Source organism: Myripristis murdjan, chromosome 5 (genome assembly GCF_902150065.1).
Source record: "Myripristis murdjan chromosome 5, fMyrMur1.1, whole genome shotgun sequence".
NCBI lineage: Eukaryota > Metazoa > Chordata > Actinopteri > Holocentriformes > Holocentridae > Myripristis > Myripristis murdjan.
Window position 1 is genome coordinate 27,133,015 of NC_043984.1, and position 132,363 is coordinate 27,265,377.

At 42.5% G+C, this 132,363-nt stretch overlaps 8 protein-coding genes and 10 non-coding genes across 25 annotated transcripts; 16 read left to right on the forward strand and 2 right to left on the reverse strand.

Annotated features, from left to right (window-relative positions):
* Positions 1-7,691: 7,691 nt before the first annotated feature.
* On the reverse strand, positions 7,692-17,073 carry rpn1 (ribophorin I). The gene is made up of 10 exons (XM_030052164.1): positions 16,707-17,073; positions 15,827-15,891; positions 14,770-15,076; positions 14,463-14,672; positions 14,154-14,346; positions 13,297-13,396; positions 13,068-13,206; positions 10,939-11,058; positions 10,496-10,741; positions 7,692-9,475 (listed from the first exon to the last, which is right to left on the reverse strand). Exons 1-10 carry the CDS (start codon positions 16,950-16,952, stop codon positions 9,293-9,295), a joined length of 1,809 nt encoding a protein of 602 aa, XP_029908024.1. The 5' UTR covers positions 16,953-17,073; the 3' UTR covers positions 7,692-9,292.
* A 2,107-nt stretch (positions 17,074-19,180) lies between these two features.
* On the forward strand, positions 19,181-24,004 carry LOC115359162 (ras-related protein rab7). Its single transcript, XM_030051507.1, has 6 exons — positions 19,181-19,538; positions 21,371-21,433; positions 21,685-21,811; positions 22,338-22,556; positions 22,800-22,928; positions 23,044-24,004. The coding sequence occupies exons 2-6, from the start codon at positions 21,381-21,383 to the stop codon at positions 23,137-23,139; spliced, it is 624 nt and encodes a 207-aa protein (XP_029907367.1). The 5' UTR covers positions 19,181-19,538; positions 21,371-21,380; the 3' UTR covers positions 23,140-24,004.
* A 764-nt stretch (positions 24,005-24,768) lies between these two features.
* Positions 24,769-27,855, reverse strand: hmces (5-hydroxymethylcytosine binding, ES cell specific). The gene is made up of 7 exons (XM_030051506.1): positions 27,708-27,855; positions 27,344-27,559; positions 26,383-26,526; positions 26,056-26,271; positions 25,565-25,719; positions 25,283-25,475; positions 24,769-25,207 (listed from the first exon to the last, which is right to left on the reverse strand). Exons 2-7 carry the CDS (start codon positions 27,530-27,532, stop codon positions 25,019-25,021), a joined length of 1,086 nt encoding a protein of 361 aa, XP_029907366.1. The 5' UTR covers positions 27,533-27,559; positions 27,708-27,855; the 3' UTR covers positions 24,769-25,018.
* A 2,958-nt stretch (positions 27,856-30,813) lies between these two features.
* LOC115359813 (tubulin monoglycylase TTLL3-like) lies at positions 30,814-36,236 on the forward strand. The gene is made up of 14 exons (XM_030052457.1): positions 30,814-30,883; positions 31,158-31,261; positions 31,742-31,928; positions 32,039-32,085; positions 32,201-32,329; positions 32,422-32,536; positions 32,696-32,779; positions 32,902-33,094; positions 33,207-33,355; positions 33,436-33,679; positions 33,994-34,253; positions 34,488-34,663; positions 34,781-34,990; positions 36,180-36,236. The coding sequence occupies exons 1-14, from the start codon at positions 30,814-30,816 to the stop codon at positions 36,234-36,236; spliced, it is 2,025 nt and encodes a 674-aa protein (XP_029908317.1).
* On the forward strand, positions 36,161-44,306 carry uqcrc1 (ubiquinol-cytochrome c reductase core protein 1). The gene is made up of 13 exons (XM_030051801.1): positions 36,161-36,309; positions 38,041-38,181; positions 38,375-38,461; positions 38,995-39,124; positions 39,855-40,053; positions 40,250-40,329; positions 40,419-40,534; positions 41,166-41,309; positions 41,996-42,156; positions 42,269-42,354; positions 42,452-42,540; positions 43,640-43,715; positions 43,820-44,306. Exons 1-13 carry the CDS (start codon positions 36,247-36,249, stop codon positions 43,882-43,884), a joined length of 1,437 nt encoding a protein of 478 aa, XP_029907661.1. The 5' UTR covers positions 36,161-36,246; the 3' UTR covers positions 43,885-44,306.
* Positions 41,463-41,583, forward strand: LOC115359987 (small nucleolar RNA SNORA26). The gene has a single exon (XR_003928300.1). It is a non-coding gene; the product is annotated as a small nucleolar RNA SNORA26 (small nucleolar RNA).
* A 4,371-nt stretch (positions 44,307-48,677) lies between the features above and the next one.
* LOC115359373 (urocortin-3-like) lies at positions 48,678-50,469 on the forward strand. Its single transcript, XM_030051810.1, has 2 exons — positions 48,678-48,926; positions 49,668-50,469. The coding sequence occupies exon 2, from the start codon at positions 49,682-49,684 to the stop codon at positions 50,057-50,059; it is 378 nt and encodes a 125-aa protein (XP_029907670.1). The 5' UTR covers positions 48,678-48,926; positions 49,668-49,681; the 3' UTR covers positions 50,060-50,469.
* Positions 50,470-51,657: 1,188 nt separating this feature from the next.
* cidec (cell death inducing DFFA like effector c) lies at positions 51,658-58,911 on the forward strand. Of its 8 annotated transcripts, none has more exons than XM_030051802.1 (7): positions 51,678-51,776; positions 52,502-52,559; positions 54,309-54,384; positions 54,578-54,731; positions 55,470-55,619; positions 57,116-57,306; positions 58,347-58,882. In XM_030051802.1, the coding sequence occupies exons 2-7, from the start codon at positions 52,550-52,552 to the stop codon at positions 58,528-58,530; spliced, it is 765 nt and encodes a 254-aa protein (XP_029907662.1). In that variant the 5' UTR covers positions 51,678-51,776; positions 52,502-52,549; the 3' UTR covers positions 58,531-58,882. The 8 variants fall into 8 exon arrangements, with proteins under 8 accessions (XP_029907663.1, XP_029907662.1, XP_029907664.1 ...); XM_030051804.1 differs by having other exon boundaries at positions 51,681-51,776; positions 52,502-52,531; XM_030051805.1 differs by having other exon boundaries at positions 51,694-51,776; positions 52,502-52,566.
* Positions 58,912-60,643: 1,732 nt separating this feature from the next.
* LOC115358668 (G-protein coupled receptor 22-like) lies at positions 60,644-79,843 on the forward strand. The gene is made up of 2 exons (XM_030050621.1): positions 60,644-60,713; positions 76,574-79,843. The coding sequence occupies exon 2, from the start codon at positions 76,685-76,687 to the stop codon at positions 78,212-78,214; it is 1,530 nt and encodes a 509-aa protein (XP_029906481.1). The 5' UTR covers positions 60,644-60,713; positions 76,574-76,684; the 3' UTR covers positions 78,215-79,843.
* Positions 79,844-81,305: 1,462 nt separating this feature from the next.
* Positions 81,306-81,378, forward strand: trnaf-gaa (transfer RNA phenylalanine (anticodon GAA)). The gene has a single exon. It is a non-coding gene; the product is annotated as a tRNA-Phe (tRNA).
* A 2,151-nt stretch (positions 81,379-83,529) lies between these two features.
* On the forward strand, positions 83,530-83,602 carry trnaf-gaa (transfer RNA phenylalanine (anticodon GAA)). The gene has a single exon. It is a non-coding gene; the product is annotated as a tRNA-Phe (tRNA).
* Positions 83,603-84,361: 759 nt separating this feature from the next.
* trnaf-gaa (transfer RNA phenylalanine (anticodon GAA)) lies at positions 84,362-84,434 on the forward strand. Its single transcript has one exon. It is a non-coding gene; the product is annotated as a tRNA-Phe (tRNA).
* A 774-nt stretch (positions 84,435-85,208) lies between these two features.
* On the forward strand, positions 85,209-85,281 carry trnaf-gaa (transfer RNA phenylalanine (anticodon GAA)). The gene has a single exon. It is a non-coding gene; the product is annotated as a tRNA-Phe (tRNA).
* A 19,159-nt stretch (positions 85,282-104,440) lies between these two features.
* Positions 104,441-104,513, forward strand: trnaf-gaa (transfer RNA phenylalanine (anticodon GAA)). Its single transcript has one exon. It is a non-coding gene; the product is annotated as a tRNA-Phe (tRNA).
* Positions 104,514-105,600: 1,087 nt separating this feature from the next.
* On the forward strand, positions 105,601-105,673 carry trnaf-gaa (transfer RNA phenylalanine (anticodon GAA)). Its single transcript has one exon. It is a non-coding gene; the product is annotated as a tRNA-Phe (tRNA).
* A 4,303-nt stretch (positions 105,674-109,976) lies between these two features.
* Positions 109,977-110,049, forward strand: trnaf-gaa (transfer RNA phenylalanine (anticodon GAA)). Its single transcript has one exon. It is a non-coding gene; the product is annotated as a tRNA-Phe (tRNA).
* Positions 110,050-110,707: 658 nt separating this feature from the next.
* trnaf-gaa (transfer RNA phenylalanine (anticodon GAA)) lies at positions 110,708-110,780 on the forward strand. Its single transcript has one exon. It is a non-coding gene; the product is annotated as a tRNA-Phe (tRNA).
* A 506-nt stretch (positions 110,781-111,286) lies between these two features.
* Positions 111,287-111,359, forward strand: trnaf-gaa (transfer RNA phenylalanine (anticodon GAA)). The gene has a single exon. It is a non-coding gene; the product is annotated as a tRNA-Phe (tRNA).
* Positions 111,360-132,363: the final 21,004 nt, after the last annotated feature.

A 132,363-nucleotide genomic window follows, 5' to 3' on the forward strand; every position in this document is an offset into this window, starting at 1 on the left:
ACACAGCAACGTAATGGCACGTCAGCCAGCAGCTTGTCTTCTGGGTCCCGGTTTGCAGGGCATGGACTGGCAGGCTGCACAACTACAGCAGCAAACCTGTCCCTTGGTAAGAGGTGTTCAAGTTGCATTTAACTCCTGGCTTCCCAGCGTTTCACATGTACACATAGAGCCACGTTCTATCCTGGACTGGTGTTTTGCCCTAAGAGCCCAACCTGATAGGGGTTTTGTTGCTTATGATTTAACATATAATTACATATCTTCCTCTGCTGGGAGGTGACAGTTGGGGCAGTTCATGAAAACACACATCCTTTTACTGTGTTGTGCTGAAATAAGGAAACCTAAGCTGTGGCCCATTTTGCTGGGGAACTCCTGGAGCTCATTCAAGGACCCCTAGGGGCCCCTGAACCATATTTTGGGAACCAGTGATATAGCTGATGATGCACTGAATTCTTATGAGTTTTTTCAGTTTTTCACTGCATGGTATGATGGTTTGTGAACAGTTTTGTTTGAACATTTTAACTTGAATTTCAGCCAAGGATATCAACAACGGTGACCTTTGCTTAATTATGTTTTGTAAGTTTTTTTCCCCCATCATTATATTTAAAGCAAAATGCTGCACTTTATTTATGATTTTTCATACATCATTTTTAATCACTCAAATTTGGGAAAGAAGGATAGCCTGGGTCCTAATTGGCCTACAGCGGTTTTGATTCATGAATTGCACCGCCGCCCACTTTGTTAAATGTATTAAAGTGGGGAAAAAAAGTCATGGGTCTCTTTATTGACCCTGCTCCTCCTCTTTTTCCACTTTAAATCCCACACATCAACAACAACTTGTTTTTTCTTTCTTTCTTTCTTTCTTTCTTTCTTTCTTTCTTTCTTTCTTTCTTTCTTTCTTTCTTTCTTTCCTTCTTCTTCTTCTTCTTCTTCTTTTTTTTTTTTTTTTTTAAACATGCTAAGCCTCCAAAATCTCCTGCACGCGACCTGGGCTCGTGCGCGGCGCTGGAGCCAGGCAGGTGCAAGGGGCGCGAGGACCGCTGCATCCCGGGGCTTGTGCTCCCTAGAGTGCACACGCACAAAAAGAGCAGAGAGAAAAGCGATAGTAAGAAAGAAAAAAAAAGGGGGCGAAAGAAAGAAATGTGAACTCTGACTGAATTAATTGCATTCATTTCAATGTTTAAAACCAGCAGAGCGCGGATATAATAGCTGAAAACATCGGTAGGATATTAGCTCCTCGAAAGTTTATGTCAACACGAAATAGCTGCAACATTCATGTCTGTTCAAAATGCAGAACGAATTATCTATAAGCGTTTTAGTGCACACCGAAATATTCATAAATATTCACTCAAGCCAACAAGTAGACAGTCTTGAGATTAAAAGGCGATTAAAAATGTCTTTCACTCCTCTAGATGCACTGGACAGTTTTATAAGACCCAAAAATGTCTAGAAAGAAACCCAAAATTGTCCATCAATAGGCTATAAAACATAGATGTCATTAATATTGTATGCGTTTAGTCGTTTTGTTGCTGTATGAACCGCGAAAGGAAAAAGGAAGTCAAAAAATATGTGTTCCCTTTAAGTCAAGAACTAGCGCTTTCATAACAGGCCTAAGTTAGATTTGGACTTTTGATCAATGGGCCTTTGACTTCACCCAACTACTAAGCTACTTGTAGGTTATAAAGCCACTTCTGCAATTAGCCTACATCAAGCAGCCGAAACCCAATAATCATATATGCAGGCAGATACATGTGAATAATTAAGTCCACAATTATGTCTATTAAAAAGAGGGAATTAATTAGAATCTAATTAGCTTGGAACCATGAGGGTCTTGTGATCTGTTTTGCAGACAGAGTAGACTTCAGATAGCAATCTGACAACAGCACGCTGGAGCAGAGCTGAGCCACCACCAGAATCAAAGCAGATGTGTTTTGATGGTCTCAAAGAAATAAATAAAAAGAGAAAAGGCAGAAAAGTTTGATCCAATTGAAATGTGCCAAAAGCAGTTTGGGGCTTTGTAGGGAAACAAACTGACGGAGTTAATTACTAACCTACCAATTATTATTATTATTATTATTATTATTATTATTACATAATTGTTAATTGCATGCTGATAGTCATTATCAATGCATCAAATTCATAATAATAATGTTATAGTTTTTTATGTGGTCTACTTGCTCTTTTCTTATCAATTTTATGCATGTTCAGCACGAGACTGTGTCTGTGTTTCTGCATGCTTCTCGTCAGGGACGATATTATATGCACACTGCATTAAGGTGCCAGGGCTCTTCTCCTTCTGATTATTACCAGGGGTAATATTTCATCGGCACCACGCAATCTTTGTTCTCTGTGAAGATAATAAATGGCCTAATCGTTATCAGCAAACTGCTAGGGGTGTCAGCACCGACCGAGGCTGGAAGCGGGGTCCAAAGTGCTGCTGAATAAATTGGTGTTCCTTATCTCTCACTCCCAGATTATCGCCGCCTTTTCAAACTTGCACAACAAATACATTCAATGCATCTAATGCATCATTTGTGGGGGGGAGATCCCGCAGGTTGATAGAGACAGATAGGCGCCGGGAATGAGAAATATTTACACGTTTTACGCGCTACTGTGGTAGAACCAATATAGGCTCCATTTGGCGTTAGAGGGAGTTTATTGGCCGGGCCATTGGTACACACACTTTACATATCAATACACGCTATATTAAACATACATCACTGTGATATGATGCGTATCTGTCTGATTAATCCCGTCCTGTAGTGCTCTAAAAGAGATGCAGCTTTTCCGCTCTTATTTCTTTAGTCCGGGCCTACATTTTCTAAATTTTGACATGTTCAGTTTAAGATCATGGTTGAGTTTTGACAGACTTAGGCCACTGAAACTTATCAAAACTAACCGTCGATTAGGCTGCATTTTTGAAACATGCTTTTAATGTTTATCTCCGGATAACAAAAAAACAGATAACATGATAAACATCTTATAAAGTGATTTTCAGCTATGATTGTAGTGGTGAAAAATGATTCTCTTAATAAACACATCGAAACGTGATAGCATTCTCTTCAGTCTCACAAATAGGCTACAGGCTTAAGCCGCTTATGCAAATGCAGTGTTAGGGTTTTCTCTGATTTTCGTGTTGTCTGACGTGCAGGCCTACCTCCCTCCAGAATAAACATTTAGGCCTCACATTTAGGGCCTACGTTGTTGTGTTTAAATTAATTGCTATGACATTTATGCAATATGACGGCTGTAATTTGGGACACCGCACTAAATTTTATAATTGATGTGTGGTGAGTGCAGTATAAATTAACGAATAACGAGCCATGCACGGGCCCCACATCCACTTCTCTCACGACTGACCTTTCCCTGTGCCTTCAAAATTGAATTTATAATTTGACAATGCTGAAAAAAAAATATTATGAAGGCCAAACGTGATAGAAAAAAATGGCTATACCCCCATAATCAAGCATGGGACATAATGTAGTATTTATGAGTGACACTTATGACAAAAAAAAAAAAAAAAAAAAAAAAAAAAAACATTTTCCAATACACACACACTCCCCTTTTAATACCGTGGCATCTCCACCGGCCCCGGTGCTCTGATGGTCTCCTAGACAACCGAGATAACGGTGCAGCAGTTTTCCATATCGGCGCCGGAGTCTATTATAGCTCGGGATTAGCTCTCTTTCCGAAAAGGTCATACACAAAGTCACCAAACCTGATGTTTCCACCCCGCATGCCCCCCGTGTGAGGACGCATTCATAAACATGCATGTGCCATTTCAATTAATGCCGTTAGACTAATGGACAGTGGGCATTTTTTTCTCCTGCAGTGACAAAAATGAGTGCCTCCTGAACAGATGGAAGAGCCAAATAGCCCACAGACTGGCTGAGGATTGAAGAGGTTTACTCAGCGTCTGCAGGAGAGATGCACTGAAGGCTCACAGGAGAAAATGTACTGTCATGTAGCGACCCCTGGCGAGAGGATGACGTAATAACACTGAATACAGTCGTTAGCACTGCGTGTGTGTGTGTGTGTGTGTGTGTGTGTGTGTGTGTGTGTGTTTCTGTGTGTCTTGATGTGCATGAAAGTCTCTGAAAGAGTAATAAAGGAAACACACACACACTGAGAGAGAGAGAGAGAGAGAGAGAGAGAGAGAGAGCTGTTGAGGCCGTTGAACAGCTGGAATGTTCCAGCTGGGATTCCCAGTGGCTGGACAGGAAGTTAGTCAAGCTCTGACAGGAAGTGTGTTCTCTGGGAGGGCCAGCTTTGGGTGGAGAGAGAGAGGGAGAGATGTTTCCTGTTGGCGCTCTCTCCACATGTTTATAGGCCTCACTCTTTATTTCTGTTGCCCTCTTGGTCAGCGTGCTTCACACCCGTCCACGTAAGGCTCTGTCCATTAGAAATGCAAACACTTTTGGTTGCGTGCACTCGCACTTACACCCTTCGAGGGTAGAGATGGTAAGATGGGGTCACAGGATGCAGATGTCGCCACATGAAGTGATACTTCCTGCCCATCAAAGCAGTGAGCGCCGTTTCTAATGAACTCAGGATCTACAGCCCAGAACAGAAAACAAAGAGTTAATGTTGGGAGAAAAAGGCGAGGAAATTCAAAAGAGAGAGGAGAGAGACAGATGCGGAGGGAGAGAAGGAGAAGGAGAAGGAGAGAGAGAGAGATTGTAGGTAGAGATGTGATGGAGCGATATGTGAAGTGCAAGAGGAAAAATCTCTTTGTCTCTCCTGAGCTCAGTGGACAATCAAAGTTTCCTATCAGCTCTGGAGTAGGGGAAATTGGCTGCCCTGGGAAGGAGAGGGCCACTCTCACAGCCAATGGGAAGTGCCCCTGTCACTCCAATCAGGTCCGATAGAGAGAGTAGGAAGTGTGTCTGTGTGTGTGTGTGTGTGTGTGTGTGTGTGTATGTGTGTATCTTTGTGGGTGCGTGTGAGGCACAAGTTCATGCAAGCATGCATGCGTGCAGGGGTGACAGACAAGTGCTTTTAAGGGAGAACAGCTTTGTCTCACTCGCCTTCATGTGATCCCAGATGATACGAAGTCCAAAGTAGCGTTAGGCCTTCATCTGCTGCTCATCCTCTATCCTGAGAGACATTCATGAGCCACGGGGGCGCGTTTTTTGGCAAAACTCGACCTGAGAGGCATGACCATCAGTGCTTTGATGGAGCGCCATGTGGCAGAGATCAGTGGGTCTTAGTGGGAGCTGTGGACAGTTGCACACAAGGAGAGCAAGGCAAGAGGATTACTGTCTCATCGATACAAATCCATACAGAGAGGGAGGTTGACATCAATATGCACAAATGCACACAGATATAGGCAGAGCGCAGGCGCTTGGAGCAACGGTGCCTGCAATGTAAACATATGCTCAAAGGGAATATGACTGGAGGTTTTCATGCTCGCTTTTTCCTGCCATCCGTCTGTCCTTGCATCCCTCCATCCCCTCCGTCTCCACGCCAGACAAGAATGCGTCTCTCTGCACCCTGGGTCCAATCCTCTGTTTGAAGTCCCATCTCCATCTCTCTTTTCCTAGGCCTTCCTTTCCTTCCTCTGTCTGTCTGTCTGTCGATCTGTCAGCCCTGCTCCTCCCCGCCTCCTGCAGCTGCAAGCAGGGCCACAGACACTTTCATTGTCCTCCTCTTCCTCGCCCTCACGCTTCTGCACCCGGCCAGATCACACCTGCCACCTGCACGGGACACAGGGCCCCGGCACCCGAGCCGGGAGGCTTTCATCCATGCCTCGGCTCACCCCTCGGAGCCTCTCATCCCCTCATCCCCGCGCCCTGTCACTGTGGAATGGCCGGTGGCAGAGTGGGACACAGAGCTGCTGTTGTGAAGGTGTGTTTTAAGCAGAGCCAGAGGGTATTATGCAGGTGAAGTGTGTTTGAGGGCGAGCTTTGAGTTTAGATTCTCCTCTTATTTCTTCTTTTCATTGGCATCCGTTTGTGGCTGTGTAGCAGGGATGAATGAATTGAATGAATGTCTGTCTAGAGGAGCGTGGGGTTGAGTGTGTGTGTCTGCGTGTGTGTGTGTGTGTGTGTGTGCGTGTGCAATAACACAGTGACAGTGAGGGTGGTGGCTCTGTCTTAGTGATTTATGAGTGTGTACTGTGAAGGGTCTTCTGAGCAGGATATTGTTCCCTGACTGGTGACTTCTGTCTCTCTCTTTGTGTGTGTGTGTGTGTGTGTGTGTGTGTGTGTGTGTACGTGTGTGCATGTGTGCACTTTAGCGCGAGCGAGATTAAGAGGGAGAGTGCTGCAGGTGAGCCCTCAATGTAATCAATCACCACCACGTCACAAGGCCCGGGTCTTGTGGATTACCCCTTCAACTGATACCTGCTTTTACTTCACATTTTTTGCATATTCATTACTTTTGGCAGATAAAGAAAGAGCACACTCTGACGGTAATACTACTATATTTCAGGAAAGGAAGATAATAATCAGCTTCATGCTCATAGGGGACCATGACAGCTCAACCACATGGTGCCCCCAACCAATCCAACCCCACCCCCAACCCACCCACTCCCACCCGCCCCACATACACACACACACACACACACACACATACTCATACACACACACACACACCGGCATGTCTCAGCTCTCGGGGTTTGCCACATCAGGATACAGTGCTGCACATGAATTCCGGTTTAAACAGTATTCTGCTCGGCTTAGGCCAACAGATTAACCGCAGTTGTTCTGTGACCGGTAATCACATCCTGGGGCAGAGGACAGGGCTGGAACAGAAAAGGCCATCCCACCAATTAGCCAAGCACGGATACCACACGAGACAATGCTTTCACAGTGATATAACAGCCGTATGGGAAGGCAGATGCATCAGTAAACTGTGATGGCGTCAGGCTTAATGTGATGATCAGTGACGGTCGGTGGAAATTCACAGTGAGCCAACATAAGGCTCCCTAGATGTCTGCCCTTGTGTGATATACTTTAAGAAAACTTGTGTGTGACATGAAATTCAAGGACTTTTCAATGACTCTCAAGGTTTTGTTTGGTAAAATTCAAACGCGGTGGCAAACTTTACATCCAAAGCAAATTCCCTCTCTTTCAGGACTCATGAAGAATCTTAAATAAAATCTTGCATTGTTTTGCGGCGTGGCATGACAACAATAGAAAAGGTTTTTCCTCATGAAGTCGAGAAATCCTGGTGAAATTATTTTAAAATTGTTGTTTTATTAAAGCAAATTAACACAGGGTTGTACTCAGGATGTCAAAGTGCTGAGCCTCAGATGGGAAGATCCAAAGTGCTGGGGCTTTACTGGTAAACTGTGGTGCTATATTTAAATTTAGAAATCAAGAACATTCAAAGTTATCTGTTCACTTTCAAACCCTTTTAAGGATTTTAGGGGTTTTACTGGCTTTCCAGGCCCCTGGGAGCTCCGTGATTATGTCAGTCAAACAAACAAACTCATAAAGTGACTTACTTGCATCATTACATTGTGGCGAGCAGACATTAGCTCAGCGGTTTGTTTGACAGAGCCAGTAGTAGCAAGGTGGACGTGTGCGAGCAGCAGCCGTCTGCCTGCAGGGCCGTGCTGTGAGAATGAGACTCTGTGGCTCTCCAAGCTCTCACTGCTCCAAATCTACACTCAAGTACAAACACACAAACAAAAACGCCATTGTGTAGCCCTTCACCAGCACCAAGCATCAGCGCTAACAGACATTGTCTTTACTTTCCCCCGTTGTGTATTTTCAGAATGATTATTGTATGGCACATACAATATGGTAACGTTATCATTGCGAGTGGGACAGGGCCTGTTATTATGGAACAGGAAATGACCTGCCGTGACCCTTGATGACCTCAGAGGGAAAGCAATGACCTCAGACTGACCCCCGTGTCATCTCCTGTTTGTCCTAGGCTCTGACTGTGATTGAGGCTGGCTGGCTGCTCTGCTGATTGTTGAGGAGAGGTTGCTAGGTGGGGTCTCTCTGAATCAAGGCCTGCTGAGCAGGAATGCAACAATGTGCTGGAAAGCCCCTCTGACAGAGCCTGAAATCATGGTGTAAATTTGGCTTATTTTTCATTTTGGGATTTTCAGATTACTTAAGTCTGCTTTGGTTACTTTGGGCAGATTAACCATGATGTTTTGTCCCAGTCAAAATGCGGCGTGGGACTACTGAAGGCAGGAAAACACACAACCCTACCCGAAAATAGCTTGTTAGTACTTGGCACAAGTGCGCCCTCCTTTGATGAACTGAGGTTATTGCTTCCCTCAGGACTGTCCCAAGGTTTGTTTATTCACCAGTCAGAGATCAAAAACCAATTATCAAGTTCATCTTCATACAATTGCCTTTTAAGAGAACAACCATGCTAACCGATTAAACCGTTTGTCAAACTTTTTTTTATTTCAAATTTGGTAGTTTTTCCATTTCATTGCCCTCTTCAAACATTCCTTGTGTTGCATTGCCCATGTCTTTCCTCGCATACCACATAATATCATGTATTGCCTAATCTCATGGGGGAAAACTCACTGGCAAAACAATAAAAGCATACAAAATCTGGAAAATATTACACATGAACAGCAAAAACAAGCATGAAGACCATTCCCCAGCTGATCGATCTGGACTGAGACAAAATCAGACTTTCAGCTTTGTTCAAACGCAAGCTTTGTTGGGGGCAGCTGGTAAGTGACAAAGTTGTGCAAGTGCAAATAAGATGACAAGTCATACAATCGCCATCATACTCAGATGAGTTAACTTTAGAGCGTACAGAACACATGCGAGTGAAGACATGAGAAAAAAAACACTTGGGGACAACCACTGATGTATCAACTCTATTCATTACAAAACAATTCCTTTAACCTCAAACGATCATTCAAATGGTGAAAAAAAAAAAATACAAAAAGGTAGAGTCCAGATTTAAACATGAAAATGATGTCAACTTGAGCGAGTGTGACAAAGTTTAAACAAGCGCAGCTGCACACACTCAAAAACAAAACAAAAAAAAACTGCCACAAGTTGTGATGTAGCCACTGCAGAGCCGAGCACAAAATGACCTCCTGTTTCTCACTAGGCACAAAGGCACAAGTGTTTGGATAAACTTATAGCTACGATCTGATGAGTCCTTAATTGTTCATGTCTGGGTTCCAGGGTGATAAAAAAAATGCAAGTATTTGTGTCACTTTTTTTGTAATCTTCATACGTATGAATGGCCAGTTGTACATCTATGTAGCAGGGGCAGCGTGTGTGTCTGGTGTGTGTGTGTGTGTGTGTGTGTGTGGGTGTGTGTGTGTACATGTGTTTGTGTGTGAAAGTGTGGCCAGAGCTGTTTAGAGGGCGTCCAGCAGACTGTCGATGCGGCTGACAAGCTCTTGTCTCTTGCTGGCCAGATTCTTCTCGCTCTCGATGTAGGCCTCCTTCTTGACTTTGCCAGCGACGAGGCGCTCCGCCTCCTGGCAGGAGCGACACACCAGCTCCTTCACCTGGCCGTCCAGCTTCTGCACCTCCCCAACCTGAGACAGACACAGGCGAGTGAACTCTGCACAGTCTGACAACTCAAGTAAATCCACCCCATGGAACACGATTCACATCTTATTCCTACGATACTGGAAAATTTAGTGATAAACAAGCTTTTTCAAAAGCTCCTGCAAGAGAATTGTTTGATTTTATCTGGAAACGTTTCCACAGCTGTTCCTCTAACAAAGAATACAAAACTGATTTTGTGGAAATGGTGATAATACCCGGGGTGATATTCCTGACGATATAAGCATATTTTCTGGTTCAGAATTAAGGCCACCACTGTGAAATAAAGCTTGTTTGTTGCCAGCACTCAAACACATTTTCCATAAGTCAACAAAACCGGTCTCTGAAAATGAAGCCACTACTGACACTGTGTTGATTATGCAACATGTTCAAGACTAGGGAGTGTATTTATGACCCCAGTGCCCCATAATCCCTCCATGTACTTTTTTCCCCACCAGTTCCACCAGCAACACCAGTTGCTAATACATTAATGTTGTGTATGTGGTTAATATTGTTCATGCCAGCACAAATGTCAGCTTTGCCTACTTTCTTTGTAATGCTAAGTGTACTTCAATAAGAGCAACTGTCTCCTTAAGATGTACTATCAGAATAGGCATTTTTGTTGATACAACAGGAGATGTGGACATTGTTCTTCCTTTTTGTCGAGGAAACATGAGGCAGTTTTCAGTTTGGAAAAATTGCCTTGAATGAACACGGGGCCCTAGGACTTGGTTCTCTCAATTCTTACTTCATGAGAGAAGTTTATACTCACAAATATTCACCTAACAGCTGGAAATCATGAATATGATATAATTGTTGCAGGGTAAAGTTAAGTCATTTTTATCCTGAGTTATATACTTGGACAGCAAATGGTAGTTTTTGGTCTTTTAAAAGGAAGCCACTGCTCTTGCCCATTCAGCCACAAGACAGCATGATATACACCATCTCAGCCAGTTCACACTGTCCTACACTATTATCAATCTGAGCTCTCAAACACACAAGCCACTCACCTTATCTGCCAAATCGGAGCCTTCAGCCTTGAGGCGGGCTTGCAGGGAGCTGATGTCATTGGTGAGAGCGCGGTGGTCGGCCTCCAGCGTCTTGCGGCCGCTGTTGAGAGCTCCAGTGTCACGTGACTGTTTGTAGCGGTTGACCACCTCGTCCATGTGGCGGTACAGACCCAGCCGCTTGTTGACCAGAGTCAGCACCTGCTCTGTGATGGAGGCCACCTTCATACGCACCTCGGCTGCTGGGTCCTGATCAAGTGAAACAGTAGTAAAAAGAGTGATTGAAAACATGTAGTGGGAGTTAAAGTGACACAGGCCAACTAAAGATTAGCTGTGGTCCTCCAAAGGAAGAAGAGGGCAGGGAGGAATAAAGTCGGCCAAAACAAGCCAGGCTCCCCTCATAGGAGACCAGCTGTCCTGCAAAGAAATACATGAACAGTGCATACCTTGGTGATGGCAAAGTCCAGGCGTACGTAGATTATTACAGTGAAGAAGAGGATATAGAAGGCCCCGACAACCAACAGAGGCTCCTGCAACATCAGGATCTTATTGAAGGTATAATGAACCTGGTACACACAAAGAAAGAAACAGATGTTTATTATTTAGCGTTTGCATATCAAATTCACATACTTTTCAAGGTTGTCAAGTTGGCTTGTCAAAGTTTTCCAGTCACTGGATTAAAAAAAAAACTTTCATGTCTTTCCAAAAACATTTATTTGATTGTAAGAGAACTTGGTTTTGTACTCTGACTGGGAGATTAACCACACCATGAAGACAGTCCTATGAGCCTGAGAGGTGACTGGGCGAACTTCCAACTGCGCAGTTTTACACTGATTGGCCATTTAAAAGGCATCCAAGTGGTTGTAGATGTCTAGGCTAGAATTAAGCTACAAAAGGTTAAAAAAAAAAATCAAGAAGTCCCTCAGGAATCAAAAAGTCATGTAGACATGTCTCTTGTGGGTTAAATGGCAAAAATGAAGTACCACCATGCCCATGGGAATTTTTAATATTTGCAGCTGTTTATGCAGTGTTTAAATACATAAAACTAGGGCACCCAAATCCAAAAGATCCTGGGCAGTATGAGAGTTAAATCATAGGTGCAAAGTTGAAATGACCCATAATGCTCAGTGGGCGATTTCATAGCTTATTCCAACTGAATTATATTGTTTACTCTGAGTTTCTATACTATATTATTACTATATTATCATTAAGTGTTAATAGCCACAAACCCTCTGATACAAGTTTTTCATACTTGTGCCATCATGCAAGAACAGTAGAAATATTCATACTGAGGATAAATTTTAATATTTGGTATTTGGTATAAATACAGTACTATGGGGAGTACATCAAGATAGTACAGGGCACTGATGAAAAGAGGCCATTCAGGAATTAATATTAAAAAACAAGCACATCACAGCCACATTTGTCATGCTGCTGAAGCCTAGTAAGCCACCAATATGACAAAGAGCAAAGACTGACTTGTGCTTTGTATTCTGTAAATGGTCTGCAAGAGAAAACGATTCAGTCATGTCTGACGATGATTTGATTGAATTAATGATTTTCTTCAATCTCATGTCAATTAAAAAGCATCAGTATGGCCTAGCGGATGTTTTTTGTTTTTCTTAAAAAGGGGAAGCTTTTAGTAGGAAGCAGTATTTTTTGTATACTGTTCTGTGTTTAGACAGTGGGAAAGCAGCAGAGACGCAGGAAGAAAAGGTCTACTAGGATTCAAGACTGCTAGGACAAAGGAGGCATCCATGTGTACCTCTGGAGGTAAATTTACATATTTTAAGGTTGGTTATTGCATCCAACGGGGCAACAGCAAGATAAAACATGGTGGTTTCCTCTGATCAACTTCTTCAAACATTTATTTTACCATAAGGCTTTAAGCTGATGTCAGCATAGGCAGCATATGGCTACTGAAAACTTAGGAGCCACAACTCCTCATTTATAGAGATGTCGGTGTTCGAGATTTGCTGGGAAACTTTTGTAACCAGCAGAAGAAAAAAAAAAAGTCATGCTAACCAAATGCCTTAGCAAATAAAACAGCCTCAAACAGCAACCAGTCAGTGCAATGAAGTGTTGAACAATTACAGGTTGACTAAATACCAGGGATACCGAAACAAAACTGGAAAAAAGGCAAAGCGACAGGGAGCTCAATGAGCACTGACGAGACAAAAATACAGCTGTAGTGATGCTATAAAAAGCTTCAATATTTTGTATTTCAGTAGTGAATCTATGTAAATCAACTGAAAATGACATTTTTTTTGACATCTGAGATCTATAGCACCTGTCAATATAAATCGTGGCTGAAGCTCTCAACTCCAATTTGTCTGACTTCAGCATGCCTAAGAAATACCGCTAGACTGATAGATTGATACATAGATCGATCAATGCTAAGACCGCTCCAGTCTTAAAAGTAGTGACCTGATCCACCGAAACCATTAAGATGTAAGGTAAGTTATGATGGAGGTGACGTTAAACAGAGAGCTGCTCACTGCTAAGTCTCCCTAACCTTCACACATCTTATCGTCATTATTATTTTATTCCCATCCCTTTTTACCCCTTATCTTACCACAACGTCCTGAATGTGCTGCTCCACAAGGTTGTTCTTGGTGGCAACCAGCACTGGCCGGCCGAAGGTATCCAGGTACGTATAATGCAGCTGGTCTGGCATGCGGTCAATCGGGTAAGGTGTATCCACATGGATGTTTCTGATAGGGTGAGATAGGGGAAATTAAGACATCAACTGGATCTACTGCAAAAATGCTCAACCTGGCTTACATAGATATGTGGACACTCACCTGGCCCCCTCTGGCAGAATGAGCTTCACAGTGAGAGAATCAATGACCTGGTCGTCATACACATGGTCAACCAGCCTCATCTTCAGTGCATACTGGTCACCTGGTAGGTAAAATCATGCATAATGTTAGCATCGCTCCCAAAACTGGGGCTTCAATGGACCAGGAGGAGAAAAATTTACTGCATCAAAGTTGTTAGATGATATTGTGTGTGCACAATTAGGGCCCTATAAAATACGTTTTATTTTTTCACAAATTCCGTTTTTTTTTTTTTTTTTTTTTTTCATTTTAATTTTTGGAAATTCCGTTTTTTCTGTTTTAATATTTGGGAATTCCGTTTTTTACCTTTTACTCTTACTTTACTACCAAAAAAAAGACTGTGTTTTTAATGTTAATGACTAAAATGCACACAAATGAAATAAAAATTACTTCCCTCCATGTAATTTTCCCCAGACATACGTTCATATCCCACACAAAAACAGCATTTCATTCAAATGATGTCAAATTACGTGCGATTCCATGATTGCGGAAATTATAGGGCCCTACACAATATACACCCCCATGCTCTGATTTTTTATGAATTCAGCTGCACAAGACACATCATTCCCTTGCTTCAGTAAATTCATGCCCTCATTTTCACATTTTCATATGTGCATACACTTTTAATACATCAACTTTAGCATGTCCATAAGTCAAATTGCAGGGATTTTTTTTTTTTTTTTGCATGATCATTTAGGTCCTTCAACAAATTTCAGTGTAATTCACAGATACTTCTAAATTTCAATATCACTGCTTAAGAATTTGTTCTCGCCTTATGCAGGGCTTTTCTTCAGTGCTGTGGAAATCAGGGATCAACTCACCCAGGGTGTAGAGGTACTCATAGCTGGGCAGGTTGTAGCCAATGATATAGTGGGTCTTCCAGCCTCCAAACAGAGGGAAGCGCGGCCTGACCTCCACCTCCACTGAATCCTCCAAAACCTGCAGATGGGAGGTGGAGATGTTGCCGATCTCGTCCCGGTAGTACACATCTTGTGCAGAGGCAGGAAGGATGGTCTGTTGAGAAGAAAGAGAGGTCAATCATTAATGACAAACGACCACACTGACGATATTAAAGACAACAGTGAAACCAACAATTCAGACTGCAACAGTTTGATTATAAACCAACGCACTTTGAAGGATTTGACAGAGGAGATGCCACTGTCAGACTGCCGCTGGTAGTCGTAACGGGAGAAAGGCCCCTTCAGGAAGGCTCCTGTGTGCCTCAGGTCGATGGTCTCTTCCACGGCAATGTTGCCCCAGTGAGAGACCTCAATGGTGCGGGTGATGCTACTGATGGTGAGGAAGGGGGTGTTGTTTTCATAATGGATCTTCATTGTATCCTAAACAGCAGAGACCATACACAACGCAGAATGTTTTAGCAACATTTTTAGTAAAAATTTAATCCAATCAGCTTGTAAAATCGGGTGTGCCGTTTACCTCGCTGAATGGGGCAACATCACGGAAGGGTCCATACTCGATGAACTCGTCGTTCTTGCTGGGGTTGCCCAGCTTGGTGTAGCTCTCCACGGTCTTGGAGGCCAGGCGGACACGGGTGGTCTGGCTGCGGGTGGGGTAAGGGGAGTACAGGTAGTGGTTTCCCTGAAAAACCACCAGCTGGCGCTCAGCCTGGGTGATGTGTGTGGGGAAGGGCTTCAGGACGTGGCTCAGGACCATCTCCACTTTGACTCTCAGCTTAGCGCCCGCTGCCAGACTGGAGGGCAGCTGCACCTTGAAAAATGCCCCGCTGAAAGGGAACAGATGTGATGTGACTCAGAGCAGCATCAAATTAAGGGTCCAAGTACAAAGTGCTGTTGTTTTTGCTTGAACAACTGATTCTTTTTTTCCTTCTCCTCCACTAAAAGTACATGGATCATTGAAACCATAACAACAAAAGTCAGCAAACTTAGCAGATAGGTCAGGAAGCTCACCCACTTCCCAGTCAACAAAAGATATTACCAAATGGGCCAGATGGTGACCCTGTAATAACATATTTATGCTTTGGTGCATAACTCCTGAATCCTAGGTGGTAACAACAAAATTATTTTTTCCCTGGACTCCTTAGGTGCAGACACATCTATCCCTGGAAAAAAAAAAAAAAAAAAACTTATTGTGGTGAATATTTCCTACGATACTGGAAGATTTCCCACAATATTGCATTGCAATATTTGTTACTCCTAAGACAAGTTCATGAATTTTTTCACAGACCTGGGCCTAACCAAACAGAGTTACTTTTGGATTTTTGATATTAGATAATGTTTTATCAAAATTTGCTGTTTAAAATGTTAAGGCAATATTGCAATATTTTACAACAAATATAAAATCACTACTCCCAAGGTTGCTGAACAATTGTGTTGGTTTACAAGACTTTCCCATACAAAACTCACTTCTTTGCTTCATCAACACAGGCTACACAGTGCCTGTGGCTACATAGTTTTGTTTTTTTTTTTTGTTTTGCCTCAGCACGGACAAATGACAAAAACGGGTCATTTCTTACCTCTGTCCGTGGATTGTTGTTTGCTGGAGGGCAAGACTGCCGTCCTCCTCTTCATCACCCTTCACCTGGGGAAACATTATTGTTTAAAAATAACGTTAACAATATATTTTTTAAACAAGCACATTAAAAGCCAATCCAGTTCACACAAAGGCGAAAAGGTACATGGCACACAAGTCTCTAAGAGTGACATGTGTGGCTCATTAAAAAAAATAAACCAGCGAATCATTCTGCATGAAATCAAAGTACGGTATATTATTATTCATTCATTCATTCATTCATCCGGTATTACAGCAGCTCCAGTGACTGCTGAGGTGGGCAGGCCTCTATGCTCTCACACACGGAAGTAAGCTGCCCAGCGAATACGTGTCATTCAGCCACTGACAAAACGTGCAGGGCTGCGGAAGTGAACACCCTGTTTGCCTAAATCCATGACACTCCATCATGACTACATAGTTTAGTTTAATCTGTTCGGGAATAAAAATATATGCTGCAGACCACCCATGCATGCAAGAGCCCATGCAGATCACGGACACAGAGATATAAAGAAGTGAAATGTGGCTAAGGCTGGTTAGCACAGTTTATGTCCAAGTTTGCAGGCAGCTCACAATGAATCACATAACTCAGTTGGGTCTTATCTGTCAGGGTGCATACAGATGACACAGTGTAAAGTCATGCGGTGGCATAAAATGAATCTACCACACTATTACGGGTGGTTTGATTTCTAAAGAGAGCAAAGTGAATTCTGAAGGGGGGGAAAAAAAGCTGCAAGAGATTCAAAGTAGCTAATAGGCTAAAGCTAGCGCCTTCCTGCAAACAGACACCGTGGAGTGTGTGTGAATATGTGTGTGTTGTGTGTTTTCCCCATCGCTGGGAGGCTCACCGCGGCTCCGATGTATGCGAGGTGCGGGGCCAGGTCGGGCTCCACCGCTAACGTGAAGCTGTGTGCGGCGGAGTCTCCCGGGTTGGCCAGCAGGATCTCCGCCGTGATCTTGGCCAGATGAGTGCTCAGGTCCACCGTCCGCTTCACCTCCTCGTTAACCAGACCGTCGGCTGAAACCCCGGAGCCCAGCGCGGCCAGAACCACCAAGCAAGCGGAGACGCCGACGAGGAGCATCTTTCGAGTCATGGTTAGCGAAATAAAGCAGCGAAATTACCGGGTTAAGACAGAGGAGTTAAAGCTTGGGGGGGAGAAAAGTAGAGCAGCAATGAAAGGCCGCCGCGCTGCTCTACGCCAGAAAGGATGACGCTTCATTCAGACCGACGTGATGACGTAGCGCCGCGCATTTGGGTGAACCAGAACGTGGATCATTATTTTCATCTGCAGGTTATCCGCAAATATGTTATATTTGGAGCAACTGTAATAGTATTTATAAAAAACAAGTCATTATTTTCTGTTTAATTTGTTAACAATGTCATTATACTAGTAGGTCCGCTGTTTAATAAAGTAAAACTACATATATTTTTGCGAGGTACAACATCCCAATAACAAGAAATGTTTTGTGCAGTTTTTGGTGCTATCCCGTCTTCATCACGCATGTTATTCAGGAATGCTGACCACTTTCAGCCCTGGTCTATCTCGCCCCCTGACCCACTGCAGTCTCCATTAAATTAATTTTGTTTTTTCTTTTAGTATAAACTACAAAGTAAGAGCTTTGTTTCAGGAGAACATGGTTTCTACCCCCTCCAGCAACGTTTTATTGGAGTTATATTGTTAGTAATAGTGACTGGGAATAAAAGTTTGGCCCTCACCAAAAAAAAAAAAAAAAAAAAAAAAATCCTTCTAACAAATAAACATTTCTTGCAAAAGTGAAAGAGTGACACATATGTGAACTGCTCTTTCTAAGGTTTCCTGGAACTTGCTCCCACTTATCTTGGTTTTGTTAATTTGCATATGGGCTGTGGAAAGATGTAAATAATTTTATAGTTAATATTATCTCAGATTTTAATCTGTTCTATAGAAATATTATATTTGGTTGCTATGCATTTTTCTCATTCATTTAATTTTACTTCTTGCCAAATTCCACATTCACAAATGCAGATTTACAAACAAAATCCTCAATTCTTTGTATCCATGAAGGAAATGGAACAATGCATGTAAGTTTTGTACAAAGTCTTTAAGTGACAATTCTGTTTTTAATGTATCTTAATTACTTATCTTTTTTTTTTTTGTGGTGGGGGGGTGTGGGGGGGGGGTTTATTCTGTATTTTTCTCATATACTACTCTCTTTGCACAACTTTATGTTTTTTGTCTTTTGCTTGATATATTTGTAAGCAATGTTGTTATCTTGTTTGTTCATGACTTAAAATAAAGATTAAAATATATATATATATTATTAAAGCCCATATTAAAGCAAGAGACTATCAGTAGAATTTATCCGGTATCTTTACCAGAGGCTTGTGATTGAGAGGGTCTGTGAAATTTGACCCATGCCGCTCAGAAAAAAGGTGTTTTACACAGAAATTCAATCAGAGAAAATAGGCTTTTGTAAAACTGTAAATTAAAACATTTGGCTGTGCAGCAGTAGGTCTGCTGTATCTGTACAACTGTATCTGATATGCCAGCAAAGATAATAAAATATCTATAACCATTCTAAAGTGCAAAATTCCTGCAAATCTACCTCATGAAAATATTATGAGAGTCGTTAACCTTGAATGGACAGTCATCACAGTTATAATCACTGCATGCAATTAATGACTCCTCAGGTAAACAAATATGTCTAAAATCATACTTTCCATCTTTATCACAAAAGCCTTGAGGAGTTGGGAAAAATATCAATATCATAATATCAAAACAATCAGAAACAGCTCCAGTGTTTCAAGTTGGAATCAGTATGCACCATCAGTCATGATCAGTCATACTGAAAACTGACGGTTGAAAAGTGACAGAAAGCTGTTTTATCTCATTGTTTCCAGATTTCACTTATCTAAACTTCAGATTATCTCCTTTCTTAACGCGCGCTGCGGCGCCCCCTGGAGGTGGCCTTGGAAATTGTCGCAGTGTGTCCATTCTACTGGCTGCAGGATCAAATCAAGGACTTCCCAGCGCTCCCAGACACAGAAGTGTTTGTGCATTTATGGAGGAGGGTTTCACCCCAAGTCCATCACCCGGAGGCTGAGCACTAAGGATGAAACAACAAAGATCTGAAACAACAAAGTATTCAACACATATAATACATATAAATTGTGTTACTGTTTTTGAGGACAGAGAGTCATACTTTATTAATTTATTTATTCATTAATTAATGAATTTATTTATTTGTAGGCCTATTCTGTGTGACTTCCCAGGCCCGTGCCTTGAAGGCTGCGGAGCAGGGCGTGTCCTGCGGTGACGTCAGCCCCTCCGACGGAGCTTGTTTTGGAGGAAGTGGACAGCTCGGCTAGCTGTTAGCACATTAGCTTGAAAAAAGCTATCGTCAACGGTAGCTTCAGCGGAACAAGACGAAAGACACTATCGCATAGCAAAAAAAATCGCTGCTGTTGAGCGAATAGAGTCACACCTCAGCGGTGGCAGCGTTGATTTCGACACCTAAAGTTGGCTGTGAGGCTAGCTGGTTGAAATTATACAGCTGCTAACGTTATAAACGAGTTGTTTTCTGGGGTAGACATTTAACGTTGCTAGTTAGCTAGCCTGCGCGTTAGCTAACGTTTACAACCAAGCAAGAGGGACAAGTCCACTTTTGACATTTTTTTTGACCGGAGGATCCTTGCTCAGGTTGGTTTGTGGAGACTTCAGCACTGGTTTTGCTTTATGTTGAAAATGTAGGAACATGTAGCTGACGTTACACTTGATATTTCTCAATAATAGGTGATTAGCTAACTAAACATTAGCTTTAATAAAGAGCTGTCACTGTCAAGCTAGTGTACGCAGGGTACGTCTTGCGTTAATTGTCTGGATAAAACGATTTAGCTACTGAGTAATGATAGGATTTCTCGAACAGTGTGACATTATTTCCCCGTGTTTGCCTGTGTAGTTAGCTTTCGGTTGCCCGGAGATTGAGATTATCTGACAAGGTATCGGGAAACTGATCAAAAAAATCCAATGATTAGTCTACCTAGCTAACCCTCTCCTAGCGTGTGTTTTCTGTTTTGTGGTCATTAGGCAATAACCTGTGATGTAAGTCTTGGGTACACTTAGGGAAATCATATTATTTACATCCAGGTAGCTCTACAGTTTCACACAGCTTTACAAATTAAATCTATGTTGAGTCCAGCTACAGTATTAGCCATGCTAAATCATGCTTGCCAAGTCATGGTTCCGTTAGTCCTGTGTCTTAAAACCATGTGATCAGTCCCTGACACAGTGTCATGGGTTGCAGATTATGAGTGCCGCACCAATAGCTGTATGGTAGTCTTGCTCCACATGAGTATTGACAGATTTTTATTATTATTATTTTTATTTTTTTGGGTTTAGGAAAGAGTTTAGGCTCTTAGATTGAATGTCTGATTGAGCTGCTAGTATTATATGGCACTAATGGATTATGTTGAAACCTATGTTTGTTGTTTTTTCCCCCCTCAGCAATACTGTTGAGGGGGAGAAAAACCAAATGGAATGGCATATTACAGCATATCTGAAGTAGAGGTGGACTTTAGTCACTACAGCAGAATGTAATGGTATATTATTACTATGCACACTCAGCCAAAGTCAGACACACTCAGTGATTTTTTCAGCAGTCACAGAGATGATGAGATGTATGGTCTGCCTTTGATTTCATGAACAGGCTATGCTTCTGATCATCTAGGTCGCTCATTAAGACATAATCAAAACTGTGGTTTCAGATTAAAAAATATATTATGAGCGTAGAGAGGCTATCTCTTTATGAATTTGTGGGAAGACAGTTAAATTGTATTGGTGGGTTAGGGAAATTCAGAGATGTTTATCAAGACTCTTGGTGTTGTGTTGAGAAAATGTAGGTCACTCCATTAGAGAGAGAGAGAGAAAGAGAGAGAGTTTGTATTTGGGAGGGGGAAATGAGAATACTTTAGGCCTGGATTGAGTGCAAATTTTTCTTCATATTTTACAGACAGAAAGATGAAACTGTTTATTCTTAACTTTTACCTTAACTGTTATCTGTCTGTGTGTGTGTGTGTGTGTGTGTGTGTGTGTGTGTGTGTGTGTGTGTGTGGATTATAATTATGATGGAACAAATACTAGTTTGGATGTTACATGTAACTTCTCAACCCGGGCAGGCCAAAGTTAGGTTTACTAACCAAATATTGGAACATTTTGGAAGGAAAGTCAGCATGATACACTAGTACAGGCTGATTTGTTGTTTGTGCAATTAAGCACACTAAAATGTAGGGCACAATTCACTTGGTTGCATTCCCAGAACTAGTCTGTTTCTTCAGAGTGCATTTCAACACACAGACACACACACAAACTTCAGAAACGTTCAGTGAACGCTGCAGGCCTGTCTGTGGGCCTGAGGACTGAAACTGTCCTCTCCAGGTCTAGGTTATAACCACCTTGTTTTAGCAGTACCAGTACTGGGTTGTTAGGATTAGGATTGTTGTTTCCTGTTCTGATGTATGTTTTTATTTTTCCAGTTGAGGCACAATGACGTCTAGGAAGAAAGTACTACTCAAAGTCATCATCCTCGGAGACTCTGGGTAAGTGTTGTGTTAAGGGCAACCTCACAAACTGCGAGGGTTTGACTGCATTAACAGTAAAAGGCAATAATTTGTAAATTTTAAAGAAAACACTTCATTAGGGCATTGATTATGGTGATCTGATTCACCCGCCTCTGATACAGTAAGCAAGGATGCTTAGGCTTCACAAATTGATTCTTCTTGGTAACTTTTCCTCTGTCTGTCTCTGCCTCTCATCTGTTTTCAATCTTGTCATGTGAATTTTTTTCTAGAGTTGGGAAGACTTCACTGATGAACCAGTATGTGAATAAGAAGTTCAGCAACCAGTACAAAGCCACAATAGGCGCTGATTTCTTGACAAAAGAGGTTATGGTGGATGACAGACTGGTCACAATGCAGGTAAGGGGGGAATTATCAGCAAAAGAGGACTGTAGCACAGGCAGATCTCTCATTAAAACACTCATGTCTTATCTAAAATAAACACAGGGTAAGAGGAATAGAATGAAGAGCTGATTAATGATGTACTGCTGTAACAGTGCATCATTATTGTCTTTTCGCTAAACTCGTTATTGTCAAGTTTACTGCACATTGTTAAGGGTTTCATTCCTAATTGTTCCATTTTCATTCATTAAAACAACTGGTTACCTAATGTTTAGTTCACAAAATTGCATTGAAAGAAAGATTGAAACCAAGATCTTATGATAGCTCACCCGTTAATTGTTAATTATCATACCCACCATCATTCATATTCATTTTTACACCTAAAATGAAAATCGTCTGATCGGATGAGTAAGGTTCTGTTTTTTTTTTTTTGTTTTTTTTTCTCAGTGCTGAACGTCTCATTTTGGAGCTCTCAAAGGAAATGAAGGATAACAGGTCACTGTGTATTCCTTCATGCTTACCTCCTTTCTGTTCTGTTTTTCAGATCTGGGACACAGCAGGTCAGGAGAGGTTCCAGTCTTTAGGCGTCGCGTTCTACCGTGGAGCAGACTGCTGCGTCCTGGTGTTTGATGTGACAGCACCCAACACCTTCAAGACCCTAGACAGCTGGAGGGACGAGTTCCTGATCCAGGCCAGCCCTCGAGACCCAGAGAATTTCCCCTTTGTGGTGCTTGGCAATAAGATCGACTTGGAGAACAGACAGGTAGGCCTATGTGACTGGGTTTACACTGACATGGGTGCCACTGCAAAAACTTAAATGTCATAATCTCAGTTTTTCTGCAAAGTGTGTAGTTGTGGACAGGAATGTTGATGAGGCCCTACATATACGCAGCAAGGATATTGTTAAGACTAGTGAGACTAATAAATCCCTTTTTAAAAATAGCTTCGATTATGCCGCAGAGGTTTCAGAGAACAGCATCTCATCATCGGTGCTGTTGTGTTACAGGTTACAACCAAGCGAGCACAGGCTTGGTGTCAGAGCAAGAACAACATCCCATATTTTGAAACCAGCGCCAAAGAGGCAATCAATGTGGAGCAGGCCTTCCAGACTATTGCACGTAACGCTCTTAAACAGGTAAAGGGGAAGCAGCGACTCACCTCTCGTTTCCTATTATTGACAGTCATTCTGTGGTTGTTGGTTTTAGGTGATGGGAGAAATACTCACTCTTGCGTGTTGTCGTCTGTTTTAGGAGACTGAAGTGGAGTTGTACAACGAATTCCCTGAGCCCATCAAGCTGGACAGGAATGAGCGGGCCAAGCCGTCAGCAGAGACCTGCAGCTGCTGAGGACTCTGAAGACCTACAGGGGGTTGTCACTGCCCTCACTACCCTGTCTTGCCTTGTCTATATACTCTCTCTCCCATGCCCCACTGTGTGACCCCTGATGCCCAACATTATCACTGGCCTTTGTAGATTCGAGCAGCGTCCTCATAGAGTATACTACTACACAAACATGCTGCACTCACCACCTTATGTATACAAAACACACATTTTCTATAAAAAAGAAAAAAAAACATGAGCCTCCTAGCCCAAAGAACACCTTGAGGAAACTATGTAATTTACTTACAAGATGCTTATTCTCAGTGTTTCCTGTGTACTTTTCGTAGCAGTGGTGGTTTGGGCCAATCTTGGTTACGGTTCCATGTCTGTCCCTGTTTTGGTTCTGCTTTTATTTGAATACTTACGGTAAAAGTGATAATCTAAGCATTATCCCTATACTTGTTTGTGTTTATGAGTAAATTCAGTCAAACAAATGGCATTTTCTTTTTTAAAAATCAGTTTCTCTAGCAGTGGTGGTTTTCTTCTTACTTTGATGGCCCACCACTGCCGCATGAATATAGGGGAAACATTGCTCCCCCATTTTACTCATCTGTCTTGTGGTTCAAAAATGTTTCATACTCAAAGCATTTGTTTCCATGGCATCATCTTGCCTCATCCACACTTGAAAAATAAACTCCCACGACACCTCAAGGGATAGTCAGGACTTGGCAGTTCGCTCCCTAAGCTTCTGCGGTGAAAAAGATGTGAAGGATCAGAATGTGTACTTTGTATAGGTATGAAAGTGCATGTGTGGATCATGCTCATGTGCTGCCTGCTTATTCTTGTTCATTGGCTTCAAACTAAAAAAAAAAAAAAAAAAAAGTTAAAATCACATCATCAAACAGGTGCTTTCACAAGTTTGATTTTTTTTTTTTTTTTTTTTTTTCACTTTGCTATCATCAAGGTTAAACTGAAGACCTGTTTGGACATCTCACTTTGGAGCCATGATACACACAACTCAAAGTCGAGGACAATGTGTTAATTCAAACTCTGCCCTTGATGTAAATGCTGTCTTTAACCAACTCCGGTTATTTGCTGTTTCTCTCTTAAGGGGCATCAAGTTTAGTCTGGAAATGAATTCTTAGCACAAAAATTTGACACAAATGAACCAAATCAAGACAGCATGCTATTCTACCTTATAGTTTCAGAGGGGACAGAGATTTTTCTCACATATAAATATCATTGTTCATAATAACTGAGTACTATTAGCTGGTACCTTTCTTTTTACTGTCAACTATTGCAAGACTTTGTATATTTGCAAACCTCTCAGTCATTTTGTGGGGAAGGCAAAAACTGTGTTGTCAATCTCCATATCTGTCTCTGCCAATTGCTTGTGTTGGCAAACAATTTATTAAGTGCTTGACATTTCTTTTAACCGATCAGATCTTTAACTGTCTGTTCGTATATTATGTTTAGAGTTTGAAATGCATCATAGAGGACAAGCTAGGATACATAACTTCAAAAAATGGAATAAAAAAAAAAAAGTCTGGGGAACTATTGGCATTCATCATTATTATATTATTAATATGATAAATGCATAGCATCTACATTGTTTGAAAATGTCTTTGCGTTTCAAGTAATAAGGGTAATAAAAAATCTTGAATAAAGCATATTGTGTTTATTTTTTTGGACATTTATTGACATCTGAATGAAAGTGTAAAACTGTCACTTTGCACCAGCACTAACCGTAAGTCTTTGTTAGTTTTATAAAATATTTAGCAATTAATAACAAACAACTAGGACATGCATGTCATCTCAAACTCAAATTAGCTAATAAGTCAAAATACAAAAGATAAGGCATAAATGTGATCTGAATAATGAAGATTTTTGGATGCAGTCCATGTCTTCATTTGGTCCGAGGTTTTTTACTGGCTCCATGAAGCCACTGCTGAAGAGGCCCTGCAGACTTGCGCGGAGTCTTGGCTTTGCTTTCCTCCTCTCCTGTAGTCTCACAGCTGCTCGGTTCCTTCCTCTTTGAAGGTGTGCTGCTCTTCAGCCAGCTCATCATCTTACTGCTGCCTTTGGGCTTCACGTCCTAGAGGTCAAAGGCCAGTGTTAAATGACTGATTTTCCAACCAAAATTAATTAAGCACCACATCAAATACAGTACCTTTTTGCTCTGAAGATCTAGTGGCTGCAGGCACTCCGGGGAGTTGTTGCGTGTGCTGTTGACAAGTGACGAGACGGGGTGAAAGGTCAAAATGTTCTTTGGCTGGAGCAGCTTCATGGCCTGTGAAGACTTCACCTCACCAAAATCGAGCCAACTTCTCACTTCTTCCTCTCCGTCCAGAATTGCTGGCATCCTAAAACGTAATAACCCGGTGAACTGAGACTTCATACAGAGACGAGTGAGGGAAAAAAGAGAGCATGTTTACCCATCAATGAATCCTACCTGTGATGGATGCCTTCCAGATTGGGGGAAGCATCCACAGTGATGATACTGTAGGAATAAAGGGGATCTCCACCATCTGGGGGAGTCCAGCAGTCAAACAGTCCCGCCATAGTCAGTAACTTCCAGCCAGTCCACTCTTTTGTCTCTCTGCCTTCCTAGCCATAATAAAACAAAAGAGAGGAAGAGGCTCATGCTAATGCAATGTTTACTCGAAATTGTTCAACTTCAAAATACAGGTGATTTATTAAGCATATTCCTCCGAGTCCCCACCATGGTACTAACATTACAACCACGCATTTGTATGCACTATAAATGATGAACACTACACAAAAGAAAACACCTGGTGACTGGACACAGTGCATACTTTGGTCTTGGCCCTGCTCTGAAACAGGAAATTTTCAGCTATGGCAATTTCCGGCTATGCTGCATTCTCTCTACATTTGGTTTTGATGAAAAATGGAAGGCCAGTGTTGACGGTGCCAAGCACTAACCTCATTCAGGTCAGGGGCAGCCTCCTCTGGAGTGCAGGATATCTCTACATTCTCCTTGTGGGGAAATGGAGTCGAGGGACCATCTGTCTTCCCCCCAGTGGATCCCAGAGTCTGAGGAAAGTAGATGAAGAAAGGCTGCTTGACTTTATCCTGTGTCCTCCACTCATAGAAGCCATCAGCCAGGACGACACAGCGCTGTCCTTTAAGCAGGGGCTCCTTAGGAGAGGAATAAAAAGTGATTATACACTCTCATCTGCGCTGAAAACACAGAGCGAGATATAAAACTAAGAACATCAAGCTACCCACCACACAATGCTGAGTACGCACCTTGTAGGATTTCTTTACCAGTAGACCGTCGCTGCGGCAGTTACTGGTGCTATACCGCATCTTGCTTGGGTCATTTTCCCCAAACCAGGCAGGTATCAGGCCCCAGCGCATAGTAGCCAGCACACACTTATCCACAGATGCACTCTGTCGACACACACAAAAATGACTGCGCTGCATAATCACAGCCACTCAAGCCCCTCTGCTGGGGGATGTGAGAGGATACACTGTCACTTTTTAAATACAACACACCTGCAGTGTTAACAGTTATGCAAAATCTACACCACCAGTCATGCCTAGCAAAAGTGATTTTCAAATCTCACATCACTGCGTTGGCTTCCTGTGTGTCGATTAATAGACTTTAAAATTGTACAACTTGTCTGCAAAGCACTAGCTGGTCTTGGGCCTAGATCCATCTCTGATTTACTGGTACCTTACGAGGCATCCAGACCCCTCAGGTCATCCGAGAGAATCAAAACCAAACATGGAGAAGTAGCTTTTCGTTACTATGCTTCTAACCTGTGGATTATGCTTCCTAAATACCTGAGGACTGCTGCAACCCTTGGCTCATTTAAATCGGGAATTCAAACATGGTTTGCTGCAGCTTACCAATAAAACACATACATTTTTATTGGTACTTTCTAATCACTTTCTAATCATACAGAAACTTTTTGCTCCTTCTTATCTCAACTTTTATTGTTTTTAAATTTCTCGTGCTTAGTTATTTCTTTTATTGTCTTTAAAGTTATCTGCTTTTGTTGATTTTAAACTTGTCTTGTTTTCTAGATGTTTCATGTATCTTAATGTATTTCTATGCCTCTGTGAAGCTTTGAATTGCTTTGTGTATGAAGGATGCTATACAGATAGACTTGCCTTCACTAGGTAATATGACATCAAATGAAGGGTCGTAGTCTAATGTCTTAACATGAAGCAGTCTGGTGGACACACACATAAGATGATTTACCTTGTCAAAATGCCTCTTTGACAGCAGGACGGGACTCATGGACTGGGGGTTCTTGTTGTAGGAGGGTCGATATTTATCCGCATCTCCATCCCTCCACCTGGGCTGTCGGAGCCGCCCTTTTCGGTCTCTGTAGCGGCAGGCTCGGCTCACCTCGTCGGGGGCCAGGGTGCACGCAGTTCTCCCACACATTTTAGAAAACTTGCGCTATTCGGTCACCTATAATAACAAGTTTAAGCCATGTTTTGAAACCCGACAGGTAATGGTTTCGCAGCCATGTTCGGTAGGTATGCTAGCTTAAATTAACTTATGCAAACGTCCTTCTTTGTTTATAACGCAACCGTTGATAAAGACGATGTTTTCTTACCTGTTCAGTGTCTTCGGCTCTGTTGTTTATTTGATTTATATTTTGCCACTGTTCACGTCTTCAGTGTGTATGCACGCCTACATATGTCTGTTATGTGTAATGCACAGGATGTGTCCGGACAAGAAGCTTTAAGAGACGGATCACGTGACACGGTGACGAAGCCTAGCGCGCCATTGTGTAACCAAAGATCATCTATTAAATAAAATCATTACTCGGCAGTGAAAACGATGATCTCCCTGTTTATGAAAAAAAAAAAAAAAACAGTTAAATGCGACTCATGCCCTTCCAGCGGCATTTTGCATGACACAAACATGGCAAAACTTTTATTTTGTCCCTGAATAGAGGGGTTCCGTATCGATCCAAACACAAATGGAGGTGTCTACACAGACGGACACGGAGACAGTGTTCATTTTGCTAACTCCGTAGAGTCCAGGCATCATCCTCTTACTTCATGTTCTCAGTTTTCATATCTCTGGAGACCCAGAGCCGCACCCACACTGCCCTCCTGCGCAGCACCTCAGTAATGAAATACAATCAGCAACGTCCAACGTCCATACCCAGCGTTAAAATATATTAGGACCGTACAGGGTTCGAGTTATCATCTGAGCTTTTACACACACTAAAAAAGTGTGTTCAGTTGTGTTTTCATACATTTATATGCATTTTTTAAATTGCAAGCCTAAATTTTATTATTATTATTATTTTTTTTTAGTTATTATCTGTATATATGATTGTAGGATACAAGGATACAAGGAGGTTTATTGGTCATTATACAACAGGTTGTATAATGAAATTAAAATGTGGTTCCCTCTTGATTGATTAATTGATTGTATAAAAAAATAAAATTATTAAAAATGGAGGAGTGCAGATGGTGCATTTAGTAGTCTCAGCCTGAGGGAAGAAACAGCTGTAATTGTAAGCATCAACTCTACTGTTTAATGTACACTTTTTGTTGTTTTTATTTCACGGTTGTTTTGGCAGTGTAAATGCCCTTGAATTGAATTAAACTGAACTGAATTGAATTGAATTGAATTGAACTGAAAGAGCGCGAGAGACAGACAGACGGTCAGACAGACAGACAGACAGACAGACAGACAGACAGTCAGACAGACAGGATTCACCCTATGCAGAGTCCTGGCCCATCGCAACAGACACGCCGTTGATTGGAAGTTGCCATGGCAACAAGTAAACAGGTGCTGACAGCCCTATGCTCCCGTCAAACCGCCACCGACGATACACCTGAGCACCTCGACAGGTGAGCTGAAGAAAAACAAAACTGTACCATTTATAGACTTTATTTATTTATTTTTTTTACTTAAAATACTGAACATTTAACGAATAGCTGAGAATGCTCTGTTGTGTTAGTTTAGCAGCTAGCTTGTCGGCCTGCTGGTTGAGAGCACACTTGTTGCTCACTTAGTAACGTAAACCAGAAACGGCTGGTTTAACTACAACTTCATATAGCATGATTGAGTTCATCCTTCATCAGCTGTTATTCAGAAATGACTGGCTAACAATTACTCAGAAAACAATTATTCAGAAAACCTGCCCCACCTTACAAAGCTGATATGAAAATGTCATGAGGGAAATACCAGGTTTTAGTTAAGGAACCGTTTTTGTTTTTGTTTGATTTTTTCTGACTGTCCAACATTTGTGTTGTTACGGTGGAAACATGTCCATCTATTGGGCACCTACTGAGCAGGTATCTGACTGACTGTGTGTAACACTGCCCTGCCTGGGTGTTTGTGAATTTTCTGGTCCACTGCACCTGCAGATATATTTTCATCCCTAGACCAATAGTCAGCAATGCATGAAACCACCATTTGTCCTATGTTTTGTGCACTGCATTTCAAAGTTTGTAATTAATTTCCTTTTATAATCAAGCAACATTGCGAAGTTGTCCTCATACACTTTTACTTTCTATCACTGTTGCCCAGATGAATACTTGTCAGGCAGCTGCCACTGCAACTGCCTGACTGAATAACACAACCAAGAAGAAGAGAGAGTTTGCCCCAAGGAAGCATGAGATAGTCAGCCAGCTGGAGCCACAGGCCACTGAAGGCTAATGTCAGTATGGAGGCCACCAGGGTCAGACAGTCTGTCCACCTGGGCCAGGAGGGAGAGCACGCTACTGATGGATGCCCCACAACATGCTCAGACAGTGGTGAGAGATACAGAGCAACCATTCAACACCATATCTGAAACTGTCATTCTCCTGTCTCCTGAATGAGAACGTGTTGCAATGCAAAAGTCTCACTTCCTTTTCTTGTGTTGCTGCTGTAACCACTGCTGCAACTGAGGGGCTCATTTCTTGCCACTGAAAGAGCATGATAGGTTATACTGCACTACTGATATGACTTACACCCCCAGAGGATTTGGCCTTTGTGAGTAGTGCTACAGATCAAGAATGTTGAATAAATCATGAGGTCACACTCAAAAACGCCAGGTGGCTGAATGTTCAGATTCACAGGCCACGCATTAAAGATTCATGGGCTTGTGCTGAAACTGTCAAGGCTTGATCTTCAGTTACGCTTTCTTTGGCTTTTTGATGACCACAGCATATTGATCTTTGTTTTATCTAAATGTTTATGGCACTTTGACATTTATCGTTTATTGATCAGACAGCAGTGAATTTTGTATGTGCTATATAACGTGTATTTTGCAAATGCTTAGTCTTTTGCAGAAACCCTAGCAATGCATTTGTGAATATTCTCCAAATTCAGCAAGCATTGAAAAGCTGTGATACACTGTGGCACCTTTTTCAGCAATGTCGTAGCGCAACAGCACTCAACATGATGTCTTGGCTTTTGTGCATTCATTACATTTAACTCATTATTGTATGGATTTCAAATGTACAGTTTATCCTGTGTCTCAACCCAGTTTCTGTTGATTACCATGTCATATTGTCCAGTGTAAAAGTTTGAACATGGCCTGGTGATACAGTCATCTCTCCCCCAAAGGATTCAAACATAGTCTTTCTAGGCTAGAAAGCTCTATGAAGTTCTGATTGAGCAGTGCGCTGTGGAATCGACTGGGAGAATTGAATGTCAACAAACCAAAATGCTAAGATGTATTCACATTGTCCATCGCAGTGACTATTACAGAGATGGGAGGTCCTCCTATGGATCAGGAGGTCGCAGCTGTCGGCCAGCGGAGCAACCAAGCCACAGAGAAAGGTATGCTAACACTTGCACACTTGCACTAATATTAACACCTTAAGCAGCACACAGTAATCCCCTGCCCTCTGTATATATAATCACTTGTATTTTTTTCTTGACTCCTGGTCCTGATCTGAATCCTCGTACCAGCATGAACTGTATGATTTCTGACGAATCTTACAAAGGCCACTGACAGTGTAGTTTTACCAATATATTTGTATTTACAAATGTGTGTGTGTGTGTGTGTGTGTGTGTGTGTATATGTGTGTGCATGTGTGTGCATTTGTGTCAGCTATACCTCCTGAGGGTAAAGTGCACCGCAGCTTTCTTAACCGGCCCACTCTTAACCCAGAGAGATTGAAGACCGCTAAGGCCATGGTGGACAAAGCTGTGAAGGTGAGGTCTTTAGCCTAATACCTCTGTCTCTGTCCATGTTATCTAAGGAATTAAAGACGATAGAAAGATGTGTGGCACCTCCTGATAAATACTGTCATCCTTTCTGTATTTAAACAGAGATTTTTTAATTTAACGTTTTTCACCTCAAAATTTTGTCACTAGGACTGATCTAAACACGAGCACTCATAGAAATTAATATAGTATTAAATTAAGAATTAAATTTAAAGACTTTGCAAAGTCCTTGTAATCTAAGTACTTTAAGGCTGAAAAAGGATTTTGGATTAAAAAAAAACAAATACTATCTTTCCTCTTGGTTGTGATGACTTATTAAAGGTACAAAAATCGTTTCCAACTCGAAGTCAAATTCTTTAAGAACATAACTGGGCACATCCAACATGTACATGTTCAAAAAATGTTGGATTGTCCCACAAAGTCATTTTCTGTGTTGTTTCCTCTGTCTCTTCCTCTCTGTCCTCTCAGATGCACAAGATTTTTTCTGTCCAGGGCCCCTACCCTGTAGTCAGGGCAGCACTGAGGGCCAGAGGCTGGGTTGAGCAACATGTGCCACATCCCAACAAGCGTGTACATCGGCGTCGCAGTGATGAGAATGGCGAAGGAGGCGACAATAATGATGCTGACGACAGTGATGATGAAGACCGTGAGCTGGGTGAAAGAGTGATTTTTAAACTCATGTTTCCGGGTATATCGCACATTAATATCTGATATGTTTAGCCTCTCCTTTCTATAACACCACTGAACTCTCCTCAGACAACCCAGATGGTGACGAAAAAGAGCACGATTTGGATGGACTGTATAACTTCATGGTAAAGTCCACCTCTGAGACTGTGGGTCTCTGCGTGCAGTGTGCTCGGTGTTGTATTGCTTCTTTGGTCCACAGCTTCAGCTTGTTCATTTGTTACCTTTTCTTTCACTCCTCAGTCCCGCCTGATACGTAATGAAATGGTTTACTTCTACTGGACAAATCGTAGAGAGACCGTTGAGACGCGCACCTTACAAAAAGAACAGATTTCCAACCATTTCGTAAAAGCGGGCAGCTTCACCACCAAGGTACGATTACACTGTTATAATTTCTGATGGCATAAAGTGTTTCTTCATTGGTCGCATCCACGATCTGTACCTCTTTTCAATCTGCCTCCCAGGTGGGTTTGTGTGTGAACCTGAGGAACCTGCACTGGTTCGATTCAGCTGACCCAGACACGTTTTTCCCACGCTGCTACAGGCTAGGAGCAGAGGATGAGAAGCATACTTTCATTGGTCAGGCATCACTTCATTGTCCATCATGTTGGACCATTTTTTGCATATCTTTTTTCTATTATTATCTTTTTTCTATTGCTTTCACTCATTTAGAAAACTTACAGTGTTAACATCTGATGCCGCATGTCTGTCATCCTGTCTATTTATCTAATTCTCTAGAGGACTACAGGAGGACGGCCTGCACCAGCCTTTTGCAATGCATTGTGGACAGGAGGAGTGTTAAGGGAGAGGGACACAGCAGTGGCAAGAATCAAGGTAATCAAAGTGAGACTTTCTGGTGTCAAACCAGCTCTTGATTAATGAACTGTTTACTTACTCACTACAGCTGGGTAGAAAGTGCTACCTTTTTATTTTTCTGCCCTTAGATCAGAGGAGACAACGCAAACAGCGAGATTTACCATTGGTGCCCTCCAAAATGATCGATATTGCACTGGAAGTGTGTCAGGAGTTCCTGGATAGTCTGGTGCACAGTGACATAGACATGAGCCTGGAGACAACACAAACACTAACGAAGGAGCAGTGGGCTGAATTTCTCAACAATTACTACCTCGTTGTTCAGTGAGTGCGCTGGGTGTATGTGTGTGTGAGCGAGAGAGCACTAATCAGTGTTTCACCATCAAGTCTAAAGAGTCACTACAGAGTCCCTCCTTCTCTTTCATGCCTCACTCAGCGATGGCGCAGCGATTGATGACAGTGTTTGTTTTGTGGACCGCTGCCAGGACATGCTGCAGAGGATGCGAGAAGTCAGTCCACAGCTGGACACAGATGGCATACACAACATGTGGATCATCAAACCTGGAGCCATGTCCAGGGGCAGAGGTGAGAAAGGTCGGACATCACCGTACAGTTCATGTAGCATCTGCCAAAGCCTCGACCAACGTGTCTCCAACGCTTTCTAGGTATTATGTGTGCCAAGCGTCTGGATGAGATCCTCAAGATGGTAGACAGTGACTCAGCCCTGATCAGGGACAGCAAGTGGGTGGTGCAGAAGTACCTGGAGCGCCCCCTGCTGGTCCATGGCACCAAGTTTGATGTGCGCCAGTGGTTCCTCGTCACTGACTGGAACCCACTTACTGTCTGGTTCTACAGGAAGTGCTACCTGCGCTTCTCCACGCAGCCTTACTCACTAAATATACTGGACAGGTAAGACTGTAAAATTAAGAAAGGGATGATGAAAAACAGAAAAGAGAGCAGAAAGGGGTGAGACCAGGCAAAGGGAAATGTGAGAGAAGAGCAAAGACATAGCATAGGTTACAGTGACATTTCATAAAATGTTAAAGATTCTGAAGGTTGGATTTGCTACAGTAATATTGTATATTCATGCCTGGCCTGAAAATAATCTGGCTCAATATAGTTATCTGTGTCTATTGATTAAAAACAAAAAATGTTCCGTACCCAATGTCCCATTTCCCCTCATTTATCTTAGTACTCGGTGTTTTCTTTCTCCATCCTACCAGCTCTGTGCACCTATGTAATAACTCCATCCAGAAGCATCTGCAGCCGTCTCAGCACCGGCACCAAGGCATCCCAGCAGACAACATGTGGTCGTGTGACCAGTTCAGGGCCTTTCTGTCCAGCCAGGGTCAGGCAGCTCAGTGGGAAACTGTAGTGGTCCCAGGGATGAAGAAGGCTGTGATCCACGCACTGCAGACTGCACAGGATCTGGTGGAATCACGCAAAAACGCCTTTGAGCTCTATGGAGCTGACTTCATATTAGGTAGGATGGGATAGCTTCTAATCCTTTGTGAATAACAGTAGAGTGAGCAAAGTCAGCACTCAGATTACTTTATTTCCGGGACACAAGAGCCATATTCTTCAAGTGTTATTCCTTGTTTCAGTAAGTGTCACATGGCAACTGAATGGAAATTGATACTACAGATAATATTCTTTCATGTACAATTTCTATGGAAAAAGGACATTTATCAGTAGTTAATCTATTTTGCTCATTTAGGCCATGACCTGCGTCCGTGGCTGATAGAGATCAATGCCAGTCCCACCATGGCTCCCTCTACGCCAGTGACAGCCCACCTCTGTGCCGCTGTGCAGGAGGACACATTACGAGTCGTCCTGGACTGGAGATCGAACCGGAGCGCAAACACAGGATATTTTCAGCTCATATATAAGCAGGTAAAGAGGAGATTATAGTTTACACCAGCCTGTTGTCAGCATGATATAATGTACAGCCCTAATTTTGTTGTTGTTTCTGTTTTATTAATTAATTCTCTCTTTTTTTCTGGTCCCTAGGCAGCAGTAAAGGTGCCACAGTATGTTGGAGTAAACCTGCGTGTTGATGGCTCTCAAATCAAACGCCCACGTTCACTTCATCCTTCAAGAACCGCTAACCCCCCTGCTGCTCGGCATCCCCACCCGTCAACAAAACACTGTGCTATCAAGGAGAAGCAGTCTGTAGGTGAAAACACCAAGCCTCCACCAAAGAAGTGGGCCAAAAAGGCTGTAAGTCAGCCAAGCCTACCCAGCAGTGATGCTCAGCCCCCTTGTTTTCTCCCTCCTGAGCAGCCTGTGCCTATCCCTACTGAAATTTTCAGGTTTCAGGTGTCCAACAGCATAAAGGACTCCCTCCACGTACCTGTTAATGCCCAGTCCCGCTCCATGTTTTGCTGGAGGAAAAAACCCCAGGTATTGAACCTGTGGTCAAAGACATACCATGCCCCATGTTTGTCTTTGGAGGCTGGAGGTCTAAACGAACCAGACAAGGACCCACTGACCCTGGAGCCCACTGCAGGAATCCTCCACCCGAGGTCCAGGCTAAAAAAAAGCTCCCAACACCAGGCCTGTCATCAGTCTCACTGATCAAGCCATTCACATGCTCACAAGTTTTTACACTCATTTGTTGGACTACCTCATCATAAAGTCAGCACTGATAACAAGATGTTTTTCTTTTTCTAATTTCTGTTTAATAAATACTTTAACAAAACGATCAGTTATGTTTTTATGATTTTTTTCTTAATTGTATTTTTAAGATCAGGAACTTACTATGCACATGAGGGCAGCATGAGTGGGCAGCGATGACGCCAGGGTGTGGTGGCGTCGCAGCTGACCGTCGCTCATTCATGCGACGTTCAAGTGCTGCGAGTTGAGACTGACTGCTTCCACAAAAGCTACAAACTATTTATATGTAGTAAAAAAAAAAAAAAAAAGTTGCTTGATTTTAACTTATGTTTTATTTTATAAAAACAATGATCAGCAGTGAGGATTGTTGATTTTACTGACGTGACGCACAATTCAAATCAAATTAATCAACACTCAAACACTGCACTTCTGTTGCAAACCTGAATTTATTAAATTAAATTTGATTAAATTCTAGGCCACAATCGCAATGACATCATGAAACAAATGTTCATTTATAGTGGATGCTATTGATGGTATAACTCAAGCCATGAAAGCAACTTCAGGCAAAATAATGAAGAAAAAATTCCGGAACGGAATGAACAAATTTTTAAGGTCTCAAAAGTTCGCTTTTCACTTTTACCACAATAAATCTTGGAGAAAGCGTCCTTAAACATCACAGCAATCTCGGCGTCTCTTGCCATCGGAAAAGGCCAACTTGTCTCATAATCTGCCAGAGTGGTCGTTGTTGGGCCATTCACGTATACTTATCGCACAACTTACTTTTTTCCGGCAGTCCTTCAAAGCAGCATCTCACGAGAACCCCCGCGCGACTCGCGTTCCTCCCTTCTAGACTTGTACTAATGGCGGCGTCCGTGTGCCGAGTCGGGAGTACCGTGGGTCGAACCCTCGCCAAAACCCGCAGCGTAAGTTATCGTAACCATGTAAACCTTTTAACCTAAAATGTCCCGGGGAGATAAACCCACCTGTTCCTGTTTTAGCTGAAGACTGACAGCGTGTATCGAAGAAGGGTCTTTTGCTAACCCGTTAGCCGCTAGCTGTGGCTAAGCCGACCGGTGTAACAGTGCGGATAGGAAGTGGTTTGCTCGCGTTAGCTGGCTAGCTAACAACGAATGCAAGGTCAACTGTCAATGAAGACCTGATTATTGTCACAGTCGCACGATATATATCATCCTGTTTACACGCATGATATCCAAAACAGTGTGTTGCTGTCTTCACCGCCTCTGTCGTTGTCAAGGTCATCCACGGTATCGTTTCTCAGCTGTACCCGGTTGCCCTCTCATAACGGAGCTAATCCACTTAGCAACGCTAGCTGGGTGACTTTGTGTCCGGACGTGATCGTTTTTCTCCCAGGATGGCGATATAATGACCTAACTGACTTAAATTCATTTTTCCACTGTCCTTCCCCAATCTTAGACATCAACAATACAAACATAACCCTAATCTCCATCCTAAAGTCGTGACCTGATTGACTTACATTCATTCTCTACAGCCGTCTCCTGCTCATGTTCTACTTCTACTCTTACTCATTATGTATTCTGTTTAAAATATTTATCTGAGTTTCATATTTTTTTTGGATGTGTGCTTGCTGTCTGGCTTTAATTGTCATTAATTAATCGTGTTGATCAGGAGTAGCGCCCCTAATTTCCTAGTATTTGTATAATGGCAGTAAAGGCTTTCTATTCTGTTCTGTTATTCTGTTCTCTTAGCCATAACTAGTTTATGCCTAACCCTAACCTTAATGCCACGGCGAATCATAAATGTTTAATTACATGCAAGGACACGGCTGTTTTAAGTCGACCTTTGAAATGTTTTGTCTAGATGTAGTGATAAAACTAACGTAGATGTCAGTACACTCAAACTTTTGATAAACATCTTATTAGCCCTACTCCAGCATAAACTTCCAGCATAGGTGGACAACTGTTCCAGTTTGTGTTATAGCTCAAAGACATAACCCCCATCATCTAAATCTGAATTGACATTTTGTAAACTTACCCTTAGGAGTCAAGTCCAAGGCAGCAATATGATAATCGTTAAGTCAGAAATGCAAGATCAGGATGGCCACAAAATTTAATCAAATGTTCAGTGGCCCCAAGTATATGTTCAACAAGTTTCATTGAAATATCTTCACAAGTATTTTATGAAATGGTTTTAACAGACTATAACATAACTTTCTTGAAAGAAACAATAAGGAAGCTCCACATGGCAGCCACTTTGTGTTTTTTTTATAGTGCTATGTTGAACCTCAATATTCTGAGCCATTGTGGCTTTTTATTTTCACTAATAGTTGAAATGCCTGCCACTGTGTCATCCTCAAAATCACATTTAACCTGTCAGTTTAGTTATTTTTTGTTTTGTTTTGTTTCTTTTTTAGCAGTACTGATAAGGATGAGGATGGTTGCATCAATATCATTTGCTAGAGCCTATTATGTGCAAAGCCATTTGAGCTCATTTAATTAAATTCTGAGAGGAAAAACTGAAAATATTTAGTTTGCACCTTTATTTTGTTGGACAATGGCAAAATGACATGCTTAGGTGGTTTGTCCAAGAATTTAATCTGCATAGAAAAATCTGTTATTCTAGGAAAGTTAATTTTGAAATGACTCTTGTGGTCTCTCTGTCACTGCCTCCTCCAGCCCATCTTGCTGTCTCTGAGGCGTGGACAGGCCTCGGTCAGCTATGCTCAGAGCCTGTTGGGAGCCCCTGAGACCCGCCTTACTGCTCTGGACAATGGCTTGAGGGTTGCCTCCGAGGAGACTGGACATGGCACATGCACTGTAAGAATATAATATTACGCGATTCCCTTTAAAATGTTGTCTTCACATAGGATAGTTGATTCTGTCGGGCCTAATGAATGAAAAACTGTTGTGACTGTCAGAGTTTCACTTTAACTGAGTGGTGAGTGATGGACATTAGTTTGAAATTAATATGTTGCTTTGTCTCTTCTGTCTTGTCTTCTCTTTGTCTTAGGTTGGGCTCTGGATCAGTGCTGGTAGTCGCTATGAGAGCGAGAAAAATAATGGAGCAGGCTTCTTCTTGGAGCATATGGCTTTCAAGGTATATACTCTCTCTCACCATCAGGCTTCCTGAATTAGGTCTAGTCTTTATTGTTCCACAGGAAATGTGTATTCACAGCCTGTACAGACACAGAAACATAAAAACAACCATACTGCAACACACAGATCTACATACAGACAACCTTCAACCCTCCCAGTGTCCCAACACATACACATGTATCACACACAGAAAGATAAACCTGGGTCCGTACTGGGTCAATAAGGCAGTTTGTTTAGTGCTGCTCTGGCAGAAGGCACAAAACTTCTGCCAAAGCAAGCTCTTCTTCATTTCAGAGTCCTGTATCTACGGCCTGAGGGCAGTAGTGTAAAGTGTGGGTTGAGGGGATGATCGGAGTCGGTCACTATTGTGAGTGCAAGGCGTGTGATGGCTCTGTCATTCATGTCTGAGATACTGGGCTTGGGGGAGTGGATGATTTGAGGCAGCACGTGTGATCCTGTTAAGTTCAAGTGAAGGGAGCTCAGCAAGCTTTGTACCCTCTCTCTTCCTCTAATCCATCACTCCACCCTCCCCAGGGCACCAAAAAACACCCCCAGACAGCCCTGGAGCAGCAGGTGGAGTCCATGGGTGCTCACCTGAGTGCCTATACCTCCAGAGAGCACACTGCTTACTACATGAAGACCCTGTCCAAAGATCTACCTAAAGGTGAGATAACTGGTCACCCACTGCAGCCATGTTTCTTACTTAAAATGACAGTATCTGTGAGAGTAGTTTTTTATGATTGATGAACAGCAGTTTAAGGAGTAATACTTGTCAATTTAATTTATGGTTTTGTGCGATTTATTCTTTCAGTGTAGCTCCAAGTTGAAAATACTGGAATTTGTAGTTGTTTGGTAGATTGTGTGATTCCTGTGGCTGGTGGAATGTCATGAAATGGCCTTCCTCAAAAAGGTGATATAGGTCTGTAATTCTGGTAGGAACACGGTTAATTGCCACTGTGGCTTTGTGCTTTGTTTTGAGGAGTGGGAATGTGGAGATGTGTCCATTGCTTGGCATGGATACTGTTGTTGAAATGTACTCCAGGGATTTTGATCTATGTAGTGAAATATGATCTGATGGCCAATTGTAACAAAACAGAGGAGGTTTCTCTGGCAATTTTTTTCTACTTGAAGAGTAACAGTAATGTATTGGATTGAGTTGTCTTTTGTCATGTGTATTAAACTGAAGGGCCTCTGAGTGTTTGAGAGTTGTCATCGTTTGAAATTGGTTTGGTCAGCATCTATCAACAGCTCAGCTTCATCAACTTCAAACAATCTGAAGTCTGTCTCTACAGATAATATTAAAAACAAATTTTAAGTTCTCTGTTGTCACATTTTCAGACTACACACATCCCTTCTTGGTTGAGAATAATCTGTCTCCCTCTGCGTTTCCCCAGCTGTGGAGCTGCTGTCGGAGGTGGTGCAAAGCAGCTCTCTGAGTGAGGCCGACATTGAGCAGCAAAGGGGTGTGGTACTGCGTGAGCTGGAGGAAGTCGAGGGCAACCTGCAGGATGTTTGTCTGGACCTTCTGCATGCCACAGCCTTCCAGGGCACCCCGCTGGGACACAGCGTCCTTGGACCATCCAGCAATGCCAGGTAGGAGAGAATTCTGAGACGTTCAATCATTCAACCATTCCTTACACCCTCAAACAACTCAGAATTGTACATAATACTAAGAAATCACTTCTTATTTTGCATCTCTTGCATTTTCCATTTATTATAAGGAATTTCTGTTTAAATCCCGTCACCATTACCACTGTGATGACGGTAAACTTTTGTTTGATGCTGGTAGGAGTCTCACTCGTCAGGATCTGATGGATTACATCAACAGCCACTACAAGGCTCCTCGCATTGTGCTGGCTGCTGCTGGAGGTAGGTGCATTGAAGGTATTCTATACTGTTTTAGTGGTCTGTGGATATATGCTGTGTCTATATTGAGCGTCTTTTGTTTGTTGTGTCAGGTGTGAACCACGAGGAGCTGGTTGGATTGGCCAAGACTCACTTCAGCGGAGTTTCTTTTGAGTATGAGGGTGATGCCGTCCCTGTGTTGTCCCCCTGCCGTTTCACAGGCAGTGAGGTGAGGCATGTTTGGTGTGTTTGCAGTACTGTGTTTTAATGGAAGTAGGAGTAGTAGTGCTTTTGTGGGTTTCAGTGAAGACTTTAAGTGTTCTGTGGTCTAAATGCGGTCTCAGAAGATTTTCCGTTTTCTGCTCAAAGTAAATGGCTTGGTAAAGTTCAAAGATACTTCATGCAAGCTGTTGGCAGCTGAAAAAAACATTGGAATTTTTCTTCAAATACCCTTAATGATCAAATCCTACCTACATATTAAGACAGACTGGTTGCAATTCTATTATTGACAGTAATATCTAGCCTTTCAGCTTTTCCACATTTTAACTTCACTGATAAAAGATTTTCAATTAACATTACTATTATTTACACACATTATCTACACATAAGGAGAGGAAATCCAACACAAGCAGCCTTCCTTTGAAGTAGAATGGATCTGTAACAGAATAATGCAACTGTAACAGACTCTCATTCAAAATTTACGAACTCCCATTGCAGAGTAAAGCATCCAGCACATTAGGTGTGATTCTGGGCTGGGATTGAGCATGCAGCGTCGATAGGGATATATCATTTTCACTCTCTCTGTAACCAGATCGTTGACATGTCATTGTGTCGCTCTGTTCCTGTTCTGCTGTTCTCAGATCCGTATGCGTGATGACGGTCTGCCTCTGGCGCACATTGCCATTGCTGTGGAGGGCGCCAGTGCTGCCAGTCCAGACATTGTGCCTCTCATGGTGGCCAACTCTATCATCGGCAGCTATGATATCACCTATGGCGGTGGAAAGGTCAGCAAAATGGAATAACAACTTTCGACTGGCATTGTGTGTCTCCTTTTTCTTTTTTCTTTTTTCAGCATAGGAGATAGAAGACATGGATAACTAAAATGGATTCACCGTATTGGCACAACATTATGCCACCTGTTCTACCCCCTTTAAGCTTTGCCCACTCGAGGCTGTATGTGTTTTGAGTGGTCATTATGGAGGGGTATATAATGATTCTCTCTGAAAACCTGGGTCAGGGGCCTCATCCCTGCCTCTGGACCTGTCGGGAGGAACAAGACCTGATATACACATGTAGCTACTGAAAAATACTGTTTGGGTAAAGTAGTCTTGGGGCTTTGTAAATCCTCCATCTCTAAATTTCTAGATGTTTTATGGTTTGAGTATATGTAAGAGCCACATCAGGGGGGTTTGCCACTAAGAAGAATACAACGAACACAGAAAATAATTTTAACAAATGCGCAATAGTATAGCAGATATTTTTGTATTAAACACTAGAGCTGAACTGCTTTCTCCTCTTCCAGGCAAGTTTAAACAACTACTAAAAATATTTGTACATGTAACCTGATGCAGGTGTGATATAATTACACATTTTATTGTGAATCAGAATTGCAGGAACAGTTTAAGGAAATGTTATCTTAAACGTTTGAAAGGATGCCACTTATATTTTTGCCTGTGTGGCATCCTTGCAGCATTTGAGCAGTCGTCTGGCCCGCCTGGCGGTGGAGGAGAACCTGTGCCACAGCTTCCAGGCCTTCCACTCCTCCTACAGCGACACCGGCCTGCTGGGCATTTACTTTGTGACCGACAAGCACCATATCGACGACATGATGCACTGGTCCCAGAACGCCTGGTCAGGAGAAACACAAACACTCTGATTGCACTGATTGCTCTGTCATGCATCTTTAATCTATATTAGTGTTTTTATTTAACTGTGACCCTGATGTCCTGCCTCTTTGTTCCAGGATGAACCTGTGCACCACAGTGACAGAGAGTGATGTAGCCAGAGGCAAGAACGCTCTCAAGGCCAGCCTGGTGGGACAGCTTAATGGTACTTGGTGGATTTGTCATGCATTCACACACACACACACACACATACAGTCTCCCGTGAGTCACAAGCCAACACAGCTATTTCTATGTCTTTTTAGGAACAACGCCAATTTGTGACGACATCGGCAGACACATCCTGAACTACGGCCGTCGTATTCCTCTAGCAGAGTGGGATGCACGGATCGATGTGAGTTGACAGTCTGGAGCTCTCATCTGAACCCTTCCAGCCAAATCAAGTTACACCAGGGATCTGGAATTGTGTACAATGGAAGTTTTCTCTCCAACCAAAGTTTACACCAGTCGATTTCACTGATGAATACTTTCAATCACAGAGGAGGAGCTCACCAATCAGTGAAATCATCTGGTGTAGTGATTGATTGGAGTGTAGACCCGCACACTCCTGGGAAGCACACCAGACAATCAGGGGGAAAATTCTCATCAGAGGCTTTGTTGAGGCCGATTGTCGACAGTTTCTTATTGCAGTGTCGGGGGGGTTGTTAAAGATTCAGTATTCACTTCAGCTTGCAGACCACTCTGAGTTGCTCTGATAACATCAGACAAGTTTGGCACTTACAACCAAACACCTGCATGAACAAAATCAAATACTTGTGAAATACTTGTGATATTGTGACGATTTTGTAGGGACAACTGCTTGCGATTTTATGTATTTACACACAAGAGACTTATGAGAAATGATCATATCCATGGTAAAGTGGATATGATGACAAGGCAGGTAGAGCAGATAGATAGATAGATAGATGAATGAGTAATAGCACAGCTAGAACAATCTAATAACTTTAGGAAATTGCATCCCTTTACTGCCTTAAAAACCAGAGACAGCACTTATGCCATGCCACAGTATCCAAAATCCCAGATGACATGTACTTTTCTTTGACAATATCAATATATCGCCTAGACCTAAGAGTTGTGACAGGCTGTAGCCAATGAGAGCCAAGTTTACAGTGAGATGAGGCGTGCAGCTTCCTTGTCATGGTTGGTGTCACATTGGATTGAACGTGTTCCTGCGAGATTAGAGGCCTTACTGTTAATAATGTGTCAAATACTTAAACCTTGCTTGCTAGTCTAACACTAGTGTGCTTACAAATGAGACACACACAAAAAAAAATCAGTGAAATAAGTGTGATGTAGCACCGTCTTGTAATCAGTCAGGATGTGAAGTCTCATATTGTGGCCCCAGCATCAGATTTACATACTTGCATACATGAAGGAAGCGCACATAACTCTGGAGTTTGTGCTCATTCTCTCCTTCCCTTCTCTCCTCTCAGGCTGTCACCCCCAGGATGGTACGTGACGTCTGCTCCAAATACATCTACGATAAGTGTCCCGCTGTGGCCGGTGTCGGTGAGTTCTGCTGTGGTTCCCGTCCTGTCGTAACAACAAGTTGATCAGTGACCCCACGTTGCACGTCCTCACTCTAACCTGTCCCTCCTGCCTCTCTCCTCCAGGCCCCGTCGAGCAGCTACCCGACTACAACAGAATGCGCAGTGCCATGTACTGGCTGAGGTTCTAGGGTATCCATCATTGTGTTGCTCCATGTGTGTTCCGCGTTCGCTCCTCATCTTCCTCCTCAAGCCCGCCCCTCCCTCCCTCTCACCGCCCACTAATCACCGTTAGTTAGTTATGAGGGGGGGGCAGTCAGTCTGCACGTTCTGAATGTTGAGTTTCGCTGTAATTAGCAATGATTATCAATGATTACCTCTTGGAGTGTGTTACACAGGCACCTGTTATTGCCCGGTACTGACTTCTAGGTGGGAGAGGGGGGGCGGCTTTTGAATATTAAACAGTCCATCTACACTTAAATCAGGACACATCAATGCAACCACTCTGTGGAGCAGAAGTATATTTATAAATCGCTGTAACATTTTGTTTCTGTCCTCTATTGTACATAACAGAAGCTCTCATTCTGACAAAAATAAAAAACTGTAAAACATCTGTCAAGTGTGTTTGTCTCATGGGTATGTAGTATGTAGAACATTGCAATTTGAAACTGTTGTATTACATTATTGCTTGAAAATGTGCAATACAAATTATGCATAGGACTGATGTGAGTATATTTACATTGCAAGGATACTGTATAATTCATATTCAGAATGTAATTTGTGTGTCATACATGATACAGTGTTCACTTTTTCAATGTAATATCACACCATCCTATGGTTTGCATTGTTTATTTGTCCATTTTGAGAAAGCATTATGAAAAACGGTAATCTACAAGGAATTTTCTTATGTACTACACCAAAATGACAAAAAAATTTCCATGGCCAGTTGCTTGATGTTGACCTTTATCCTGAAAGTGAAGTGTTGGTTATGCATTTTGCTGAGTTTGAAGTTGACACATGGTGGCACAAATAAAGTCATACTTGACTCTGAGAATATGCAAAACCCCATGCCAAGAAAAAGTGACTGCTAATGTCACTGTACTCGATTGCTGAAATCGACCTCACTCGCCCCTCTGACTACACTGCGTCACTTGTAGAATAAAAATAATTTCCACTGCTGCTTTTGCCAGAGCTAAAAATTGTCAAACATTTTCACAATATCTAGTACCTTCTGTGGCAAATGAGGACATTACTGAAGCACAGTGTATAAACCTGCATTTTATATTCTCTCAATAGGATCCTATCCTTTTTGTCTTATCTTAGTGTTTTGAAGTGTATTTACATTTAGTCAATAATTAATCACTGAAGTAATGTTTGTTGGCAAGTGCAGGTATTTGTATTTTAGCACAGTAATGTGCTACTCATCAATTTTCACTTCTATTACAGCCTATACTTGCTTGTTATTACAATTTACTACATTTTTTAATTGTATGTGTATTATAATTTTCCTTTTAGAATCCTGTTTCTTTTTGGACCAGGACCAAGTCAGTGCTTACTGACCACAGTAATCAGACAGGATTAGATTACTGGTCTCTGAAACATTTTGCTCAGCATATTTTACAGTAGCTGTTCTCAAGCTGGGGTCCTTGAGGGGGTTGGACAAGGTCCCCAGAACAATGGGGGGAATATTTAATTTAACTAAACTAAATTTTATCAGATGGGATCCCTGTCACTACATCTTATCAAATGGGGGTCCACAGCCTGATCAGTTTTGGGCGTCTTTGACACCAAAAAGATTGAGAACCGCTGCTGTCTTACAGTATGAGTGATTTCCAAAATCTGCACCACAGCCTTGTATATAAACCAGAACCTGTTGTATGTACATTTTAATCATATGATATGTGACATCATCTCACATGCCTATGCTGTCCTGCGTCATGCTGTATGTGACAGTTGTGCCACTTGAAAAGCCCCTCTGTTTCAGGCTGATCCTCCAGCAGAGACTCAGAGTGAACAGTGAGTGCCCTCTCCACCCCTCCACTGTTTTCCTACACATATGGAGGGTGCTGATCTAAGGCTGGATGACGTTTGTTTGACCTGCAGTTGTGTTCTTATCTGTGGGTCATTGAGACTCTCCTGATCCTTTGGGCCCTGAGGGCCAAGCTATCTGATTCAGGCTATAGCTACAAGTAATATAATTATCATTAGTCAGATGAAGATAACTCTTTGATGGCCTGGACTGGAGGGCTCGGGAAACGAGGTAGACCTTGTCTTGTTCTTTCTTCCTCCTGGGGTTGACAGCCTCTTCCTCTTTGTTCTTCTCCAGAGGGCTTTCTCTCTCTCTTTATCTAACCTACACACACACACACACACTCCTCCCTTTCTGGATTCTGCATTAAAAGAAAAAAAAAAAGTGTGTACCCATACAATATGTTCTTAGGAGGGGCACTTAGACATGATGCAATCCTGCAAACAGCTGAAGGTGATAGGACATATGGGACACACCTATGACACACAGGCACTTGTGACAAAGTGCTGCCAGCCAGCGCTACTTCCTTGACAGGCAGATCTGATAAATGTTATTTATATACTGTATTGTCTATCTATTACACTATCTTTATTATATGAAGTCTGTCATCAATGTATATGGTCAAATCCATCTATCAAATCCAAAACTTCTTCCTGAAAGGTACAATACAGAACATGAAAAAAAAAACATATTTTCATCATACAATGCTGTGAAAAAGTATTCCCTGCTGCCCCACCACTATATTTTATTGCCTTTGCATAGCTTAAATGAATGTTCAGATCCTCTCCCAAAAACAGATGTTACATAAAAGTCAACCCAAGTAAACATCAAGTTTTCATTTCATTTTTTTCTACTTAATTCAATTATTCTTAGAAAAAATTATTCATCATCCAATGCCCCTGTGTAATCAGCCACTTGGTTACACCACATTTAGCAGCAGTAACTCCAACCATACGCCTCTTATAGTATTTCATCAGTCTCTTGTATTACTGTGGTGGAATTTTGTCCTGTTCTTCCATGCAGAACTGTTTGAACTCTGTAAAATTTAGGGGTTTTTCGACCATGAACTGCCTATTACATCTCCTGCCACAACATCTCACTAGGGCATGCAAATTGTCCAGGCCATGCTAAAACTTTCAATTTTGTTGAACCAAAAAAATGAAAAGGAGACGCTGGGTGCAAGCAAGTCATCATAGTCTCAGCAAATGCTCTGACTATCAGTGTGAAGTTTATTGTGGACAGCGTTCGGTGCGTCCCTGTCATTACAGGGTCCATGATGGCAAAAAAAATCTCTCAGCTCCTCTGTCCATAGCCTTTTGGCAAGCATGAGGGGTGCATTCATGTTTTTCAGCAGTTTCTACATTTTTGCACTGCTATGAATAGCATTATTCCTTGTCTTTTGGCATCATGAACACTGACTGCAGCTGAGGTGAGAAGGCCTACAGAGCCATGGATTTTGTTCTGGGGCTTCTCTGACAGTGGATCATCCTGTGATTGCATGGTTGCCTGGAATAGTCAGAAAATGGGTCCATCAACATCCCAGTTCGAGGGCTTATGAAGTGTTTAGCTGAGTAGAACATCATAAGCAACCATATAAATGCTCATGCATTTCAAAACGCTGGATAAGAACACCTTCGCAGATGCCTTAAAATGCAATGCAGCATGATTTTACATCTTGCTTATTAAGGTAAGATTTTGGCAGGACAGCCAATCCTAGAAGGATTCACTGCTTTTCAAAACTTTTACAGGTCCCTGACTCTAGCCAGTTTCTGTGGCTAAGGTTCAGTCGGCCAATGTCCCAACCGCAGTGCTGGCATCCCACCCAAGCCCCATCAAACCCTGCAACAGGTCCAGCCACCTCGCTTGCCTCTGAGCTTCCCTCTCAGGGGCCGGCTCCAGGAGGTCCTACCTCCCAGGAGAGGATGGGGACATGGAGTCAGAATGGAGTTGTAGCCTGAAGGTCACTGGTGCCTTCTGTGGTGGAAAACCCAGAATTCAATGGTGATCACCATCAGTGAGGGAGGCGCATGGCTGAAGAGGGAGGTCTTTCAGCAGGGAAGAGCTGGACTCGACTGAGGATGTAGTTGCATTGTTGAGGGAACACTTTGAGCTTGGAGCTTCTAAACTTGGCCACATAACTGTGTCCTTGTATATGACTGTTGAGGTAAAGAGGGAGCTAAGCATAAAGACAAAACTCTTCTGTAGTTTCCTGGTACATCTAAGGTCACAAGCTTTGGGTAGTGACTGAAAGAATATAGAAAAAAGCCTAAATGAGCTCAGCCTCAGGGACAGGGTGAGGAGCTCAAACATCCAAGAGGAGCTTGGAGTAGAGCCACTGCTCCTCCATTGACAGGATCCAAATGGTTCAGGCATCTGATAGGATCCCGTTAGGCTATTGGTGGTACAACAACTTTGTAGTTATCTTCTCATCATTGCTCTCAGTCTGTAACATGTAGTCACATAAAGCTAAGTACAGCTGCTTGTCCATCCTCAGGTAGTTTTTACTTCTTTTTATTGTTGGTTTGGTGTAGATCAAGTTTAATGACTTAAAGTTCTTGAATGAGTCAGTAGTGATATACAGTGTTTGTTGTTCTTTCCCTGTGGCGACTCTGCAGTCACTGAGTCTGCACTGATGACTGACAGCATTTGAACTCATGATAGGAAAGTGTTTTCTACTAAGTGTATCTCCAATCTTTACTCAACATGATACATTTATATTTTTACGCTTTCTTGGTACTTGGTTTTGATTAATGGTTCTATGGTTTCAGTTGTGGCAGTACCGCAGCCTGAGGCATCTGATTCATAATAGGCAAACTATTGTAATTGCCATCACGTTATTTTTAGACAAAGAAACAGATAGCAATGAACAGACAGGAAATGAGATGAAATGAGGGGAGGGCGAGGGATGTAAAGATTTAAAAGATAAACAGAGAGGGGAGAGAAGGGGAAGAGTCAGTGTGACGGCAAAGAGGGACGTGGATGAAGACGGCAGAGTCAGGGATGAACAAACAGAAGTCAAGCTGAACATCCGAGTGGTTGTTCTTCCAATACCTGAAATAAAAGCTGGGAGACAGAAGACATCAAAGGATATCACAGAACTACAGACTACAAGTCACTGTCACAGCCCTGCCTCAGGACACAGGGAAGAAAGTGCCTTTCTGTCAAGGGAAGAAAGTGCCTTTCTGTCGGTCCACAGGAGTATCAGTAAGTTTTTGGCACTGATTCTGTTATTCTGTAGGAGACTTAAAGCATGCACAAGTGGCAACAGGATCATCAAAGATATGTTAACTGACTGATTCAACATACTTTTCTGTCTTTGATATCAGAATATTTTCAATCTACAAGTATTGCACAGTGAATTGATTTGTGAATGTGACTGATTTATGCAGCAGTTAGAATCACTGACATTTAAAATTAGTATGATCTGTTAGTGATGGAAATTAAATTGCATGCAATATAGTAGTAATTACCTTTTTTTCTGCTGAATTGCACGCCACTGTGCACAAACCATGGCTTGATTTTCAAGAGGATTAAAAACCCCGTTGTTGTATTGCTCTTTCATGTGATCTTTATCTTTATCTTTTTTTTTTTTTTTTTTGTTACTGTAAAGTGTCTTTACGTACTAAGAAAAGCATTATTTAGCATTATAAAGAATTATTTAATTATTATTATAATAACCTTCTTCAAACTTTGTCTTCACTTTGATCACCATCACAGTTGACCCCCTTATAAATGAAATGTGCAGTATTTAAGAGGTGGAATCAGTAGGAATGGCAGCTTTCATATGAATTCACCTAGTCAGCCTTCTTTTTTCTTCTTGTATATTACATGTGTATATTGCAAGGGGGAAACATCGCTGTTGTAGGACATAAAAGGGTTGAAACTAACATAACAGTGTGAAAAGTTTAGGTTTTACATCTGTCTCTTCTTATTCTTTCCTTACAGACAGACGTTTGACCATGAAAGGCATGCATGTGTGTTTATGCCTGGCTCTGCTGCTGCCTTGGTGTGTCCAGAGCCAGAGGAGCAGCCCTGCCAGTGCCAAACTGAGTGAAGACACAGAGAGGGACATGCTGGCAGTCGACATCCTAGGCCGTGGTGGTGTGTTGAACTCATTGCTTTGGCCAGAGTATCGCTCTGTACTCCGACAAGCACGAGCCCCACGCCCAGCGTCCCAGGTCCCAAAGAGAGCCCAGCAGGGGTCACGATTTGCCCTGTCCCTCGACGTTCCCACCAGCATCCTCAGCGTTCTCATAGACCTGGCCAAGAACCAGGACATGAGAACCAAGGCAGCAGCCAATGCAGAACTGATGGCACGCATCGGCAAGAGGAAATGAGGCCTGGGGTCACTGGGAACAGTCAGGGGTTCGATGGAGAAAATCTCCCATCACAGCGGAGTTAACTTTCCACCTTGTGACACTGACACCTGATTAGAAACAATGTTAGTGCAACAAATAGAGTCATAGCAGTCAGAGTCTGTCCCTTAGAGTTTAGTTTTATATTTCTATAAAATTATTTATTACATCATTCAGCATCACTCTGTCACTCTATGAACTGCCTCTTGAGGTACAATGAATTAGGAAGGATGATATATAAATGATGCCAACAAAATGTCACTGAAAACAACGGAAGATGAAGCTGGTCTTTTGTCTCTGCAGCAGTGAGCATAAAAAATGGGACAGAATACATGAAAATTATCATCATGATTTGAAATGTATTTGTTGTGTTTGTATGTGTCATCTTGAATTCAAAGGAGGATTATTAAATTAAATCCAATATGGTAATCATATTTGTTCTCTTGACTCTAATTCATTTCATTCTGCATTTATGTCAGGCGCTGTTATTAATTATAAGCATCACTAACCAATAAAGCACAAATGAATGGGCCGAGGCCAAATCGACCTGCGTCACCCACCACATGCTATCTGTGATAATAGGACAAAAGCTTGGGAAGGAAATTGACCTCTGAAAGAAGAAAAGCCGCTTTCCACAGATTTTTGTTTATGAATACTTGATCAATTTGATAAATACCTCATAGTCATTTTGAGCCTGATGTATTATTCAAATGAGCTCACCGTAAATTAACGTCTATGCCATGATTCATCTGTGCGCCTGCAGTGAGCGTGAAATGCAGAGCATCAGAGTGAAATAAGCTGCTCAGCTGCTGGGAGTTTTTATATTTTATATGGTTGTGACTGTGGTCTATAAGATACACCGTGCAAGCCTCCAATAGCAGTAAAGGACTGACAAAGACTGAGCACTGTCTTGTATTTAATTTTAGAAGCCACAGTAAAACTTTGAATGTCTTTCAGTGCATCTACTAAACGTTAACAAAAGTCATATACCACAGAAATTCCTATAGCCAAGTTACCTAATACCTAATTATTTCCTAATTCCCAGATTTCTTAATTAGTATTGTTTTTACTATTATAAAACAATAATAATTAATTAAATAACTACAATAAAATAAAAATGAACGTTTGTCGATGACGGTGGAAGCCTTTTAGAAATTCTAGATGCAGGTTTGACACAAGTGGAACAAAAAATAGGCTACACGTGCGACAACTCACTTCTCTCCTGTGCTTTTATCTCAGAAAAAGGTGAGAAGTAAAAGCTAAGAACCAAAATATAGAGGAGGAAAGGGGTAGGCGAATTCTGACTTTAATGTCAAAATTCATAGAAAATGGTCAGTAATCATTGGCATTTGAATTCTGACTTCTTCTCAGAAGCCTGAGATTAATGTCAGAACTCTTTTTTTCTTTTAATCTTAGAATTTTAGAATTTTTATTTGAGTGTGTATGTGTAACATCCTGGAGACCCTGGAGGAAAGGTGAACCCAGAGTGGCAAAAAAGGACGAATAAATTACAATAATTTAGCTGCTTGGGACCCCAAATAACACTCTCCAAACTTAAGTCTTCCATATGTCGCTCCTTGTTGAGGCGCTAATTGGACGTCCAGGTGTGATGCAGGTGCATGTTGTTGGTGTTAATTCAGTCGAGCGGACGACTCGAGTCAGCTGCTGCTGCTCACACCAAGGAATATACGGGGAAGAAGTAAGTTTCATTATTTTACACAACCATGTCTCGATGGCGTTTCCATTCATCGGGAATTCAGGCTAGAATGCATCTTATTGAACCATATTGGAAGCTTTGTTTGCCAATTTTGCATCTAACCCCTGTCTAATATACCGAGTAAAAGACTAATACTGAAGTGCACATGAGCCAGAAAATTTCACTGAGTTAATATTCAGGGGTTCCTCATTTTATTTATTTCCATGCTGTAATGTTACAATTCTGCAAAGGCAGGCTGAGTGTGAATGATGTGCTGCTGGCCTGTGAATGAAACCTTCAGGGTCACAGACTGGGCGAAATCATTGGCAGTGACTAATAAATTGTGTAACAGTAACAAATCCATCCCTCACACTAAGAACCTCAAGGGGACAAGATGGCAAAACTTGTCACGGTTGGTATGGATGTGACAACACACAGGTCTCTTCTGAGGGGGGATTTCATAAAGCAGGATTATATAAAGTTTGCTAGATAACTTATAAAATTATTATGAAATATCTGTTTTTTTCCCCCACGTGCATGACTTCATTATATTCCTAAATGCAACATTCAAGTCTTGATTTACAGACTCATTATCACCAGGACGTAACACACTATTTACCACAGTTTTCTGGCTTTATTTACTAATCCTGCTTTGTGAGATATCATCCAGATCCCCTGGACGCATTAATCATCAGTGATAGCACTGACGGAAAAATTCTGTTTTGCAGTGGGACAAGCATGAGGCCATGTTTTAACTGGTGAGCCATTTTGAGAACATGAATATTGGTGACTGGTGAGTAAGGGCTTTATTTAACACAAAAACAAGGAAAGACATTGTGAATACTCGCAGCCTTCCTACTTGTGGTTTCTTGATTAATATTACTCCTTCATCACAGAGTAAAATAGAGCTGGACATGTTGGACTTTGTCTATTAAACTTTTCAAAAGTCAGCAGGTTGAATCAGTGCACACAAGTGGTCTACCATCGGTTTTAGAGTGAGCTGTAGGCAAAACAGAGCCATCTCTCAGTAAGATTTTTTTTTTAGTATTGTATCATTTCCAGCTATTACAGACACCTGAGGTGTTTAAACATGCAATTTTAAAGCATTATAGTTAATGGACGAGGGCATAATCTGAATATGGGAGTGTTAAAAGCACTCTACACAGGACTTTTCATATACGCTTTTAGTATTGTGACAGCAGGTTGTTCTCCCATTCTGTGTTAGGGATGCTTTATATTTGCTCCCTATTGTCTTGATACTGTGGCATGCATTTAACTAATGGACCAGTGCACATTATTCCCCTGGTTTTAACTGTGCTTTGTCTTTAAATGGGCTAATGTACACAAATTAACTTGGGCCGCTGTGGCTTTAGTTGTGTAACATGGTGTGATAATGTTAGCAGGTCTGCCAATTCCTTGTCTGATGAGTCCTACTGAATGACGTGTAAGATGAAATGGTGGATTTGGAGAAGCCTTTGAACTGTGGCCTAGTTCTGGAAACCCTCAAGACTCACAAGACTCAGTGATCACACCACTGTCTTCTCCTTGAACTTTGAGTGTAGCCACAATTGGGCAATTATCACCTAGACACAGTTTGCATGTGTTTAGTCGTGTTTGGGTTCATGTAATGACTGTATTTGAGATAAGACTAATTTCTTTGTTGTGTTGAAACTGGGGCTTTACTTACACACACACCACTCATCCTCTGTTTTACACCATCTTTATAGTCACAAACCAATGTCTCATTTTAAGGTGCTCAGTTAGTGTAGCTCACACTTCTACCGAGAACAAATCAAAATCTACAGCTTTAACAGAGGAGGGTCAGTGGGAGTGTACACACAGAGAATTACTCAATAAAGCTGACGACTTGCAACTAGCACAACAGTAAGCAGACCAAAGGTCAGTGACCAAGTGGCGCAAGAAACAGGCAAGAATAAGTAGTCCGGAGAAGAGACGGCACATTATCGCTGCTGTGTAGTGATCAAAACCAAATTGAGAGCGGGGACGGGACTGCTGCGCGAAAAAGATTGTATCTAAACCTTTGTAAGTACAACCACAACTGGTAGTGTCAAGTGTCAGGTTTCTGCTACTGTAAAATGTTTTGTAGAACAACATCTGGTAGAATCCGATTTCTGCCACTTCAAAATGCATCGTAGAGCTTTGTATCTTTCTGTGAATCATGGTATGTGTGGCATATGGGGGCAGTTCAGTGAAGAAAAGGTGAATTTTGATTTAACAGATGAGTGAGTTATGAGGCTTTTAGTAACTTTTTTTTCTTGGTAAGTGTATACTTGAAGCCCGGACTAGGCTTGTGAATACCACAATCTGTCATTGTTTGCCTTTAAATTGTTTGCCTTAATTTTTGTACTTTTTACATGTAAATTTTTATCCACCTTGGGATAAAAACATTGAAGAAAATCGACTCTTTCCATCTAAGTAAGTTTTAGCAAGGTGGCAGTGACTCTGCTGGTGATCTGATGTACTGCAGCATTAAAAGGACTAAAAAAATCAACTGATGGCTCCTTTTGGTCCCAGATCTAGACGCTCTCTGCCAGATGATGGATTATGCCAAGAAGTCCCTCAGTCTCTTGACTCCAACCTCCCTCTCCAAGTAAGAGCACTGCTCCCTAAGTTGGAAGGAGATGGGTGAAGATAGTAATGTCTTCGGTCGTCACAACAGACATGCACAGTTTTGGGGAATACCAACAGATTTCATGTTCGCTTTTGCACTATTTAAAACGTGATTAGATTGACTTTAAGTGCCCCTGTGCCTTGTGTGTGTCTTTGTTCTTTCTTTCTTTCAGGTGTGTGTCAGCCAGCATGTCAGCGAGTGCTTCAGTCACCCAGCAGCTTCTGTCAGGTCGGGCTCCTCGGCCCAAGCCCTTTCGCGTGACAAGTGCTGACCGCAGTGTGAAGAAAGGTATCATGGCAGACGGGCTGCGAGACCTGATCAACAAGGTGAGGAGGAAGGAAAGAAAGCAGTGTTCAAAGAGAGGCATGAGAAGACTGAGGGTGATATGAGGGAAGACTTGAATGAACTTAAAAGGTAGAGAATACAACAAAGCTAAAAATCAGTTGCTGCTGAGGAGCAAGAAAAGAATGAAAGTGAGAAGAATGACTTCATTATCTTCATGATCTCCTGCCCTGATAAAAGTATTCTCAGTGCATAAAAAGATATTGTTCAGGAGCAGCTGTGGGTTTAATTAACAAACAATTAAATCTCATCATCATGACATCATGATGTTTGACCTTTTCAAAGAAAGAAAGAAAAATCGTTACAGTTGTTTACCTTTTTTTGTGGGGCAGAAAATGACTCAGACAGATTAAAGAATGGTAAGACAAAAGGCTGAGTGAGTCAGAGCAATGCAACCTGGTGACTATAGATAGAGGAATACATTACCATGGATGAACTGCCCTGTGACTCACTCGTCAATACTGCACCATCTGTGACGTTTTTTTGCATTTTTCAAGCCTGCCCTGATGAAAGTTTACAACACAGAGGTGCACATTCCCGTTTCTTACAGCAGAGCTTTCAGGAACCGCTCTGCTAAGCCCATGGTTTTGTAATGCTACAGTGAGCACATGGAGGAATATAGCAAAGATGCTGCTTCAGGGGTAACATGCATCTGACCCCTTGAACTGAGAACAAATTCACCCCCCTCACTTCACTTTCCTTTCTGTCACGACCCCTCGCAGGTCATGGACTCGATGAATGTGCCCTGTGTCAGTGCCATGGTGCTGGATGAAGACGGCACGGACATTGACACAGAGGAGTTCTTCCAGACGCTGCCTGACAATGCTGTCCTCATGGTCCTGGAGAAGGGACAGAAGTGGACCCCAACCTTGGTAGGAGGCGCCCTCCTTAACTCCTATCCACTCCTCAGGGTTCAGGGTTCTGCTGATTTTTGGCCATGCCAGGCAGTTAATTGCATTCACCAGGCATCCCGAGTCTAAATCAGCTCCTGTTTAGGTCGCTAAAATGTCAAGTACCTAAGCAGTTAAGATACTCCAGAGCTTGAGGGCTGAGTATGACTCTCCCAGGCTGTACACAGAACAGCCTTGTATCTCTTGCATGTCAGCCCACTAGGTGGCACTGTTGATCAGCCTCTGCATGCTGCTGGTCAACATTGTGAGGAGCGCTGTCTGCTGACATGGAGGCTCGTTCTCTGTATGTCATCTGTCATACCAGCGATGCTCTGATGTTGTGGCTGTAGAGACAGGAGAATGTATTTGCTTTCTGTAATTCACTAGCTATGAATATGGATGCTGCTTCTTTATCTGAGAAAAATAATAACACAATGTGTATTCAGTAAAATTTAATATTTATTCAAGATTCAAACTGAGTAGGAGGGTAATATGACAGGGTTATTGTGCCGACGCAACACGTGATGCTAACACCAGTTTTAGGTGCTGGTGTTCTCCAGATCCCTACCACTTAAAAACTAGAGCATAAATAAACTATTAGAAAACATAACATGACAAAAAGGATGACTGGGATGAGCAAACGTGCTTCCTGGGTGTCTTGCCCACCAAGATCTCAGCCTCTACCAGCCTTAACCCTAAAAAAAAAAAAAAAAAAAAAAAAATCAAAACCCAAAAAACCCTAATAATAACCTTATAACCTCATAATGACTTAGGCCATTTATCATTTAATTAGCTTAATTATTCCTTTATTACCCCCTCCATTTTTTCTCCTTTCCACATTCCATCACTTTCCAAGTGAGGAAAAATGTACAAATGTCTGTATTTATGTATACAGATTTATATAGATGTATAGCCTCACTCAACAGTTTTTTTTTATAGTTTTTTCTGACCTCTGTTTTTGCCTCGTGTTTATTCCATACCCACCAGTTTGACCTCTTGCATTCCTCAGTTTGTTTTTGTTGCTAGTTTCTATCTTACTTTATATAACCTCTTTTGACTGTTGTGTCCCTGTACTTGCCTTCACTTGTTTTGTAATCGCTTTATTGCACAAAAAACGGATTGGTTTTCCCTCATAATTTTTAGAGAAGAGGAAGGGCTAATGTTGATATGAATGTGACCTGAAGGTGTCATCAAATTTTAATGGTGTTCATGCTAAAGTAATTAGTTTCCATAACAATGATTAGTCCTCTCCCTGAATGTTTGCAATGCTAACCTCACACCAATCCTGCCTCATTGTCACTTTCCTCTCCCGGTGGAGCTGCCTCGGTCTGTATCGTGAGTGTCTGTTGTTGGATGACGAGACCCACCCAGCAGCTGTCTGTCACCTGCTCAGCTCACTTTGATGGTCGACCAGTGAAACTGCATGTATCTACCTCACTGGGCTGGACTTATGTATTGTCTCTCCCTCCCTCCTGTAGACCAGCCCTCCCAAGGTACAGCTCACTGAAAGCAGGCCCCAGCACAGGAAGGACGTGGCTAAGCTGACCTTTGACCTCTACAAGAACAATCCCAAGGATTTTATTGGCTGCCTGAATGTCAAAGCCACCCTGTATGGTGTTTACACTGTGTCGTATGACCTGCGCTGCTACGCTGCCAAAAACATGCTCAAGTGAGTGAAATAACCCGCTTAGTCTTCTTTGCACGAGTGTGCACATTTCTGCACTTTATGTAAAGCTCATTTTGGACTGTGTAACACACATTTTAGCATAGCAGATGACATGTGAGACCCTGCAATTGTGCACCTGCACTTTTATGGGTGTGTATTTAGCCGTGCAGACTGATCTGTATATTTTTTCTTCCATCTTTCTGTGGAAATTTTATTGTAACAATTTTTGTATCCCTTTTACTTGATATTGGGTTTAATCCGGTTGGAGATGAAAACTGTCAAATTTAGCTGATGTCCTACCCAATAAATTACCAAGCACATGATCTCATTTTGCAAGGCAAGCACCCAGCAACCGTTAATCTGTGAGACAGACAGTTATTTTTGTGGTTTATGTTACCAATGCAAATCATCTTTATGTACAGTAGACGCCAATTATTCTGTGTGACACCTGAGCACACAAATTTGTTTGCATACAATGTCATATTATAAGGTCAGGTTTTGCTGTGTGTACTTGTGACTGTCTGGGCGGGCAGAGGTGAAATGGGATGACCATGGAAGAACAAAAACACTGATTTCACTCAGATTAATTTTGGGAGGAATTATGTCATTGCTGCTGAGATCTTCTCCTTTTAAGCTTTAGCACTGAGCTTGTGTCAGAGGGGATTACATTTTGCAGACTCGTCAGATATGAGGTTTCTGTACTCCAGTTTTCTGCTTACATTGCACTGTAGCATGAGAGTCGGGGGGCGGTAATGACCATTATAAGAAATGCTCCTGATATGAGAACTGACCAATCTGAAGTCGTAAATATTTCCTGTCAGTCATTTTGTTACATTGTGTGGGTTTCCGTGCATGTTTATTTTAACAGTTATTCACAAAATTATGTGGAATGACTTTTTTTTTCCCTGTCAATAGCACCTGTATTTCTTCATCATTCAGCTCTTTGTGTGTGTCTATTCAAACGTTTCCAGTCACATCTCCAGAGATAAGAATCTGCTTTGGATGACCCATCATTCTCTCCTTTCTTGTCTCTCTGTTTCCAGGGAGGCGCTGCGGTGGACGATCTTCTCCATGCAGGCAACGGGCCACATCCTCCTGGGCTCCTCCTGCTACATCGAGCAGCTGCTGGAGGAGGAGGAACGAGCGGAGGGGAAGAGCCTGGCGCTGCCTCAGGAAAGCAAGATCAGGCAGCTGCAGAGCATCCTGTTGGGCAAGGTCTCGCAGTGACGCTGGACTGGAGCTGACCCAAAAACACTTGCACGCGCTGTCTGCTCTGAGATCACGGCGGCTTTCAGGATGTAGGAACAGAAGCGGTGAAGTGACACAAGGTTGATTGTCACGGTTACTGGAACAGGTGCTTCGTACCTGTCCATGTCACTTTCTTGCTGTACAGTTATGGAGACATGAGAGACATTGTAACGATCTCTTCTGGTGGTCATTTGCTTGCTCTGTTACATTGGTATATTTTCCCCTCTTGTGTGTAGAAGCCAGCACCACAGAAGTTATTCAACACAACGCACTTTTGCTGTAGCCACTGATGTTGTGATGTTATGTAATGCACTTAGCTTTTTTTTTTTTTCAGAGACAAATAAATAAATGAAATTATCACCTTATTTTATTTTCTTCCCTGAAAGTCCTGTAAGTCCTTTTAGCTGACCATTTGAGCGCACATTTAAGAGCATCCAAAGGAATAGCTGTGCAGTTTGAGCCCATTAGGCTGGCTTGTTGTGTGTGCAGTTCTTGCTTGGCGTAATTGGCACCAGGTCCAGCTGTCTCTCCCACGCTTCCCTAATTGTCCCCTGGCCTGCGCTGTCCTGTCAGCTGCTGCCTGGCTGTGCCTCAGAAGACCAGAGAGGGAAAATGAGGGAACAGGGAATGGCTTGCAGCTGTAGGGGGTGAAGTGACGGGGACGGATGCAAGCCATTATGCTGAGAGAAGAGAGCGGCTGATGGCTTCAGCTAGTGGCAGTAGTTCCACTTTTGCCATCTTGTCTAGAAAAGTGGTGGCAAAAAAGGTGTTGCAGCGGATTTTAGACATAGCTAAGTGTCTGAAATTTTTGGGGAGTTGTAGTTTCAGGAGGTTAACGGTTAAAAGTAGTCCAACTCTGTCTTGTTATGTGCTGGTTTAGCCTCTGGTCTTGTTTTTCTCTCCACAGCCAATCTTAGGAGCAGAAAAATGCTGCAAGAGGTGGTCATTTCTGAGTCAATCCACAGTTTCACTGAATAAAATAAATCACAGAAGCGCAGGTGAATTATGAATTGGCCAGTGTGAAATAGTTATTATTCACAATTCACTGAGGGATATGGATGTTATTTTAATGTAATGAGGTAATCATGAGCTAATTATGATAATCTACACTCACTATCAAGGGAACATCCAGCACTTTTTCCATGGTTTTTTATTTGCCTCACATCAATTTGCATCCATTCACACCCCCACCAAGCATGCACACCAAAATACCGGCATAAAAATGGGCACTTTGCCTTCTTTTGTTTGATACTCTGAATCAGGATTGCCACAGTAAATGAAGAGTTTCACACAGACTGCGTCTCATGCCTTATTCTGCATTTGATGTGATTCAGTGTGCTGTTCCCTAGTGGGACTATTCAAGTCAAGTGTATTGAATTCATACCGTACAACTGTCTTCAGTTGGGTGGCTTTGTGTGCATGAGCTCATTTTGCCGTCGCCGCTTTTAAGCAGGATTGGGTTGGGTTGCTGGGATTGGTTTTTCTATATTTCCCCTTCACAGTCAGGTACAATTACAATTCACATTTGGCTTGATATGTCGCTTTTATCCAAAGCGACATATTTATTAGATTTCTACACCACAAGCAAATCTATTCAGGACTGAACATCAAGTGCCATAAATCTCTGGTTCTGGTTCAAAGGACACAGGTGCTACAAGGCAGTGCACAATCAGCATATAAAATGTTAACAGATGTCCCAAGTAAAAATATGTAACTGTGTATATGTGTCCTCTTGGTTGACCTTGAGGACTGTTTCATGGTTGTTATGGTCAAAATCAGGTTTTTATTTTGTGGTCATTAAGCCTAAAGATCATTTTGTAAAACTCCATCCCCCCCCTTCATAATGCCAAACACAAAGACCACTACAAATGGCTGTTTGGGGCTTTAATTCCGGTGTCATCTAAATGACCTTCACGGCAGAGTGTGGCACCTCCTTCCTCCTGTCACTACCACGGCCATCCTGACAGGAGGATGCCTCCATGGCATGGGCTCGGACATGAGACTCAGGTCCTGCCCGTCGTGCTGAGTGCAGTGTTGAGTCCTCAGTGGCCCCTAGCGGAGCTGCTGCTGAGCTCATGTGCTGTGCGAGGAGAGGAGGGACGCTTCCCCTCCGCACACATGTTGGTCAGATGGATCGCTAAACACTCGGCTCCGACGCAGAGGTAAGAGGCGCAGACTTTCTACAGATTCACTGTGCGTGTTTTTTTTTTCAGGCATCAACTCATTTATCAAAGCATCCTTTTGCTCATAAATGCGGACGTTCAAATTAGGGGGGAAAAAAGAGGCAGACGCGCAGCCGCTGAGCCAGCAGTTGGCACGCAGGTACGCTTCACGATCCAACCTACCGATGTAACTTCTACTGTCAACTAAAACGCTCTCTTTCTCATTTCAGCGATGCAGCAACGCATAGCTACACTTCACTCGTTATTGTTGCAAATAGATTTAACTTTGGAAAAATGTTCATATTTAACATTTCAACTTTTACGCAGCCACTAGTTTTAATTGCTCTGATTAAGCTGCTGCAGACTGTCGCGTGGCCCTCTGGAGCTCGGGAGGCGTGTCAAACTCTGGATTAAATTCTAATGAGGGCTTTATTGTAGCTGCCTTTGTTTGTCTGTTTATTTTAATCCAAAATGATCACTTGGCACCCCTTTCCTGTAATGCATAGAATTGATACAAGGTAATTGCTCTCTGTGATAAAACCAACAACTCCTCCCTGTGTTGTTTCTGCTGAAACGAGCTCAGCAAAATATTGATTTACCCCAGAAATGTGGGTTTTATTAGGAACCTCAGGCTGTATGTGGGAGTAGGTGCTTGACACAGTTACGGGCTTTGAGGCTGTGTTTTTCTCCCACGCTCCTATGGGAGCCCTCACTGCAGCCCTCTCAGCTTAGACTATGGAAACATCTCGGCATGCATAGGCTACTGTACTGTGTGTGTGTGTGTGTGTGTGTGTAGCCTACAGTGCATATATGTGTGGGTGTGTGCCCATATGTTTTTCTTAATGTCAAAACAGCACAACATGTGAGAACTGTGAGGTTACATTGACTGGATTTTTTTTTTTTTTTTTTTTTTAAACCAAACTTTCCACATGTTTGTGTTACTTTTTGTGCCTTTTTTAATGTAAAAAAAACTCTTATCATTACATATTTAAAAAAAGATGGAAAGTACACATCAATTTTGTCTTTGGGTGTGTCAAATGTTTAATGCTCGGTATCTCAGAACTGCACTCTGCCCAGATATAGAAGCCTATAAGGTCAGTTTTTTGATGTCAGATAACTGAGATTTATTCTTCCATGCACTCATGGTCATTGTGTCACATGCTTCATCAGCTGTTCAAGGAGCCCATAAAAAGTCACATAACGCCTGAATCTGAATTGGATCTAAGCCATAAAAAGGAAATAACAGAGATGTAGTGTGGGACTAAAGAGATTCCTAAAGATGTGAGAATGGGAAAGTAATCCTACATGCAGCAAGACACAGCTGACAGATGAAGCCTAATGGAGGGAAAAAAAAAGCGAGGGGTGTGTGAGAAGATAAAATGGATGGGGGTGAAATAGTGCGGAGGTGGAGGAAGGCTAAGAGGAAAAGGGTAGAGTCTTGATGAAAGCGTTTGGCTTGGAGTTGCCCCTCAGCTGCACTCGGCCTGCGTTCTGCTTTGATTGTGAGTATGAGGGCAACCCATTGAATCCTGATGGACACGTGAAGACAGATTCATTACAGTGTGTGTTTGTGTGTGTGTGTGTGTGTGAGTGCGTGTGTGTGAAGACAGCATCATCACCCTCTCTGCCTTGCTACTGCCAGCTCACCAATTGGATTAATTGTCTTGTAATTGCCTCCTCCTGCAGTGAAGTAACCTCATCATTTTTTCCCCAAAGTGTCTCTCTGTCTGACGTCCATCATCTGTCAGTTTACACACACACACACACACGGGAGCTGCACGTGCTCATCATGCATGTGCACAGGAACACGTACACCTTCCCTACTCTCTCTCTCTCTCTCTTCCCCTTTTTCCCTGGCTAAGGTTTTCAGTGGCTGTCTATTTCAAGTCCATATTTCAGCTTGACGATAAATAATTCAAGTTACAGGACAACACTTGGCCCACGGTAAGAGTCTGGGTGCATCGCGTGGGTCGAGTGGTACATCTAATGTTTGAGGAGTTTGCCTGAATTATAGATTGGCCTCCCTAATACCAAACGATGCCCGTTCACGCCACTGAATAAAATGGCAATATGTGTTATATGTTTAATTTAAGCAAGCAATCTTTCAAAAAATCCTCCCACACAGACAAAAAATCCTCTCGCAAAATCTCATCTTTAAAGCACCTACCAGTGATTTTTGAATATTTGGCCCATTTTCTACAATTCAGCCACATTTTACATCACCACAGACCATTTTGTGAATCATGTGGGCATACTTAAGATTTCACAACATATTAAAATCTCTTGATTCTCAAATTTGAATTTTTGGTTGAAACACCCACCTTATGATGTTTCTGACGCTAAAAAAAACATTTATTAACTGTGGAACTGATAATTCGCCGTGTAAAGCAAACATCTCCCCGGGGACTGTTTTCCGGTGGAGGACTATTTTCCGTTTCACTCCTCACAGAGTCACATCATCAAAACAGCGCTGCTACTTTTAGGAAAACGAGTGTGCGACGACTTTATTACGGTAATGAAATACCGGTGTGAACAAAGTTTGAAGTCTCTGAAATGATAAATCATCATATCATATAATGAAATTAATGGAATCCATTGGCTGTATGCTTTGGGAAAAGGTTAGCTCAAATGTGAAGTTAATACATTTTGCAGATCTTAGGCTAAACATGCAGAATCACGGATATGGTCCTTTTTAAGACACGTACAGGAGGTGGATGAGTGTGGGCCAGTGTAAAGAAACTTTTCAGGAAGTTCTCAGAAGTGGGATTTCTGCTCGGCTTTACCCTCCCTCATATTCAGGCCCACACGCTCTCCTGGAGAACGCTCCATATGTCACGCCATCCTGCTCTCCCAAAACACCGCTCAGCATTTCCAGGAGCTCCTCGGCTCTGTGATGAAATGAGCCAAAATATTTATGACCTGGACAGAGATGATCATTGGATTCCTGCATAAAATTTGGTCGTAGCAGCCACAATTGAGGGCTGTAGAAATCCCGGACAGATGGTGAATAAGACAAACGCAGTGAAACAGACCCATGACTCTGCTGTGTTAACACACTGGTGAGGGGTAAGGCAGCTGTATGACTGGATCATTTTTAGTTTAAGATGTTTAATTTATGTCTCTCTCTCTGTGTGTGTGTGTGTCCCTTGGCAATACCTGTTGTACTGAGAAACAAAGGTTTTTCATTCAGGGCAGTTAGGACAGGTGTTTATATTCTTCATATTCTGGATGATACTGTATCGCTCTATTATTTAAAAATAAATGAAGTTCAACTACTAACCACAGGGAAGCTGCGTGGAAATGAATGTGCTGTGGTTAGACATTAGTATAATGTCAGTTAGATGATGTTTGTACACTGTGATAAAAAAAAAAAATATATATATATATATATATATATATATTTTAATTGAATAAGGTGTGGTTGTTATTGCATTTAGATCTGCCAAAATAAGCTGCAGTAGTTTTCTGGCTGTGTGGCTACTAGCAGCAGACAGTGGGTGAAGATATACTGCAGGCCGGCCATTAGAAGAATCCATTCACTAACAGAATAATTAAATTGAGGCTATTAAACACTGACTGTGAAGTAAAGCCTGCAGCAAGGCTATTTAGTTGATTACTGTAGTGAGCATATTTTTGAACATATTTTAGGGCATAAGACTGCCATGCCTGCTAGACAGAGGAAAAAAAAATAACCCTAAGATCAGGGTGTAATATACCTGTAATAAACATGATAGTATCTGTTTGTTCAGGATGTGCTTCCATTCAAAAATATCAATATATTCAAAAATATACATCAAATATTCATATTTTTGTTTATACAGTATCAAAGTTAAAATGCATTGATGGAATATTGGTATATTCTGAAGCATTTAATTCCATGTATAATGTCCACTCTTGGTGGAAATAGTGTTATATAATTTGCAAAAGGGGCAGAAAAAACCATCTTGTTCTTTGAATCATTAAAGCTAATAGTGATCATAATATTCATCATAATATAGATCATAATAATCATAATAAAATGATCATGATTATCAATTTATCCACTATCTTGCAGCCATGTGCAATTCACAAGATTCTGTTTAATTGAAATGAAGTGAATTATTGATATTGCATAATGGATTACATGTATTTGCCACTAACAAGGATAGGTAGACAAAAATGTCATTAAAAAATGTCAGTGAAGTAGTCATCCTCAGATTTAAAGCTCCAGGTTTCCACCCCAGTGAGACTAAATGATTTATTTCTTTATTTATTATTTACCTATCTGGTTATTTATTTATCTTAATACTTGAATTGAAGGGTCGGCATCCTTAAAGCAGGCATACACCAGGAATTCAGATTCAGCAGGGAATTCTCCTCTCTAGTCCTCACTGTTTTACATTTCAAATCTGCACACTGGCAGGGAAAATAATCCCTGTTTACAACCCTCATAATGCATGGGGTAAGACATCTTCTGCGCTCGTGTTCACCTACAGGACCACTTAGGCTCAGCATGCATCCTGTTGTGCAACAAACTGTGTGCTTTGTTTGCGTGCGTGTGTGTACGAGTGTGTGCGTGCAGATGCATACGTGTTTATTCCTGTGTGTGTGTGTGTGTGTGTGTGTGTGTGTGTGTGTCCTGTTTTCCCAGGCAACTGTGCTGAGGATGAACAGTGGCCTGTGTTTTGCCTTGACATGACATTTTGTCTCCATCATGGCATGGTGAGATAGCTCATATAGCAGCTTGATGTCTCAATAGGGAGTCTATTCATACACGTGTACACACACACACACACACACACACTCACTGTGACTGGTGGGTGTATATTGTATAGTATGTTCTGTACCCTCATGTTGGCCGGGATCTTTCTGTTTTGTCATTATTCAGCCTCTCACACTGCACACTTCAGGCTTGAAAACTCCCATTGCGTTTGATGGTGAAAGCTGTTCTTGTGCACTGCTTTGTCACAAGTAATGTATTGTTAGAATGAGAACTGTGCCAGCTTTGTGGTGACATTGTCAGGATCAGTGACTGAAGCTGCAATTGTAGCAAGGGGAGGGAATGATCAGACCGCCGGAGGCCAGACGTTTTAAAAGAAATGTTGCCTTCTTGTCATATTGTCTGTCTAGATGCTATTTCTACATGTTTTTCTCCTTTTTTATGTGCTTTCATTCATTTTTCACGTAATCCTCCACATTGTGTAACTTCCCATCAGTGCTGTGGACTAATTAATTACATGTAATAGGATAACAATAATGTGATTACGATAAACAATAACTACAATCTGTTATAGTTACTCTATAAATACAGTAATCACATTAAAGTTTGAAAAAATATGGTAACTCAATGATCACTCAAAAGACATTGCAAGTGTAGATCTGGTAGTGGATTTCTCCTTCACTTGGCCCTCTCTAATAAGGTTGTCTCAGGGTGTTTTTTTTTTCCTCCCCTGCATACATTGAAGGCTGGCAGTGCCAATTAGGCAAGGCGAGGATATGTAGGGTAGTCAGGCCTCTCATGTTTCTCCAACATTATATTTTGTGTCTTCAGCTTTTTTTTCCTTTATTTATTGCATAAATTTGTGCTATGATTGTTGATCATCACTTTGATCTTGTTAGGCTCTTTTTTTTGTAAAGTCTGTTTGAGACACACTAATGAAGAGCTATATAAATACACTATGTGGACAAAAGTACCGGGACACACCTCTTAATCATTGAATTGAGGTGTTTCACTCAATCCCATTGCCACAGGTGTACAAAATCAAGCATCCATGTAGTCTGCCTTTACAAACATTTGTCAAAGAATTGCTCACTGAGTTGGAGTGTGGTACTGTAATGGTAATCTAACAGGATGCCACCGCTGCAACAAGTCAGTTGGTGAAGTGTCTTCCCTCCTAGATATTCCACCATCAGCTGTAAGTGGGATTGTTGCAAAGTGGAAGTGTTTGGGAACCACAGCAATTCAGCCACCAAGTGGCAGACCACGTAAAGTTACAGAGTGGGGTCATCTAATGATGAGGTGCATAGTGCGTAAAAGTGGCCAACGCTCTGCTGACTCAATAACTGCAGATCTCCAAACCTCCTCTGGCATTAACATCAGCACAAAAACTGTGTGCTGGGAACCTCATGCCATGGGTTTCCATGACCGAGCAGCTGCATGCAAGCCTTACATCACCGAGCACAATGCCAAGCGTCGAATGGAGCGGTGTAAAGCACGCTGCCGCTGGACTCTGGAGCTGTGGAAATGTGTTCTGTGGAGTGACCGATCACACTTCTCTATCTGTCAGTCTGATGGATGAGTCTGGGTTTGGTGAATACCAGGAGAACATTACCTGCCTGAATGCACTGTGCCAACTGTAAGGTTTGGTGGAGGAGGGATAATGCTATGGGCTTGTTTTTCTCAGGTTGGCCTTGGCCCCTTTAGTTCCAGTAAAGGGAAATCTTAATGCTTCAGCTCACCAAAACATTTTGGACAATTCTCTGCTTCCAACTTTATGGGAACAGTTTGGGGAAGGCCCTTCTTTGTGCACTGCGTTTCAGTGCACAAAGCAGCTCCATAAAGGCATGGTTGGGTGAGTTTGCCGAGGAAGAACATGACTGGCCCGCACAGAGCCCTGACCTCAACCCCATCGACACCTTTGGGATGAACTGGAATGGAGGTTGTGAGCCAACAACAGTGTCCAACATCTCTCGTCCAACGTAGGTGTCTGACCTCACAAACGCTCTTCTAGATGAATGGACAGAAATTCCCACAGACACACAGACACAAAATCTTGTAGAAAGGGGGATCAACTCCATATTAATGGCTATGGATTTAGAATGGGATATCAGAAAAGCTCCTGTAGGTGTAATGTGTAGGCGGCCAATACTTTTGTCCATAATAGTGTATAAATGAACTTGAAATGACTTGACTGCTAATATACATTTTATGCAAAAAATCTCTGCAATAGGATACTACATGGTATGTGTTGGACATTGAGCCTAATGGGACATCAGACCAGCAGCATTCTCTAAATTGATCTTATATATTTTTTTATGTAGTGAGAAAAAATAAGTGAAGTCAACTCCATGTGCACCAAACATTATAAACAATACTGATCTGCTCTTACGAAGGTGTGCCGAATACTGAATCTCACCTGCTCTTATACTGGAGCTTTGTGCCTGAGTATAAATTGTTAACTTAAGGTGACATCACCTAAATACTATGCAAGGGCAGCTGTTGTGCTGTGTGCAAAGTACTCAGGCCCAAGAACTGAAGATGCTGCCAAACAAGGCTTAGGAAGAAAATGAACTTCAGCAGCTGAAATCAGAGTTGATTGTGATTATGTGGTTGGTACTGAGCCAAGTCAAATTTCCCTTCTTGGGACAATAAAGGTCAGAACTGAACTGAACTGAGCTGAAGTGCTGTTAAATGAACTGGAAAAAAAGAGAAAAGAATAGAAGGAGAAATTTCATTTTCCAGAGAGTCAGTACTGGCATTACATGAAAGTCAAAAAGCCAACAATAGCAAAAAAAAAAAAAAAAAAAAAGGAAAAAAAAAGGAAACATTTTTGATGCTGTGAACATTATCTCAGCAGAGGGTTGTAAAATTGCTAAAATAAAAAAAAAAAAAAAAAAAAAATGGTGCAGTGTTGCCTTGCCCGAGCCGAGCACTCTGTGGTGACGACAGCAGGAGGACAGGACGGTTTCTGAAGCCCTGACACAAACAGGGATACAGTTCTTCTGTGTAATTGCTCTAAAATTCATGCATGCATTTAACTATTTTTTTTATATATATATGTGTTGCAATCTCTAGGCTTGTTTACTGTTACTTCAACAAACTCTCAAATGTCTGCATTCCAGTATTCTTATATTAATCTATTCCTTATAATAACTCTAAAATATAAAGTAGTCCCGTGACCCTTGTGAGGATAAGTGGTTTAGAAGATGAATGAATGAATTAATATAAAGTAGTATAAATAATTATGACCTGATTCATTTTGAAATGCATTTTTTTATGTTCCTTAGTTTTAAAATGTGTGTTTCCCTGTCTTGGACAAACACTGACTGTGATAATGAGAAAATGGTTCTCTTCTCTTATCTCTTATCCTAACAGAAAAAGCAAAAATAAGGAAACATTGGTGAATCCCAGAAATCAACAAAATGAGAACAAATTGTGGATACAAACAAAACAAAGAAGATATTTGTACATATATGGCCTCCTGCATCTGGCCCCTTGTGTCGTGATAGTGGCATCTGTGCCTCTGTCCTTCTCTCTCCCTGTCTGTGTGGAGACACACACAAAACAATAAATCAGTGACAATACATGTCAGAAATTTCATATTTACACCCCAGGTTCCCTCTGCAGAGCAGATGATTAGATACTGGAGCACCTTTCTGAATAAATTTGCATATTAATGAGGAAAAACTGATTTTCTTGAAGCTACTATAACTACTATATTTCTAGGTCAACACAAGGATGTTCACCTGGAAATATTTGCAAATTAATGCATTCGTTAGCTTAATTAGTAACCTCATTTGCATAGGTCTGTAGTAATACTTTTTTCTAACATCCTAAAAAAATGATTTAAAAAAAAAAATAGATGATAATAGCACTGTTCAACTCGCCGTCTGGAAAACTTCCTATAGAGTTGGAAGCAAAGTGAGCCAAAAGTGAGTAGCCTAATCATTTAAATAGGTGAATTTGCATTTTGTGGTGTATTACACTACTAGTTGCATTTTTACATAGGTATTCCATAGGTCATTTATGTATAGGTATAAATAATTTATGTTTTAACATAATATATTTTAAAGCAACTTTCTTGACGTTTCTCATTCAGCATAATTCATTTTCATGTCCCTCAGAAGTTTCTATAAGGAGTGACATAAGTATAAAATCATGCCAAACCATATTCTTTTATTGTATGGTGAATAAAAATCGCAATGTATTTCCCCGTTTCTTTTCACTTTCCCTCCTCCTACGTTCTCGTCTTCTCACTATATATCATTTTGACAACCTGTTACATCAGTCTGTCTCAGTGGAATAGCAAGATTATGCTCCACTGCCATTTATCTTTTACACATTTAACCTCCTTTGTGCTGCAGCTACAGGGGAGTGACTGTAGCTGCTCAATCATATGTGCCATATAGTCTCTTTCACACACCTCCTCGCCTCCTACACTGAAGGGGAAAAGGTTACAGAGCCCCACTAAAGACTGTATGGAAAACAGCAGCTCTGGATGTCGGGTGTCACTTCATGAATCCCATCTCTCCATCCCCTTTTTATACTCTTGAAATAAAAATCCATCATTAGACATTTTCACCCTGTTATCTATCATCAGTCAGAGATTTTCACCGCATGCTGCAAATTACTTGGTGATGAACTGTTGTAATTTATTTTTTTGGTGTACCTGCTTTCCCTCAAACTTCCTTCTTATGCTTGATTGGTTTCCTATGATCTCCTGCATTTCCCATAATGACTGTTTCGGCTTCCGGAGAATAGGTGTGCACTTGCTCTGTTCAACTCTGGGCTTTATGTGTAGGTGGAAAGCGCAATAGTAAACAGGCTCTTCCAAAATTCACTCAAAGTCTTGTGGCTACCGTTAATTCCGGTCTATTGAGGCTACTGTTGATGGAGAAATTGCTGCATTGTCTTCCGTGATGGATTTGATGTCTCTGTGATTTCTGTGAACGCCAGCGCAGAATGGTGGCTCTTGTTGGGGTTGATGCCAAAGGCCAGCCGCACCTCCTGGTGTGATTTGGTGTCAATGCATATCAGAATATCAGATATGCATCTCATCCCCTTTGCCCTGAACATTTTGAGCGCCATCACCACACATTTGGAGAACATGTGTGTGATAAGGGAATACCCAAACAGCAGGAGAAAATATTGGAGCATCTATAGGTACTTCCTGTGGTGAGGAAATATAGGAATATCGGATCGTCAGCCATATGTATTGATACCATCCAGTCACCTGATGTCTTCCAAAAGCAGTTTGACTGTCAGCGCGCAGAATAGCCACCGATCGATGTAGCTGTTCAGCTGAATGTGGAGGTCCAGAACAGGTCTCACGCCTCCTGATTTCTTGGGGACCAGGAAATAAGGGGAGGAAAAGCCCTCATTCGCCTCCGCCTGAGGAGCTGCAGTGATAGGTCCCTTGCGGAGGAGTTTGTTTATTTCCTCCTCCAGAGCTGCCCTCTCTGTGGGAATAGAGAGAGAGGTCCACAGTGTGCCGCTGAATGGAGGAGGCTGCTGGCAGAATTGAAGTGTACAGCCCTGCCTCAGTGTTTTGGCCATCCAGCTGGGTGAAGGGCCACAAAGTCGCACCCACGCGGGTAACAGTCTGAGAGTGGTGAAGGCTGGGGTTCGGCAAGGAGGAGCTCGATCGAGCCTGTCCGTCCCGTTGTGGGAAGGAGTGTGTGCAGGGGCCCCTTCCCTTGCTTGGTCCTCCAGTGAGCCAATCGCAGGGGACAGCAGAGAGAAATCAGTCTAATTTCCTGGCACAGCACTCACAACTTAACCAGTATGACATAAAAAGCGTGCGAGCCCTTGAAGTAGATACTCAGCCACAGTTAGCATCATTAGCTCGCCTAAGAGAGCTATGGAAGCGCTAAGGGAGCTACCTGGCCACAAGAGGTCAAGGGGACTCTTCTAGCACTTGAGCACGCCAGCAAGCTGAAACTAGCCAGACCAGTGTCACTGATAGCTAATGGCATCAACAGGCCAGAATTATTTAACCTGGCACGGTGTGTAGAAAGGGATCCAACCCCATCTGGCCTGGATGGGACACCTCGTAAGAGAATAGCACCAGCATCTGAAACAGCCAACAGAGTATCAGAATGTGCTGTGCAAGGAAAGAGGCGATAGAGACAGAGTACTGGTTGGCACCTGGCCATTTATTGACACCAGAAACAGAGGAGGAGTGTCTCCGATTCCGACTCCTCTGTCATGTGCCTAGCCACTGCAGCGGGACAGATGAGCTTGAGCTGGTCTGGAGTGGCTGGACCTGGCTGCACTGATGAGGCCTGGACTACGGCCGATGTTGTTGTGGCCTCTGCTGCTGCTGCTGGTGAGGAGAAGGTACTTGGGGGTGGAAGTGGGAGCCAGGTGGTCCATGAAGGCCTGGATGTCGGGGCCAAACTGTAGCATAGATTCAGCATAGATGCAGGGGCTTAGAAGGGGCTGGTTACTATGAGGTCCCTACAACCTGATTGGGTGGTAAAGGCAAAAGATCTGTCTCAGGTGATACAGTAAATGAACACTGAAGCCTAATCAGAGTCTAATCAGAGAGCGGCCATTGTGATAATGGTGATGTGCCCATGTTTAGTGTGCAAAAAATACAAAGGCAAGCTCAGATACCTAATTTCTAGGTTAATCAGGTAAAAACACAATTTTTGAATCCCAGTACCGGGCGTTGGGTTCTGTCACTTGGTCTCATGGTTTCATGCTAACTCTGAACCTCTGTCGGAGCGGGTTGTTCCTCAGGTTTAGGTTATTTTCTTCTGTTGTTTAAATCGTTCATATTTCTATTTTTTTCTATATTCCTTGTTTATAGTGTTTATATTGCTTGCTGCTATTTATTATCTGTTTATACTGTAAATTTGCTTCATATTTTGCTATCCACTTTGCTGCTGTAATGCTGGAAATTTCCCCACTGTGGGGCTAATAAAAGAATATCTTATCTTATCTTACTTGGAGTTGGTGAGAACAACCATCTCTCTTTCAGAAGAGCCCTTGAGCCCTTGAAAAGAAAGCATCCTCTTCTCTGGTCATCTCTGATTGTTTTTCTCATCCTTTAAACGTTTCCTGACATCATCACCAGATACTCAGTTTTCTCACAACTCTTGGCTCCGTTCCCACCTTCAGCCTTGTTTAAGGTGAGAACTGTGTCACATAAGTCAGAGTGTAAAGGGGAAAGTTGTTGTTGAGCTAGCACAAAGCTACAAAGCTCCTCTGTGCATTTATTACATATAACACCTTGATGCGATTCAGTGTGGCAGGGACTGACTGAGATCTTTGCTTCCCCCGGTGCGAGAAAATGGTCACACACAGTTACCTGGCTCTCCAGCATTCCCTGGTGGGTCTTCTCTCCTTGCAGGGGAGTTAATTAGGAGGTCATCTTTAGAGGCAGTGCACCTGGGTTTCACACTTGCAGAAGCCAATCGTTGAAAAAGCAACGCCTGCATTCGTAAAAGTTATTAGGAATGGTCAAGCTGGTTGTTGCTATGGTTTTGTCTAAATTTAAAAATGAATTGGCCCCGAGCAAGTGCTCCCCTGCTTCACCTCTGCAGTAAATTCCTTAGCCAGCCCTGAGCTGCTAACGCTTCAGGATTCACTGAGGCACTTGGGTTTTCAGAGGAAGGGATAACGCTTCTTTTACTGCAAAGGAAAGCAGCTCATGGATGAAGTGAGGCAGTGTAATCTCCAGGGCCATACACACCAGGCCCACGTGACCCTGCACCTTGGGTCAAATCAGAGTCATATTGGATTGATTCTTCACACCTCGGCTTCACATGAGTGCTTTTTACTTCTCAACCTTTCAATTTATGAAGAGATAAAGCCGTGGCACTCACATGTTGGGGATCCAGGGTAGCTGTGGATCATTTGAGACAGGACCCTTACCCTTATGAGAACTACAAAAAAATCCTATCATAAATTTAAGTAGGATAGTAAACAAGTATCACAAGAAAACTGTAAATCTCCATAGCATGGGTGTCACCATTCTTTACACACTTAGGTCATAATTTGGTCTGTTGGTCATCCAGCTCCTCCAAGAAATGTTTTGCCATTTCAGATAATTTCTCTTCATATCTGATCCACAAAACGAGATTTTATTAATCCTAAAACCAGCAACAACTGCATTTTGTTGTTGTGACTTGTTTAATGTCATTCATTGTATCTGAGTAAGCTGCAAATAGCTAATTGCCAACATTTCCCTCAGACATATTTTGCTTTTCCACTTCAATAAGCCAATCAATGAACCCTGTTCCTAGTTCTACAGTGTCTTATTTTGTCCCATCAAATGTGATTTTGATCTAACAAATGGTATGACCTGCTAAAAATACCATCTGGCTGTACAGGTACATCTGCTTACTGTAGCTGACGGTTTGCCTCTGCATGTTGTAATGCTAACAAACAGCACATAGTCACAAAATATTTAGCATGTTTGATTTTTCTCATCAGTCTACAGCATTGACGCACCGTGCTCATTCATCAGCGTTGCCAAGTCTCATAATTACGCTCTCTCAAGATGTTGTAGCCCTGAAAAGAGGAAAATAATTGGGATTCATGCAGATATATGAATCCAATTTATGGCTGGCACTTATTCAGTGCTGAGAGCCTAACCTGTGCAGGTATTATGCAGCTTTTTACTCCATCACTCATCAGGGAGCCTTATGGGATTGAAGCGGTCGGTTGGAGGCTGGATGAAACTGTGCAGCAGGGGTTAGGGGAGGCTGATGTAAGACACTGGAGTGGAAAAAATGCTGCCTCTGTTGCACCCTGGGACATCTTGTTTACCTGTGCTGCCGGCTTGCCATTCACTTGTACCTCCCTCCCTTGCTTATGAATCAATTCTATCTCTCCATTCACATTTACCGGGCTTTTCTGATGTCTTTCTTGGAGGTGCTTCATGTTGTTTTTTTTGTTTGTTTTGTTTTTGTTTTTTTGGCAAGAATCAACTTATTCCCCCCAAAGCTGCATTTCCATTTCCACCACCCAACCCCTCCCTTCTTTACTTTCTCCCAATCCCAGCCTGTGGTGGCAATCAGGCAGTCTGCGCACGATCCATACCAGCTGGAAACCTCCAACGTGAGTCGAGCAAAGTGGCTGCAGGGCTGTGCACATACACCATCAATTCTTCACTCACTCTTTCCTGTGACCTGATATTCCTCTCTTTTCTCTCCCAAATGTTTCCCCTCACCTCACACCTTAACATCCGAAATTAAATCACTTTACATCGCAAGTAAAATCACTTTCCTCTTGCAATTTCAAACGAAATGGAAAATCTGTATCTTCCCAGCACTTTTATCTCACCATCTGCGAGTGCTCATTAAATCTGAAAAAGTGGGATAAACTTCATGTCTCCTGCTATCGCGAGGTGGTTTATTGCCACGACACTGTTTTCTCATTGTGGGCCCTTTGGTTTACACTTTGGCTGTCACTAGCATGTAGTCATCAAAGAGCCTGGTGTCACTCACTTCAATACCACAGCATCTGTGCCCTCATTAATCAAGACCCTGTAGCACGGTTGCTATGGCAACAGCTATGGGGAGAAAATGGAGTCCATCACTCAAGTGAATGTCTTGTGGAGTTGTGCGGAGTTGGTCTGTTGATGTTTGTTCCTTGTGATCTTGACTGGTAGGCTCGTCGTCCTGGCCAAATATTTCCAGCACTTAATGAGATATTTTCACCCTTTCATAGGGTAAAGGGACAAAGAGTAATGGTTTTAATTATTCGGTTGATTTCCCACAGGCACAATCAGTAGCCACCCTCTAATCAATGACAAGCAACTGTGTTCTACATGTTGCCTCTAATCCTGCTGCTGTCAATACGACAGAGGGATGCTGTGTACCAAAACCAGCAGCCTGGGACAGTGTGATGCTTTTTCTTCTGTGTCAACTATGACCAATTAGGTCTTCGATGAACACACTGGCTGCAGCACTGAATCACTGAATCACAAAATTAAAGTTTACCTCTGTCTGTAGTCAGTACTTATGAATTTGGCAGTTAAGTGTTACTCAGTGGATTTGCTTTCTGCCATGTGTAATCCCATTTTTACAACAAATGAAAAGACAGGTAACGAGATAGATAACATTTTCCCCACCAAGGTCCAAATCTCCTGTTACCAACTGTTTCCAAATGATGCCACTGTAAGCAATGCATATTAACTGAATCCCTGAAATGTGCCTCTGTCAAACCTAGAAACATTAGGCAGGCGGGTCACTAACACGGTTAAACTTCTCCCGCATTATTTTCCGGTTTTACATTTTCAGGATCTGGGGTCATGATATTTCACAATAATACTCAGCCCAGCTCCCAGAAAGTTGCATTATGATTGATGCTTACATTTCGAGTCTTAATGTAGTTATAGAGGCAGTATTCGTCAAAGAACTGCGCCCTGCCTCTGGGATTGTCTACAGCCGCTCCTCGAGTCCCATCTATATTTTTAGTAAATTGATTCCTCAAATGTGACATTGATAATAAAGCCAGTGAGTAACTTAAGCAGCAATCAGTTTTGACAAAATCTTACAATGCTAAAAAAAAAAAAAGAAAAAAAAATGCTCCCTCGTTCCTCTGGCAGTGAAAGCATTTTAAATAAATCATATGGTCTGTTACAGCTTGCAGAGCAGACAGCATAACCAATTTTGTGTAAGTTGCTGAATGTGTTAGTTTTACTGATCCATTGAGAGGCCACTTGATTGCCTGCGGGTCTGATTACTTAGCTTCATTCAATTTGCCCATTCCCCTGAGCTCCAGCACTCATTAGTGATAGGCTATTGTGCCGGTCTCTGGTTCTGACAGCTTGTGTGCTGCACGTCCCGGGCTCTAGCCGAGCCAAGATGGTAATCAGAAATGCTGATAGCAGACAGATTGAAAGCTACATTTATGCATAATGCAGAACGTGTTCAACCTGCAGGTAGTGGGGTTGGATATATGCAGATGTATCCTCATGCGACAAATAGATACATACATACAAAGATATATAGACAGATACACAGATATGTGCACAGGCATTTTCCTCTTTTTATGTGAGCTATAATCTGGATGTTACAGCTTTCCTATCCAAAGTTATGTTGAGCGTGTAAGATGTGTGACAGTTCCTGAGAGAGAATAATGTGTTTTGATTCTGTCTTCCACAGTTCATTTCTCATCTGTCTGCCTTGTGTTCTCCTCTCCCCAGGACTGTCACCAAGCTGTTTTTCATCCCTGCATCATGGAAGCTCAGCCTGGTGCATCATGGGAGCTCATAAACGGTGTGACAGTTACAATATATGAGGACTGAGAGGTCGCCATGGAGACTGACAGCTATACCTCAAGCCCAGCTACCACTGACTGGGCTGGGATGGTGGCCAGCTTGGAGCCGCAAGGAGGGGGGGGCTCGTCCAGCAGCCCGGCATCCTGGTACATGCCGTACCCGCTGGGCTTCCAGGTGTCGCTGACCGCCTTCCTCATGCTGGAGCTGGTACTGGGCTTCAGCAGCAACCTGACAGTGCTGGTGCTCTACTGCTCCCAGTCCAATCTGGTCGACTCGGTCAGCAACATGGTGACTGTCAATCTGCATGTGTTGGATGTGGCGGTGTGCGTGCTATGTCTGCCCTTCACTCTAGTAGTTGTGCTCCTGCCACCTGGACCCAACCTGGCCCTGCTCTGCTGCTTTCATGAAGCCTGTGTTACCTTCGCCAGCATCGCCACAGCCATCAATGTGCTGGTGATCAGCTTGGACCGCTATGACATTTCAGTACGGCCAGCCAACAGGCTGCTGACGACGCGCAGAGCCGCGATGCTGCTGGCTGCTGTTTGGGTTACCTCTGTAGCCGTGTTTTTTATACCATTCTTGGAGGTGGAGTGGTTCAGCAGAGGAGCGGGAACGGAGAGTGGGCCGGTGACACCGTCGTCTTCCCCCTCCCTCGGCGTCAGTGCCACAGTGGTGCCAGCCTGGCGTAACCGGACACTGCTGTGTGTTGGTGGGCAGGGCTATCACACAGGCCTGGGCATGTACTACCATCTCATTTTGCAGGTGCCCATTTTCTTCACCACAGTGGCAGTCATGCTGTTCACCTACTCCAGAATACTGAGAGCTTTAAACATCCGCATTGGCTCCCACATTAAGAAGAGCCAGCGCTTCAGGGGCCCTTCCTCCAAAGGACGCCACCAGAGACAAAAGAAGAGGAAGGCGGGGCTTGGCATGATAGAGAGTGGGGAGGTGGGGGGGGAGCAGTGTACCACAGATGGCTCCAAGCAGCTCAGCCACCCTCCCCTCATCCCCTCCCCTTCTCCCACCCCCACAGCTACCTCCCCCCCAGCCCTGTCCTCCTCTGCCCCGTTGGCCACCTCAGACATGGCGGCTGCCACCCCCATGCCAGCTACAATGGGTGTCCAAGCCTCCGTGTCAGCCATCATTGCCCTGCGGCGGGCGGTGCGGCGGCATCGGGATCGGCGTGAGCGCCAGCGGCGAGTGTTCAGAATGTCCCTCATCATTATCTCCACCTTCCTGGGCTGTTGGGCTCCTCTGTCTGTCACCAACGTGTTGATCCTGGGCATCGGCCCCAGTGACGCCCTGGTCAGCCTGCGCCTCTGGTTCCTTGCCCTGGCCTATGGCACCACCGTCTCCCACCCGCTGCTCTATGCTTTTACGCGTCAGAAGTTGCGCCGGGCTCTCCGGGCCAAGGTGAAGAAGAGGGTGGTATCCCTGCTCCAAGTGGACCCTTCACCAGGAGGCACCGTCATACACAACTCCTGGGTGGACAACAGGAAGTCTGCACGGCAGGTACGGTTGGAAGCCAGTGAAGCTACCGACCGCTGCCTGGCAGAAGCCCTGTGAGACTCACTCCTACTGGGCACCTGGGTTACCATAATTAATAACAAGAAAGGAGGCACAGGTGTGTCCTGTTATGAAAATCACCAGTGCGTTAAGCTTATGGAAGGCATGTAGGAAACATATTTCCACTTCTGGGAAATGCTTTAATGTAACCACCAGCAGCCCAAGCTAAATACAGTCAACTTACACCTCAGGCAGAAATTAAAACAGGATGCAGTTGTCACCTGTGTGGCAACACGGTCTCTAAAGCTCATGCATTCCAGATTACAGAAAGAAAACAACAACAACAACAAAATACACAAGTGTATATGATTTGCACTCTGTCAAACACTAAAGTCTGTTTACATATGGAGTTGTGTGCAAAGTCTGTGATGAAGCACTCTCATAGTGGTGCTTACGTAACTGCTCCAAAGAATGTGTTTAGCCAGCAGATGATCTGATCTGCCACCCACTCAAATGCTCCAAGGCAGCTTTCAAGAAAAAAACCACTAATGTTGACACACTTCAAACACATAAATACAGACTCCTCTGGATGTATTTCATATTATCTCTGCCTTAATTCTGCTCTGGAAGATGGGTTCGGTGCTATGCTCTGTATTGTGAACAAAATGGGAGTATGCATCGGATATTACAGCAAGGCACAAAGCGTACTGCATGTAAAATACGAGTGTATACTGAGCTGAAAATGGGCAAAGAATACAGTAGGAGGATGGCGCAGAGGGAGAAGTCAGAGGCCAATTATTGACTTGTGTAAAATATTAATTGCAGTTTTTGCTTAGCCTAAATAGTTTCCATACAGTCACATATGTTACCATGTTATTATCAAATCTCCTGAAGCTCCTTCATGTAAATGCACCACTTTTGGTCCTCAATTTATATTAAATGGTGTTATTTGATGATGTTTATTTATATTTTGTACACAGTGCAGAGAGGTGGTTAGCAGACTGTCCTGACAGTGAAGTACACGTTTACCTTATATGACCTCACATTTTGAAAGAATTGTAGGCTCACAGGCTGAAATAGCTCCGTTGCAATGACACTATGAGGTTTGATTTGGGGTTTTTGGCAGTGTAATTGTGTCCTTTTCAAATTGATAATCATGTAAATGCTGTATATAATGACCAGATATAAATTTATCGAGTGTGAAACCCCATAGTGCACTGTCACTTGGTCTGTGTGTTGTTCTATTTGATCATAGACTGACGCTTCTAGATGCGATAGAGTGTTTCAGTTGTGGCTGCTCGTCTCTGTGTCAGCTGGACATCTGCTCACAGTCCCATGGGTCAACTCAACCTTAGTGTCCTATAAACCTGTCAGCGTCACAGAGCACCGAGATCACTACAATTATCCGTGAGCCTAGTGTTTTCCTTTGACTTTGTTGTTATACTTTGTTTGCACTTCCATCGCTGTTATGCTGTACTCACCCTCAAGCTCATTTCAGAGGCCATGTGATTTTTCACGCACAGATGTAATGTGTTCCTGAATGTATACACATGTCCACTGGAAGATATATACAAATATAACACACCCATACAGTCTTTTTAGAGTTTCCCTCCATGGTGTTGTTCTCATGTGAATGTATCACCATGCAATGATAAAGGATTATGACAATAAATGAAATAAATAAGATAACATCAAGGTCTTCCATGTGTTTGGGGTCCTGCAGTGCTGATTCTGTTGAATGGCAAAGAGGAACATTTTGCTAAAAAGATGCAGAGAACATAATTGCAAAATGCTACAGGGGTAAAAGCCTGGGAAACTGAGATATAACTTTTATGACAGTAGGAGCAGAACGGGAGGGATGGGGGGGTCACGAGAATAATGTAGAGTACTGTACATTTGTAGTTCACATGATTATGCACTACCTGAAGGGACATAGAGTGACTCCTGCTTCCGAGCCGAGGAACATCCAGTCCTGCTGGGAAAGATCATGCATCACCGGAATGAATAAATACACTGTTAAATAATAGTTCAGGATCAACAAACAAGACTGGCTTAAACCACTATAGGGTTGTTTGCAACGCTCATGGGGTCTGTGCTGTTCAGAGACAGCCTTTGGCCTCTTGCTGCGATAAAAGCCAAGACACATCATTTACATAATGTATGTGTGCTGTTGGGGAAGGGAGGTGGGGGGGCTTGTTTACTTATTCTTGTGAGGATCAACTTTTGAGAAACCACCGTCCTGTGAGGACAATTCAGGTTGTGTGGATATTTTGGGTGGCCCTCATTAAGGAAAAACATTTCTTTTGGTTGACTGGTGAAGGTTAGGGTTAAGGTTAGAATTAGAGTGATATTGGGATTATGATTTGGCATAAAATGGTTATGGCTACTATTAGGGAAAAGATATAGAGAAAGAATGTAAGTCAATTTATGTCCCTACAAAGATAGTAGAACCAACGTGTTTGTGTGTGTGTGTGTGTGTGTGTGTGTGTGTGTGTGTGTGAGATTGCTGTGATAATTATTACAACTGGAGACAAGCAAATAGGTGGTGATACAGGCCTGCTGTAGTCTTTTTTCTCTCTTATCAATATTAGTAGCTGTAAAATCTTGCAGGTGTAATTCACATGCCTTATTACTTATGTGTGTTTTCTGCTGGGTGCTTTCTACCAGCATGATTGCATCCATGTTTAGCGCAGGTGTCCTCAGGGGGGCAGCTGAGCCGCTGACCCCGGCAGTGCGGCTTCTCCCAGCGAGTTATGCAGAACAGGCTTGCTTAACTTCTGCCGGATCGCTGTGTGGAAAACTTTGCGTGGGCTTTGTGTTGCGTGGGAGGGAGGTGCTACAGACCTCTGCAGCATAGGATAAAGAAAAGTCATCTATGTGGGATGGAGCCTGCAGGGCAGACTAATGCAGCAGCACTTCAACCTGACCAGCACAATCAGTTGGGTTTTTCTCGGCACTGTAATATTAATTCAGCTGAAAATCGAATATACTCGAATCCCAAATGAAAGACACAGTGAGGCTGACCCAGGCTATTCTGTATGCGTTGTAAAGTTTTATGATGAGGATCTGTCAGGTTCTGTGGATGTTATAGTATTCAAGAGCGACCCCTGTAGACTTACTAGCACATTACAGGAATAATGTGTGCGTCGAAGCCGAAATAGCTCAGTTGGGAGAGCGTTAGACTGAAGATCTAAAGGTCCCTGGTTCGATCCCGGGTTTCGGCATTAGTGACCGGGTCTTTTAATAAAACAACTCTCTAACCACAATATCACCTGCAATGTCATAACTCACAGTGTGCAATACTAGATTCGTCTGCAGTTTACAGTCTCATACTAATACACTATCATCAGGGGTTCCGCTAGGAATTTTGGGCCCTATGAATAAATAAATAAATAAATAAATAAATAAATAAATAAATAAATTTACTTGATGATGGTTTAATAATTTTATATATTCGTTTTTACCTATTTTTTGGGGGGCGCCTGTCAGGCAAGGGCCCTTGGAATTGTCCTAACTTTTCTCCCATATATGGCGCCCCTGACTATCATGCACATACCTCTATCATGCACATACCATTCAACAAATTCAGCTCTAATACTTAATCTTTTTAATTTGTATAACTATAGTGGGACAAACAGCTAAACTAAATCAACTAACAACTAAAAACAACAAAGGAGGAATGGTGCAGACTGCCAGCACTAGAACCTCTGAGTCAGTCATGCATTATTGTTATATGATTGATGTTTGAGATTTAAAACAAGACTAAAATGGGTATGAAGCAATAGAATAAAAGCATTTGATAAAATATTTTTAAACAAGTTGAATATTGGCTAGTGAGTTAGCAAATTAATTACACCATTAATGCCATGTCATCATTATTATCAGGAGTCTGTCCTGTTGTGACAGCTTTATGGAAGGTGTATGAGAGGTTGTAATAGTGCTGTATGTCTGTTGTTTTGGGTGTATGTTCAACAGAGTGCAGATATGTGACTGTCAGCTTATGGGATGATGAACACTGGCGATGATGTCAGTAAGATTCTGCTGCGTGAGTGTGTGTGTGTGTGTGTGTGTGTGCTGAATCGACAAAGTACCCTGGGTGGGTGTATGACTACAGGCCTGACTTAATGCCTCAGACCAGCCCTGCCAGTGCCACTATAATCCAAGAAATAAAACTGTAAACTAATCCATAATAAAATAAAATAAAATATCTAAAATCTAATATATGATATAATCCAGTTCAATATAAACACTCTACCATTGTACACATATCACAGTAGACACACACTATGTATACTGATATTCATAGGCAGTAGACAAGATGCAGACAACTGCTGACACAACATGCTGTGCGGTGAAATGAGTCCAGTGGAATGACATGTCAGCGACAATGATAGTCCAGATTATACTGCCAGGTGTTGTAACAGCTAGTAAAGTGACAGCTACAATGCAATTATGTGACAGTACTTTGGATTGGTTTACACAATGGCTTGGTTACAAAAAAAAAAAAAAAAAAAAAAAAAAAAAAATATTTTTTTTATTTTTGACTGCACCTAGGTTTCTAAAACTATTTTAATCAATCAGATCACTAGCACATATTGTTATACTCACCAGGTGAAATGGTTTAGAATATTCCTTTTTATACTGTAATTGGAAGAAGAAAAAATAACACCGAGCATATATTCTGAAATAAATATAAAACATAAAAAAAACAGCAAAACAGCAAAAAAATAGCAAGTTGACAAAACGAATTAAAAGCACTCACATGGCTCACACCTGCCATCTGGTGGTTAGACGAGGTTGAACTGTTTTCAGGAGACAATGGGTGCAGTAACATACTTACAACGGTAGAGGGCAGACAGCACCCGTATAATTCAACACCATGCGGACTTTGTTTTATTTAACCCTCTTAACACCGCATGGAGGAGAGAACCTGACTTTGTCAAATCTTAAAATCTGTTCCTTTTATCAAATCGTCATGAGGCTCCACATCAGGTACACACACACACACACACACACACACACACACACAACGTATTTGTATTAGACAATTAATGTATTTATATTTGAGCCATAACAGCATATGGCACCACATACAGTTTCACAACTAGTTTCTTGGCTAAACTTGGACAGCCTGTACTGTAGGTTGTGATAATAAATCCGCTGATTTATAATGATCTCCTCTAGTATTTACCATATTTATAATGGTTCATGATTGTGCATTATGGTGATAATTAATGTAAATATATTCCAGAGACTATAGATTAAAGGAAGTGTATTTCTTGTGGTAATAACTTGGAATTGAATTTATTAAACGGTGAAACACACCCGCACACACACAATGAAATGCGTGCACGCGCACTTCAGTCTGTGTGTAAGCCGAAATAGCTCAGTTGGGAGAGCGTTAGACTGAAGATCTAAAGGTCCCTGGTTCGATCCCGGGTTTCGGCAAACGGGCAGGTGCTGTTTTGAGCTGTGATTCAGTAAGAGAGAGTTTCACACCGCTGCTGCAGTAACTTAAAACTCAAAGCTTGACTGCCCTTGTACGTGATAGTAGTGCTGCCGCGTGCACAATGGGGGACCCTTAGCAAGCCGGTAACAATCATCAATATTAGGTTTTTTATTTCTTTATAATACATGTTATATCATCAGTTAATATTAATAACAATCAGCTTATATCATGAATAATTCAAACCTGATATTTTTTCGAGCCATGGTGAAAATTATTTCTATCTTTTTTCTTACTCATATTAGAAATAAAGCACCTTTTTTTCCAGAAAAGGCAAACATTCATTCATTTTTTCATACCCATTTCAGTGGACATCAGGCACGGTAAACATATATTTTCTATTGATATATCACATGGTTGTATGTTTTTTAACCCTTTTATATGCTTTAATTAAAAACTGACTTAGATAGATGGATAGATACTTTATTCATCCCACAGGAAATTCACACTTTTTCAATGTTTATTTAAGAGAACTGTAAAACACTAAATAATGATGAATTGTTTAATTGGAAAATACTGAAAGAAAAAATTACTTGTATTATTGCGGCATTGACCGCTGAACAGAACAGAGGAAAAACAAGGAAGGGAGTCAGGTCTGAATGGGTTGTGGTGCACCAGTGGGCTCAGACAGGTTAACGTGAACACACACAGCAATCTGACATCAGATCAGGCTGAACTGGTTGGTTTTTTCGTGTAAGTGGGCCGAAATAGCTCAGTTGGGAGAGCGTTAGACTGAAGATCTAAAGGTCCCTGGTTCGATCCCGGGTTTCGGCAGACAATTGGCTGGTGTTTTGGGTTGAACCCAAGGTTTCCTCTCAGGCTGTCCTCTGTGTATATCTGCTAAACGCGCAGGCTTTATCAAAAACTCCACAGTCAACATCCTCAATGGATAGAAAACCTCATTAGATGTCTGTTGTATCTTCCACAAATCAATCAGTCTCTCCTGATACATGCGCTCCTGGCCACCGATCAAAAAGCATAATGGCACAAACATGCCACTTTAAGAGATTAACAGATTAGTTTGATGATATTCAACAATGAAGATCCATTGGGCTCTAGCCCTGCTGTTACTACTTTTATGCAAACACTGCAGTTTAGGAACAACTGCAGTGTGGAGTTCACCACTGCCCAGGATTATACCATTGTAACATAATTATATTACTATTACATCTTTAGCTGTAACAGTTATAGGGTTGTAGTTGGTTAGGTAGTTAGTTAGTAGTGTGGTTAATATATCATTTTGGAATAAAATAGGGTATGTGTACTATGAAGGCTGCTGTGTAAGAAGTGTCCCGTTCACCATAATCAAAATCAGCATTATATTATATTATTATTACACTAACAGATACACCAACAAGACATCAGATCAGAGCTGGTTGCAGCATGTTATTTTGTGTGTTTGAGCTGTAAATTTTGTAAACTCTGTTGTAATTTATTTATGTGAAGCACCTTGACTCCGAGTTAAATTCCTTGTTTGTGCAAACTCAATTGGCAGTAAAGATCTTTCTGATTCTGATTCTGAATCTAATGTAAAAACACTAAGTGTAAGCCGAAATAGCTCAGTTGGGAGAGCGTTAGACTGAAGATCTAAAGGTCCCTGGTTCGATCCCGGGTTTCGGCAGACAGTTGGCTGGTGTTTTGGGTTGAACCCAAAACACCTGTAGCTTCGCAAACTGAATGAGCCAATCACTGACATGCAGGGCAGCAGGCAGCCATGCATGGAAAATGGAAAATTGGAAATTTTCCATTAGTTATTAAGACAAAAATCTGAAAATACACATATTGCATCTAGACAGCATGGAGATGTTGATCGTTTGTTTTTAACAATGATTGATTTGCTCCCAAAGTTTCCTTGGGTTCAACCCCTGACAGATACACCGAGACATCAGATCAGAGGTGGTTGCAGCATGTTATTTTGTGTGTTTGAATTGTGTAAACTGTGTTGTCATTTTTTTATGCGAAGCACCCTAACCTTAACTCCAAGTCAAATTCCTCACTTGGCAATTATAGCTGCTGCGCAGCAATGGTCGGGGCCGGGCAATTTTAGGCAATTCTGAGCAACAAGTGGAGAATTGGAAGATGGCATTTTAATGTGCATTTTGCATCAGTTGAGGCTTGAGCTCACAGTTTCTGGTATGCAGGACAACACTTTATCTCACTGAGCTAATTGACAAGTGTCAATTCATGTGAGGCTTCACAAATTGACTAAGCCAGTCACTTTCCATGCATAGGCAGCCGCCTATGCATGGAAAGACAGATTTCAAACCACTGTAGAAAAAAAAATCAGTCATCAAGACAAAAATCTGACAATGATTATCTGGCATGGGACTGGACCTTTGTGCAAAGTTTGGTGAATTTTCGCACATGGGAATGTTGCACAAGCTGAGGCTTGAACTCACAATCTTCGACACCGAGGTCTGGCCTCTATCTCACTGAGCTAAAAGCTCACCTGTAGCTTCGCAAACTGAATGAGCCAATCACTGACATGCAGGGCAGCAGGCAGCCATGCATGGAAAAAGGAAAATTTAGTTTTCCATTTTCCATTAGTTATTAAGACAAAAATCTGAAAATACACATATTGCATCTAGACAGCATGGAGATGTTGATCGTTTGTTTTTAACAATGATTGATTTGCTCCATAAGTGGAAAAACTGATGTTTAAAAATGCCATTCTTGCATTGACTCCAATTGTTCACATGAGAGCAAAATTCAAAATGCTGTCAAAAGTTCAGTTTTTGAGATACAGTTCTGAAATTTGCCACACATCATCTACCATGACTCCAAAATATTGTCAATTTTTTTCATGAATATTGAAGATTTATTTACCAAGAATTTGCAAGTGTATGTTTACAGTACCATTTACAGTCAAACATTTTGATTCACTGTAGGCTCAATTTTTGATAAATCAAAAATCTGAACAACATTCACGAATACAAGAGGGTCCTGGCAGCTTTGGCTGCCCGGCCCCTAATTATTAAACCATCATCGAGTAAATATATATTTTTTTTCATGGGGACCAAAATTCCTGGCAGCGCCCCTGGTGTGTGCATGTGTGTGTGTGTGTGTGTGTGTGTGTGTGTGCGCGTGTGCGTGCGTGTGTGTGTAATGATCATAACTGTTTGTTGTAATGTGCACTTTTCTCCCTCTCCCAAGACTCTCACTGGGGAGACTCTTGTGTCCAGAAGCAAACGAATTTAACCACTATCTACTAGCACGCGGACCCTCTGAACACCCTCGGAGCTCCGAACAAAATAAAATAATAAAAATGCACGACTGAGCATGAGCATGAATAAATAAATAAATGAATAAATAAATAAAGCGTCCCACGGCACTTTTAATTGAGCAGGGTTTCTCTCTCTCTCTCTCTCTCTCTCTCTCTCACACACACACACACACACACACACACACACACACACACACACACACATAGTGTTGGGCAAGCTACTTGTAAAAATGTATGTAGTGAGCTAAGCTACCAGTTAGTGTACATTAAATGAAGCTTCACTACACTGAAGCTCCCCATCAGAGAAATGTAGCAAGCTAAGCTACAACACAATGACAACATGTAGCTTAACTACATCAAAGCTACTTTTTTTTTTTTTTTTTTTTTTTTTTTTAACATTGAACCAACTTCATTTCACGTCATTGCTCTTAGTGATCAATAAAACTGTCAGTCAAAAAAAATGTCCAGTTCAATAGTTGATGAAACTGTGCTCTCTCTGCTTTTACTGCTACAAATCATGGCAACAAAAAACACACAACATGCCTCACATAATGACAAAAAGCAGGTGGTGTGCATATATGTGTGTGTGTGTGTGTGTGTGTGTGTGTGTGTGTGTGTGTGTGACAGAGAGAGTGTGTGTCTGTCGGCGACACGCGCAGTTCCGGACAGGTTTGTGACGTCACAAAGAAGACTTTCAACTTTTGATATTCTCCCTACGTCACCTATGTCCAGAACTGCCAAAGGAGGACAATATTATTGTTGCCGTGTGCGGGCTACTGGGCTGCCGTGTGCCGGCTACCGAGCTGCCGTGTGCCGGCTGCCGGGCTGCCGTGTGCGGGCTACCGGGCTACCGGGCTGCCGGGCTGCCGGACTGCCGTGTGCGGGCTGGCGGGCTACCGGGCTGCCGTGTGCCGGCTGCCGGGCTGCCGTGTGCGGGCTGCCGGGCTGCCGTGTGCGGGCTGGCGGGCTACCGGGCTGCCGTGTGCCGGCTACCGGGCTGCCGTGTGCCGGCTGCGAGGCTGCCGTGTGCCGGCTGCCGGGCTGCCGTGTGCGGGCTACAGGGCTGTCGTGTGCAAGAAGGAACAGGCGTGGGCAAAAGTCGCGGAGGAGGTCGGACTACCAGGTCAATTTTGCGAATATGTGTCCGTTGCTAATGCAGCTATTGGATATAATTTACTATTAACCATGCTAGCGGTAACGTTAACCCGGCATATCTGTCTCGCTACGTGTGTGCGTCTTGTCAGTGGATGTGTGTCGCCACAGATGGAAAAGTCTGCGGGACACCTACATCAGGGAGAGGAAAGAGGGAGAGAGGAGGGCGGGTTCGCATCAATGCGTCCATCGCGCGATAGACGCGATTGAGGAAATAAATGATTCCATGGTCACGCGACGCGTTTCGGGCGTTACGCGCGATTAAATCGCGTTCATGAACACGCCATAAAGGTCCGTGAGCGGCGGGGACGTCACCCGCTGTTAGATGTCAAACCCCAGCAAAAGTTCCGCTGCGTTTAAGAGGCCACTTTTTTTTGGCTTTAGCACGATACGGTCTCAAACTTGCCAATGTGAGTGGGCCCTAAGGTTGAGAAATGCCTGGGAAAATGTAGCTTCTGCGGACGCTACCGCACTATTTGATCAGTAACATAGTTTCACTACATAAAAGCTATTTGGTTTAGAAAACAGCCACGTTACGACCACGCTACGGACAAATGAAGTTAAACTAGTAACGTCGCTACTTGTAACGCCGCTACTGCCCAACACTGCTCACACACACACACACACACACACACACACACCACCACCACCAGCACCACCACCATCACCACCAGAGTAGAGGCTGTTACTTTTGCCATTTGACAGCGCTGTTTGTTGTTTTTGATGGTTTAATCGGACTTACACCTTCACCGAGCCTCTGGCTCGCGCATCTGATCTGTCCTGCCCACCTGTTTCAGACCTGCGCTCTGATTGGCTGAAGGGCAACAGGCGTCACAGCTGCTGTGACTGTTACAGTCACAACAGGCGTTACAGTGATGATGTCACAGGGGTGATGTCACCTGCTGCACACAGCTTGACGTTTGCAACAATCATGTTGTTCGAACGGTGACGTCACAGCAGGTCACAGCGGCTGTGACGTCACAGTCACAGCAGGTCACAGCTGCTGTGACTGTTACCGTCACAACAGGCGTCACATTGATGATGTCACATGGGTGATGTCACCTGCTGCACACAGCTTGTCGTTTGCAACAATCATGTTGTTTGAACAGTGACGTCACAGCAGGTCACAGCTGCTGTGACGTCACAGTCACAGCAGGTCACAGCTGCTGTGAGATGTTACAGTCACAGCAGGCGTCACAGTGATGATGTCACATGGGTGATGTCACCTGCTGCACAGAGGGTTTATAAGAGACAGACAGAGACACACACACACACACACACACACACACACACACACACACACCACCACCACCACCATCACCACCAGAGTAGAGGCTGTTACTTTTGCCATTTGACAGCGCTGTTTGTTGTTTTTGATGGTTTAATCGGACTTACACCTTCACCGAGCCTCTGGCTCGTGCATCTGATCTGTCCTGCCCACCTGTTTCAGACCTGCGCTCTGATTGGCTGAAGAGCTGCAACATCATTAACCCTTAAGGGGCTTTCACATAGCGGGCGCTCAGCGCCGACCTTGGCGGCGTAGCCATTCATTGTGTATGTGGTCGCTGGGCGCCACGGCGCTCTGCTCTGCGCCGAGGAGGGCGCAGAGCAGAGCGCTGCCGCTGGACAGCGCGGTACCGCGGGTCAGGGCGCTGCGCCCAAGTTGGAAAATTTCAACTTGGGCGCTGCGCCCTGTGACGTCACCTCGGCGCACCCAATAGGAGAGAATAGTGGAATCGTGGCTGTCTCTCTGCGTCCAGAGCTGTGGGACAATAGACTGCAGGCATACCGTGATATTGTCAAAAAAAAAAAAAGCCTAGGCATGGAGAGAAATATCCCACAGTTTAGGAGTACCAGGTGTGTTTAAAAATTGTCAGTGATATGATGTTTTTCCTTTCCACAATAGCCGATTTTTTTTTTCTTTTTTCTGCAATTAAACACCAATACTGTTGTAAACTGAAGCAAATTATTTTCTAAACGGACAGGAGGTGTATGTATTTAGAAATCTAGATGATTGACATCATGCGATATGCACTACTCTTGAAAAGACAATGCAGTATAGTCATATATTTATTATAAAATCCCATGTGAAGTCACACACACAACAGGTAACTGTTCTTGCTGCTGCTCGTCTCCTCCTCCACCTCGTCCTCCTCAGAAGAACTGCTGCCAGAGCTGATCTTTGACTTGGTGACAGTTACATGGTGTATCCGAAGCTGCTGTGCTGTCCGCCAGAAAAAAGTGTGCCGGAACGGAAAACTACTTCTCAGCGTCTGTATCGGTCGCATAGCAACCATCGCCAAATACGAGCACAACGCGCATGCGTGCGCCCTACTCAGCGCCGTGCTCAGCGCCCACTCTGCGCCAGTCTGCGCGGCACCCAGCGCTGTACCCAGCGCTGCGCGCCGCCCAAACCGCGTCCTATGTGAAAGCCCCTTTAGTCACCTGGGTGACAGCAACTACGTCACAGCTTGTCGTTTGCAACAATCATGTTGTTCGAACGGTGACGTCACAACAAGTCTGTGACGTCACAGTCACAGCAGGTCACAGCTGCTGTGACATCACAGTCACAGCAGGTCACAGCTGCTGTGACTGTTACAGTCACAACAGGCGTCACAGCTGCTGTGACTGTTAAGGCTGAATTATGCTTCCGCGTAGGAAGAGCGTACGGAGGTTGTGCGAAGCTTATGGGGGTTGTGCGACCACCACAGAGCCTTGCCGCGCGCCTCCCAAAAATTGTAACTACGCGGCCCTACGCAGCCCCACAAGCGCTATGATTGGTCCGCCGAAGTACATCATTTCCGGCATTTCGTTGCAACCGGCATCACATCCTGTTGTTGTGCCGGCTGGCAGCGCCGTTTTTTAAAACAACTGTTGTGTCTCGACTCGTCGGTTGTGTTTGAAAACTTTGGAGAGTGCTGGATCTCGCGCAAGAACGCCTGGCCGAGGAGGTGCGCAAGTACCCGCACCTATATGACTCGTCCTCTTGCCAGAAGAGCAGCGACGTTGGTGGGCGGAGAATTGCTCAGTGTGTTTCGCAGAGGTATGTTGGACACACACGCGCTGCGTAGGAAATGCGTGCTTCGCACAACCCCCGTACGCTCTTCTAACGCTGAAGCATAATTCAGCCTTTACAGTCACAACAGGCGTCACAGCTGCTGTGACTGTTACAGTCACAACAGGCGTCACAGTGATGATGTCACATGGGTGATGTCACCTGCGGCACACAGCTTGTCATTTGCAACAATCATGTTGTTCGAACGGTGACGTCACAGCCGGTCACAGCGGCTGTGACTGTTACAGTCACAACAGGCGTCACAGTGATGATGTCACATGGGTGATGTCACCTGCTGCACACAGCTTGTCGTTTGCAACAATCATGTTGTTCGAACGGTGACGTCACAGCCGGTCACAGCGGCTGTGACTGTTACAGTCACAGCAGGTCACAACCGGTTGTGACTGTTACAGTCACAACAGGCGTCACAGTGATGATGTCACATGGATGTCACAAGATCCTTGCTGGATCTCGCGGAAGAACGCCTGGCCGAGGAGGTGCGCAAGTACCCGCACCTATATGACTCGTCCTCTTGCCAGAAGAGCAGCGACGTTGGTGGGCGGAGAATTGCTCAGTGTGTTTCGCAGAGGTATGTTGGACACACACGCGCTGCGTAGGAAATGCGTGCTTCGCACAACCCCCGTACGCTCTTCTAACGCTGAAGCATAATTCAGCCTTTACAGTCACAACAGGCGTCACAGCTGCTGTGACTGTTACAGTCACAACAGGCGTCACAGCTGCTGTGATTGTTACAGTCACAACAGGCGTCACAGAGATGATGTCACATGGGTGATGTCACCTGCTGCACACAGCTTGTCGTTTGCAACAATCATGTTGTTCGAACAGTGACGTCACAGCAGGTCACAGCGGCTGTGACGTCACAGTCACAGCAGGTCAAGAAGCCAGATTCAAGAAAAAGCCTTCAAGGATGAGGAGATTCTTGACACAATTTTTCTCTGCACCAGCGAGGCAGGAGCCTGGACACGAAGAAAATGAACAACAAATGGACAAGAAAACCAAAGGGCTTGACGCCCAAAATGAGAATGAAGAGCTAACAGACACGGTACAGCAACCAGCATCGAACGCTGAATGTCTGGACGAAGTCTGTAGAGCCGAAGAGGAAAGAATTTCCCAAGAGGAGTTGCGAGCCTGTCCTCAAGAAACAGAGGAGCCGATCTGTAACAACAGGGAAGAAGAAGAAGATGGAGGAAGCTGTGGTCAAGAAGCCAGATTCAAGAAAAAGCCTTCAAGGATGAGGAGATTCTTGACTCGTTTTTTCTCTGCACCAGCGAGGCTGGAGCCTGGACACAAAGAAAATGATCGACAAATGGACAAGAAAACCAAAGGGCTTGACGCCCAAAATGAGAATGAAGAGCTAACAGACACGATACAGTAACCAGCATCGAGCGCTGAATGTCTGGACGAAGTCTGTAGAGCCGAAGAGGAAAGAATTTCCCAAGAGGAGTTGCAAGACTGTCCTCGAGAAACAGAGGAGCCGATCTGTAACAACAGGGAAGAAGAAGAAGATGGAGGGAGCTGTGGTCAAGAAGCCAGATTCAAGAAAAAGCCTTCAAGGATGAGGAGATTCTTGACTCGTTTTTTCTCTGCACCAGCGAGGCTGGAGCCTGGACACAAAGAAAATGATCGACAAATGGACAAGAAAACCAAAGGGCTTGACGCCCAAAATGAGAATGAAGAGCTAACAGACACGATACAGTAACCAGCATCGAGCGCTGAATGTCTGGACGAAGTCTGTAGAGCCGAAGAGGAAAGAATTTCCCAAGAGGAGTTGCAAGACTGTCCTCGAGAAACAGAGGAGCCGACCTGTGACAACACGGAAGAAGAAGAAGATGGAGGGAGCTGTGGTCAAGAAGCCAGATTCAAGAAAAAGCCTTCAAGGATGAGGAGATTCTTGACTCAATTTTTCTCTGCACCAGCGAGGCAGGAGCCTGGACACGAAGAAAATGAACGACAAATGGACAAGAAAACCAAAGGGCTTGATGCCCAAAATGAGAATGAAGAGCTAACAGACACGATACAGCAACCAGCATCGAACGCTGAATGTCTGGACGAAGTCTGTTGTTCGAACGGTGACGTCACAGCAGGTCACAGCGGCTGTGACGTCACAGTCACAGCAGGTCACAGCTGCTTTGACTGTTACAGTCACAACAGGCGTCACAGTGATGATGTCACATGGGTAATGTCACCTGCTGCACACAGCTTGACGTTTGCAACAATCATGTTGTTCGAACGGTGACATCACATCAGCTGTGACCTGCTGTGACTGTGACAGTCACAGCAGGCGTCACAGTCATGATGTCACATGGGTGATGTCACCTGCTGCACAGAGGGTTTATAAGAGACAGACAGAGAGCCCCCCACACTTGACTAACCACAAACCGCCAAAACCTAGCTGAAACATGCAGAAATCACATGCACCGTCCCAGATGAAAATTCACTGGAAAGAACGTGCAAAGGAACAAGAAGAGAGAGAAAAAGAGACCAACATGATCCAGGAAGACCCACTCAGAGACACCAAAACTCTCCAGAAGCAGGAATCTGAGCAGAGGCATGAACTAGAATAAGAACTGATGGAAGACAAAATGTCCCAAGAAAAGGTCCCCAGAGCAGGCATCTGAGTGGAGGGGTGAACAATGCCAAGAGCCCAAACCCAAGGGCCCAGAACCCTGGACCAATTTCCATCAGTCCAGGCAATTCTGGATCATGAAGGAGAAAGATGAGAAATCCTGCATGGAGAACATGTCCCCCAGCACCAGTGAGCCACCAGGCAAGATCAAGCCGTGGCAGAAAGAGAAGGAAGATCTCCACCAAGAGCTGGAGCAGCTGAAACAGAAGCTCAGGGCCAGCGAGGCAGAACATATGGATCTCCTCAACAAATTGGAAGCCAGCAAGGCAGAAAATAAGGATCTCCGCAACAAATTGGAGGCCAGCGTGGCAGAAAGTAAGGATCTCCTCAACAAACTGGAAGCCAGCGGGGCAGAAAATAAGGATCTCAGCAACAAATTGGAACCCAGCGAGGCAGAAAATAAGGATCTCCTCAGTAGTCTGGAAGCAAGAGTGGCACAAAAGAATCATCTCAAAATTCTCATTAATGAAAAGGATGAAGTCTGTAGAGCAGAAGAGGAAAGAATTTCCCAAGAGGAGTTGCAAGCCTGTCCTCACGAAACAGAGGAGCCAACCTGTGACAACAGGAAAGAAGAAGAAGATGGAGGGAACTGTGGTCAAGAAGCCAGATTAAAGAAAAAGCCTTCAAGGATGAGGAGATTCTTGACTCAGTTTTTCTCTGCACCAGCGAGGCAGGAGCCTGGACATGAAGAAAATGAACCACCCAAAATTGTCATCAATCAAATGGACAAGAAAACCAAAGGGCTTGACGCCCAAAATGAAAATGAAGAGCTAACAGACACAGTACAGCAACCAGCGCCGAATGCTGAATGTCTGAACGAAGTCTGTAGAGCCGAAGAGGAAAAAATTTCCCAAGAGGAGTTGCAAGCCTGTCCACGAGAAACAGAGGAGCTGACCTGTGACAACACGGAAGAAGAAGAAGAAGAAGAAGAAGATGGAGGGAGCTGTGGTCAAGAAGCCAGATTCAAGAAAAAGCCTTCAAAGATGAGGAGATTCTTGACTCAGTTTTTCTCTGCACCAGCGAGGCAGGAGCCTGGACACGAAGAAAATGAACGACAAATGGCCAAGAAAACTAAAGGGCTTGACGCCCAAAATGAGAATGAAGAGCTAACAGACACGTTATAGCAACCAGCATCAAACGCTGAATGTCTGGACGAAGTCTGTAGAGCCGAAGAGGAAAGAATTTCCCAAGAGGAGTTGCAAGACTGTCCTCGAGAAACAGAGGAGCCGACCTGCGACAACACGGAAGAAGAAGAAGATGGAGGGAGCTGTGGTCAAGAAGCCAGATTCAAGAAAAAGCCCTCAAAGATGAGAAGATTCTTCACTCAGTTTTTCTCTGCACCAGCGAGGCAGGAGCCTGGACACAAAGAAAATGATCGACAAATGGACAAGAAAACCAAAGGGTTTGACGCCCAAAATGAGAATGAAGAGCTAACAGACACGATACAGCAACCAGCATTGAACGCTGAATGTCTGGACGAAGTCTGTAGAGCCGAAGAGGAAAGAATTTCCCAAGAGGAGTTGCAAGACTGTCCTCGAGAAACAGAGGAGCCGACCTGTGACAACACGGAAGAAGAAGAAGATGGAGGGAGCTGTGGTCAAGAAGCCAGATTCAACGTATATATGTGTGTTTGTGTGTGTATGCATGTTTGTTTGTGTGTGTGTGTGTGTGTGTGTGTGTGCGCGCGCGCATGTATTTGTGTTTATGCATGTTTTTGTGTGTGTGTACATAATGATAAAATGATAAAATAGCTGATGAAGTAATATTCAAAGTGGATACATATTCATCATTAGTGCTGATACACATATTTTGAAAAGTGAAAATTGCACATCTCCTGTTTATGTAATAAATCTCCACTACATGATGATGGGAGATGTATTGCATTAACAGGGTCAGTAATGTATGGATAGTAAACTATAACACTAAAAGCTGTAACAAGCAGCAGCTGGGTGAGCCACTAGGTGGCAGTCTGAGCCCTGAAGACTGTCCAGTTTAACTCAGCACAAGAAAGCTCTTCAGTCACAGTAACATGAGTAAATGTAATTAGTTACATCTACCTTCATACATTTTGTTCTCTCTTTCCCTCTCTCTCTCTCTCTCTCTTTCGCTCTCTCACACACACAGAAATTCAAATTATTTGTATATTTCTTTGTTATGATTTATTGCTTATATGCAAAAACATTCCACATTACCACATTTTTGATAAAAAGATGAGAAAGGAAATAAAAACTACAGCAGAAGCAAACCAGCTTGACATGAAACAGGAACTGTTTCATGTCAAGGAACAAACATCGAGCTGCTGCTGATCTGAAGTGAAGGACAGAATAAATGAGAAAATAGATGTGCGCTAACTTCTTAAACCTTGTCTCGTTTCTCCAGGTACTTTGGAAAAAATCACAGTTTACATCACAAAATATTTTAAATATTTCTCATGACATTTCCAGATGACTTTTGACAGTAAATTGATAGATCTGCCTAGATCTATGGCAATTTCATATTATGAGAAATAAACTCATCGACTCAACAGTTGTGGTGTTATATAAATCTTCAAAAAAGTATATGTGAATGCATAGGTTAAACAAGGATGCACTGTTTGCTTTACCGGTTAGATACAGAGAGGTGAGTGAGGAAAAAACCTGAAATGTAAATAAACTTTACGGACATCTAAGCCCTTTTTACACAAGCCAAATCACGTCATCTGCTTACATCTCCTGATTTGTGATTGGTACAGGTTTAATTAAAAGGAAATAATGAGGGATAATGGCTTTTACCTGACGTCGCCTCATCAGTGTATGTCATTAAAAACATCTCTAATATTTCTTACATTCAGCGTTTATCTTTATACCAGGCCCTTACATGAAAAACAGGACAGAAATGAACACTATGGCAAGCGGCAGGACGAGCTTCATTAAAAAGTCGGTGTTCAGTCGGCTCTCTGACAGTGTTTGAGGCCTGTTGCTGGAGTAGGAGGCCGGGCGTGGCTCCGGGCTCAGCGGGGCGGCAGGAGCCGGGGGCACCAGCAGCGGCAGGCCCTCCCTCCTCTGCTCCTCCAGAGCCACGGTCAGGACGGCCAGCGAGCAGCGGGGGAAGTGTTCCGGGGAAAACAGCTTGCAGTCGGGGACGAAGAAGTGAGGCAGGAGGCGGCTGCGTGCGTAGCCCTCTAGCGCCCCCAGCAGGTGCAGGAAGCAGACGGGTAGCAGGTGGCGAGCCCACATGGAGTCCTTGAACCTGAAGGGCCGTAATGAGATGATGTTTATCACAGAAACATGGAAACACTGACTGACTGGCAGATGGAGAGACTGGAACACCACTACTACCATTAGTACTACTGATACTACTACCACTGTGACTGTCACCACTACTGCTACTAGTACTGCTAAAGAACTACTACCTCCATCAATACTACACCTATACTGTACCTGCTGTACTACTGGCTATTACTGCCCATTAGTAACACTATTACTACTAAAAACTACTACCACCACTACTGCCATTGCTATGACCACTACCTCTTCTTCTACTACTTCTTCTTCTACTACTACTACTACTAAACTACCATTACCACTATTACTACTAGATATTTTTATTACTAATACTACTCTACTACCATACCTATGACTATCACTACTATTATTATTGCCATTACTACTACTACTGTTCCTACTTCCACTACCACTGTGACTTTCACTGTAACTGCCACTACTACTATTACCACTACTACTACAACTACTGTTGCTAATACAATTACTACTACTACTACAACTGCTAATACTACTGCTATACATATGACAATGGAAAGCCATTTGACTCTGCCGTTTGACACTCTTATGACTACTGCCACTGCTACCTCTAATCTACTACAACTGTTACTACATCAACTACTGCTACTACTACTACTACCACAGTGACTACTACTAATAAACTACTATTACCACTATTAGTACTCCAACTACTACCACTACCACTGACTATAACTACTGCTGCCACACTACTACTCCTTTTATCAGTACTATACTTGTATGAAAAGCGTTTATTCCATATCCTTGATATCAGACATCAGTTTCCTCCACTAGTTAACTAGTTGGAGTGTCTTTTGACTTTATTAGTTAACTAGTGAGGCTAAAAGTGTTTACTAGTTGAAGTAGTGAAAGGAGGCTTTATGGTGGCTCCCAAGTTCAAAATTGAAAAAAAAAAAACAAAACAAAACAAAACAAAACAAAAAAAAAAACAACCAATCAGGACTCAGGATTTGTTATATCCCCTGTTGCACACTAGTTAACATTAGTTAAGTCAGTTACAATCATGGAAAGCTGTTTAAATAGAAGTATTAGAATTTAAGTAAAAGTATATGCGTACTGGCTTGTCTGTTGACAACATATAAAGAAGCAGACAAATTAGAAAAGGATTTTTAAGCACCATATTGAGATGTGGATTGTATGATATTTTGTATATTTAGTGAACAATTATGACCACCACCAGCCCTGCTATTTTCTACTACAACTACTAACTGTTGATAGTTATAGTCTTGAATGCTGTCTGACCTGATACAGGGTGTGGAGGGAGGCAGTCTTCCCGTGGTACGAGCACAGGTGGTCCAGCTCCCGAGGGAATCGATGTTTAAGGCCCTCGATCAGGCACCTGAGGAGCTTCAGGTTCAGACCCATTACACAGTGCAAAGTCTCAACGGCAGCATTTGGTGGCAGTGCTTTCACAGCAGGGCTTCCTGACACAAGACACAAAAAGAGAAAAATCTGGCATTAGACAATATTAAAACACACATGCAGGATGTTTAACGCCAGCTGAAAGAGGGAATAAAACCGAAAAATGCTCTAACCTCCTACAGTTTATCCCAAAATGAGGCCTGAGTCATTTTTCTGCTCCTGTCAGTCAAGAGTTGGTAGGAAGATGAAACAGACACTGAGTTTGCCCACAGAGCTCCAGCTTATCGCCTATTGAAGTTTTCTTTTCACACCCTGGTCATTATTTTGCATGCTCACGTTTTAGCTGCTCCCATTTGATGCAATATTGAAAGCTGCATGACCTCAGTCGTTATATTAAAATAATACAAATTTTTATTTACATATTTTTTCCAGTATGTTTTATTTATATAATTTATTTGTATTCACAGTAATGTCATTACCTATTTAAGTGATTATATCATGCGCCAAAGCTAAGAAAGGTTTAAATCGGATTCAGAAAACTGGGTCAGTCGCAGCTGCTGCAAGTCAGCTGCAAATTCTTCAGAGAAAAAAATATATATGTATATATAAGCATACGTGAAATGATGAGAAATAAAAATGGAAAAATAAGAAATATAAAAATATGTGCATTCGAAATTTGTTAAAAATGTGTGTGAATTATATACAAATATGTGCAATAATCCTACAATAATATCACAACAGTATATACAGAAATAAGAAACGGAGAATCTGTGTAAAGTACAGCTAACTCTTTGTGTGTTTTTGGCCATAGTTCAGTCAACAAACAAACAAACAAATGCCTGAATTGCCTGAAGTTTAATTTTGGGTTGAACTGTTCCTTTAAGTTTACTTTGAGCCGAGCAGACTGGACAGCAGCTGTACCACTTGTTTTTTGTCTTTTGTTTTTCTCTCTGTGCTCTGTACGTCTCACTTCTGCCCACAGACACCGACAGATTTACAGGTAAGGCAACTTTCACCTTTGGCCGCCTCGCTCAGCTTCCTCCCCTTCATCCTCTGGGGCACAAAGTAGCAGGGCAAACTTTTGATTTGTTGTCGGTTTTTCTTCCCGAGCCAGTTGTCCACGTCTGGGCCGTTGCGGGTGGCGCACGGCCAGCCCTGTGACGGGTGAATCTGCAGACAGGACGAAAGAGGGGTTATGTAATTAGGTCATTCAACGAATATTCCAGAAAAATACCCAGCCTGAGACAAGATGTTTGGTACATCTGCACGTCCAGTAGTTTTGTTCTAATGGGTAGCATTTCATGTTAGCTTAGCATAAGCTAAGCTGCCAATCAGGTGCCTAATTGGCAGCACTGATTGTGGGGCGGCATCTCCCTCACTGGAAAAACAAGGCTTGTCATTATTGGAGGAAATCTCAATGCAGAAAGATATCGAGATGAGATTCTGCAACCCGTGGTAATCCCATATCTCCACAGTCTGGACCGAACTCTATCCTCCAAGACGACAACGCTCGCCTCCACAGAGCGAGGCTTATCAGAGACTTTCTCCAGAATTTTTGAGTGGAGAGGATGGAATGGCTTGCCAGCAGTCCTGACCTCAGGCCCATTGAACACCTGTGGGATCAGCTTGGGCGTGCTGTTCGTGCCAGAGTGACCAACACAACCACGTTGGCTGACTTGCGACAAATGCTGGTTGAAGAATGGGATGCCGTCCCACAGCAGTGTGTGAGCAGGCTGGGGACCAGCATGAGGAGGAGGTGTCAGGCTGTTGTGGCTGTGTATGGTTCTTCCACATGCTACTGAGGCTCTTGTTTGTTAAATGAATAAATTGTTAAATTGCCAATATGTCTTGTTTCTTCAAACTTCAATCATCCAATCCACCAAACACCAAACAAGAGTCAATGGCAGAATAAGCTGTTTGGCTTTGGCAGAGAAGATTTGGGAAATCTTACTCAGCTCTGCTGCTCATCCCACAAATGCATGTTCCTCACAAATGTGGCACCATTTAAAAGGGAAATAAACAGGCTTTCCAACGGCATAAGATTTATTGCCAACAAGCATTGTTACAACAAAGAAATAATCTACCAAACACAAATTTCCTTAATTTTTGTGCAATGTTTATATAATTTCTGAATAAAATATGGTCTGTGTACTATGAGGGCTGCTGTGTAAGAAGTGTCCTGTTCACCATAATCAACCTCAGCATTATATTACATTATTATTACACTCAGTGATTCTTGAGAGTCGGGACAAAACATGTCCCACATAGAAAAGTCTTATTTATATCAAAAATAAAGAAATTAATAATGATTGACATACTCACAAAGTTAGAACTAAAGGAATTGTGAATACTGATGTTATGTTTTAGCATAGATAATTACTTTTTTGGGGGATATTTTTTTAAATGTATGACCAGTGGTTAGACGGCCCATGTTATTTCTCTTGTCCTCAACAAGAGGTCACAATATTCACCAGCCCCAAAAAACTTTAAAAACCTTTACAATTGTGAAAACATTTATATCAAATCAAAGATAAGGGTTATAAATGTATAAAACAATGCATGCCATGAACATCTAAAAATATTTTCCATAGAAATCTGGCTATCAAAGTTGTGTCCCCTGTTTCCGTCAACTCCATCAGATTTTTTCATAAACCTCATTAAATCAGGAAATAGCATGGTCAGCTTTATCCCTGAGGATCCCTTTTCATTCTCCTGGCTGTGGTTAATGTATCAATACCACACATGGTCTGGTAAGTTTGACATTTTTTGATATTTTAGAAGAGCAATGTCAATTTTCCTATGGTCACAGCTGGAGCATGTCAACACCATCTCTCCGTTATGATACTTTTTTTAAACCATAGTGGATTCAATGAAAGTATTTTACTGAGATTATGGAGGCAGCTAGCAATATCCAAAAAACTAGCTAGATAGCTGCAGTGACTTTTTCTGCAGAGGGAAAAAACATCCCATTTCGTCAACACCGTCAGAGTCAACTCCGTCAGGTTTTATGTCTGACGGAGTTGACATGTAAGCTGACGGAGTTGACAAATCCACCAATAACCGCTTAATGTGCTAATATTATACTATTTTCAAACATAGTAAAGGAATAGAATGTTATTTTAGGGTTTTATCTGCACATTAATGTACATATATAACATGCAATTACATTATTTTACAGTATACTTGGAGGAATTGGAGGACATTTTCCCAGTCCCACCCATGAAAATTTAAATAATCCTTGCACAAAATACTACAACAAGCACTTGTTTTGTAAATTATACTTTTCCTGAGACAAAATGTAAATATAATTATAGAAAAATGGTTTCAAAATATGATTCAAAATACCAAATAGGTCTCTAACACCCCCTATATGGCATTTTTCTCTTGTCCCACTTTCATGGTGACCAGGTTACATATGAAATATAATGGTTAAAAAAAAGTTATAAATCTACATTTTTTTGGCATGATTTTGTTGATATGTGTCTCTTGAAATTGTTAAAAAAATTTAGTGAATCATAAACTTATTTTAAAAAATAATAATTATTCACTTAAACTGTCCCACAACATGCGCGCAACCCTGTTACCGAAACCTATTTAGCCTGCAGAAGAAGAACAAAAACAGTGAGTCAGATGACTCAGCAGAAATTACATCATCAAGGCATTTGCTAATGCCATTTGTAGACCAAAGGTCGTTCTCTCTTCTATTTTTCATATTATTCCAATCTTAAGCCTTAGCCTTAAGTGTGTCACTCTAACCACTGCAACCCTGTTACTCATATTCTCAGAAAAAGACAAATACATTTTAAAGTTTTCCTTTTTTATTTATATAATTAAGCTTGTCCTCGACCAGCTAGCATAGCAGCTAGCATAGCTAGCATCTATTCCTGGGAAAAAGCTTGAACATTAGCACTGATTTGCAACCCAAGACACTTTTACATACTAAATGTGTCTTCTGATCACATCACTTAGAGATTATGTGCAAAATAAATGAACATTATCTTCCGGTAAAGTGCCCCTTTAAGTCTGCTGAAAAGCAGAGGTGCTGCCGTGCCAGGCGTGATGCTGATGAACAGAAGAGACAGCAGTACTTAGAAACTTCCTTATTTTTTTATCTTTCTCACTCATGCTGTTCACCCTGTTAGCATATCATTTCTATTAAAAAATCTTAAATGATTTTCTCAGCACATGAGGGGTTTAGCCTGTTCTCATTTTAATAGTTTGAATGATTATATGCATAATTTATTTGAGCAAATATTTGAAAATGAAATTAGAAAAAACAAAGCCTGATTATTAAAAGGTTGGACAAGATACATTTCACAAATTCCTTAAATTAATATAATTCAATGTGACTTTTTCAGTCAATAATATAAGGATTTGGTTTTGGTTCCTGAGTAACGGTAACAGGGTTGCACCAATCAATTGCAGCAACACCTATGGCTGATTGTTATATGGGCTTAATTACATTTCTTCGCTTATTGTTTTAATAGTTGGAAACGGTGCAATTTGTTATAGTGTGAAATGGTGTATTTACAGTTTGTTTATTTCAGTTGAATTGTATGAATTGTTCATTAATCACAAATGCAAATACAATTTTGTCAACTCCGTCAGTTTCCTGTCAACACCGTCAGATCTTCATCAGCACCGTCAGATGTATGTTTTTGTAATTTTTTGGGAAAAAAAACTAATTCTTTCTTCAGTTTTTGTTGTTTAAGTAATAAAGGATCATCAGATCTACATCCTCTTGTGTCTTTTTCACTTAAGGATTTTTTTCTATAGTGGCAAAATAAAAGATAAAGTTTGAAAATACAAATTTTTAGAAATCTGTGTATTCATAACAGTGTGAAATTAAGCCTTAAGTTTATATATTATATTTTATTGCATATCAGAGTAACTAAACACTATTACAACATACCTAAGAACTTAAGATTCTTGTTGGGCTATTATAATTATATAATTATATACTTTAAGTGTGTCTGACGGAGTTGACACAAATCAAGTTTTTGAGGTAAACATGTGACTTTATTAAAAATGTTTTTTCACCTCCAGCCTGCACCTTTGCATGGTTAAATAGCACAGATCTTTATCTACATGAATATATAACTCTAATCAATATAGTGTAAATTTTCAAAAAAAGTTTTTCAGAAAGTGTTTTGTCTCGACTCTCAAGAATCAGTGCACTAACAAATGCACCAACCTGACCTCAGATCAGAGCAGATTGCAGCATGTTATTTTGTGTGTTTGAGCTGTAGGCTAAATTTTGTAAATTGTGTTGTTATTTATTTATGCGAAGCACCTTAACTCTAAGTCAAATTCCTTGTTTGTGCAAACTCACTTGGCAATAAAAGGCCCATTTCCACCGCAGGAACTTGGGGGTAATTTTTCAGGGCCGGGGCCGTTGTTGCGTGTCTCCACCGTCGGAACCACCCTCAAAGGAGAGAGTTCCGGGACTTTTACAGGGGCTAAAAAAGTCCCTGCCTCGCGGTAGGTACTCCAAACGGCCCCGAAAACTCCTGGGTGGAGCTTGGGGTTTAACTGGCACTGACTGGATTTACTCACGGCAGGATGTGGTGTCAACAGAAAGTGATAAAATAGCCGGCATTTTTAGCTAACGCTAATGTTAGCTAAAGCTAACGTTGACTTAGCTAACGCTAGCGTCCCTAAAAATGCCGACTATTTTGTCGCTAGCGTTAGCTAAAGCTAACCTTAGCTAAAGCTAACCTTAGCTATCGCTAGTGTCCCTAGCAACACGACCAACACTACCAAGCTAATGCTGACGTGCTAGCTACCTAACGCTAACAACGCGTTTTTTTAACGACACGTATTTTGACGCCCAGTCAGATGCACGACCATTACGTCACATCCAGAGCCCGATAACTTTACAGGAACCTTCCTCTCAGTGGAGAAATGGCAGTTGAGAGGGCAGAGAGAGAGGACGTTCCTGTAGTAGTTCCTGCCCCCCAAATACTACCAGGAACGTATTCAGTGGAAACGGGCCTAAAGATCTTTCTGATTCTGATTCTGATGTTTAAACGCTAAGTGTGAGCCGAAATAGCTCAGTTGGGAGAGCGTTAGACTGAAGATCTAAAGGTCCCTGGTTCGATCCCGGGTTTCGGCAGTGTTGTTGTTTTAGGGTTTATCTGGTTTCCTCTCAGGCTGTCCTCTGTGTGTATCTACTAAATGTACAGGCTTGATCAAAAGCTCCACAGTCAACATCCTCAATGGATAAAAAACCTTTGAATCTTTCACAAATCAGTCTCTCCTGATCTTGACACTAGATGCCTTCTTGGCCACCCATGAAAAATCATCATAAATCAATATAGCCTAAGCCTAGCCTAAGCCGCGCACACAGACTGCTGTACTTTCATTATAAACCGACTTTTGTTTATATGCGGTTGCAGCAGCACCATGGACAGCGACACAGACAACACGGTTCATTATTGATTGCGCAACGCGGCGATTCGCCGGTAACCGCACTGCGCGCATTAAACGATTTTGCGGAGGAAGGAGGAAAGTTGCATGAGTTACACCATATCCACGTTCGTGCTGCGTGCGTGACCGTGCATGTGCTCGTGCATGAACGCTTGGGCGGCGTACAAACTTTGTAATGTCAGTAGCCTCTAACTCATTCATTTCATTGGATAATATGCCGGTGAGGTGAGTGGAAGTCCCTGATTGATCGAAAAGATTCTTCTGATTGGCTGAGCCTCTTGTAAAAGTGGCCCAGCCGATAGATCACAGATAAACAGAACCGTTTTTAGTCAAGAAAAAAAAGGGTCTTGATGAGCACTTCAGCGTGAGAAATCGGAGGTGTGGCGTGAGAGCGTGTGAAGCCAATCAAATGTGTGAGTCTCACGGCCAATGCGTGAGAGTTGGCAGCTCTGTTACTATTACATCTTTAGCTGTAACAGTTGTAGGGTTGTAGTTGGTTAGGTAGTTAGTTAGTAGTGTGGTTAATATATCATTTTGGAATAAAATAGGGTATGTGTACTATGAAGGCTGCTGTGTAAGAAGTGTCCCGTTCACCATAATCAAAATCAGCATTATATTATATTATTATTACACTGACTGAAACTGTGTTGTCATTTATTTATGCGAAGCACCTTAACTCCGTAAGTCAAATTCTTTGTTTGTGCAAACTCAATTGGCAATAAAGATCTTTCTGATTCTGATTCTGATTCTGATGTAAAAAATACTAAGTGTAAGCCAAAATAGCTCAGTTGGGAGAGCGTTAGACTGAAGATCTAAAGGTCCCTGGTTCGATCCCGGGTTTCGGCAGACAATTGGCTGGTGTTTTGGGTTGAACCCAAGGTTTCCTCTCAGGCTGTCCTCTGTGTGCATCTGCTAAACAGGCAGGCTTTATCAAAAACTCTGCAGTCAACATCCTCAATGGATAAAAAACCTCATTACACTACGTGCCCTCTTGGCCACCCATGAAAAAACATAATGGCACACACACGCCAGTTTAAGAGATCAGATTAAGATGAGAAGAATGAAGATCCAGTCGTCTTTAGTCCTACTGTTACTTTTATGCAAACGCTGCAGTTTAGGAACAACTGCAGTGTGGAGTTCACCAGTGCCCAGCATTATCACATTAAAATAATAATTACATTACTATTTCCACAAATTTCCTTACTTTTTGTGCAATGTTAAATATAATTTCTGAATAAAATATGGTCTGTGTACTATGAAGGCTGCTGTGTAAGAAGTGTCCTGTTCACCATAATCAACCTCAGCATTATATTACATTATTATTACACTAACAAATGCACCAACCTGACCTCAGATCAGAGCAGGTTGCAGCATGTTATTTTGTGTGTTTGAGCTGTAAATTTTGTAAATTGTGTTGTTATTTATTTATGCGAAGCACCTTAACTCTAAGTCAAATTCCAATGAGATAATGGACCTCTTGAGGGAGGATATAAGGCAGCAGAGGGAGGCAGAAGAGAGGAGAGAGAGAGAGAGAGAGCCAGGAGAGAATGGAGAGGCTCTTCTCTCTCCTCGAGAGACTGGTGGAGCGGCATTGATTTTGTTTATATTGTATATAGTTAATTAGTTGTAGTTATTCATTTTAGTAAATGTATTTATTTAATTTCAATTTTAAATTATATATAGTTATTTCATTTTATAGTTATGTTGTTTTTCTGAATTCGTGCTGTAAATACGTTTTTATGTTTTAAAAATTAAATTATTGTTATATTCTCACATGTCGTCTTGCATTTAGTAATTACAACTTAAGTACAATTTATAAAAATGTTAGCAAACAGCATCAAGTGCTACTTTTCAGGGACAACAACGGATTTAACAGAAAAGTCTAAACAAATCTTAACATTTACAAAAATTTACACTATTACTACAGAACGAACTATTTACAATTTACAGATTACTTTTAAAAAGTATTTTCATGATGAAATATGTACAACTTATAATTATGAACAAAACCAAATAGAACTAAATGCATTATTAATAAAATTCCTAACTATATACAATAACAGGCTGAACAGGAGTCCCTGGCAGTGCTGCTGGGATGGATGGGATGCCACAATAAAGACTGTGGTGTCTTCTGTCGGCCAGTGGGACATTATCTGGGGTGGTATTCAGGGTGTTTGGGGGTCCGGTCTCCACTGTCCACCACGTCGTCCTGGGTTTGCAGGGTTTACTTGATCGACGGCTGCCATGTCACTAAGAATTTTTTAAGAAAGAGGCAAGAATTATTACATAGTTTAATAATAGAAATATAATGATAATAAATTATTACAACAAACAAAACCATCTACAAAACACTTCAAGTGGGAATAATGGCTTTAAAGTTATGTTACTTACCAACTAAAGATAGTTGTGATCAGGGTTATCCTCCTCCAGAGCAGACACCTCCGCAGACAGACGGTCCTGCCACGGAGCACCACTGACGGCCTCCAACCCGTTCTCCCCCTCACCCTCCGGCATGATGTCCTGCACCTCATCCTCTGGGGGCACGATGTCGCCAGCTCCCAGGCAGATGTTGTGAAGGACGGCACATGCTGTTATGACCTAAAATGAACAAGAATTACTCATTAATTTTAATTTACTCTGTTTCAGTACTCAAAAATAAGAATCATATTTTGTGATGACTTACCTTAGGCACAAAGGTTTGATGGACCTGCAGCGCTTGCAAAAAAATGGCCCTGAACCTGGTCTTCATCATTCCAAAGGCACGCTCAATAATAGGGCGTGCCCTTGAATGATGGGCATTGAAGCGCTGGGCTCCCACACCTTGCACAGGCTGTTTGTAGGGAGTGATGAGGGGGAGTGGATGCTGGAGGCACGGGTACCTGCCGTCTGTGAGGATGAAGTGCCCTGGAGGAGGGTAAGCAGCCTGTCTGTACAGTGGGCTGTGCCGGAGTACTCTGGCGTCATGCACCGACCCCGGCCAGCCCACGTACATGTCTAAAAAGCGGCCCTGATGGTCACTGACTGCCTGCAAGATGATAGATGCAAACAGCTTTCTGTTCATGTAGCACTGACCATCAGGGCCGTTTGGAGGCTTTATCCTGACGTGGCAGCCGTCGATCGCACCAGCAGCTTTAGAAAAAGCTTGGTGTCTTGCCAGCCCTGCAAACCCCCGAGTTACTGCCGCCAGGTCTTCTGCGGTCTTTGGGAGGTGGATGACCTTTTGGCGAATGGCCACCACCTCCTTAGTAACTCGGTGGACAATCCAGTGGACAGTGGAGCGAGGCATCCCAAACACCCTGGAAACCACCCTGTATGATGCCCCACTCGCCAGCCACCAAGGTCTCTTGTGTGGCACCCCATCCATGTCTCCGATAATGGTGGAGCAGGTTCAGCTGCCAGGGACTCTCTGCTCAGCCTGAAGTCCTGCCTGGTGTCTTGTCCATTAAAATAACTGTCCAGGACAGGTACAGCCAGATTGACCCTGCAGTACATCGGTCTTGTCTGAAGGAGTGGAGGAAGAGGAGAAGAAAAAACGACTAATTAAACTATAACTACATACTTTTAGTTTATAACATGAATCTAGTTAATTTTAGAGCTTAAATAAATAACGCAAAATCTGTTTATCCACTTATCATTCCATCTAGGCTTCTCAATCTAGTTTGAATTTAGCCTACCTCTACCCGGTCCTCTCTCAGCCGGAGATATACGACCCGTCGGCGCTGACGGAGTGAACGCACACTCCTCTCTTCTTCCTCCAGAGCGAGGAACAACAAAAAAATACATACAATTATCTCCGGATCCATTCTTCTTCTATCTTTCTTTCTTTCCTACTTTCTTTCTTTCTCTCTCCTCTGTCGATTCTTTCTTTCTTTCTTACTGTTCTGTCTTGTCTGCCTTCTTTCGGTCTCCGGAGTTTGTTGTCATGGCAACGGCGGTAATGGCGGTTACGCGACCAGGAAATAGAGTGGTGAAGTCCCGCCCCTTCCGGTGGACCCCCATGGGACCTTTCTGAGCGAAAAAAAATGGTGTTCAATGGACAGAAAATAATTATTTTCTGGTCCCCCCGTCGTTATGCCATGGATTACACAAATGTTGTTTATAGGCTTAAATAACAAATTTTCATGTCAAGAGTTTGATCGTTTATTGCGCCATTGTTCAGTTAAATGCTGTTGAGAAAACACAATTAGAAAGACTACATACTGTGTCGCCTATGTGACGTCACGTCATCGCCGTTTCCCTCCATCCAGATTCAAGTCAAGATGCCGGTGTGTTTTGTTCCCGATTGTCCGCGTCTCCGAGGGCCGACGGAGCGCCGGGCCGGGCGGGAGGGTGAGCGGACCCCGCCGTCGGGCGGAAAAACTCAGAACCTCAAAACCTCAGAGAAATCGCCATGTCTGTTGTAGGCTTCCAGTGCGGGTGGTGACGTATATCATTCGCACCGAGAGCAGCGAAGAGTTGTAGTTCACAAAGCGGGCTCACACAAAACCTAACATTATTAATATTCTTCGCACTAAATTGTAGTCTTCTTTGCGTGAAAAATTATCTTTAAATATCACAAACAGCATATGTGAAATCCATGGCACAATTCAAACGGGACCAGAAAATAATTTTTATCTACCCATTGGATCGCATTCATAATTTTTTGTTTTTGAGGACCCATGTACCGAAAGTGGGTGGGCGGGACTTCACCACTCTATACTCCGAAGGCTAGACCGTACCATTTCGTTGACGGGGAGGACGCGGCCTTCGAACCCTGAATTGGGACACAGCTTTAGCTAACGCTAGCGTCCCTAAAAATGCCGGCTATTTTGTCGCTAGTGTTAGCTAAAGCTAACCTTAGCTAACGCTAGTGTCCTTAGCAACACAATCAACACTACCAAGCTAATGCTAACGTGCTAGCTGTCGTTAGCTAATGCTAACAACACGCATTTTGACGCCCAGTCAGATGCACGACGATTACGTCACATCCAGAGCCCGGTAACTTTACAGGAACCTTCCTCTCAGTGGAGAAATGGCAGTTGAGAGGGCCGAGAGAGAGGACGTTCCTGTAGTAGTTCCTGCCCCCAAAATACTACCAGGAACGTATTCAGTGGAAACGGGCCTAAAGATCTTTCTGATTCTGATTCTGATGTTTAAACACTAAGTGTGAGCCGAAATAGCTCAGTTGGGAGAGCGTTAGACTGAAGATCTAAAGGTCCCTGGTTCGATCCCGGGTTTCGGCAGTGTTGTTGTTTTAGGGTTTATCCTAGGGTTTAAACCTTTGAATCTTCCACAAATCAGTCTCCTGATCTTGACACTAGTTGCCCTCTTGGCCACCCATGAAAAAGCATAATGGTACACACACACACCACCTTAAGAGATTAACAGATTAAGTTTGATAAGATGATATTCAAGAATGAAGATGCATTGGGCTCTAGACCTACTTTTACAACTTTTATGCAAACACTGCAGTTTAGGAACAACTGCAGTGTGGAGTTCACCAGCACCCAGCATTATTATATTATAATTACATTACTATTACATCTTTAGCTGTAACAGTTATAGGGTACGTTGTAGTTGGTTAGGTAGTTAGTTAGTGGTGTGGTTAATATAATAGGGTATGTGTACTATGAAGGCTGCTGTGTAAGAAGTGTCCCATTCACCATAATCAAAATCAGCATTATATTATATTATTATTACACTAACAGATACACCAATGAGACATCAGATCAGAGCTGGTTGCAGCATGTTTTTTTGTGTGTTTGAATTGTAAATTTTGTAAACTGCGTTGTCATTTATTTATGTGAAGCACCTTTAAATTCCTTGTTTGTGCAAACTCAATTGGCAATAAAGATCTTTCTGATTCTGATTCTGATTCTGATGTTAAAATGTTAAGTGTGAGCCGAAATAGCTCAGTTGGGAGAGCGTTAGACTGAAGATCTAAAGGTCCCTGGTTCGATCCCGGGTTTCGGCAGACAGTTGGCTGGTATTTTAGGTTCAACCCAAGGTTTCCTCTCAGGCTGTCCTCTGTGTGTATCTGCTAAACACACAGGCTTTATGAAAAGCTCCACAGTCAACATCCTCAATGGATAAAAAACCTCATTAGATGTCTCTCGAATCTTCCACATGTCAATCTGTTCTCATCTTGACATTTTGTGCGCTCCCGGCCACCCATCAAAAAGCATAATGGCACACACAGGCCAGCCTAAGAGATAGTTTATGGCTAATACGTTTGATAAATATTCAAGAATGAAGATCCAGTGGGCTATGGTCCTACTGTTACAACTTTTATGTAAACACTGCAGTTTAGGAACAACTGCAGTGTGGCGTTTACCAGCACCCAGCATTATTACATTATAATATAATTACATTACTATTACATCTTTAGCTGTAACAGTTATAGGGTTGTAGTTGGTTAGGTAGTCAGTGTGGTTAATGTGTAATTTTGGAATAAAATATGGAATAAAACAGATAGCGTAAGCCGAAATAGCTCAGTTGGGAGAGCGTTAGACTGAAGATCTAAAGGTCCCTGGTTCGATCCCGGGTTTCGGCAGCCAGTTGCTCGGTGCTTTTGTGTAACAAAATTGTGTGTGTCCGCTCAAGCCAGACAAGGTCTTCTTCATAACCCTGTTATGCGTTGGGAAGGATGTGGTACACAGGAGGTAGTGGGACTGTCATCAGCTTGCTTAGATAATAATCTCATTAGTTTGTGTGTTAGGTAACCACACTAAACGTAGCTTCCTGACCTTGACACAATGGGCACGCTTTAAAAACAAGTTTGCTGTGTACATGTTAAATGATTTTCTGAGAAGAAGTTAACTGATACAATCATAAGTGATTCTAAAGAATGAAGATGTGGCTAAATATCGTTACCCCACAAGTAACACCTTGCACTTGTGAATGAAATGATAGCAGTGCACACATGTGCTCAGAGAGGCTGTTTTACGCTAATTAATGCTGCAGCCTGCAAGTGTATCTAATAAATGTCCACTCCCTTGCCTTTTAACCAGTGTGTGTGCCTGATGTGATCGAGTATGTAACATACACCACAGCTTGTGCTGAAACCAGTAGGCGCTTTGAGTTGTCGTGAACTGTTTTGACTGCAATTATCATGTGGTGAAAATCTGATCGCATGACAGCCCTTCCTCCATTATAGCTACGCCGTCTGTCACAAAGGAAATGTTATAGATGCTGAAGGACTGACAAAAAGACCCACCGTCAGCAGCATGGTCCTTCACTAGATAATAATCTCAGGAGATTGGTGTCTTATCTGTCCACATTTAGTCCAATTTCCTGACCTTGGCCTTTAAAAACCAATTATCTTGATACTGTGGACACAGACAAATTAAAAGATTGTTTGTGATTAAAAAGTTGCTTGAAAAAAATGATTGTTAAGCTATGAATTAAAGAATGGACATGCAGCATCCCTTTGTGAATTTTAAAATAGATTAAAATTAGAAGAGGTAGACAAACAAAGAGCAATGTGGTTAGAATTTCGGTGGCTTGTCTTTTATCAAAACAATAAGTAGTGTTAAAAGAGGTTAAGTAATTATGTAAAAAAATACTCTTTGTCCTATTTATTTGGGTCACAGCAGATACCAGGTCAAGCCAGGAAAGCCTTGCTGTAAGAACCAAGGCCTTGACAGCTCAGCAGGCCTGTGCCGGGGGTTTTTGAACCTTCTCCAGTACATTTGGAGGTTCTGGCCCTCTCTGAGCTGCTTGCCCCGTCTCAGTGCCAGCTGAGGTGTGTGGTGGCGAGAGAGCCACGAGTCCAAGAGAGGCCACGGGGCACCCAACGGGTCAAGGATTTGCGTCATCTCCATTGAAACCTGAGTGAATGGCCAACCGGCTCTCTGTGGTGATGTGCTAATCAGCAGAGCATTGACCAGGAACAGGCAGAAAGTGTTTCAGAGAAGCGAGCGAGGTGGGAGATTGACAGGGGTGTTTAGAGGAGATGCAAAATGTTCTGGTGCACTGCTGGGATCTGAAGGCGCTGTGGTGGTAGAGGTAACGTGTGTGTATATGTGTGTGTGCATAAGTGTGAGAGAGAGAGAGAGAACACAAAGTCCACATGCTCTCAAAAGCCCATGATGGTTAAGAAAAATAACAAAGAGGGGGAAACGAGGATTTTCAATGGGGCTAATTTGGCTACCGAGTTTAAGCCTGGAAGTTTACTATAGCTTGCTGCAAAATGAGCCTCAGTTAAGCAGCCAAAGGTATAGACCAGGCTGCTTGTTGTTTGTGTACATGTTGTGTCTTTCTCACCTCTGACTAAAACTGCCTTTAAAACGTCAGAAATTCAGTGGAGAAACAGCCATATGTGCCGCAGGTGTGCAGTTTTGTGAGGACGCAGGCCCATGTTCAAGGAATCTTTTGCTCACTGCTGCTTAGAGGACAGGATGAAGTTTATTGGACTTTTTTTCCAATTTACCATAAAAGCTGATTTCCCACAATTTTAATCAAAGTAAACCAAACCATATTGTCACACATGTAAAACAGTTCTATTGCACAATTTTTAATTTCATCAGAGCTTGCAGCAACTGAACGGCCTATTTTTTTGTCCTTCATGTTTTCACCTTTTTTTCCCCCACCTGAGTAAATCTGCTCCCGGCTGCCACATCGCTGCTAGCTCACCTTGATCCTATGTCATATCTATTGCATAATCGGTGCTCTTCTACTAATTACTACTACTACTACCACTTTTTCTACTACTACTACTGCTATTAATAACAATAATTTGCATATATAACTATGCACTACGCGAAATTACACAACTATGCAAAATTAATTGTTTTAGCCATGCTCGTTGTTATTATGTATTCTATGAGTTTTTTTGGTGTTTGTACCCAATGTTGTTTTTATGTCTGAGCTCCTGACCGCAGGACAAGTTTCCCATCTGGGATGATGAAGTTTATTGAGCTAATGATAACATTTTAAAAACAGCTCTGTATGATTGTAGACACTTGAAAGATTTTTTAAAGTCATTTTGATAAGCAATAATTTTACCTGGAAATAAAAACGTTACTAATACAGTAGTATTAGTAATGAATATAAAATGTAAATGTACATATGTGTGAGTGTGAGTGAGTGTGTGTGTGTGGGGTGGGGGTGGGGGATTCTGTGTGTGTGTGGTATTCTTGTGCATATTTTGCTTCACCTCTTATTGCTTAGAACACATTAGTCCACACTGATTTCAAACTAATTGCATGATCTTTTTTCCTAATTGAAGCTGTGCAGTGCTCACATTTGTTGCTAGGTAATTTGTTGCTGTGTAACATCCTGCACTATGTGTTATGCAAGATCCCCCTCCACTACCTCCCACCCTCTCTCTTTTCTCTCTCTCCCTCTAACTCATCTATTTTCCTTGTCATTTGGGGTTATAGGTTGGCGGTGCTCTTCCAGTGCTGTATGGTATCTAGGTGGCTTTGTCCCTGCGGCTCCCAGCGAGCCTCTGAGAATGCCCCAAGATGCCAGTCAAGCCCCGGACTAATTCATTTTGGTGCTTGAATGAAAGCTGCAGGTGTAGCCCCGTCCACAGAGCCGGGCTACACAGGAGGAGGATGTTTTTGCTCTAATTAATTAAAACTCTATTCAGCCCGTTCCACTTCCAAGCAGCTCCCACAGACATTCCAGTCAGTTTGGCATTGCTTGAAGGCTTGCATAACTAGAACAGCCGTGACATCTGCACAGCAAAACTTTCTCCCCCTTTCTGCCCTGTTCTTCAACACTGGGCCTGTTTGATCTGAGCTCTTCATAGTCAGAAACACAAGCAAGCAAGATGGGGACACAAGTCAGTTAAAATAAATAATCCCAGTAACTGGCGAGATGATTGTTTATTTTGTTCCATTACAACAGGTTATTTGTAGAGTGTAATTTGTAATTTGTGGCGTAGACAAGCATTGTTGTAAGTGTCAGTATTAGATAGTACAACATACAATTCACTACACATTATGTAATACTGAATTTATTATTTTTGTTCATGTAGCTGCGGCCTCAACAAGGCATTTATAAGTTGTGTGAAGTGTTTCAGCAGCCGCTTCCACATTTCTACCACACTCACAGACCCACAAATTTGTTTTATACGTTATGTTATTGGTTTTTCTACTTCAGGGACAATTTCAGGACAGTTTCGTTGCAGACTAAACACTATTCTATGTGTCAGTACCTTTCCTGGTCGTAAATTGTGTCTGCCAACAGTTCCCAAAGATCAATTTTTGGCAAATCCATCTGGGCAAAACACACTGCCATCCATTTTGGCATGCGGTCGAACGGGAAAAGAGACGACAAGACTTACATAAGGTGCGCATGCGTTTGGTACAGCACTTATAAAATGCTACTTTTCCCCCAATTTTCTATCATTTTTACAAACACATCAATTGATGTTCAGTGGCTGTTGAGTAACTTGAGGACGTGTGTGCCTCTTATATTGGAAAGATTTGCCCTTTGGGAGAAAAGTACAGCAAGGGTTTTCTGTGAGAGTCCTTTTCGCAGAGCTGTTGTGACATAACCCTCATATCCCCAGCCTACCCCCCCACACACACACTCGCTCACACACACACACACACACACACACACTAAATGTGACTACGGGAAGGTTGTCATGTTAGGGAACAGAGTATGACCTCTCTCTCTGGTCCTTTGGGACAAAAGGGACGCATTGTCACGACAGACTGAGTAGAAAGTAACAAACCCACTCACTGTGCCTAGAACAAGCCCCGAGAACAGTGGGGGGCCTGTTCTGACTGTAATCTATGTAAATGTCGTACGGATCGGTGTTCTTCTTCCACTGCGCCGGACTGACCTTTGCGAATGCGTGGGTGCTGATCTACGTCAGGAAATCAAAGCTGCAGTTGAAGAATGTTTGTAATCAGTGAATTGTTGCCTCTTTGTCCTGATCACTGAACAACATCGGCAGAGAGAGTGAGGACTGAACTTGCGTAACAATAATATATCTATGCACAGGCATGTTGTTGTTGTTGTTGTTATTTTATGTGTTGTTGTTGGAGATTTGATTTTTGTGCTTAAAATCCAATTGCATAACTTGTTTGTTATGTTTTTATTTATTGTGGGTTTTTTTTTACCATATTTTTTTATTGCATCAGGTAAAGAAGTTGCAAACTTAATCTTTTTGTGATTATACAACGACAATAAAGATGTTCTATTCTATTCTATTCTATTCAGTCTGTTAATGTCTGTTTTGTTTTTACTGTCCATATTTTATGTCTGGAAGCCTAGCTGGTATACTGTTGTGTGCAGCTAAGTGGGCCTTAGAAAGTAATATTTGAAAAACATTTTTTTAAAATAAAATAAAATAAATAAATAATAAATTACATGCGGTCAGATGGTCTAAATGTGTCATACACTGCAGTAAAATCAGGCATGTAACTGCAGAAATAATAATTAGAATTTTACTTTTTTACTTTTCTTCTTTTCTTTTATGTTATTATTTATTACAGTATTGAACTGTGAAGGCATACGAGGTCATTTACGCTGTAAAATGATCAGACATCTGAATATAGAGGTTTGTCCCTATCCTTTTGTTTCTCTCTCTTTCAGTTTTTATTTTGTTCAACCACAAAGCACATTGCATTGCATTTAATTATACAACCTGTACTACAAAAAATAAACTTTAACTGATTTTTTGCACAACAGTGAGCAAAATAAAGTCAAAATACCATGTCTTTGTCACTGTGAGTCCATTGTGCTCCCTGCTTAAGTTCCCCTCTCAGGCTTTTCACTCAGGTGAAGTGTCCAGTTCTTCAGGATCCAGTACATTCTCCTCTTTCAGAGCTGGTCTGTAGGGTCACAGGTCGATCGGTGCCTCAGACAGGATGTGTACCGTGTACTTAGCCTCTACTCTGGATGAGGCTCTCACTGACATCATCCGCCAGAGACTGACTTAACCAGGTGTGCCTGTCCAGCCTGTGTGCTTTCTCCACACAGCTTCCCTAGCTGAGAGCTCATATCCATCATGTGCATCTGTGTCAGTGTGTTTCTGAGCATGCATGTAATGTGTGTGTTATCTTACATGGTCAGTGCATCTTTGACTTGGTCAGTGCTGCTGCAAGCTTGTCTCACCCTCTGCCACAGGCCTGATAAATGACCCAATTCAAAATAGAAGCTGAGTGGTAGCTTGAGAGCAGAAATTGAGATGACAAGCAATAACTGGAAAGTAAACACTCTCACAGGCACAGATACAGTGTCACAAACACACACACACGCAACCACACATGCACACAGACTGCAAAAACTAATGATCCAGTTGAGTGTCTCTCTGAGGTATTTGTCTGACATCTGGTATGGTGTCTGCCTGCTTGTTACCCTCTACTCTCATTTCATGGCCTGTTATGTAACTCTGCTTCCCATGTATTTTAGCAGATGTAATAACATAGATGCCCCACAAAAGGCCTCATATAATTCTTCGAGAATTATTTCTATATTTATCCATTGCTATCACTCTTTTGCATAGTGCAAAAGGAGGGATTAATTGCAAATTTGCTGAAGCTGTGATGGGCCTATAATAACAGGCTTGATGATGTCAGAGAAGCCCACCTCCACATGCAACTGGACAAATCTGAATTGGTAAAGTTCTGCCTTCACAACATGCATCATCATATTGGTGGTTGCTATGGTATCACGGAAGTTACTTGCAGAGTTGTGGCCAACCAGACATCTGCCAAAAGCGGAAATGCACACTTAAAAATAAACCTGCACTTTAAAGTTTAAACAGCACATGCGAGAGGCTTGCCTTCAGGGCTTTCTGTCCACAGGGACTCTCTAACCTAACCCTAACCCTAAACCCCTCTGGCAGAAATAAAAAGGCTTTCTGCCAGACAACCCTGAAGGCAAGCCTCTCCCACAACCCTTGAAACAGAGAGGGAGTAATATTAGTTTTATGTCCGTGTCAGCTTTTGAAACATAGTCACTTAGACATTCACACGCTCAGACATGATATATTATGTTCATTAAAAGCCATTGTAGCCACGTGACGAGAAACTAACTGGCTCAGGTGGCTTTTTATCTAAATATATTACCATTTAGTTATAATCCTCAGTTTAATATTAACAAACGTTCATGCATTTATATTTACCTAACGTTGCTTTGTGTGACTTTAATTAAGTAAGGTCATCTCAACATTAGTGTGAAGTGTGTTTTGTCACTGAACTATTAACGTTATTAGATTAAAGTAATGAGGTATGTGAAAGAGTCAAGCAGGCATGTGATGTGCATGTGTGTGTGTGTGTGTGTACGTGTGTGAGAGAGAAAGGGAAAGAGAAAGTTTGTCATTGAAACACTGATCTGAAACTGGTGGTTGAATGAAAATGGCACAGAGAGGCAAACTGTTTCTCTCTTTGTGGTGTCATGTAGCCTGTTTATTTTCAGAGGGATCTTCCCCCAACTTGCCAGCTGTTTGGCATTTATAGTATTTTTTTTTTTAAACATGCATAAGTGTGGCAACTTTTAATTTTAATCTGTCTGTATTAGTCCCTGTTTTCTTGCATAATGCCTGTCAGGCTTACAAGCAGTTGCTGTGCATTTATCCACCAGACAGGATTAAAACGGTAAACCACATGCTACTTGATAGTCTTGATTGCCTAATATTTTTCCACATGGTCTAAAAATTAACCCAAACATGCCCCAACATACAGGCAAGCCCATTTGTTTAGGATGCTACTTGAAACTTCAGGGATATCCCCTAACAGATCTTTACATAACACATATATGTTAGGTTTCCCTTAAACAGGAGAGCTTCAGGATGGCTGGCAGTGACATGTACTGTAGCCCCCCCCCATGATGACATGGTATTCAGTGTCAGTGGAAACTGAGGTCAAGTGACTCGATGGATGATGACATGCTGGCCTCCCATCACTGATGGATGGTAATAAGACATAACTTGCTTTACATTTCCTGTAGCACCCCCCACCCCACCCCCCAAACACATGTACACTCATATACACCCAACTCATGTATGCCTACATGGGAATGCAATCATGTTTCCAATAATGGTGCCATGAAATGCTCATACTGAATTTAGCTTGTCCTCTCTTCTAGTTTGAAAAAACATTTCATCAAAATTCGAATCAGCCTTGCCAAACTGTATCATGTGTAGACCTGTTGTCAACTACTACAAAAAGCTTCTCAAGAAACTGAGAGGTACGCCAGCTAACAGAACCTGAAAATACAGCACAGCAGGTGCCAAATGCTGGTAAAAAGCTGTCTTTGGCAGAGAAGTAAATCAGTGTGCTATTTAATTTAGTTTAAGCTCAAAGGAACAACACACAACAAAATGAAAACCATTATCTCCTCACTCACATGTCAGCTGAAACTCAAACTGCATATGATAAGCCAAAGTTATCTCCTGTACTTCTATCTCAGCCTTTTTCTATAGTTTTTTAAGGTAACAGGGCTGTGTTTATGTCCAAGATAAGCACAAAATATCCACAAAATCTCTTCACATGGCTCATGCAGAGTAACCAAAAAGTGTTTTGCAGCTAAATGATTGTACTGTGAGCACAAAAGTCCCATATTTACCTCATTACTGCCAACATTTTCCTCTCTGGCAATGTTATGATTGCGCACGGTGGACTACTCTGCATGCCTCTGTAGAGTGACTACTGGCATGTCCCAGAGCAAAGCACTGCCAGTGAAGAAAATCTATCAGGTAATTAGGTAAATATTGGACGTTTGCACTCACAATGCAGTCATTTGGCTTCATAACATGTCTTTGGTGTATGACAGATCTGTGACAAGCTGCTGAGAAATGCGTTTCTGAAACCAACATCATCACCAAATAAGGGGGTTACACCAAGCACACAACACTATGGAATGCTTACTATGCAGTTTCTTCACAACCAGCCTGCTGCGGCTCCTGTCTTGGGGTCAGAAAGGGAGGATGAAATCACCCCTCCCTGGCAGCTCACAAACTCACAGAGGACTTTGCAGACCTGTGGTGGCTAGAAGATAAGTTGCTGAAAATCTGTCCATCATTCAGTGATGGGTGATGAGAGGGCATGCGAGTGGATGGACCGGGACAAACTGCTGCACTCTCCCTGAAGGAAAAGGGCTGAACAAAGTAAAAGATGAAGATCAAATAAACAGTGAAGAATTTCCCTTAATGATCATGTCCAATGGGCTCTAATAAATGGCATTCAAAGTTATCTAGAAGGATCTTACTGACATCATCCACTGGAGAGTGACTTTACCAGGTGTGTCTGTCCGGCCTGTGTGCTTTCTCTGCACAGCTGAAAGCTCATACCGAGCAGATTCATTACGTTGTGTGCATACATGTCATAGCATTTCACCTCAAGGGTCACAAGGGTTAGTGACTAGGGTTGTGGTCGTAACATTAAGCAAGCTTTAGGGGAAGTTAAATGAATTTGTTCTCTCGTGTGTCGGCTTGTGTGGCATTGGGTACAATAGCAAGATTCATTTGTTACTGCATAACAAAGCATACGCATCTTTGTTTGTATTATCTTGCAAGTGTTTGTCACATTTGAGAGGAACTTGTTGTTTGTTTTGCATCTGTGATGGTGGCCTAACAGCGGATCTTGTGGTATCTGGATGCGCTCATCAGTAAGAATGTTGTTTTTCCGCTCTGATTTTATGAGACGGAATGAGAAAACACATTTATCTCTGGTTGTCAGTGCAAGTCTCATGTAACATCAGAGGCATTGCAGCACTTTTTTCCCTACTGGCATGCCTTTTCTGGTTCAGTTTTCCCCAGCTCTTCAGACTTGGCATCTTGGCATCGCTCTCACTCTCTGCTCACTGGTGGCACGCAGCTTCCCGCAGTGAGTCAGTCACCCCCCATTAATCCTACAAACCTCTGATCTGGGAGCTCTGATTACATACGCACACTGTCCGTTTCTGCTGGCACAGTGATAACTGGGATTTAGAGGCTTTATCAAGGTGGGAAAACACCCAGGACGGCATGAACAAGATTGACCCCTATATAAATATGTATCTCTCTCTCTCTCTCTCTACATATATATATATATCAGTGGGTTTGTCCTTTTATGGCACTGCTCAGCACTCCAGCATATAGGCCAAGTCACCTGCCACCTTAAGGTGCCACACAGACACAGTCACATATCCTTAAAAAGACTTGGAACAGCGACAGCATATGAACTCACCCTGAGTTGAGCTTTATATAACTTTGCCTGATGAAAACTGGCTCCATAGCAAACGTGTGATGATGGGTTTTATGGAGAATCAGAAGTGGACAGACTTGGGAGGGGAAGTCCCCGGCCTCTCCCTGTCTCTGAGCTGGTTGCTTGATCCATTTCTCAACATGTAGTGTAGAGGTGCTTTCCCACTGAGAACAAAACACAGAAGGAACTAGACACTGGACACTGGATGTGCACAAGGAGAAGGGAGGGAGATACCTTATCAGTGTACCGCTGTGGATGGAAAGTAACACCGCGCTGGAGACTGGCTTCATTTGGGCCCATAGCAAAGCAAAGTCTAGGGCTGGTGCCAGCAGTGTTTCTTTGACCTTTCTGAATAATTCATGTGTTTACCCTTATCCAACAGTTTGAGAGTTAGAGCCATCATTGACTTTCATGGCTTAGACTGCAGTGGTGATCTTAAGACCACGGATGATTTCAGTTCCCTGTCGTACTTTTTTCTGTTTAGCAGCTGTTAGCCCACTTTTTAGGCAGATGCATGAGCTTGTAAGGTTCATCAGAGTGGCAGACTGCTAGACCCATGCCAGGGAAAGCGGTTGGAAACAGAAGGAGAGCCTGCTATTTGTCATTGAGAGGGCACTAACCATGAAGCTGTGTCACACTATGAGCAGCGGGCCTGCTCGGAGTGGCTGGATATAAAGGGCAACTGTGGCATAGTCGCGGCCCTCTGCCAACCACATTCCTCCCACCATCTTTCTGACTCTGGCTAGGATCCTACCATCGAACCAGGGTGTCATTAGATGGCCTTTTGTTGGGGGATTACTAAGCTTATATTTAACCTCTGTTCTCAGTTTCGCAGGGATTGTCAAAGTGTTTTCTGGCTCTGCCAGTTTATTTAGGCTTCATATCTCTGCCCCTACAGCATCGACCCCCCTTCATTCTGTCACTCCTCTACTTCAGTCTCTCTAAATCACATCTCTCTCTCCTGATGTCTCTCTCTTTCTGGCTGTCCCTCTCAATCACTCTGTTCATGCCCTGTCCGCCTTTTTTCCCACCCAAGTTGCCCTCTATCCGGTTTTGTCACCGCAGGATATATTTTGTCCCCTGGAGTCTCCAGCTGGGGCTTGCATGCAGCACATGATGAATTACCGCCCCACTGTTCCCATGATTGCACCACATTTGATTAGTTCATCATCACTTTTTTTTATGAGACTGGCCTGATTGCACTCAAATGAACTTGTGTGTGTGCATGCTTGTCATTTGTGTGTGTGTGTGTGTGCATACATGTGTTTGTGTAACACTATTCTGGTGCTTCAGAGAGAGAGATAGGCAGAGTGAGTTGTCAGTGCCTGTTCACATCTAGGGAGAGTGCAATGGAGAGCACCATGTGTGTAATACTCCATGGGGTCAGGCCTCTGGAGAAATACACTTCAGCAACTCCTTTATGGAGAAACAAACTGTCAGGGAAGCAGGGATCAATGGGATGGAAACAATAGTTTCTATTTCTGGGGTTTGGTTTTGTATGCACGTTTAGCCCCATAGACCTGGCTTCTACTAAGCAGAATATGTAAGCAATTTATCATTCTGTTCATGACAGGCGGCGTGATTCACTTAGCTTTTCTCACGTTCATTGTAATGTCTTTGAATGGGTGTTTGGATGTTGCTGTGTTTTACAGGAAGACAGGGCCTGATGGAGTTTGTCCTTGGGAGGCAGCAAACCAGGCAGTGACTCACTGCGGGTCTAGACCCCTCCACACCTCCCTCAACTTTCTGCCACCAATCTTCCTCTTCAGTGTTTCCCCCACCATTAACTCCATGCTGCCTGGGTTAGAGGAGGGGAAAAAAGTTGTTTTCCTATCACTCATTAGAGGCTCAATTTTCAGGGTCTCACCAGCATGTTATAGGTACGTTTTCCTAATAATACATATATAAATACATATATACATCCCCCTCATCCCACCTCATCTCATCCTCCTCATCCCCCTCCTCCTCTTCATCCCCTTCGTCCTCCTCATCCCCCTCATCCTGACTGTTGCAACACCTTTGTGGCTTTTCATCATCCTGCATCCTGCTGCTGTGGCAGTGTTGCCTACCTCGACCGAAGCCCTGTGCTGCTTGTTGTGTTCTCATCTGCCAGTGTGCTTTCTTTTGTCATTTTACATTCTCCCCTATTTCATCTTTTTTTTTTTTTTTTTTTTGCTTTCTACAAGGGCTAAGTCGGAGGGTGTTGTCCTGCTTTGTTTGTTGTAAACTTGTGAGTCTTTGAGCCTGTAAAGAGTAAACAGTGGTTTTGGGCTGTAAATAAATTTAAAGTTGAAGCTTCAGCTATAATATGTGCATTTTCAACAGCAAAGACGCTGCTGAATGACTGTAGAAATACTATAGGAACACTGTTAGCTGCAGTGTATCTGTGGGCCTCTCTCACTCAGTCCACAAACAGACGCTGCTATTTGTCGCTGTGATAAGAAAGGTGCATCTCAGCAGAAATAGGTCACATTTGATACGATGAAACTGCAAGAAAAAAAAAATTCTAAATATTTTTAGCAAGACGGTGAATGATTGTTTTTATAGGCTGTGCTGCTGTTATGTAACTGTGGCTCTGGATTAGTGGGTGCCATCAGACCCCACGTTTTATAGTGTTTCAGATATATGCATATTTATATATAGCCACAAATGTAGATATCTTTACCAGGTGGTGGAAATGGGCCTGTGATCTCCAATCCAGCATGCCGTAAAATGCCAATCCACTTGGAAGGAGGGAGGGGAGGAGAGTTGATTCTGGGCATTATAAATGGATTTGGCTGCATTACAACAGTCAGGAAGGGCAGTGATTGTCAAAGGTGTGTGTGTGTGTGCGCGCGTGTGTGTATTTATACAGCACACGCACATCTAAGCCAGTGTTTATTGCAAAGGATGTGTCTGGCAGAAAAGGGATTTGTAACTTGACAAAAATTTGGACAGGAAAGGAGGCTAGCTCATCCAGAGATTGTTGCTTTGAGGAGGATAAAAAAGTTGGCACGTCCCACTGAGAGACCCAGATAAACGACTCTCAAGGTCATCAACATTGGGATGAGTCCGAGTCTGATTTAGAAATAGCAAATTGGTGAGCCATGTTTCCGTGAGAGCTAGCCTGTCCAAGCCCAGTAATTTTAACAACCACGTTACATCACAGTAAGGCTGATGCGGCAGGTCTCTGGGCTCTGACTACTCAGGTGTATCCATGCATTCATACCTTGCACTTATCGGTATTTATCTTATATATGCAATATACTGCAAGCATCAGAGGTCCAGAGCAGTGGTGGAAAAAAGAAAACTCAAATCCTACACTTTAAAATTATCTATGTCGCAATGGAAAAATAAGTATTAGAGTATTAGAATTAGAATTAAAATCACAAGTATCAAAAGTAAAAGTATTTATTCTGAAGAATGGCCCCTTTCAGATTGTTAAATTACTGACGCATTAACCTGTAAGGTGTATTTTAATGTTGTAGGTCGTCCAGGTTGCATAACTAAATAAACAATGGGCCACATGCAGGAAACAATGTAGAAGTAAAGTTCTTTTTACTTTTGTTCATATCTATGTTTTGTTCTTGTTTAGTTAACACCCATTGCTCTCTGAGATTCACCAGTATTTTCTTATTTTTGCTTTTCTTGTAACTCGGTAGATCAGAAATATGTCTGGTGATCATGGAAATGGGGTAACAGTGCTTCAAACAAGAAGGCACTCTTGGCATCTCAAATATAAGAAAATGTAGCAGCAGGGAAAGAAATATTAAAAAGCCTTTATTCTAGTGGATAAAGCACTAAAAAGCCAACATGTTTTGACCACTGCAGGTGCTTAAGGAAGCTTTCTAAAGCCCTGATGAAGACCTACAGTGGGTCAGAACATGTTGGCTTTTTCATCACTTGCATGTTTATACAGGAAAACCTCATCTCTTTTGGTGTTGGGGCCTCAGAAACTGTCCTGTGCTTGCCTCTGTGTTTTTTGGTTATTAATATCAAACCATTTTCATTTTATTTCTGTGACTGTGTCCCTCTGCTGAGATGATATTCACAGCGTCACAGATTTTTTGCCTGTTGACTTTTTTTTTTTTTTTTTAATTATTATTATCCTCATCTGAGCACTCACAAACCAAAATGGGCTACCAAATATGGGCATAGAAATAGAGAGTGACAGAAGAAGAAGGTGTTTGAATTATGAATAGCGAAGTACAATAAAGAGTACTAACTCCTCACCTCACATTCAGATTTAGGTATCAAACCACCTACACTTGAGCACTCTTTGATCCAGCTGCAAAATGTGAAAATGTGAAAAAGCACATTTTAGCTCTAGTCTGAGCTGAGGTAGTAGACAGTAGAATGCAACTCTGATGCTTTGTGCAAGCACTGTCTGTGGTATTTTGGAAAAAAAAAAATGATTTGTGATTTTTTTCCTAATGCATCTGTGCTCTTACCAAGGCTGTCGTGTCCAGCGGCTGTCTGTTTTGCCTGGTTTTTTAGGGCAAAGCTTTACACCCAAACCTACTTAAATGTAATCCTGCCAATGTAGCTGTGTAAGTGCATGGGTATGTAGAGCACATAAGGGCCTGGGTGGGTGCTCTTTGTGCAGGTGTGCTGCAGTACTTTTCCACTATGTAGGGTTTAGCTGTCCTTTCGCTCTCCCTCTCTCTGGCTCAGTGGGTCTCAGGTGTTCTTCAATCCGTCCACTGGAGCATGGCCCAGCTCTCCCATCAGCACCCACTCAGACACCCATCATCAAGCCCATCATCCTAAACGCCAGCACCCTCTCTGCTTCCCTTCTTATCTGTCATCAGCCCCACTCAGTATCCGAACACAGCACTTTGGCACCGGTGAGAGAGAAAGAGAAGGTGTGGGAGGACAGGAGGAGAGCTGAGGAGGTATCAAGATGAAACAGAATCGAGCTTTGATACCCAGAGAAAGAGAAGATGGGGACTGTGAAGCTGTTGCAGTGGACTGGGAGGGAGTTGGAGGGAGGGGTCTGTGAAAGACATGCTTCTTCCTTCAGATGTCATTTCTAGTGGAAAGTATGTTGTCTGCGTCATTTCAGATATGTGGATAGACAGATGGTTTGAGGGGATGATGTGCTTACTTTGGTGAGGATAATGGCTGCTATTTTCGACATTAGATTTTCGGGAAGATTGAGTGCTAGATGCTCATTTGACAAAGGGACAGAAGTGAGGGCAGCAGTAGTGCAGTGAGGGGTGCAGATTTGCCTGAAGGGTCTTGGGTGGGGGGCATCAGGATGGGTGCTCCTGTAATCCCCCGACACGTGCGCTCTTCCTCACATGTACACATTTGCACTGCAGTGCAGAGCCGTCTGTGGCACAGAAACATGCTGCGCTGCTGCCCACACAGCCCGCACCACTCTATCAGCAGCCAACATCCCTACCCACACGCGCTGTAAACATGCGGTATGCATTTAGGAGACAAATCAAAATAAATCTCAACACTGTTTTCCCACCTTCTCATAAGCTGAGCCTTTTGCCTTTCGCCAGACACAATACACTCACACTAATTGGCACTGGAGTGGACTGAAATGCCACTCACAACTTACCATGAGGCTGGTGAGGCGTATTTCTTTACAAATTGTGGTAACAGTGGCAGGTTGTGGTAAATCTGGAGGTTGAACTTGTTTGCCTCTCTGGCTTGTTCCCAGTTCAAGTGGCAGTAGATGATATATGTAATAACTACATTACAGTGTATCTGTATTAGTTTGCTGTGGATGACCTAGTTTGATAAATTGTTTGTGTGCTGCCATTCTAACAGCACCTGCAGTTTTCCAAGAGTGGTCCAGGCAATGCTTTACTATTTGTGCTATTTTTGGCAGGGATGGTAACTGACTTTTTATGCACCAGCCAAAGCTAAACCAAACATTGCAATAGATAAAATATTAACATACTGGTTGAGTTACCTACTGCATAGCTCTATAGACACACTAGGTTACATCTAAAATTTACATTTGGCTGGCAGCTAATGGTAATTTTCCCATTGTGATCATTTGTACATGAATGAACTGAAATGAATTAACTTTTTTGATTCATAATATTGTATAAAATTGTGATTATCGTTAAACGTAAATTTCCAAATGTTGAAAAAAGGTGAGGAGGACAACTTCAGAACCTGTAGCTCCACCAGCCACTCTCTTATTAGTGATTCTGGCCAGTGTCATGTTACCTGACTGTGTGGTAGAGCGATGTGTCCCTGCTTAGCTCCATTCGTTTGGCAGAGCTCCATTCGTTTGGCAGTATTCACTCAAATTCTGAGCATTGTTTCTTATCAGTTCTCATGTTAGACTTTGCAACAGCCTGTAACCTGCCAGTCAAATTAATGCACATTGCCCATCATCCTAGCTGCTGCATCAGTTATCATGATTGTGATTCGTTACTTTCAAATTGGTGATATTCAGCCAGCATCAGACACCACACACAGGCACAGTCCCCTCATTATCTGTGTAGTAAGCTGACATTATCTCAAGAGCCTGTCCAGACTCAAGAGATAGTCTCCAGAGGCTGTGAGCCGAGCTGAGTGTAATCTTAAGTATGATGAAGTATGATGGTATCGAACGTAACACATCTAATGTCAAGCATCAGAATGAGCCTTCCACCTGAACAAACCTACAATCCTAAGGTCCCTGTGCAAAGCTGACAAACTAATGACGGTGCCATTTCCATAACTCTAAGACTCTGCTGGCTCCAAGGGTCTCAAACCAGTAAAACTGGAGTGAATAGCTGTTGACCTTCCTTGAAATGCACGTCTGCAAGCACACATTCATCATCTCTGCATTGTCTGACTTCCTATACGTCTGACTGCTTTTCAGATGTGTATCCACGTCCAGGTGAGAGTGCGTGCGTGTGTGTTTGCATGTCTTTGCATGTTTGTTGTGTGCATTGAGGATTCTTCGTGGGTAACTGGCTGTAACCGTGAGGCAACTAAGAGTGTTATATTACCGTATTATGTTCCTGTTGCCTGCACGTGTACAAGTGGTCTCTCCAGGGATTAATATTCATCTGGCTTGCATCCAGTGGGGTGTGAGACTTGTGTGCGCTCTCGTGCGCTGAGTTGATTTATAGTATTAGGTGTCTTGGATTAGGCGGCTGCTCCTCCTCTTACCGCAGTGATCACATTTCTTTGAATATGATGATATTAGCTTTCAAGGCATGGCTTCACGTTTCCCTCTCTGACCAGTATTAGGCTGAACTCATTACCCCTAAATTTCCACCTCCTTTGCTCCTTGCCTGCTGATGCCAGTCTTTCCCAGCATTTTGTCCTTCAGGGCCCTGATCTTATCTTTTCCAGTTTTCTTCTCAAGTTTCGCTTTGCCCTCATATGATAGTTTATCTTAAGGGCCTCATGGCTTGTTTTATGAGTAAGGCCCTGACTCATCCTTATATAGCCAACAAAAAGAGACACACAGGTTCATTGAGAGATAGCCTCACCCACATTCTGGTGGGATACCTAGGCTAAGTACAGTAATGTGAATACCTGGAAAGAGCTTTGGTCTGAAGACTGATGGCATGGATGGCACGTCATTGTGTTAAAGTCAGTGTCTAGGCTTTTAATAGAATGCGATAAGATGCGATATATTAGGGTGAGAGAGGTGTGTGTTTATATTTGGTGTGAGCGACGTGTCGACAAGCTAAGAGGAATTCGCAGGCCTCCATCCTGTCACCTCACGTGTGCCAGGTGGGCGGGGGAGGGGGGGACTTGACACACTTTAGATCTGAGGAAATCTTGGGGATTCACATGCAGCCACACACACACACACAGACACACACCCTCAATATCATGAGCACCTCAGATGTCTGAGCCTCTGGTGTCGAGCTGACAAGAAAGAGGCGCCTGCTTTAATCATCCTGTCTCCGCGGTGTTCCCACAGCCCCCCTCCACTCATAAAAACCTTTATATACTGATCCTTTTTCACTCACTTTGTTACCAACATTTCCTTCCCATCTTACTGACAGGAAGGTCAGTGCAAGCCCAAGCCTCCTGTGCCTTGTGTGTCCTTGCGTGATGTTTATGGCTTCATTCGATCTGTCAGGTTATGTCTAAAATTGGTTCACATAACAAGTCCAGCAGATTTGATTGACTGGTCACTTGCAGATCTCATGTTGCCACATCATAAACCGCTGCCGTTCTCATGTCTGGAGGCATCTCAGGCAAATTTTTCCATCACAAAGGTATCTTGAGGGTTGATGACTGCTGGATGGAAATACCAATAATGTTACATTAAAAATACAATCAAATCCACCCCCATCATGTGCTTGACCTTGGCTGCCCCAGGTCCTGTGCTGTGGTTTGTCAGTCCTCACAGACCTTCAAATAGCCCCATGCTACTGCCACAGCCCTGGACATGACTGTGTGGATAAGCTGTTCAGTGTTGCTGACATACCACTTACGTGAAAGGTCCTACCGGCAGGACCAGCTATTTGGGCTTCAGCCCAAAAACCAGCAGAATTAGGAACTTAGCATGGTACTAGTGATATGTTGATGGGTGTTGCATGTTGGCAGAATGTAACCCCACTCATAAGTGTGTGTCAGTGCTAAAGACAGACAGACCGTAATGGACAACTGGACTTGACCTAGTCACTGCTCCAGTCACTTTTGTCAGCACTCAAGGCCAGTTTGACAAGAAATGTGTAGTTATAGTGCAGTGATGGTGATAGTGTGTAATGATGGTCTCATTTAACAGTATTTTACAGCTTAAGGCTAAGGCTGTAACTGGTAGTAAGACAGGAAAAACCTGTGAATGGGGTGTATTAAATTTTATTATTGGCCTGTATGTCCTTTTTCACCCTTAACTCCTGAAAAAAAAAAAAAAACTGTTGCTGTTTTCCTCACCGTTTTCTGGAAGGGACCATTCATTCGAAGTCATGCTGGCTGCACAGCTGCTTTGAGTTTTATGATCAGTATAACTCATTCTTTTCCTGTGAGGAGAATCAGAACTTTGTTTTTGAGCGTGGTCTCGCTAAGAGGCAGACAGCCAAAGGTTTTCTCGAACCAAGCCATAGGCTTGTCAAGGAAGAGAAGCGCTGTAACATGTATGTGGCTTCCTGGAAAGTGAACTGAAGAGTCGGGGTTAGCCAATGCTCTTTGACCCTCCTCAGCTGCAGCAGAGGAACACCGCCAAATGACCATGGAAATAGTCCAGTCCAGGCCTGTATAAGGAGAAAGTCAGAACCAAAACAAGCAAAGGGATATAGGCTAAAGGGCATGTCACTGTACACATCAGGACGCACACTGGTGGGTTTGTCAAAACCTGAGATGCACACAAACACATTTCAGAGATAAGTGACAAAAAAGAGTAGCACTTGATTTTGATACTCCAGTAGTTTCAGCTGATCATCAACAAACCTTCAGCAAACTTATCTGTAATGTATGTCAGCACCTACACCTACACCTGATAAAATTACTATCAGTAGAGTGTTGGTAGACTGTTAGTTAAATTTTGGCACACAAAAGAGGTAAGTTAAGGTTAGGGACATAAAAGAAGAGGGTAAAGGTTAGGACTTGGGTTGGAATTAGGTGATAGGTTTAAAGGGATGGTAAACTCAGTTACAAAGGGAGATTTTATTATTAGTATTCTTCTTGAGTACTATCTTCATCATCCACCAAGATCTGAGAGCTCCTGAAAGTCATTAACTGTCATAAAATGAATTTTACAGACTGCATTTTCTACAGTATTACATTCCAGCAGGATTGAGTGTGCTTTCCTCTAGAGCAGTGGTTCTCAATGTTTTGGGCTCGTGACCCCTTAAAACAAACCAATGCGACTCATGACCCCTGTCAGGCTGCTTATGCAGAGCGGTGTTTATTTGTGTTTATTTACGTAATTGCCAGAAGAGGTGTCATGATTTAAAACTACTCAATATTTCACAACAAAACAGGGGAAAAGAAACATATGAAAAAATACTCCTGATAATTTTGAATATTATTATTTATTTTTTTCATTCGCTTATGTCTTAATCATCGTGCAACTCGCAAAACTCTCATGATCCCCTCTGGGGTCCCATACCCCAGTTTGAGACCACTGCCCTAGAATAACATTATTGTCACGTTGCTGTTAAGACCGACTGATGTGAAAATATCTGGCTTGTTGGAATAAACACTGCAACAGTATGAATGCAGATGTTTTCATAGCTAACATTGTTGGAAAGCTCACTTACAAACAGCTTTTTAACATTTCAACATGCAGTTGCAGAGCTGAAATGAGAGAGTCAGCGACTGACACCATCACTCGCTAAAGCTCTGTATTTAAATGAAAGTATTTGCTAGCCGTCACCTCTTCTTGTCTTTTTACCTTCATTACGCTGCGCTAACGACATGACAGTTAATGTTACTATTGTTTATCAAAGCTAGCACAGGATAGCAAGTGCAGTTGAAGAGTCAATCAAACAGGGGTGGGTCGTGTCCTGACTGGATTTCCCCTGCTCTCCTGTGTGAAAGTAACTTTTTAATCCCTCCTCTGCAAAACTGATTGTGTGAGTCAGGAGGAAACACCTAACAGTCCTCTCTCCGCATAGAAAGGACCTCAGATTCTCACAGTTTCATGACAATTTCTACATCCAATGACCATCCCATACCAGGGATTACCATCCCATAAACTTGGTTCAAGTTAAGGTTATGCTTCATGAAGCAGTTCCATATGTAGACATGTGTTTCTGCCTCACTGATAGTCAATGGATACTCAGTTGAGTTAATTGTTAAGCAGTTGAAATGGTCTTCCTAGGCTACTAGTGGTTGGAATTAAAACTCTTGTGGACAGCACACTAGCATGGAAAAAGTTAACAGTTGGCTATGAAATAAAGCGTTCCCAGAAACAGAGTAACGGCGAAAACACTCAAGAATCCTTGAGGAAATTTAAGCATTTTATGCCTCCCAAGACAAACAACATTGCTTTCTGTTTAGGAAAATTCTTATACTGTAGGCCTATACTGTGTACTTGAGGCATTTAGCAGCATGATGAGGATCCAGGAACAGCTCTGTAAGCAAAGATTATGTTGGAATGACTGTCTGTGGACTGAAGCCAACTGCGTGTGTATGCATCTAATGATTCTTAGAAGTGTGTATGGTTTAAGTGTGCCACAGAGCTTAAATCCAGGATACTCCTTTGTGTGATGTGTACACAATTTTCAGTGCTGCTTCAGTCAGCTTTAGGTTATTAGCAGCTCCCCCTCCTCACCATCCAGCCAAAAAAGAGCTTGTACACCACCATAGGCTCGACAAGTTACTGAAATAAACTGTGTATACCTAATAAGAGAAATAGTAACAGTGCTGTTGTTTTGTGTTAAATGGAAGTTGGTGTTTTCCAGCCATCTTTTTGGCCGGAATCTAAAAAGAGTTTCTGGGAGAGCTTCTGTCGCTCTTGGCAGAGTCGCTATGGTAAATAATGATCTGTGTGTTGTTAGTATA

Excerpts from the sequence above, each read along its gene's own strand:
- rpn1 (XM_030052164.1), bottom strand. The coding sequence starts at position 16,952 with ATGACTCGAAAGATGCTCCTCGTCGGCGTCTCCGCTTGCTTGGTGGTT. Across the intron at positions 13,397-14,153 it reads TGAGTACCTCTACACCCTGG|GTGACCAGTATGCACTGAAG; the intron begins GTGAGTTGATCC and ends TTTACCTACCAG. Across the intron at positions 9,476-10,495 it reads GCTCCGATTTGGCAGATAAG|GTTGGGGAGGTGCAGAAGCT; the intron begins GTGAGTGGCTTG and ends TGTCTGTCTCAG.
- LOC115359162 (XM_030051507.1), top strand. The coding sequence starts at position 21,381 with ATGACGTCTAGGAAGAAAGTACTACTCAAAGTCATCATCCTCGGAGAC. Across the intron at positions 22,557-22,799 it reads TCGACTTGGAGAACAGACAG|GTTACAACCAAGCGAGCACA; the intron begins GTAGGCCTATGT and ends GTTGTGTTACAG. Across the intron at positions 22,929-23,043 it reads CACGTAACGCTCTTAAACAG|GAGACTGAAGTGGAGTTGTA; the intron begins GTAAAGGGGAAG and ends CGTCTGTTTTAG.
- hmces (XM_030051506.1), bottom strand. The coding sequence starts at position 27,532 with ATGTGTGGGAGAACTGCGTGCACCCTGGCCCCCGACGAGGTGAGCCGA. Across the intron at positions 25,476-25,564 it reads CTGGAAGGCATCCATCACAG|GATGCCAGCAATTCTGGACG; the intron begins GTAGGATTCATT and ends ATTACGTTTTAG. Across the intron at positions 25,208-25,282 it reads TAGATCTTCAGAGCAAAAAG|GACGTGAAGCCCAAAGGCAG; the intron begins GTACTGTATTTG and ends TTTGACCTCTAG.
- LOC115359813 (XM_030052457.1), top strand. The coding sequence starts at position 30,814 with ATGGGAGGTCCTCCTATGGATCAGGAGGTCGCAGCTGTCGGCCAGCGG. Across the intron at positions 32,780-32,901 it reads GGGAGAGGGACACAGCAGTG|ATCAGAGGAGACAACGCAAA; the intron begins GCAAGAATCAAG and ends TTCTGCCCTTAG. Across the intron at positions 33,356-33,435 it reads AGCCATGTCCAGGGGCAGAG|GTATTATGTGTGCCAAGCGT; the intron begins GTGAGAAAGGTC and ends AACGCTTTCTAG.
- uqcrc1 (XM_030051801.1), top strand. The coding sequence starts at position 36,247 with ATGGCGGCGTCCGTGTGCCGAGTCGGGAGTACCGTGGGTCGAACCCTC. Across the intron at positions 39,125-39,854 it reads GTCCAAAGATCTACCTAAAG|CTGTGGAGCTGCTGTCGGAG; the intron begins GTGAGATAACTG and ends GCGTTTCCCCAG. Across the intron at positions 40,054-40,249 it reads GGACCATCCAGCAATGCCAG|GAGTCTCACTCGTCAGGATC; the intron begins GTAGGAGAGAAT and ends TGATGCTGGTAG.
- LOC115359373 (XM_030051810.1), top strand. The coding sequence starts at position 49,682 with ATGAAAGGCATGCATGTGTGTTTATGCCTGGCTCTGCTGCTGCCTTGG.
- cidec (XM_030051802.1), top strand. Across the intron at positions 54,732-55,469 it reads TGCGAGACCTGATCAACAAG|GTCATGGACTCGATGAATGT; the intron begins GTGAGGAGGAAG and ends GACCCCTCGCAG. Across the intron at positions 57,307-58,346 it reads GCTGCCAAAAACATGCTCAA|GGAGGCGCTGCGGTGGACGA; the intron begins GTGAGTGAAATA and ends CTCTGTTTCCAG.
- LOC115358668 (XM_030050621.1), top strand. The coding sequence starts at position 76,685 with ATGGAGACTGACAGCTATACCTCAAGCCCAGCTACCACTGACTGGGCT.